Source organism: Gossypium arboreum, chromosome 12 (genome assembly GCF_025698485.1).
Source record: "Gossypium arboreum isolate Shixiya-1 chromosome 12, ASM2569848v2, whole genome shotgun sequence".
In the NCBI taxonomy this organism is placed as follows: Eukaryota; Viridiplantae; Streptophyta; class Magnoliopsida; order Malvales; family Malvaceae; genus Gossypium; species Gossypium arboreum.
This window is the reverse complement of record NC_069081.1, coordinates 3,876,206-4,020,384: the sequence shown is the minus strand read 5'-3', so window position 1 is coordinate 4,020,384 and position 144,179 is coordinate 3,876,206. Positions and strand designations below refer to the sequence as shown.

Below are 144,179 nucleotides of genomic sequence, written 5' to 3'. Positions count from 1 at the left end.
TTAAAAATATTTGAATATATTTAAAATTAATTTAAAATTAATAATTTATAAAAATTATTTTAAAATTTTAAAAATATTTAAAATATACATTTAAAATATTATAAAACAAATAATAAATTTGAAAGGTCATATCTTTAAAAATAATACATTTTAAAAAATTAAAAAATTATAAAACAAATTAAAAATATTTAAAATTTAAAATATACACTTAAAATATTATAAAAATAATAATAAATTTGAAAGGTTATATCTTTAAAATATTTAAATATTTTATATTATTAAAAATATATTTAAATTTTTAAAAATAATTTCAAAAATATATATTTAAAATTTTTAAAAATATTATAAAATATTTCAAATATATATTTCAATTTTTTTAAAATAAATAATAAACAAATAAATAAAATAAATAAGGAGAAATAAAAACTTTAAAAAAGTAAATAAATATAAACTTAAAAGAAAGAAAAAGTAATAAGACAATTCAAAGAATCTGACGTGAAAGAGAAAAAAAATAAAAAAAATTGGCCTTAAACTGTTTGAATAGGGAAATAGGGTGTCAGGAGCTAATTTTTTGAAGTCTGGTGGCGCCAATTTATTTGGCTACACCAGAAAAAGGTAAAATTACTAAAGACCCCCTTATACTTTTAAAAACCACAATATTTCCCTAGTATTTATGCAAGTGTTGCCATTCTACATAGCTCCATAAAAAAATAATTTTTTAATATGGATTGCTGACGTGACATGTTGAAGGCGCCAAGCACTTTGGCTCCACCAACTTTTACTGTAGATTTTGGATTAGTTTCGTATTTTATCTGAAAATAGGTTATTTAAGTAATTAATTAATTTTTTAAGGTTAATTTTATAAAAAAACCGACTTAACCTAATTATTTTTAAGCACCTTTGATGGAGCCATGATCCAACTCTTTAAAACTCGGCATATGGATCCTTTATTCCGACCTTTTTTGGGTCGCCTATTTCCTCCTATCCCAACCTTTTTAAAAGGTCAGCCTTAATTAGGTCTTTGTCATCCCTTCAAAAAAAAATCGTTAAGAATAAACGTGAAAAAGTGGTAGAAATTAAATAATACATTAAAAAATTGTCAAATTGTACTTCTTTATCTCATTATCGAAAATTCTATTTTTTTTCAATCTTAAAATTTTAAATTTCAAAACATCAAAATTAACTTGTTGAAAATTTTTTATCCTTTCATAGTGTCAAAGCGATTTGTTACTATAATATTGAAATTAATTAATTTAATCTCCTAAAATTTAAACTTTTATTTTATGTTTCAGATTGTCTTTAATAAAATCAACTTGAATAACTTATATTTAATAATGGCCTACAAAGCTTAAATTTCTTTTGGTTATATAGTCTTGAATCTTTCATGCTAAGTTAAAAGTAAAGAAAAAAATGTTGGAACCATTTTGGTTCGTGAGTCATTCCCACTTTTGCCGCCCTCAACCCCTACATTTTGCTGCTCAATACTTTGTTGTGTAGTAGTGGATGTATGTGGATAGTGGGATGGTGGTTTTTGATGGGGAACCACCACAATAAATACTCCAAGCTTAAGGTCCCTAAGCATCGAAATATATTTTCTAAAAACAATTCTATTAGTGAGGTTTTCGAGTGCTTAGAAGATTTTGGCATTTTTGTGTTTTCCAATTTTCGTGTTTTCATATAGCTAAATACTACGTCCTCATCGGTTCTTTGACGTGCTCGACAAGTGTTGTTACAACATCTGAATTTTGACATTTAGTTCGGACTATGGCTAAAGGTATTTCTGTTTGATTTTTCCACTCTTTAAATTTTGTTTAAACTGTGATTTGTGCTTACATTTGGTATCTGAGCCAATTTAATCTCTGTCTTGTCCAGTTTTAAAAGTTTGTTAATTTCTCAAAATAACGATTCCATGTTTCTTGAATTATTTTCAAACATTTTTTTGAGAATTTTTATTATAAACTTTTGTGCAAAATCGTTGTATTTTATTAAAGTGAAATTTCTAAAATTAATTTTGTTATAAATATTTTAGTGAAAAATTTTAGAGATTTGTTATTTGAATATTTTTATGTGCCTTAAGTAAATAATTGTATGTGAATTATCGATTATTAGTTACATACATTTTAGGTGCATAAAATTTTATACTTATTGCATAAGGTATTTAGCAATAAAACTACAAAATATATGTTTAGGGATCCAAATAATTTTATTTAATTAGAGAATCGGGCACAACAACTTTAATTAAATGAAATTATTTATTGTAGTAAGGATCTTATAAGGTTTATAGACATTAGATGTTGCATAATGACTTAGCAAAAATTTTAAATAAAATTGAAGGATTAATATCTAGCTTAGTGATTTTCATAATTTTATTTAGTTAAAGACTATTCACAACATCTTTAGTTAAGTAAAATTATTAAAGTTAAAAATCACATACGGAAAACATAGTATTAAATCTCATTACATAATTTATTAAGATAAAATTATTAAATTATTTTCATAGTTACCCACAAGAATTATGAAAATGAATTTAATAATTTTTACCAAAAGGATGGTAAATAATTCTATCATAAAATGAATCTAATTAAATTAAAATTTTAGCCCATAGGCAATTTTTATGTTTAAATAAATCAAATAATTCTATCATTATTTACATAATTTGCATTGGTAGATTATGATTTATGTTTGCCTCAAGTTTCATTAATGATGAATGTTCATTTATTTTGCAATTTTACAACTTGTGATTATGTTTGATAATAAAGTAGATATCCCTGAATTAACTAGTGAGAACTTTAAGTTTTGGAAGAAGAGTATTCTTCTCCAATTAGGGTTCTTGGATTTTGACTATGCCATAAGGAAATTTGAGCCACATATTATTGAAACCAACACGCAGGATGATCCTGCTCTGTATGAAAAATGGGAGCGATCTAATCGTTTAAGTACTATGTTCATAAAGAGTAAGGTTCTTGTTGATGTTTGTGACTCAATTGAGCATTATGAGAATGTCCAATAATTATTAACGGCTATTGAGAAACAGTTCAAAACTTCTCAAAAGTCATTAGCCAACATCTTAATTATGAAGTTCACATCAATGAATCTCACTATCATGAAAGGTGTACCTGATCACATTAACAAGATAAGAAATTTAGCAGTTCGATTAAGAGCACTTGAGGTTGAAATGTCTGAAGCTTTCTTGGTGCACTTTATATTGAACACTCTTTCACTTCAATATGGGCCATTTAAGATCTCCTATAACACACATAAGGATAAGTGGTTTATCGATGAGCTTTTGACCATGTGTGATCAAGAGGAGGCTAGATTCATATTGGAGATGGGAGAGAGTGCACTGACGATTACTCAAGGAAAGAAGGCGGTCCAAGCCAAGCAAAATGAGAAGGTTAAAATATAACCCCAAGTTGACATAAAGAAAGAGTCCAAATGTTTCTTTTGTAAAAAGAAGGGACAATTAAAGAAGGAATGTGTCAAGTTTAAAAGTTGGCTTGAAAAGAAAGGTAAATCAATCTCACTTGTTTGCTTTGAGTCCAATATGGTTGATGTTAGTTATAACACATGGTGGATTGATTTTGGTTCTACAATCCATATCTCAAATCCCTTATAGGGATTAAGAAACCTGAGGGAACCGGTGGGAGCTAAGGGACACATCTATTCAGGAAATAAGATGAAGTCGCATGTGGAAGCAATTGGAACATATGAATAAGTGCTTAGGAGTGACTTTGTTTTAATTTTAGAAAAGACTTTTTATATTCCTAGTTTTTCTAGAAATTTAGTTTCGATTTCAAGACTTGCACCTCTTGGGTATTGTTTTAGTTTTTCAAACACTGGTTTCAGTTTATTTTATAAATCAGAACTTGTTGGAAATGGTGTTTTACCTGATGGTCTTTATTCTCTTAATTTGCAAAATAATGTCACTCAGAATGTTATGCACGTTCAAAATGGTATCAAATGTTGTGTTATAAATGAAGATTCCTCTCTTTTATGGCACTGGAGATTAGGATACATCTTCATTGAAAGGACCAAGAGATTAGTAATTGATAGCGTACTTAGTACTTTAGATTTTACTGATTTCAATACTTGTATAGACTGCATTAAATGCAAGCAGACTAACAAGTCAAAGAAAGGTGCCAAGAGGAGTTCGACCATATTGGAAATTATCCATTCTGATATATGTTGCCCAGATATGGATATGCAAGGTCAGAAATATTTCATCACTTTCATAGATGATTACTCACGATACATGTATCTCAACATGTTTCATCATAATAGCGAAGAATTAGAAGACTTTAAAGTTTTCAAAGCTGAAGTAGAGAAACAATGCGATAAGCAGATTAAGATTGTGAGAACAGAAAGAGGTGGTGAATATTATAGTAGATACATTGAGGATGGACAAGCATCTGGTCCATTTGCGAAGTTTCTTTGAGATAATGGTATAGTTGGCCAATACACCATGCCAGTCTCACTTGATTAGAGTGGTGTTGCGGAAATGTAACACCCCCAACCTGTATCTCTTGCCGGAATCAGGTTACAGAGCATTACCGGAGTTTACAGATCAAACAGACAAAAATTTCATCATTTCATATAACATAACATTCATGTCAGAAACCAATCAAACTCATACATACTATCCCTTATTTGAGCCCTCGAGGCCCAAAATACGCATTAGAAATAAGTCGAGTCTAATTCAGAAACTCAGGAAATTATTCGGAATACATTAAAAAATTTCAAAGCTGCAGGGGTCACATGGCCGAACCACACGCCCGTGTGCTAGGTCATGTAAACATACTAGCTTGCAAACCTTTACAAGCCACAGAGGACACACGGTCGTGTCACCTGACCGTGTGTCACACACGACTAAGACACACGGTCGTGTCACCTGACCATGCGTCACACACGACTAAGACACACGCCCGTGTCTCTGACCATGTGGACGAAAATAGACTATTTTATAAGTCATTTTTCTCACCCAATTTGGTGTCAACCTACAATTAACATTGTGTATATAAACAAGTCATACTATAGCTTCTAAAAATCAACCTCTAAACATGTAGTATATTCACATAAAATCAATATGCCCTTAGGCATCTTAAATGACCAATACAATTATGTTTAACCATATATACTATGTAACCAAGTAATCAACTAACTTTTATGTCTAATCGCATTAATACACAACATGTAAATCATTTATAAAACTTACCATTTAGTACCAGTTGTACCACTTATTCAATAGCATAAAATACATATACACTTACTATAACATAATACCAAATCACACCAAGTTATAAAACATACCTCATATGCATTTTCAACTACTATTTTGTGTTTCATTATTCCACACATTAACATTATAAGGCAAATTAAGCACATATTAAAATACCAACCACAAGCCAAATATATGACTAATCTCAACAAAACACATATAGACCAACATTTAACCAAAATAACCTACACATGCCATTATAACCAACATCAAAACATTCAAAAGTATCAATAGAACCAATGGATAGTGTGATAGAACTCTGACAAGCTTCCAACCCTATAGTGTGATATAACTCTGACAAGCTTCCAACCCTATCGAGCTTCCGATAATCTGTGAAATAAAGGATAAACAACTACGTAAGTAATGAATGCTTAGTAAGCTCGTACAAACTTTAAACATAATATTCCAATTCAATAATAAACTTTATATATTAAATATAAAGCTATACCAATGCCTCAAGATTTATCAACTACATAACCACCAGCTCATAAATGAGTAAGTCTATCAACATCACATATATATATATATATTCATTTCTAACTTAATAGGATTTTATAAATATTATACACCATCATTAACCTTTTCATAAAACTACGAATAACTTCCTTTACTTATTTTCCATTCTATTTATTAAACATAAACTTAAATAACAACATCAATTAACTAATTAATATATTTATTCATAACATAGGTAAGTCCAACCATAACATACGTAATTTCTCATATATAAGTACATTAATCAACTCATCAATCCCTTTTTCATCGTATCACATTTCAGTTATGAACTTACTGTTTCATTTGTATAATACTAGACATAAGTATATATATAAATCATAATCTCAAGCTTGACATAAGCCTAATCACCATCATAAATACACAAGTTAGTACATTTATGTAGATAACTCATTTTCATGTTTCAATTCACTATCCCATTTTCAATTCTCATACAATATCATCCAATATCAATCATAGTACCATTTTATTTAATTACCCCTATTAACACAACTCAGACTCGGACGAATACACGGATCCAACCAAACACACCAGTTTGGCACCCAGTGCCTCATCGAATAATTTGAAGTAATAATTTGACACTCAATGTCTCATCGGCTAAACCAAAGTAAATTGGCACCCAGTGCCTCATCGAATTAATCCAAAATAGTAAATTGATACCCAGTGTCTTATCGACTCGAAATCGAAGAAATCCCTGAACTCTTCCAATCCTATGGCATGCCATCTATATCTGACTCAACCTGATACAGTTAATAGGGTTCCAATTCACTTTTCAAATACAGCCAATATTTTCTTCAATTCAAATAATCAATATTTTCAATATATATATCAATTTCAATCCATTCAATCAACTTAAAATCAATTCAATGACAAAGTGTCAAATACTCAAATCGCATATTCTAACATCTTTTATTTGATTAACAATTTCCCAATTCACACAATTGCTATATAAATAGCTATTCACATATCAAACCACAATTTTTTATACGTTGGCATTAGCCATTCAAGACTCAATTCATGAGTACATAACTCATGTATCTCATTTAGTCACAACATATCTCATTTTCATTTATGTTCGGGTCAATATTCAATAATTAACAAATCTTTCAAATTCATTAAACAATTTACCTTATCGAGATTTTCCATATGAAGAACGACTTACGGATAAGAGTACATCATCAACAGAAGCTCATAAAAGCTAAACAGAAGCTCATGAGAGCTGATCCACCCAAATCACTCCAAACAGAAAATAAAACACGAGAGTTCGCAACAGATGCTGAACCCCCGTTTACTTGGGTAATGTTCTGATGTCTCCCTCCAATACCACCATACACCAATTTATGAATGTACTCAAATTCCGTGTTTAATCCAAACTGAGTACTAAATTCGATAATATATTTCCAATAATAATTCAATTCCAACAATAGAACAGACACACATATATATAATACCCGTCTCCAAATAACATTCACTTTAATCAAAATTATACAGAATATAGTTCATATGAACTTAATTGGCTAAATTGCAGAAATACCAAGATTCAGGGGCATTTTGGTAAATTTCTATTTTCCTTGATTTTCCACCCGATCTTAATATAAATTAATAATTTCATTCAATATATTAATTTAGACAATTAATCAATTAATTTTATGCAATTTTCTCATTTTTACATTTTTATAAAATTTCCCTAAAGTTTTACTTTTATTCAATTTAGTCCTTAAGCCCAAAACATGCAAATTAACCATTTTTAATACAAATTCAAGCTATAAAAATATTCATGGCATTCAATACAGCCCAATTTTTCAATAAATTCACAACAAAATCTTGTATTTTTACCATTTCAACAATTTAGTCCCTAATCAAGAAATTCATCAAAAATCACTTAATAAAATACTTTTAATTAACAAATTATATCTCAAATTAATAATTTAACATCAAGAATCATATATATTCATCAATGGAAACATCCAAAATCTTTAATCAAATAAAGAACAAAGGTAAGGTTTAGTTGGACTTAATTGTAACAATCTCAAGAATATAAAAATTAATGAAAATAGGGCTAAATTGAACTCACCTACAGCCAAAAATATGAAAACCGACTTGAGCTCTCCCCCTTCTCTGTTTTTCAACCGAAATTTGGAGAAGAAAAGCCTAGAATGCTTTTTAAATTTCAATTTGTCTTATTTGATTTCATTATAATTACAATTTTGCCATTGTTTCTTTTTATTTTATCATTTTTTTATTCATATGTTGCCTCATCCATTAATTTAGGCATATTTATCACTTAAGTCCCTCCTTATTTATTAATCAAGCCATTTAGTCACTTTATTATTATAATTAGAAAGTTTTGCACCTTTTTCAATTTAGTCCTTTATAATTAATTGACTACCAAAACGATAAAATTTTTCAAAGAAACTTTAATACTATCTTTTTGACACTCCGTAAATATTTATAAAGATATTTACAACTCGGTTTATAAAAATGAAGTCTCGATACCTCATTTTCTAAAACCACTTAATTGAATAAATCATTATAAAATACAAATTACTAATTCAAAAACCTTTCTAAAACTATATTTAACTCGTAAATATTAAATAATAATATTTAAAAACTTACTTATCGGATTTGGTGGCCTTAAACCACTATTTTCGATACCACTGAAAATTAGGCTCTTACAGGAAAGAAGAAACCGAACTTTAATAGACATGGTACGAAGTATGCTTAGTAGCTCTAAGTTGCCTAAGTCTTTATGGGTTGAAGCTCCCAAGACGGTTGTGTATATATTAAATCGAGTTCCAACCAATGTTGTCCCAAATACACTTTTGAGTTGTCTAAAGGTTAGAAACTGAGTTTGTGACATATACACGTATGGGGATGCCCGTCTGAAGTAAGAGTTTATAACCCACAAGAAAAAAAACTGAACCCAAGGACCATTAGTGGGTATTTTACTGGATATGCCGAAAGATTCAAAGGATACAGATTCTGTTGTCTATCTCATAACACTAGAATTGTGGAATCGAGAAATGCAAAGTTTTTTAAGAATGACTCAATCAGTGGGAGCTCGGGGTACAATTCCAGTAAGTGAATCTTTCACCTTAGGTAAGAGTTTGGTTATTATACAAAAAAACCCCCAAGCTCAACCGGTGTTGAACAACTAATCAATGAAACTCCATAAGCCACTGAAAACACTTTAGTAGATCAAGTTGTTCAAGAAAATTTGGAAGTTATTGAACAACCAGTTGAACAACATAATCCACAAAAAATTCTTAGTTCAACATTGAAGAGATCTACTAGAGAAAGGAAATCAACAATTTCTAGTGACTATATTGTGTATTTGCAAGAGTCTGACTATAATATTGGAGCTGAAAATGATCTTGAGTCATTTTCACAAGCCATGAGTTGCAAAGAGTCAGAATTGTAGTACAATGCTATGAAAGAATAGATGAATTCCATGAAAAGTAACGAGGTTTGGGATCTTATGTCGTTGCCTAAAGGAGTAAAAGCCATTGGATGTAAATAGGTCTACAAAACAAAAAGAGACTCAATGGGTAATATAGAAAGATATAAAGTTAGACTAGTTGCAAAAGGATTCATCCAGTGAGAAATAATCTATTATACTGAGACTTTCAGTCCTATATCTAAGAAAAATCCTTGCCCGTTGTGTTAGCATTAGTAGTTCATTTTAACCTTGAGTTGCAACAACTGGATGTGAAAATCACCTTTCTCAATGGTGACCTAGAGGAAGTGGTATACATGAAACAACCTGAAGGATTCTCCTCTAGTGATGGTGAACACTTGGTATGCAAGCTAAAGAAGTCTATATATGGATTGAAATAAGCCTCCCGACAGTGGTATTTAAAGTTCCATGAAGTTGTCTCTTCGTTTGGTATTGTCGAGAATGTCATGGATCAATGCATATACCAAAAGGTCAATGGGAGTAAAATTTGTTTCCTTATGTTACATGTGGATGGCATTTTATTTGCAACAAATGACAGAGGTATGCTATATGAAGTGAAACAATTTCTTTCTAAAAATTTTGATATGAAAGATATGGGTGATGTGTCTTATGTCATTGGCATTAAGATTCAACGTGATAGACATCGCAGTATCTTAGGTCATCTCAAGAAACCTATATCAACAAAATTTTAGAAAGATTTTGGATGAAAATTTGTTCACCGAGTGTTGCTCTTATCGTGAAGGGTGATAAGTTCAATTTAAACCAGTTCCCAAAAAACAAATTTAAGAGGGAGCAAATGAAAAACATTCCATATGCTTCTGTTGTTGGAAGCTTAATGTATGCTCAAGTCTGCACAAGACCTAACATTGCATTTGTAGTTCGAATGTTGAGAATATATCAGAGTAATGCAGGTATTGATCATTGGAGAGCTATAAAGAAAGTTTTGAGATATCTTATAGGGATAAAGGACTACATGTTTATGTACAAACGATTAGACAATTTGGAGGTGATTGGTTACTCCGATTCATATAAATCAATATCAAGTTACATATTTATGTTTGTTGGCGAAGCTATATCTTGGAAAGCGTGAAACAGACTTTAATTGTTATTTCCACTATGGAGGCTAAGTTCGTTTCATGTTTTGAAGTTACCTCATATAGAGTATGGTTGAAGAGTTTTACTTCTAGGCTTAGACTTTTGGATTCAATTTCTAAGCCGTTGATGATATATTGTGACAATTCAACTATTGTCTTTATGGCTAAAAACAACAAAAATAGAAGCCGAAACAAACATATTGATATTAAGTATTTAGCTATAAAAAATGTGTTAAAGAAAAGAAACTGATCATTGAACACATTAACACTGACCAAATGTTAGTTGATCTTTTGACTAAAGGCATCCCACCACACAAATTTAAGGATCATGTTGTCACTATGGGACTTGTTCCCACCTTGTAAATTTTCGTTATAAAAACGATTATAATGAAACTCTGTTAAGTTTGATGTTTCTCATATTTTGTGCGCACATTAATTGGATTGTTTCGAGAAATGTCACTAAAGTTTAGACCTAGAATAAACATTGGGTTTATTCATTAAGAAATTTGGGCTAAAATGTTGAGGCATGAAGTATTGTGATACTTGGAAGATACTACTCAAATTCTAAGAGAAAATATCGCCATAATTCATGCATTATGTTCCGACTTTAAGTATTCATGGGCAATACGAACCAAGTGGGAGAATGTTGGAACTGTTTTGGTTCGTGGGTTATTCCCACTTTTGCTGCCCTCAACCCCCATATTTTGTTGCCCACTACTTTGTTGTGTGGTAGTGGATGTATGTGGATAGTGGGATGGTAGTTTTTGATGGGAAACCACCACTATAAATACCCCAAGCTTAAAGCCCTAAGTATCGAAAATACATTTTCTGAAAACAATTCCATTAGTGAGGTTTTTGAGTGCTTAGAAGAATTTGGCTTTTTTTAGATTTTCCAATTTTCGTGTTTTTGTATAGCTAAATACAATGTCCTCATCGAGTCTTTGACGTGCTCGACAAGTGGTGTTACAATATCTGGATTTTGACATTTGGTTCGGACAATGGCCGAAGGTATTTTTGTTTGATTTTTCCGCTACTTAAATTTTGTTTAAACCGTGATTTGTACTTACAAAAAGTTCTTGCAATTAATTAAATTAATTGATTATTTTTCGTTTTGGTAAAGAAGTGATGTAAAAAATTATGGGTTTTGTTTGACATGAAAGGTAAAATTAATTAATTTCAAGGATTTTTTTTTATTTGCTTCTAGCTTAGCAAGAGAGATTCAAGATCATATAATCAAAAGAAATTGGAGTCCCATAAACAATTATTAAAATGAATTATTTGATTTGGTTAAGAATAACTTGAAAACATATAATGAAATTTTAAATTTTATAAGGAGATTAAATTAATTAATTTCAATATTATAGTAATTGGTTCACATTACAAAGGGATAACATTTTTAAACAATTTATTTAATTGATTTCAAATTTTGAAAGTTTAATTTTCAAAATTTAAAAGAAATTTAGAACTTTCAGCAATAGTGTAAACAAGTACAAATTGCAATCTTTTTAATGTATAATTTTAGTTTCTACCGCTTTTTCACTTTAATCCTTAATTTTTTTTACCCAGATTAGTACTTTAAAATTTGATATTTTTTGATTGACTAAAATGAAAGTAACCTAAAAGTTAGGTGACTAAAATGCATAATTTTAGTTTCTATAGTTGTTAGAGACTTAACGTTTGAGTGATTAAGGGTGTGTTTAGTTGGGTGAAAAAATATGGATAGAATGAGGGAGAGAAAAAGTAGAAAGAAAATAAATTTTGAGTATGTTTGGTAGGGAAGAAAAATGAGAAGAAAGAAAATAGAGAGGCAATCATTTTCCTTTCTCATGCATAAAATCAATTTTCCAAATTGGAATGATGAGAAGAAAGAAAATGAGACGTAAGTAAGTGTATGTTAGTTCAAAATTCTACATTTTTTAAATTTTTTATTTTCTTTTATTTCAATTTTCAATTCTTCCAAGCAATGAAGAGAAAGAAAATTACTTTTCTTTTCAATTTTTCATCATTCCTACCAAGCACACCTATGAAATAAATTATATATAAATTTTTTTATCTTTTTATTTTTTTACCTCTTTAATTTTTCATATTTTTAATTTTCTTTTCACTTTAGCAAACAAAGCCTAAAGTTGTTTTTGGATGAGCGACGAAATTGCCTCCGATTAGGCTAAACATGACGGTGGTGGTGAAATTAACTATTGAAACAGGGAGATAGAATAATGTACCAATGAGATAAATTAGTGATGAAATATATCTTTGAATTCAAATGCAGCTATAAGAATAGAAAATAACCATAAAATATATTAGACTAAAATTGTTTATGACTTAAGTTTTACATTATTTAATATTTAGGAATTATTAAATCTATGTTTAATTACAATTTTATTGATAAAATAATTATATTTATCATAATGTTATTGCCTTTGTTTTTATTATTGATAAAATAATTCTTTTTATTAATTAAAGTGTATTGATAATTATTTTAAATATTTTCAATGATATCAGCATATTATTAAAAAATATAAAAATCAAGTTAGAGAAAGGAAGGAGTTGAAAATTCAGCTTCATCTTCATCTTCATCTTGGTGAACAACCACCAAGCTACAAGTCATATCCCTCTCCACTCGAAAATGGAGTGCTTCACCTGTCCCTCTTCTGTAACTTCGGTAAATGCTTCCTATTTTCGCCCTTGGAATTGCAGGGATTCCCGATATCCTTTCCACTATACATTCAGAGATTTTTTTCAGCTCATCTTATTAGAAGAAATGACAAACAAACAAAATGAATGAACAGCTCAGCTCGTCTAGCTCACCAGGTGTAACAATTTCACTGTCCTTTGTCATTGTCCTTTGTTCTTATCCTTTATAAATCTGTTATATATTTTGTATATAAAGCAACATGTAGCACCTAGTTTTTTTATGTATGAGTGAAAGTTCTATTTCCCTTTTCATCATATGCTTATTATGGTATCAGAGCGATTTTTTTTTTGTCATGGATTCTGATTCTGCAGACTCTGTGAGTGCAATTGCAACGTTTCTTAATCCTGTTGGGTCTGTTTCTCAAAAGGTTGCCACCCTTATCGATGACAGTAACTTCCTTGCTTGGAAGCAACATGTGCTTCTTGTAATCAAGACCCATCGCCTTCATTCTTACATTGATGGCTCGATTACTATCCCTCCTCGGATGTTGACCAATGATGATGGTGCTTCAGTGGAGAAGCCAGCGTTCATTCAATATGAGCAACAACACAGCTTCTTTTTCACTTTTCTATTTCCTGCAGCAGGCAGGGTCATCTCTTCCGTTTCCTTCTCCAATTTTCAGTTTTCATTTACCTCCTTCTCCCACTTTCCACCGTCTACTGCCAAATAACGCCATCCACACCAACATTGGGTAAATGATGGTGTAATGGCCAATTTTTGGCCCAAGTCAATAGACCCAAAATAACAAAAAGAGTTCAAAATATAAACAATCTATTATTAAACAAACCCTAACCCCTACCTTGTCTGCCACCACTCTTCACCAAATGGCCACCGCGTACACCACCAATCGCAGGCCTCACGCGCATCTGACACCACCTGCAAGCATGCAAGCAACAGACAAACAAACAACAAGCAAAAAACAAAAAGAAGCAGAAAACAAAGAGCAAAAACAAGAAAAAAAAATAGATAATAGAAGTAGAGTGAGTCGATCTTCAGCTATAAAAGGCCACATTCGACTTCTTTGTTTTTTTTACACAGATTAAGCAATAAAAAAGCAGAATAGAAGCAAAGGCAAAGGTTGATTTGATTTTTTTTCTTTTCTTTTTTTCGCCTTTTGATTTCCTGTTCCTTCTTTTATTTTTATTTTTTTTGTGTGTTTGTAAAAATCTATTTTAAATAACAAATAGTAAAAGGAAAGAGCTTACCGGAGACCCCCATGCCATGACGTTGAGACCCTCCTCTCCGTCGCCGTCGCTGAAATCGGGTCCAAGAGGGGCTGAAAATCTCCTCTCTTTCGACATCTTTGAGTTTTGGTTTCATGGCTTTCAAGGATGCTCCAAACGGGGGCTAGAAAAGGGCCTCTTTCGACACCTTGCCGGCCACCAGATGTGGTGGTGGTATGGCGATCGAGATGGCGACAATGAGGGTTTCAAAAGAAACTCTAGCAGAGAATAAATGGACAATAGGGGGGCTTTTGATTTTGTTAAAAAATTTGGCTAAAGTGAAGTAAAAAAGGGGTTTTGTTTTTTTTTTTAAAATCAAATGAAAAAGAACGTGTTTGGTGGGATGTGGACCTGAGCATCCTCAATTATTGGGATATCTGCACATGAAGTCCCTCCATCTTTTAGCGTCCTTCGATCAAGCCCTATTTTAGCTTCTCTTTTTCTCTTAATTTGGCCATCAGATATTGCTTTTTTTTTTAAATCAGTCCTCTGTTCTGTGGGGCTTAAAGTGCACGTTTGGGCTTGGGATATTGTCCCATTTTGCCCTCATAAATTTAGGCGTGTTTTATTGAGGTCCCTGGCAGCTTTATGTTATGTATGATCTATACCTCAAATTTTGATTTGTTTTCAATCACATCCTAAATTTATTTAAATCATCTACTAATCACTTCTTTTTAAAAAAAATGTTTTATTATATGGTTTTAAATATCTTATAGGTTACTTATTTTACATCTACTTTAACTTATTTTAATGTGTTGTTTATCCAAATGTTTATTATCTATTTTATTTTGCTTTATGTGTATATTTTATCCCGATCTATTTTACATGTATTGTTTATTTTATACGCCTTGCCATTATATGTATATATACCATTTATTTCAAGTTTTTTTATATATTTGCTATTCTTTAAAAAACTGTTGTTGCCTTTATTTATTTCAAATTGTATTGTTTATTTCTTAGTTATTACATATTACATATTTCAAATAATTCTTTATACATTATATTTAAATCATCATCACAAAAATATATTTACATGGTCAATTTTAATGCTGTACATATTATACATTTTGAACTTATTAAATATTATTCTAAGTTGATTTATACATTACTCATTTTAAAATCATTTTATGTACTTATCTCAAACCTTGTTCATTTATTGTAAAAAATTTTCCTTTCGTTATTACTCATATTAAGTTTGTTATTTATCTTACTATTTTGTAAATTATTTAATTAAATTTTATAGGTATATTATTTCCATTTTAAATTACTTCATATTTGTTGATTTCGAAAACTTTTTTTTTGCATCATTCGTTTTCAACTAAGTTGCCATCATTTTTATAGTCATATTCACTTCAATTGGTTTCATAATATTTTTAGCTTGCTATATATGATGTTCGTTTCATTGCTTTTAATTATTAATGTTAATATTTAATTGTTAGCGTTAATATTTATACATTGTGTGACTATTGCCATTGTATGTATTTTAATTCATTTATCTCGCATTTTTGCATTATTATTTATTCGTGTAATGTTGTATCCATGTATATTCGTCTCATGCTCATTGTATTTTATTTCATATCATTGCCTCAAATTAGACCCCAATACATTTATCCAACAAATCGTTTGATTTTAACCTAAATAAATAACACTTGTTGTTTTAAATATTACATTCGCTACTATTCAAAAATGAAATTTCCCAAATAAAGGCAATGTTATGCATTTTGAGATATCGAGGAATTGTACCCTAACTTACGGGGTTTCGATTTTCTCGTTATTTCTAAATAGAAAAATATCCTTTTCGAGTTTTAAAACACATGAAATTCTCGTTTAAATTAGAAGACAACCTTGTGCTCGGGAATTCATGGTATTGTGTCCTAACTTACGGGATGTGATACTCCGATATCTCGAGATAAGGAAATCTCTAAACAAATTGTTTTGAGCTAGTTCAAAGATTTTAAAATCAATATTAACAAGAAAAGATCGTATTCCAAATCCATTCTCGATTTTCAATTTTCAACATTTAGACACTAATTAGTCAATTTGGTACCAATTTTTGGGCGTGTCGAGGGTGCTAATCCTTTCTCGCACGTAACCGACTCCCGAACCTGTTCTCTTGGATTTCGTAGACCAAAATGCCGTTTTAGTAAACTAAAATTGTTTTATTAAAATAAAGGTGACCCGATCACACCAAATCAAGATCGGTGGCGACTCCCTTTTTAAATTTCGTTTTCAAAATCAAGTCGATTCCCGTTTTCAAAAAAAATGGTTTCGACAGCTTGGCGACTCCACTGGGGACTTCGAGAGTCAAGCCTTAAATTGGTTAATTTTTGTTTTTTTTCGAAAATTGAAAATCGGTTTTAAATTATCTGCATTGCATATTGTTTGTTATTTTCGTGGCCTTCTTTATAATATGCTTGATTTAAGTAGTTTAGTTCTATGATGTTTCTTTGCATATTGCATCGCATTATTGGTCAATTTCACCCTCTTAAGTGAAAGTGAGAAACTACTCCTTCGTGAGGTCTTCACCTCCGTATAGGATAGTGGATCGCTTTCGGGATACATCCGCACTGCGTCTTCGTGAGGTTTTCATCTCCAGTATAGCCATAGGGAAATGTATTCCCTGAATCGAACTCGGTCCGTATGAGCCTATAATGGGCGAGGTCGAGAATCTGCTGGTTCAGTACCTTTACCTTAGAACCGAACTACATGTAATGAGCCCTAGGAGCCTACCTAGGTAGAACCACACCGAACCGTAGTGGTTACCCTATTAGGCGTTTATTTACTCCTTATTTGTTTTGAATTCTATTCTTTGTATATAATACTAACTTGTTGTGTTTTGATTGTTTTCGCATGGCATTTCATCATAAAAGGGTGTTGATTTACGTTCGATTACTAAATAGAAGAGTTTAGCATGGAAAAAGGATTTCTTGATAGAGTGGAGGATAATGCGGCCGTCCGAGTATGGTGCGAGAGAACGCAACAAGAGAAAGGAGATAGTTTGACCGAGGGATATGAATCGAGTGTGGGATTTCACTCGCATCAGTGTGACTCAAAATAACTGCAAGAGTTAAAGGATATATGGAATAGTTGGAATGGCGAAGTCAAGCAACTCTTTTCTTTGTAACTCACTGGCGATTTACCCTATTTGCTCGATGTAAAGGTGGATAAGTACTTGTTAGGGCTCTCGCAGCTTTTGGAACCTCACTACGGTTGCTTCACCTTCGGAGAAGTTGATTTAGTACCTACTGTGGAGGAATACATGGCGTTACTTAATTGCCCAAAGATTCAGGCTGACAGGGCCTATTCAAGACCTGTCAACATCCCTCCCTTTTTGAAGAAGTTGATGAATGTAACGGGGATGAGCGAGCAATGGGTTGCAGCCCGCATCAAGCAAAAAGGGGATAGTAAGTGTATTCCTTGGAGGAATTTGAGGGACTTGATTCTTGCGCACCCGGATTCGAAGAAAAGGGTTGATGTTTTTGCCTTAAGCCTCTACGGTTTGATCATCTTTCCCAAGGCGCTAGGACACATAGATGAAGCGGTCTCAGATCTATTCGACCGGCTTGATAAAGGTACTACACTGTCCCAAAGAATACTAGCGAAACTTTCGGATCCTTGAATGCATGCTTGGGAGGCGGAGAGGGAAGATTTATTGGTTGTACTCACTTCTTTTAGCTTGGTTCCTGACCATTTTCGGAAGGTGGAGAAGGTCTCTATCGGGTCTTCTCCAAGGATTATTCCCCATTAAGGGAATTCGTGGCCACACCGAGGCGAGACGACATCTCAGAAGAGAAATGGGTAACTATTCTCTAAAATTTGCGGGCCGAAGACGTTGAATGGAGAGCTCCGTGGTTGATTCCTGATGAGATCTTATATAGGTGTGGCAATTTTGACTGGGTCCCTCTGGCCGGAATATGGGGAGCCGTTGGATAAGCTCCACTGATGGTGTTAAGGCAATATCGATCAAGGCAATTTATACAGGTGACACAGGGTTTGGCACAATGTGAGTTCTCCTATAAAGATAATAATTATAAAAAGAGGGTTCGCGAGATATCAGATGCATGGAACCAAGCTCGAAGAATGAAAGGATTTACCACAGGCCCGATGACCACCCCCGGGTATGAATGGTGGTGGGGTAGGAGAGTCAACGACAACATCCCTAGGCCGAATCAAGGAAACACTCAATCGATAGAGGAGCATTTACGGGTTATCCCATCCGAGTTAGAGATCATTAAACAAGACTTTGAGAAAAGGAACTCAGAGTTGGGGAAGAAGATAGAACAGCTAGAAGAAGAGAAAATGAAATTGGGATTAGATGTCGATATCCACAAGCTAGAGGCTGAAAAGTTAAGGAAAGGAAAGAACAAGGCCGAGGAAGGTTTGGATAGTTTGAAAACCGATTACAAGAAGCTGCGTATGTCAATAAGAACTGCCGGTTTAGGTAAAACGTCAGAGCAATGGCGTCAAGAGATCAAAGTGGGAAAGACTAGAGCCGACCATTGGGAGAAAAGGTTTCAAGATGCCCGAATACGAGAGGACACTTTGAAAAAGAGTTTGTTAGAAAGCCAAAACGAAAAGGAGAAGTTACGTGCCCTGGTGGTTGAATTGGAAAGATCACTTCATCAACATCGTAGCTGTAATTCGGTAATTGAGCTGAAAGCTAGTCTGAGCAGGATCGAAGAGTTGAAAGGGAAAGTAGAAGAACTCGAGACTGCACTACGAGATAGTAAAATTCGAGTGGAACTGCTTGAGGCAAACAACAACCATTGCAGGGAACAGCTTCACCACTCTCAGAACCAGATTAGAGATAGAGATTATGTCATGGGCGAAGCTGTGGCTCAGGTTCGAGAGGTAACCGATCACTTGCAAACCTTGGCAGTCCAAGCTGATGTATTAAGCTTAAAGTACGAGTCAGAATCAGATCGAGGCCGAAAACTAGCTTGGCTCCTTAGAAAAATTAAGGCTTTGGGCATTAGGGCAAAGTCGTATATGTAATCATCCGTTCTATGTAAAGAAATTTTTCTTCTAGTGAAGTTCTTCTAATGAAATTGAATTAGAATCAACGCCTTTTTTGTTTTGCATTCATTCATTTGCATTACATTTCATCATGTGCATTAAATTTCGTGAAAAGACCTTGATTAAACAAAATTATTTCAGTTAATCTGGAAACCAACGAGAATCAACCAACCGAACACAGCTACTATACCCGCCGTAAAACCAAAGCAATGGATCAGAGATTAGAGAGAATAGAACAAATACAAAGGGAAATGCAAGAGCAATTACAAGCACAGATGCAAGAGCAACTGGCTAAGATACAACAAGATATGAAGGAAAAAATGGAAGAATCCCAAAATAATCTAATAGGCCAGTTGGCGCAGTTGCTAGCTAGAGAACGCGAGAAAGGGAAGAGCACCATGGGGAACGATAATGAAGACCCTATCTATCCTCTAGGCTTTGCTTCGATAAGCACTCAACCACAATCGGAGGTGCATCCACGAACGGTATCCGTCACTATTAAGCCCCAGCAATACCAGGCCAATGCCTCGACACCAATAAACATTCCTATAGGATCAGGCTCTAATCCCGAGGATAATCCAGCTAATCCATTTATCCCGGACCTTGATGATATGGCAAAAATAGAGAAAGGAAAAGTAGATCTGGCAAAACAACTCGATAGTCGGTGCAAATGGCTTGAGGAAAAATTCAAAGCAATGGAAGCTGCTGATTACTGTGGCGGGATCGATGCCAAGGACTTAAGCTTGGTCCCAAATCTGGTGCTCCCACCAAAATTTAAAACCCCGGAGTTCGAAAAGTATAACGGGACGAGCTGCCCTGAAGCTCATATTACGATATTCGTCGAAGGATGACGAGGTATGTTAACAATGATCATTGTTGATCCACTTGTTCCGGACGATCGATCGAGTGTGGCCAAGTGGTATAACCAGCTCAGCCGTGCCCAAATTGGTTCATGGAAGGACTTAGCTCAAGCTTTCATGAAACAATACGGTCACGTGACGGACATAGCACCTGACTGAATCACCCTACAAAATATGAAAAGAAGCCGAGTGAAACCTTGGACAATATGCACAACGGTGGAGGAAATAGCGATGCAAGTCCAACCACCCCTCTTGGAGAAGGAAACGACCATGCTATTTATTAACACTCTAAAAGCCCCATTCATTAACCACATGTTAGGAAGTGCTACTAAAGCTTCGGACATAGTAATGTCCGGAGAGATGATAAAAACGATAAGATGTGGGAAGATTAAGCGGGGAAAATGCCAAGAGAACGGCTCCAAGAAGGAAAGAAAATGAGGTGAACAATGTGGCGCATATCATAAGGGTTATTCAAGCGGTCACGATAACCGGTGAGGCGGTGACTACTAGCCATCGAGGGCTCATGATCAAGATTCCAACCCAAAGCCTAACACGGAAAGAGTCCAGTTCACGCCAATCCCAATGACGTATAGGGAGCTTTACCAGAACCTGTTCGATGCGCATGTAGTGTCTCCCTTTTACCTAAAACCCATGCAACCTCCATTCCCAAAGTGGTATGATGCAAATGCGCAATGCGAATACCATGCAGGAATTGCGGGGCACACAATTGAGAACTGCACGGCCTTCAAAAAATTAGTCGAAAGGTTCATAAAGATGGGCATTGTGAAGTTCGATGATCCCACAAAACCTAATGTGGCGGGAAACCCATTACCCAGTCATTCAGACAATGGGGTAAACGCGATAAGCGAAAGTGGAAGAAGGAGAACTAAGATAGACGTATCGGAGGTAAAGACCCCGTTGAAATGGGTTTGGAAGAAAATGGTGGAAGAAGGTTTACTTATACAAGGTTTAGAGGAGAAGCCTGAAGGAGGGAAGTACTATTGTGAATTCCACGACGAGGAAGGGCATGAGATCCGAAGTGCAATGAATTCGTGGCTCGCACGAGATTGATAGAAAATAAAGAGATCGAATTCTTTGAGTACACCGAGGGCTCGAAGGAAGAAGATGTCTGCACGTCAGAGCAAGGGCCGACCAACAATATCCGAGGGGTCAATCATCCGGTCGTAATTATATCCCGACCAAGAGTCAATGAAGTCGGAGTACCAATTGCGCCAAAGGTCATAATTCAAAAGCCCGTTGCTTTCCCTTATAAGGATAGCAAAAGGGTTCCTTGGAATTACGACTGCAATGTAACGATTCCGGGAGGGGAGAATCCAGTTATCGCTTTGGAGAAAGGTCAAGACGAGGGTTTCTATACACGCAGCGGAAGGCGTTATACTCCAAACACAAAGGCAGAATCAGCTAAAGGAAAATCTGTGGTCATTGAACAAGAAAAGGAAAAACGACCGGACACTGAATCACCGTCAATGAGCACAGAATCGAAAAAGAGGCTAAGGAATTCTTAAAATTCTTAAAACACAGCGAGTACAGCGTTGTGGAGCAATTGCACAAACAGCCAGCTCGTATATCCGTACTAGCCTTGCTCTTGAGTTCAGATACTTACCGAAGTGCATTGATGAAGGTTTTAAATGAAACATATGTTGCGGATGACATCTCTGTCAACAAACTCGATCGCCTAGTCAATAATATCAGCGCAGATAATTTTATTTTCTTTAATGATGATGAAATACCATCGGGAGGCATGGGATCTACAAAGGCCCTACACATTACCACTCACTGCAAAGGATACACATTGTCGGGGGTATTGATTGATAATGGATCGGCATTGAATGTCATGCCCTTGTCCACATTAAATAGGTTGCCAGTGGATAACTCTCACATGAAGACATGTCAAAACGTCGTGAGGGCATTCGACGGTACGGAAAGAAAAGTGATGGGAAGGATCGAGATACCTCTCTTGATTGGCCCAAATACATACGAGGTAGACTTCTTGGTAATGGACATCAAGCCATCATACAATTGTCTGTTGGAGAGACCGTGGATTCACTCGGCGGGGGCAGTGCCGTCGTCCTTACACCAAAAGTTGAAGTTGGTAACTGAGGGTAGGTTGGTAACGATAAACGCGGAGGAAGATATCATTGCATCTCTCACTAGTGATGTGCCGTACGTAGGTACAGACGATGAGGCGATAGAGTGTTCTTTTCGATCACTAGAATTTGTCAATGCTACATTCATCGTTGAAGGAAACAAGATCCCAGCACCTAGAATATCCAAAACCACAAGGATGGGCCTACGATTAACTGTTGGCAAAGGAGCTTTGCCAGGGAAAGGACTTGGAAGATGCCTCCGAGGAAGGATCGAGGTACCAGTGTTGAAGGAAAAATGAGACCGTTTTGGCTTAGGATTTAAGCCAGATGCCAAGCAAAAGAAGAAAGAGCTGGAGAAAAGGCAAGAGATGAGGATAACGCGTTTGTGCGGTGAGGAGGTCAAGTGGGAGCCAATGACCTTCCCTCATTTATCCAAAACATTCGTCTCAGGAGGGACTATTCACTCTAAAGGAAGATTGACAAGGAAAGAGCCCGCCGAAGAAATATTGGACAGTTTGAGCATTAACGCCATATCTGAAGGGAAAACTGGAGAAAATTTAGCTGGAATTCGCCCTTACATCCCTGGAAGCGTTTTGAACAATTGGACCGTGGAGGAGATCCCTGTAACTTTTAGGGTTGACTCAGAGTAATGTTCAAAACAAGCTTATTGCTCTAAGCCTAGGGGCAGTAAGAATCCTTTTATGAAATAGGCATATGTCCAAATATCGTTATTTCAATAAAAAATGCATTTTTGCGTATCATCTTGAGTGAATATTCTTTTATTCTTTCCAATGCATTCATAATCATACCATACAAATAAAATATTCTTAGATTCATTGTTCTTTGGATTTCTTTCTTCATCCATAACAGGTCCCCAGATATCAATGATATGAGCGATATTGCCAATGACTCAGAGATTCCTTTCAAACAAGACTTGTGTATAGAGGACACGGAGGATTTTGAAGATGACCAAAATTGTGGCCTATCTCCTGATTTGTTAAGAATGGTAGAACAAGAGGAGAAACAAATCTTACCTCACAAAGAGTCGGTGGAAATTGTGAGCTTAGGAGAAGGAAAAGAGGTGAAAATTGGAGCTAGTATCGCTGCAGAAACAAAGCGAGACCTCATCGAGTTACTTCGGGAATTTAAGGATGTCTTCGCCTGGTCATATAAAGACATGCCCGGATTGAATACCGATATCGTGGTACATCGACTCCTATAAAGGAAGAATGCAAGCAGTTCAATGAAACTCGAAGGATGAGACCCGATGTTTTGTTGAAAATAAAAGAAGAGGTCAAGAAGCGATTCGACGGTTTCTTACAAGTGGTCAAGCACTCAGAATGGGTGGCCAATATAGTCCCAGTTCCTAAGAAAGATGGAAAGGTACGGATGTGCGTAGATTATCGGGATCTAAACAAAGCCAGCCCAAAAGATAACTTTCCGTTGCCTCACATTGATACATTAGTGGATAACACGGCGGGTTACTCACTTTTCTCGTTCATGGACGGCTTCTCGGGATACAACCAGATAAAGATGCATCCGGAAGACATGGAAAAGACCACATTCGTAACCATGTGGGGAACATTTTGTTATAAAGTTATGCCATTCGGGCTAAAAAACGCGGGAGCAACATATCAGAGAGCCATGGTAACTTTATTCCATGATATGATGCACAAGGAGATCGAAGTTTATGTCGATGACATGATTGCAAAATCCATAACAGAAAATGAGCATGTGCAGGTCCTGAGGAAACTATTCTTAAGGTTAAGGAAGTTCCAACTAAAACTCAACCCCGCAAAGTGTACATTCGGAGCCCAGTCAGGAAAACTGTTGGGATTTGTGGTCAGTGAAAAAGGAATTGAGATCGACCCAGATAAAGTCAGGGCTATACAAGAATTACCTCCACCACGTACTCAAAAAGAAGTTCGAGGTTTCCTAGGAAGGCTGAATTACATCGCTCGGTTCATCTCACAACTGACAGAAAAATGCGATCCGATATTTCGTCTCCTTAGGAAGCATAATCCGGTGTTTGGGATGAGGAGTGCGAGAGAACTTTGACAAGGTCAAGCATTACCTATCCAATGCCCGATCGATGCCACCTTGTTCGGATAAACCACTGATATTGTACTTGACGGTGTTCGAGAATTCCATGGGATGCGTGCTAGGCCAACATGACGAGACTGGAAGAAAAGAAAGAGCAATATACTATCTCAGCAAGAAATTCACTGAATGTGAAACGAGATATTCGCCGATCGAGAAGTTGTGTTGTGCTTTGATTTGGACAACCCGAAGACTGAGGCAATACATGTTGTACCACACAACTTGGCTCATCTCAAAACTGGACCCTTTGAAATACATGATGGAATCAAACGCTTTGAACGGAAGAATGGCTCGTTGGCAAATTCTACTTTCTGAGTTCGACATAGTCTACGTGAATCAAAAGGCTGTAAAGGGGAGTGCAATAGCAGACTTTCTGGCCAGTAGAGCTCTAGAAGATTATGAGCCATTGAGCTTTGATTTCCCGAATGAAGATCTAATGTATGTTGCAACCACAGAAGAAGACTCTCAAGAAGGCCACCCTTGGAAGCTGAATTTTGACGGAGCTTCAAATGCTGTAGGTAATGGAATCAGGCGATCTTGGTATCCCCAAATGGAGATTATTATCCTTTCGCCAATAAATTAGATTTTATTGCACAAACAACATGGCGGAATACGAGGCATGCATCATGGGCATCCGTGCGACCATAGAACGCATAAAATAAAAGTATTAGAGGTATACGGAGATTCGCGCTAGTGATCTATCGACTTAAAGGTGAATGGGAGACAAGAGATCCCAAGCTAATCAGTTATCGAAGACTGGTTCTTGAGTTAATCGAGGAGTTTGACGATATAACTTTCTGCTATCTCCCACGAGATGAAAACCAGATGGCTGATGCCTTGGCAACTTTAGCTTCTATGATCAAAGTGAACAAGCAAGAGGATATGAAGCCTATCCAAATGAGCATTTATGAGGCTCGGCTCATTCTGCAACATCAAGAAGAAGAAGAAAGATGACCATCCTTGGTATCAGGACATCTTACGATATGTGAAGAGTCGTGAATACCCAGACCAAGCGACTGAGAATGACAAGAGGACATTAAGAAGGTTGGCCAGTGACTATGTCTTGGATGGAGAAATCCTGTATAAAAGAAGAAAAGACCAAGTACTCCTAAGATGTGTGGATTGCCGAGGCTAAGCAAATCCTAGAAGAGGTTCATGAGGGTGTCTGTGGGACGCATGCTAATGGTTTCACCATGGCCAGACAGATCATGAGATTCGGATATTATTGGTCTACTATGGAAGGAGATTGCATCAACTACGCCAAGAAGTGCCATAAATGCCAAATCTATGGAGATAAAATTCATGTACCTCCTTCACCCCTTCACGTCATGACTTCTCCATGGCCTTTCTCCATGTGGGGCATGGATGTCATTGGGTCAATCTCACCAAAGGCATCTAATGGACATCGTTTCATCTTTGTGGTTATAGATTACTTCACCAAATGGGTGGAGGCCACTTCTTACGCCAACGTCACAAAGTCGGCAGTCAGTAAGTTCTTGAAGAAAGAAATTATATGTCGATATGGGATGCCTGAGCGAATCATATCGGACAATGCACTGAACTTGAATAATAGCACGATAGCAGAGGTCTGTAGCCAGTTCAAGATTAAACATCATAACTCGTCACCGTATCGCCCAAAGATGAATGGTGCGAAAAGCGCCAATAAAAATATAAAGAAAATCATAGGAAAAATGATCGAGACCTATAAAGATTGGCACGAGAAATTACCATTTGCCCAGATGCCTCACCGGACGTCGGTCGAGAACATCTACGGGCAACACCATTCTCTTTAGTTTATGGAATGGGCGGTTCTACCTATTGAGGTCGAGATTCCCTCTTTACGTGTGCTTTCGAACTAAAGTTAGATGAAGCGAATGGATCCGATCTCGATACAACCAGTTGAACTTGATTGAGGAAAAGAGGCTAAAGGCTATCCGTCATGGTCAAATGTATCAAAAGAGAATGATGCGGGCTTACAATAAGAAGGTTCGCCCTAGAGAATTCCATGAAAGAGACCTCCTATTGAAAAAGATCCTTCCCATACAAAAGGACTTCAGAGGAAAATGGATGCCGAATTGGGAGGGACCTTATGTGGTAAAGAAGGCTTTCTCTGGAGGGGCTTTGATTTTGACCGAGATGGATGGTAAAAGCTTGCCTAATCCCGTGAATTCAGATTCGGTCAAGAGGTATTTTACCTAAAAACAAAAAAAAACAAAAAAAAAAAAAAACAAAAAAAACAAAACGGAGAGGCCAAGGCGAAAACCCGTAAAAAGGCGCTTTGAGACCAAAGGGGTTTTGAGTTGAAAACCCAGGAATGGGTGATTCAAATTTTGATCTAAGTTGGGGGCATGCAGTGGCCCTGTTTCCTCTGAATTGACAAGAAGGAGGGATGCTACATCTTGGGGCATCGACAAAATACTCTTGATCTTCTAATGCATACCGAGTTCAAAGGGTCCTCGAGAAATTTGTGCAGAGAAGTTCATACTACGATATCTGGGACACTTATTCTTATCTCATTCACTTTACATTTTTTTTTGGCAGAATGTGTTATCTCGATTAATTCGTTAGTTCTCATTTTGTATCTAAGCAAATTTACTATCTTGATTACCCTATTCATTTTGAGTTTTGTTCTCAAATAAAATTCCATTTTGTCTAATGCGACAACCTTTGTCGAGTGTTTTTCATTGAAATGATGATTAATGGACTAATAATATTCACAAAAGAGTTTTGCATATTACTCTGAAAAGCTTCTAAATGATACAAGGACCTGAAACGGGACTAATTGGTTTGAATTACCTAAGTTTAAGGGTTAGAAACGTTAGAGGAAGAATAGCCCAGATTGTGATTATTCTTGGGGTTTTTGCGGAGGTACCGGTCGAAGGAAAGGCGAGAATAATCGTTGATGAACAACGAGTAATACCAAATTAGGCAAAAAAAGATATTTTCATTCATACATCATTCATAACACATCTAATTAGGAGCATTTGATTCATTTCAATCATAGCATCCTAGTTATTTGGTTCATTCATAACACGTTTAATTAAGAGCATTTGATTCATTTCGATCATACCATCCTAATTATTTGACACATTCATCACATCTAGTTAGGAGCATTTGATTCGACCATAGCATCCTAATCATTTGACATAAGCCTAGATACATGGGCCGATTCTACAGGTCATATCCTAAAATTAGTAAGTTCACAAGCTTTAACCCCTAAGCGGTAGGGTAACAAGTGAAGATCGCAGATCTTGTCTCCCCTGAGTTACTGATGGAGCAGATCAAAGACGGCGAATCTCATCTCCCCAACCAGAGTGGAGCAGATCTAAGCCACCATCGTATCTCCCTAAGCGGTGAGTGGAGTAGGTGGAGATTGCAAATCTTATCTCCCGAAGTTGCGATGGGACAAATCGAGGATAGTGATTTTGTCTCCTAAGCGATAGTGGAGCAAATCAAAGATGATGGGCTTTAACCCCTAAGCGGTAGGGTAACAAGCGCATTTATAGATCCTAACCCCTAAGTAGTAGGGAAGCAGATCGAAGATGATGGGCCTTAACCCCTAGCGGTAGGGTAACAGGATTGAAATCAAGTATCTTCTCCCTGAAATGGCGTTGGAGCGGCTAAAAGCCACAATAGACCTCCTTGAAGTTTCAGTGGAGTTGATTGAAGTCACAAGTCTTATCTCTCTGAAGTTGCAGTGGAGTAGGCGATGACAAATAATCTTATCTCTCCGAAGTTGCGATGAAGCGATTAAAGCTATAAATCATATACCTCTGAAGTTGCAGTAGGCTGGATCAAATCTACCATGACAAATCTTACCTCTCTGAACTTGCGGTAGTACGGATTAAAGCCATTAGCCTTATCTCCCTGAAGATGCAGTGGAGCAGGTTGAAAATACCAAGTCTTATCTCTTTGGAGTTCTAGCGGGGTAGACCGAAGCTACTAATCTCTTTTCCCCGAGATCGCATTGAAACAAGTCGTAGCAACAACTCCTATACCTCTGAAGATACAGAGGATTGGAATGAGACTATTCGAAGAATAAAAGAAGTCAAGATTCGATGAGACTAGGCAAAATTGGCCATTTTAAGGTCTTTGCTCCATTCTCGCTACACGACAATGAGCAAAGAGGGGCAGCTGTAATGGCCAATTTTTGGCCCAAGTCAATAGACCCAAAATAACAAAAAGAGTTCAAAATATAAACAATCTATTATTAAACAAACCCTAACCCCTACCTTGTCTGCCACCACTCTTCACCAAATGGCCACCGCGTACACCACCAATCGCAGGCCTCACGCGCATCTGACACCACCTGCAAGCATGCAAGCAACAGACAAACAAACAACAAGCAAAAACAAAAAAGCGAGAAAACAAAGAGCAAAAACAAGAAAAAAATAGATAATAGAAATAGAGTGAGTCGATCTTGACTATAAAAGGCCACATTCGACTTCTTTGTTTTTTTACAGATTAAGCAATAAAAAGCGAGAATAGAAGCAAAGGCAAAGGTTGATTTGATTTCTTTTTTCTTTTCTTTTTTCGCCTTTTGATTTCTGTTCCTTCTTTTATTTTTATTTTTTTGTGTGTTTGTAAAATCTATTTTAAATAACAAATAGTAAAAGGAAAGAGCTTCGGAGACCCCTGGCTGGCTGCGTCGTTGACCCTCCTCTCCATCGCCGTCATTGAAATCGGGTCCAAGAGGGGCTGAAAATCTCCTCTTTCGGCATCTTTGAGTTTTGGTTTCATGGCTTTCAAGGATGCTCCAAGCGGGGCTAGAAAAGGGCCTCTTTCGACACCTTGCCGGCCACCGATGTGGTGGTGGTATGGCGATCGAGATGGCGACAATGAGGGTTTCAAAAGAAACTCTAGCAGAGAATAAATGGACAATAGGGGGCTTTTGATTTTGTTAAAAATTTGGCTAAAGTGAAGTAAAAAAGGGGTTTTGTTTTTTTTTTAAAAAAATCAAATGAAAAAGAACGTGTTTGGTGGGATGTGGACCTGAGCATCCTCAATTATTGGGATATCTGCACATGAAGTCCCTCCATCTTTTAGCGTCCTTCGATCAAGCCCTATTTTAGCTTCTCTTTTTCTCTTAATTTGGCCATCAGATATTGCTTTTTTTTTTAAATCAGTCCTCTGTTCTGTGGGGCTTAAAGTGCACGTTTGGGCTTGGGATATTGTCCCATTTTGCCCTCATAAATTTAGGCGTGTTTTATTGAGGTCCCCGATGACTTTATGTTATGTATGATCTATACCTCAAATTTTGATTTGTTTTCAATCACATCCTAAATTTATTTAAATCATCTACTAATCACTTCTTTTTAAAAAAAAATGTTTTATTATATGGTTTTTAAATATCTTATAGGTTACTTATTTTACATCTACTTTAACTTATTTTAATGTGTTGTTTATCCAAATGTTTATTATCTATTTTATTTTGCTTTATGTGTATATTTTATCCCGATCTATTTTACATGTATTGTTTATTTTATCGCCTTGCCATTATATGTATATATACCATTTATTTCAAGTTTTTTTATATATTTGCTATTCTTTAAAAAACTGTTGTTGCCTTTATTTATTTCAAATTGTATTGTTTATTTCTTAGTTATTACATATTACATATTTCAAATAATTCTTTATACATTATATTTAAATCATCATCACAAAAATATATTTACATGGTCAATTTTAATGCTGTACATATTATACATTTTGAACTTATTAAATATTATTCTAAGTTGATTTATACATTACTCATTTTAAAATCATTTTATGTACTTATCTCAAACCTTGTTCATTTATTGTAAAAAATTTTCCTTTCGTTATTACTCATATTAAGTTTGTTATTTATCTTACTATTTTGTAAATTATTTAATTAAATTTTATAGGTATATTATTTCCATTTTAAATTACTTCATATTTGTTGATTTCAAAACTTTTTTTGCATCATTCGTTTTCAACTAAGTTGCCATCATTTTTATAGTCATATTCACTTCAATTGGTTTCATAATATTTTTAGCTTGCTATATATGATGTTCGTTTCATTGCTTTTAATTATTAATGTTAATATTTAATTGTTAGCGTTAATATTTATACATTGTGTGACTATTGCCATTGTATGTATTTTAATTCATTTATCTCGCATTTTTGCATTATTATTTATTCGTGTAATGTTGTATCCATGTATATTCGTCTCATGCTCATTGTATTTTATTTCATATCATTGCCTCAAATTAGACCCCAATACATTTATCCAACAAATCGTTTGATTTTAACCTAAATAAATAACACTTGTTGTTTTAAATATTACATTCGCTACTATTCAAAAATGAAATTTCCCAAATAAAGGCAATGTTATGCATTTTGAGATATCGAGAATTGTACCCTAACTTACGGGTTTCGATTTTCTCGTTATTTCTAAATAGAAAATATCCTTTTCGAGTTTTAAAACACATGAAATTCTCGTTTAAATTAGAAGACAACCTTGTGCTCGGAATTCATGGTATTGTGTCCTAACTTACGGGATGTGATACTCGATATCTCGAGATAAGGAAATCTCTAAACAAATTGTTTTGAGCTAGTTCAAAGATTTTAAAATCAATATTAACAAGAAAAGATCGTATTCCAAATCCATTCTCGATTTTCAATTTTCAACATTTAGACACTAATTAGTCAATTTGGTACCAATTTTTGGGCGTGTCGAGGGTGCTAATCCTTTCTCGCACGTAACCGACTCCCGAACCTGTTCTCTTGGATTTCGTAGACCAAAATGCCGTTTTAGTAAACTAAAATTGTTTTATTAAAATAAAGGTGACCCGATCACACCAAATCAAGATCGGTGGCGACTCCCTTTTTAAATTTCGTTTTCAAAATCAAGTCGATTCCCGTTTTCAAAAAAAATAGTTTCGACAGATGGTTGGGGCTTTAGTTCTATGTTCTAACATGGAGATGCTTACGGTTGCATCATCTACAAACACGACATTTCATATCCACAATACAATCAAAATATAAACATTGAATTCGTATTTGCGAGGCCACCGCCCTTTGTTTAAACGTCATCATCGGACACGTTAATGCATGCAGACATTATAACCTTCAAAAAGTAGTTTCAGAGTGAATGATTTGATGTCCAAGTTCAGAACTTAAGATATACATTACATGCATCTTTGCTCCCCGTTTATGTAATTCCCTGAAAAATGAAACAAGTGACACACGTCATGTGATGGCATATTCGTCACGGTCCATAAACCCCTACTCCTACATTTCCCAAATTATGCTTTTTTTGGTCATTCAATGACTCACAAAACCGTTAAATACACTGCCTTTTTTTTCTACCTTCTTATAACAAGTTTTCTCTTCTCTTCTGCCATGGATGGTTGTCTCCCTCTCTCTGTATCTTCACTTAACTACTAATTTGGAAATTTATCACTTCCCGATATCTCTTCACTAATCGTTCCTTGGATTTATTTGAACCCCAATTTCTATAGAAATCAATTCGAAAATCTCAAATGGAGAACCGTTTTAGAGCTCGCTTTTGTGTTTTGATCCTTCTTGCTTGTTCAATATATTCCGGGCTCACATTGGTTGGAGCTCAAAATCGAAGACCAAAGAACGTTCAAGTTGCAGTACGGGTTAAGTGGTCGGGTACTCCATTGCTTTTGGAAGCCGGGTCTGTTCCTACTTCTCATTCCATTTTAATTTGGCCTTCTTGGGTTTATCATTTGTTCGATTATTTTTTGTAATTTGTTGATGTTTGTCTGTTTTCAACTTATTCATGTGGTGCTATCATCGGCATTATTAATTTCTTTCGACCTGTATATTGATTGTTTTCAGAACCTATCTAAATTCTTCCAACATTTTTCTTTTATTATTTGTTACAGTGAATTACTTTCAAAAGAGTCGAAAAATCTTTTCTGGGAGTTCATTGATGACTGGTTACTACATGTTGCAAAAACTGATGGCGATTCTCATTCAGCTAAAGACTGTGTTAAGAAAATTGTGAAACATGGTAGCTTTCTTTTAAGTGAACCATTGGCACCATTATTCGAATACTCCTTAAGTTTAAGATCAGCATCCCCGAGATTGGTGCTTTACCGTCAATTAGCAGAGGAGTCTCTTTCTTCTTTCCCACTGCCTGATGACAGTTACTCAAACAATGAGAGAGGGTTAGATGCTAATGAAACCGCAGATATTAAGAAGTTTGATCCCTTGCTTGTTGGAGTAAATCCAAAAAGCCCAGATGGGAAATGTTGTTGGGTGGATACTGGTGGAGCACTGTTCTTTGATGTTGCAGATTTCCTGTTGTGGCTTCAAAGACCTAATGAACTGTAATGTTGCTCGTTATCGTTTCTTTAATCATATTTTTAGGTTTGAAACTGGTAATTGTTGTTTATGGTTGAATTATTGTTTCTTACATTTGTTGGTTGCCAGCAGTGGAGATGCCTCTCAGCAGCCTGAAACTTATGATTTTGATCATATCCATTTTGATTCAAATATTATGAGCCCAGTTGCTATTCTATATGGTGCTCTGGGAACAGATTGTTTTAGGGGGTTCCATGTTACCCTAACTCAAGCTGCCAAAGAGGTCTGTTATTGTGCTCTTGAAGTTTGTTGCCTTTTCATTCTTTACATGGATTTTCTTTTACTTAAAAATTTTGATTTTTCATTTTTCTTACATCGATCTTTTCTTTTTTATTTTATTACTTTATGAATAGTCTAAATCACATATTACCTGACAAACATCATTTGAAATAAAGCACCTATTGCAATCACAATATACTAGAACTCTTGTTTGAAGTAGTAGCTTATTAGAAAAAAGGAACTAATATAGATCATGATCATTGTTTTTACCTATGCAAGATTCATCTGTTGCTAGTGGGAACATTCCTCACTGGTTTAAAGCTCTGACTCAATATTATTATTTGATCTGCTAATGATCTCCAGAATTTATTCACTTATATGCTTAATCGAATTATTGAATGTTATAGGTCAGACAGGATGCTATCTGAGTACGGTTTTCCCTTTATTTGGTTTCCCTTCATCTCTTGTATAAGAATTCTTATATCACACTTTTTGGTGCAATTGCTATGGCTACCTTTATTTCCAGGGAAAAGTTAATTATGTTGTCAGACCAGTATTACCTTCTGGTTGTGAAGCAGAAGTTGGCCTATGTGGAGCTGTTGGTGCAAGGGATTCCTTAAACTTGGGTGGCTATGGTGTAGAGCTTGCTTTGAAGAATATGGAATATAAAGCCATGGACGACAGTGCCATAAAGAAAGGTTAGAACTTTTGATGTAGCAGTTGCAAATTCAGAAGCCTGAACTAGTGCATGACCTAAGTATGCTAATAGGTATATTTTTCCGATGTATTATTTTTGTATGTTTCTGATACTTTTTGGGTAGTTTGTGTTTATCGTCTATTGCTTGCGGTTGGTTGCCCTTACTGATCTTTTCACTTGAATTCCGTTGTGATATTTCCTTGGTAGATATAGCAGTTTCTAGCGCTTGATGTTTTTGGCTTATTTGTGGCTCCTCTTGATTAATATTGTGATCCCTGATACGGACAATTGTGCCATGCACCTGCTCTAACTTGGTTGTTCTCTGGCTTTTGGATGCTTTTTCAATCTTTAATAGTCTTATATATATATATATATATATATTCTGAGGTATTGTGTTGTACGAATTCATCTCCTTCTTTGTAGTCCTCAGTTGTAATATGACAGCATAATAAGGCCCGTGTGCTGTTCTATTACAGATTCAAATATCTTGAAAATATTTGCTACATTTCTGGGTTTTTTGTTTATGTTAGTATGCTTTCTTGTTTATTTAATAATCACTTGCTTTATTGCTTTGATTTTTAGGTATCTAAGGGCTTGATGTATGAGTTTCAGGTGTAACTCTAGAAGATCCTCGGACCGAAGATCTTAATCAAGAAGTTAGAGGGTTTATATTTTCAAAAATTCTGGTATGTTATCCATATGATTCACCTATACTTCTGTTCCTATTTTCTTCCAATACAAGTTACAGCTGTTTCAAGGAACATAAATTACATGGACATTTATCTAAATGAATAAACTAAAATTGAAAGTCTTTCTCTTTGGAAAGGAGTCAACTATGTTCATAATGATTTGCAACCATAAAAGCTTCACCATTTTGTCCTTAATGTTAACATTTTCTGTTATTCGTTTTGCAGGAACGCAAATCTGACCTTACTTCTGGGATAATGGCTTTCAGGGATTACCTGTTGTCATCAACAATATCAGACACACTTGATGTTTGGGAACTGAAAGGTCCTTTGCTAAAGGGTCGTTTTCTTCTTGTTACAACATTTTTAATCTTCTGATTATAAAAACTTTCTCCCTTGAACAGATTTAGGGCATCAAACTGCACAGAGAATAGTACAAGCCTCTGATCCTTTGCAGTCAATGCAGGAAATCAACCAAAATTTTCCTAGTGTAGTTTCCTCTTTATCTCGGATGAAGGTAATTTCTTGGTGTCACTTTCAATGTTGGACAGCTGTAAATATTTTTAATATTGGCTCCAAATATCGGGAATCCAATTGGGGTTTTCTAATCAATGTCTAAAAAGTTGTACATTCTGCAGCTCAACGATTCAATCAAAGATGAAATAATTGCAAACCAGAAAATGATCCCACCTGGCAAGTCCTTAATGGCTCTGAATGGTGCTTTAATCAATATCGAAGATATTGACCTCTATTTGTAATGCTCTTTCCTCCTATTTCTTTTTGTGTTTACTGAAGATATTGTTTTGAGATCATGACAGGTTGGATATTTATCTTTGGTCCATCTATAGCTGAAGTTTTTGGCTGTAGTCACCGAACAATTTTGATTGAATTATTCTTAAAATTTTAAAATGAAAAATCATTTGTATACAATCTGTAGCTGCTGTGGTTTTTAGTGCTTAATTTTAAATTCTAACAAATCCTATCACGAAATTTCAGACTAAATTAAACTTTTGTAGCATTAAAAACAATTTGTTTGTTGGACTAGGCCTTTGTCCATGGAAAGTTTGATGTTTGATATGATATGTATTTTTCTCGAGAGCTTTAGTGTTGAATGTTTTGTCTTAATCTAGCGATATCACTTTTGAACCAGGGTCATTATAGTTGAATTTCTGGAAGCAAATGGTGCTCTATTTCTGTTTCTGTTTTGATGCTTTCTCTCTCTCCCAAGCTTGTCATTATGTCCTTATTTGGTTTCACTTTAACGTCTTTGATGTAACTTGATTGTTGTATAAATACTTCTTATTCATGTTTTACCATTATTTTCTTCATAGGTTGATTGACTTGGTCCATCAAGAGCTATCATTGGCTGATCAGTTTTCAAAATTAAAGGTGAATAATTCTAAGTTCAATTTTGTTTTGGCTGATAATCGAAAGCTATTATTTTGCTTCATACATACAACCTTATTAGTGGAATATAAATAGAACACTGTGTTCCCTTTTATTGCTCCCCTTCCAGCTGTAGTTGAAGAAACATGTACACTTTCTACCCTGTTCGAATAAGTTTGAAAATGCACCTTCTAAAACCAGAATGTAGTAGTATAATTATTGAAGTAGAATGCCTAAATGTGTGTGTATGTGTGCAAGCATGTACAAGTGCATGGGATATACAAAAAGGAAAAAAAAAAACTAGATTGGTGTTCATAATTGGTAGCTAAAATATCATATAGTTGATCATATTAGCATAAATGCAACTGCTACTGCGATCCTTGGTTGCCTAGAAAAGGCATAACACACCTAGTACCTGGTCCAAAAATCTCAGTGCCTGTAACTGACTTCAATGAACTGAATATTGGTTGGATTCAATAAAATAAACTATATATCGGGTATTGCTTGAGAGGAATGCACATTATATATCAGAGCCATCTGTTGTACTAATCTACCTGTTATGCCTCTTGTCTCCATGACTGTTTAATTTCTTATCAACTGTGAAAAACAAATTGATTCTCTCTCAAAAGTAATGGTTCCTGTAACTGAGACTCTTTTCTTTCAATGAACTGATTGTTGTGTGGCTTCAAAACAGTAATCTATTTATGCCTCTTGTATATTTGATTCTAATACTTTTCAGATCCCTCATAGCACTGTAAGGAAGCTTCTATTAACTGTGACTCCTCCTGAGTTGAATACGTTCCGAGTTGATTTTCGTTCTGCCCATGTCCATTATCTCAATAACTTGGAGGAGGATGCTATGTATAGGCGATGGAGGAATAATATAAATGAAGTATGTTAATTTATCATAATATTTCTGATGATTCTGCATAAGTTAGCTTCTTCTACAATTGCTTAAAAGTGTCTTTTGATGACATTTTATGCAGATTTTAGTGCCTGTCTTTCCAGGCCAGCCACATTACATCCGTAAGAATCTGTATCATGCTGTTTATGTCCTTGATCCGGCGACAGTTTGTGGTCTTCAGGCATGTTTTCTACTGTATTCTGGGTGATTTGATCTCTCTCTCTCTCTCCCTCTCATTTTCTTGCTCGCTTAAATTTTTCTCACTGTAATTTCCCACTGGAACTTTGCAGTCCATTGATATGATTACATCTTTCTACGAGAATACTTTTCCAATGAGATTCGGGGTGATACTATATTCTGCACAGTTCATCAAGAAGATTGAAATGAGTGGTGGTGAACTTCATTCATCTGCTTTGGAGCATGACAGCGAAATTGAGAATGATAAATCTAGTTTGGTAGTTGATTAATTTTAGTTTTACTTTATTCTTTTTGAACCTTTTGTTAAATTTTGTACCATCTGTGCTGAACCTTGGTTTCTCTTCAGTTATTTCATGACTTCTTTCTGCTTTCAAGTACCGTTGAAGTCTCTCTTTTGCATTTTATGGTGCTAATAAACATTTTCATTGTAATTTATTTTGCAGATTATACAACTTTTTATCTATATTAAGGAAAATCATGGGCCTCAAACAGCTTTTCAATTTTTAAGCAATGTATGTTTTGATATCTACATTACCTATTCCAACTGTAAAATTTATGATTTCTCTGTAGCTTTGCTGTTGACTTTATTCTAGTTTTTCTGTTGTTTATTTTCAATATTTTCTTTAATATTAATTGCTTGGGGAGAAAAAGAAGTTTGAGTTTCAATATATGTCCTTGACTAATTTAAACTTGTTAACCTACTTTTTTTTTTACCCTTTTCTTCTCTATAATTATCATCTTTATGTTTTTCAGTTTTTGCTAAGCCCTTCCTGAAATTTGTATATAGAACTACCAGCACGTACTTTGCCAATGAGATAAGAGGCTATATATGATAACAATTTAATATATCAATGATCTATATACATGAAAAATTCACTATAATGGTTTGTTTTTATTTCGTTCATTTATACTGCTGTTCTCGTTATCATTTTTTACTGCAAAAGGTCATGTCTTGGCATTGGAAATTACTTGTTTCCATAATTTGGAGGCATAAAGCCATCCTGTAAGTGTGGAAGTCTTTCACTAAAGGAGGAGGTTGGGAGAGCCTTAATTAGGCTGAGAATCTTTTAGTTATTAGGCTAGTGCCTAGAATTGCTATTTTCTCCTAAGAGGGGAATTTTCAAAATTACAGATGATTTTCTGAACTACAGCAGGTCTATAAAGCTCCTTGCATGATTTTTTTTTTTTTAAATTCCCATGGTTGAATCTGTCTATCACTTTTGTTGATTTGATGCATTTTGGCGGTGTTAACCATAGAGCTACATGCTTGTGATAGGTAAATCGACTACGAATAGAATCTGCTGAGTCCACAGACGAGGCTGTTGAAATGCACCATATTGAAGGGGCATTTGTGGAAACAGATTTGTAAGTTTTGATAAGCTTCAGATAACCTATGCTTTTATATTTCTTTATGTGATGCTCCACTAGTTTTAGAAGATCTAGATTTGCTTCATTAAAACCAATCTGACTGTTCTTTATGTAGATCGAAAGCAAAATCTTCACCCCAGGAAATACTGTTAAAGTTGAAAAAGGAACAGACTTTTAAGGAAATGTCTCAAGAGAGTTCTTTGTCTGTTTTTAAGCTGGGTGTGGGCACAGTGCAGTGCTGCCTCCTGATGAATGGTCTTGTCTTTGATTCTAGTGAGGTATCTAATTCATTCGTGTATGTAATGAAAACACAGCATATCTTTTCTAACTTGATGGTCTTGTGTTTTTTTTTTTTTTACTATTTGGTATCCTTGTATGTGTTTTGGCTGATTGTTTTATTAAAATATTAATAGGCTCATGAATCCATCATAATGGGTAGTACAATTTTTTTTATCCTGTTACAAAATGTCGTTTTACCTGTAGAGAATCATTATAGCATGCTGGTTTCTTTTATATTTATATTTGTAAGACTACTTCAACATGAGTTCTAGCCTTGATTCCTCATATATAGTACTTTACAAGTCTTCTTTTTTTTTTTTTTCCTTTTCAGATACCGACTTCTGTCATGATGATTTACTAGCTCTTTATTGAAAAGTTTTCAATTCAAACTTAGATGACCTTTTTTTGTTTTTTCTCTGGGCAGGAAGCTCTTATAAATGCCATGAGTGACGAGCTTCCCAGAATACAAGAACAAGTTTACTATGGGCACATAAATTCTCGCACTGATGTGCTGGACAAATTCCTATCAGAAAATGGTATCAGCCGCTATAATCCCCAGGTAAAGGCTGCTTAGAATCCTTTTGGGAATATCACTTTTATAAAGATATCATTATTGTGATGTCTGTTGTAACGTTATGTTGGTTGGGTGCAGATTCTTGCTGATGGCAAGGTCAAACGAAGGTTTGTGTCTCTGGCTTCGTCTATTCTTGGAGGGGACTCTGTGCTGAATGAAATTAATTACTTACATTCTCCTGAAAGTAAGTACTTTTTGTTAGTTTTAATTTCATACTGTTTTCTTTAGTTGCTTGCGTTCTGAATTATTTAATGGGTTTTAAAATTCCAGCTGTGGATGATGTCAAGGCTGTAACTCATCTTCTTGCTGTTGATGTGACATCAAAAAAAGGGATAAAGTTACTTCGTGAAGGAATTCATTATCTGGTTATTCCTTTGTGCTATGACTTTTGGTTCATGTTTAAATATGTTTATCCCACGGTGTTATTTCTATTGCCACCATAATTGTTGATGTTCTAGCATGCTTGTGCTGTTTACCAGATTGGAGGCACCCAAGGTGCTCGTGTTGGTGTGCTATTTAGTGCTAGTCAGACTGCTGACTTGCCAAGTCTTCTACTTACGAAGACCTTTGAGATTACTGCAGCCTCATATAGGTTTCTTAAGTCCAATACTTTTGCAGGCTTTTATTTCATTAACTGAATTTTGTAAATATGCTTTGCACAACTCTAATCTTAGTATTTACTTGCATTTCTGCTGTGTTGCAGTCATAAGAAGAAAGTATTAGATTTTTTAGACCAACTATGCTCATTTTATGAGCATAAATACATTCTTAGATCTACCACTGCAGCTGAAAGTAATCAAGAATTCGTTGATAAGGTCTATGAACTTGCTGAGGCAAATGAACTGTTTTCTAAGGCATATAAATTTCTTCTACCAGAAGCTTCAGATCTGAAGTTGAGAGAACATTTGAATAAGGTAGCATTAGCTGATTTTTGGCTTTTATAAGCTGTGGTAGCTCTCACACAATTCTAATTATTTTTCTAGTTTGACAATCTTTTTCTATTCCAATTTGAGTTTCTCTTGTAATGGTTGATAGTAGCAAGTCCCTGGATTGTTTTTCTAATTCTCATAAGGATGCTAATATGTCAAATTGCAATTCTATGCAGGTGTCACAATTTCTATATAGACAATTAGGGATACCATCTGGTGTAAATGCAATCATTACCAATGGAAGGGTTCGTTTTATTCTCTCTTAAATAATCATAAATCTTGATATTCAGGAAAAAAAAAAGAGGAAAAGAAAAATAAATCATAAACCTTTAGCATTAGTGTTGAATTGACTCCTTGTTTTCAGTTTGCACTGACAATGGCTTGCTCTTTTATTTTCTGTTGAAGTAATCTATGTTTTGATAGGTTACTCCTCTTGGAGCTAGCGTATTTCTGAGTGATGATCTGCATCTTTTGGAGTCCGTCGAGTTCAAGCATAGAATAAATCATATTGTAGAGATCATTGAGGAAGTTAATTGGCAGGATGTAGATCCTGACATGCTAACAAGGTTAGTTTCTGTTGAAATTAGATATTTGAAAGACGAATTTTATAGGGATTTGAATAATTTTTCAGTCATACTAAAAAATGATTACATAGGTATTTATACAAAGAGCAAAAAGCTATTTAAGGCTGTCAGCACTCTCCCTCAAGTTGGTGCATAGATACTACACATGCCCAACTTACAAATCAGACTTATGAAAGGTTCTATTACTTAATCCTTTAGTGGACACATCAGCTAACTGCTTGTCTGACGTCACATGAACTAAGTCTAAGAGACCGGAGTTCAATTTTTCTTTGATGAAGTGTCGATCTATCTCAATATGTTTTGTTCAATCATGTTGGACTGGGTTTTGAGCTATGCTTATTGAAGCCTTATTATCATAGTACAAGAATAATTTTCCTTTCCTTGACAGTTTCAACTCCTCCAATACCTTCTGTAGCCAAATAAGCTCACCAACACCTTCAGCCATATCCTAGTATTCTGCCTCGGCATTTTATCGAGCAACTACGCTTTACTTCTTTCTTCTCCAAGTGACTAAATTTCCTCCCATGAGTGTGCAATAACCAATTGTAGACCTTTGATCATCTAAAGATCCAGCCCAATTTGTATCTGTAAAAGCCTCTATCTAGAGGTGACCATTTTTAGAAAAGAGAAGTCTCTTTCCTGGAGTAGACTTTATGTAGCGTAGTATGCGAAAGACAGCTTACATATGACGTTCTCGAGGATCATGTATAAACTGACTCACCACACTAATCGAGTATGTTGTGTCTAGTCTAGTGTGTGAGAGATAAATTAGTTTCCCCACTAATCTTTGATACCTCTCTTTATCCACTGATTCTCCCATCCTAGCTTGCAACTTATAATTGTTCTCCTTAGGTGATTCTACAAGTTTGCAACCCAGCATACATGTTTCTGTCAAGAGATCAAAGATATAATTTCTTTGGGAAATGAAGATTCCTTTATTTGATCAGGAAACTTCAATTCCTAAGAAGTACTATGATTTCCCCAGGTCTTTGGTTTCAAATTCCTGAGCCAATCATTGCTTCAGTTGAACCATTTCTTCCTCGTCATCTTTTGTCACCACTATGTTATTGTTAGAATCTTGACTCTCAATGAAGATGAGACTCTTAACACCCTCCTCATTATACCTCCTGATCCTACCACCATTACCAAGCCTACAAATCAGGGTGTTATTGTAATTCCAGATTTAGACAGTGGTTTCCCTGTGCAGCAAGAAATAGAAATAGGGCGCCACCTGATCCAGAGAGGCAGCAAGAACAGGCTCCAGAACTACGGGTTTATTCTCGACGACAACGTCCTCCTGAAGCCGAGACAGCAGTGCCAATTACATCCTCAACCGAGGACTGTTTCGAACCAGAAGTCTCACCTCTATCGCCATCCATCTACCTTCCAATTGTTGTTCGAAAGGGCACAAGAAGCTACACTCAACACCCTATTTCCCGGTTTGTGTCCTATGGAAACTTATCTAAGTCTTATAGAGCTTTTGTATCTAATGTTGATTCTGTAGAAACACCAAAAATATAGAAGAGGCTCTAGAATCTGCTAAGTGGAGGAAAGCTGTGATGTAAGAAATGAGGGCTCTCAAGGCAAATGAAACTTGGGAAGTCTCGGATCTACCTAGTGGGTAGAAGACTGTAGGATGCAAATGGATCTTCACCACAAAGTTTAAACCTGATGGCAACATTGATCGACACAAAGCTCGGCTCATTGCTAAGGGTTTCACCCAAACCTATGGCCTAGACTACGACGAGACGTTCGCACCGGTTACCAAACTAAACACCATTCGAGTTCTTCTATCCCTAGCTGTCAACATGGACTGGTCCTTGACTCAATTGGATGTAAAAAATGCATTCCTCAATGGAGAGTTAAATGAGGAAGTGTACATGGATTTCCCACCCGAGTTTGAAGAAAGCAAGGGCCAAGTATGCAAGCTGAAGAAATCCTTATATGGGCTGAAACAGTCTCCAAGGGCGTGGTTCAGCTGATTTGCCAAGACTGTGATCAGTAGGAGCTACACCCAAGGGCAAGCAGATCATACCATGTTTTACAAGCATTCGAAAGGTGGGAAATGCTGCATCCTTATTATTTATGTGGATGATATAATATTAACTGGGGATGATTCAAGCGAAATTGAAAGTCTAAAAGAATTTCTTAGTGCTGAATTCGAACTTAAGGACTTAGGGAACCTTAAGTACTTCCTCGGAATGGAAGTAGCAAGGTCTAAAACAGGGATTTTCATCTCTCAAAGGAAATATATCCTTGATCTATTATTTGAGGTTGGGATGTTGGGGTGTAAACCAGCTAAAACTCCCATGGAATTCAGTTGGGATGTTGGGGTGTAAACCAGCTGAAACCCCCATGGAATTCAATCTTAAATTGGGAACTGATAAAGATGGAGAAGATGTCGATAGGGGGAGATATCAACGACTGGTAGGAAAACTCATCTACCTATCTCACATCCGTCCAGACATAGCCTTTGGTATGAGTGTTATCAGCCAATATATGCATGCTCCTAGAGAAGCACTTGGAAGCTACTTACAAAATTTTAAGATATCTAAAGGGGACCCCTGGTAAAGGCCTACACTTCAAGAAAACTGCCAGCCGAAGTGTGGAAATTTACACTGATGCAGAGTGGGCAGGATCTGTCAATGACAGACGTTCTACAAGTGGTTATTGTAGCTATGTGTGGGGCAATCTTGTGACATGGAGAAGCAAAAAACAGCCTGTAGTAGCACGCAGTAACGCAGAGGCAGAATATCGAGCACTATCCCATGGCATATGCGAAGGAATCTGGATACAACGACTAATGGGAGAACTAAAAGTGCTCTGCACTAGACTTATAAAGATGTATTGTGACAACCAAGCAACTGTCAGCATAGCTCATAACCCTGTTTACCACGATCGCACCAAACATGTAGAGATAGATCGCCACTTCATCAAGGAAAAAATTGACTCAGGAGAAGTGTGCATCACCTACTTACCTACCAGGCAACAAGTTGCAGACATGCTAACTAAAAGCTTGAACAGGAACATGTTCAAGGAACTCATTAGCAAGCTGGGTTTGATAAATATTTACACTCCAGCTTGAGGGGGAGTGTTAGAATCCCTAAGATTAAGGACAGAATACTTGCCTTAGTCCTATAAATTACCTTGTATAGTAGGATCTAATTTTAATCTCTAATTCTTAGGAAATTACTGATTTCTAGGGATTGATTCCTTATTTGTACTTAGTTCTACCTATAAAATTCTGTGACCTAATTAAAATAAAATAACAATCTTCTCTCTAAAGTTTGTTCAGTTATCAACATAAATAATAAGAATGGTGATCTTACACTTGTGATGTCTTATAAAAAAGGTATGGTCTACATCACTCTACCGATAGCCAAAAGAGACCATTGCTTTACTGAATTTGTCAAACCATGCTCTAGGAGACTGTTATAGCCCATATAGGGCTTTTTTTAGCTTACACACCTTCCCTTGTGTTTTCTCTTCATCAAATCTAAGAGTTGTCTTCATATACACCTCATCTTCTAGGTATTGAACTGCTATAGGTTCCAATCGAGGTTGGCTGCACAAGATAACAGTATTCTGATGGTGTTCATTTTGGCTTGCAAATGTCTTTTAATAGTCTACTACGTAAGTTTGAGTGAAACCTTGAGCAACTAATCTGGCTTTGAATCATTCAATCGAGCCATCAGACTTGTGTTTTACAGTAAACACCCATTTGCAACCAACTAGTTTCTTGCTCATTTGTTAATATACTAGCTCCCAAGTTTCATTCTTGGTCAATGCCTTCGTTTCTTCAATCATGGTAGCTTTCCACTTGGAATCTCCAAATGCTTCTCTCCAATCCTTTGGAAGAAACACAAAAGATAAAGACAAGGTAAAGGTAAAGGTTCCATAGGAAGGAGACTAAGAGTTATAGGAAATAAAGTTAGAAAAATGATATCTAAGGTATCTAGTATAGGATCTAACTCCTTTTCTTAGGGCAATTGGTTAATATAAATAATCAGGTAAATTGGGACTTAAGGGTAACTCACCAGAAGAAGATTCTTGGTGCATAGTAGGTTGCATGATGATCTTTTTTGTTCTATGCTTCCTTGAATACATCTTCAAATCCAGTCTATCCAATTGCCCAACAATCTCCCCCTCAACATTAGTCTCCCTTTCTTCTACAATAGCTTCTTCTTGACCTTGTGGAGTTTGATCCTCCATTCTTTCTCTTGGGATAAGTTCTTCTAGGGCTAATGAGTTAGGAATCACCTCTTAAAAAGGTGATTTGTGAAGATCATGGTAGGGCTTGGTTTCTCTAAAAGTGGGTGATAGGACTTGTATCCTTTTTGTATTGGAGAATCCCCAATGAACACGCATATAAGTGCTTGTGGGTCTAACTTTCCAGCTTTCTAGTTGTGAACATAATAAATACATCCAAACACTCCTGGAGAATTAGTATATTCATTTTTACCTTTAAGGATTTTGCAAGGGACTTCTAAAATCAAGGACCCTTAGAGGCATTCTATTGATAAGGTAAGCAACTACGAGTATTGCATCACCCCAATATGGTTTCGACAGATTCATAGTGAACATGAGAGATTTGGCTACCTTAAGTAAATGTCGATTCTTCCTTTCAACTACTCCATTTAGAGCACTAATTCCTGGACAACTAGTTGATAGATTATCCCAAAAGACTCCAAATAGTCAACAAAGTTGTACTTTGTATCATTATCAGTTCTAAGAAATTGTATTTTAGCATCAAATCGAGTACACACCATTTTATGAAAAAATTGAAAGCATGCAAACACATCACTTTTCGACTTCAATAAATACACCTAAGTCATCCTTGTACAACAATCAATAAAGGTAACAAACCACCAATTACCAGATAATTAAGTATGCCAAGCTGGTCCCTAAACATCAGAGTAAAATAGTCATAAAAGGAATGGTACTTTTGTTATTTCTCAAAGGATAAGAGTTCTTAGTATATTTAGCATACTCACAAGCTTCACAAAACAATGAATCAAACTAAGTCTTTGAAAAAAATTTTGGATATAATTTTTGTAGAACCGAAAAAGATGGATGACCTAACCAGTTGTGCTATTGCATTATTTCTTGGTTAATAACCTTATTTCTTCCAAAGAAAGCTTGAGATAAAACAAAACCATTACTTCCCTCTAACGGATATAGGTCATCATGCAATCTACCACTGTCAATCTTCCTCCCTGTTTGAAGATCCTGAAAAACACAATGATTGGGGGGAAAAATTCAACTTTGCAGTTTAAGGTTTTTGTGACTGCTCTAACAAATAAAAGGCTAATGAGAAACTGAGGAACATGTAAATTGAAGATAGTTCAATCTCTAGTGTACACACAATAGAACTGGATCTAGACATAGTAGTAAAGGACCCATCGGCTAGTCTAACACTTTCCTTTGTTTGACATGGAAAGTAGTTTAGGAAGTTTTTTGTGGAACCTGCCATGTATCTATTTGCACCAAAATCAATTATCCGAAGAGTTAGTGTGACTATAAGCATTATAGGCATTACCTGACTTCATAAAGTTAGTCGTATAGGAAAGGTGTTTAATTTCATCATTTGTTGTTGACATTTTTTTAAGGAAAAAAATAAAGAAAAGTTCCAACAAAAACAACCAATAGCACCAAAAAATCCAAGAATCAAAAAATGTCCCAAAAATTTCAACCTCACCAAATCAAGAACTTTTCAAAGGGGATGGTCAGAATACAGCTCTGAGGTCGTCGCGGTGGCGAAACAAGTAGACTCCATTAGAGTGAATGTCACAGTCCAATGCATGGGAGAAATAGTAGCAGCTAACAGAGGCATGTGAGGCTCATTCGCAGCTCTTCTGGACACTGGTTTTCGGGGTTTTGCCGGCAATGGTCTTCCGATCCTCCTGGTACGGGCAGTGAGAACAAAAAATAAGCCAAAAGTGGAAACCCCCAATTTTCGAGATCCTAGAGTTTATGCTATTTTCGGGAAAAAGAAAAAATAAAAAATTGGCCCCTAAATCAGGATAATAGCTCTGATACCATATTGAAATTAGATATTTGAGAGATGAATTTTATCGCAATTTGAATAATTTCACTTATACTAAAAAATGATAACATAGGTATTTATACAAAGAGAAAAAAACTAAGGCAAGAAATAATATATAATCTCAAATATCAAGTATATCTAATCCCTAATTTACAGTGACAGAAAGAATCTCTTGGCTGTCAACAGTTTCTGCTCTATCTGGCTGGTTATCTTCTTCATTTATCCATCATTGCAGCATATGCAGTGTAGGCTTATATAGGCATTTGGGGAATAATTTTCTTGAGCTTACTATATATTTATCTCTTGGATCTACGGCTCTATTTGATCAATAACTTGCACATGCTACTAGTTATGCGCTGGTTTATGATTTTCGTTCACAATTGCCAAATGCCAATGGACTTTTGAACTTTGGTCGGGAACCTGATTTTTTATATCAACTGCAGATAGACATCTGTACTTTTCATCATTTATCTTTCAGGTTGGACATGCTGTATCTGTACTGATTTTATTCCTGCTTTCAGTAAATATATTAGTGATGTTATTATGTTCGTGTCATCTTCAATGGCTACAAGGGATCGAAGTACTGAAAGTGCACGCTTTGAGATTTTGAATGCGGAATATAGGTAAGGTTTCTAAAGCACTTCAATGCTTATGAGGTTTTATTAATTTCTATTCTTTTTAAAAACCATGCTGCATTTCATGTCTTTTTATTTCCTCTTTGGATTCCTTTTGATAAATCTCCATATATTCTTTTTTTTTTTGAATCAATGATAAATCTCCATATATTCATCCTATATGACTGAGGGAAATTTATAGAATATCATGGTAGGCGCAGCCTTTCTTTAAACTTTTCAAATATAGATCCATATTCAATTCCTTGATTATTTCTATTGTTTCTATTATTTCTCTAGCTCAACAAACTCCTAGAGTTACTGGACATGTCTATTTCTATGCTTAATCATTATTTGTCAACTGAGTGGGATTGTAACGACCCAAGTGATTTTGAGGAAAGACAAAAGCAGGACCAAAACTTTGCAAAAGGAAAATGCAATGCATTACCTTCTCACCTTGAACTGCAATACTTTTGCAACAATAATATTCTTTCTTTTAATCAATTTTCATAAAGCTGCCTTCCTATCCAATTTGAACCAATTTGGGGCTTCTCGAGGACAAAATGTTCATATTTTCATTATGCTTCAACAAAATGGTCATCTTACTTAACAATAAAATAAGATTTAATTTTGAACCCTTCTTGAAATCGTCAACTTGTATATTAATTGTTATATGTTCCAAATTTCATTGATTGCCTGTGTTTTCTGTTGGTTTTGTAGTGTATGTTTCATTTGTTTGTGCTTATAATCCTCTCTTTGACTAACACTTGCCGTCTTTTTTCCTGGAAATGTTCCCTAGTGCTGTTGTTGTAAATAATGAGAATTCTAGTATTCATATTGATGCGGTTGTTGATCCTTTAAGTCCATCTGGTCAGAAACTATCATCACTTCTTCGTGTTCTGGCTAAGTATGCCCACCCAAGCATGCGCATTGTACTAAATCCCTTGGTGAGTTAAATTTTATAATTTTGGTTATCTTTGCTATGTTGTGATTATGACTAGAAAAAATTATTATGGAATGCATGAGAACATACTAAAGCATGCTTATTGTAATAGAATTGTATTAAATCTCTTGGTTGGTGGTTAATATTTCCAGTATTGGTTATCTCTAGCATGTCGTGGTTGTCAATAGAAAGTGTAATTGAGAGATAAGGAGAGACATGTCCTCATGCCAAGGGGAAAAATAGCCTAGGAGTACAGGATTTTGGATTTGATCCATGTACTGGATGGGGGAGGATCATTACATGAAGCAAACAAACATTGGAAAATAGAAAAACAGAAGCAAAGAATACTTACTTGCATGTCCGTTGTGGTGAGGATCTAGGGTTCCCACAATGTTGAAATTGTAGTAAGTATCACACAGTTTGGAATTTTTGGCCTTGAAATATTTAGTCTTTCTTATGATGTCACTGCAGTTTTCTGTGATGTTTTTTTAGAGGAAACATTCTGTATGTTCACATTCATGCTTTTATTTCGTTCCATTGTGGTGAGGATTTAGGTCTCCCACAATGTTGAAAATATAGTAAGCATCACACTGTTTGGGGTTATGGGCCTTGAAATATTCAGCCTTTCTGATGATGTTACTGCGGTTTGCTATGATGGTCGTTTTAAATGGAAACATTCTGTATGGTCACTTTATGCTTTTATTTTGTTCCTTGCTTGAAGTCTTACTTTTTAATTATGAAATTCTATGCTTTAACTTTGTGGCAGAGTTCCCTTGGTGATCTTCCACTGAAGAACTATTACAGATATGTTGTCCCAACCATGGTATGCTTCTCACTTTAGAAACCATTTTTAGCCCTCAAGAATGGTGTCTCAGCTGTTAAGATCTTGCAGGATGATTTTAGCAGTACTGATTACACTGTAAATGGACCCAAAGCATTCTTTGCTAATATGCCATTATCAAAAACACTCACCATGAACCTAGATGTTCCTGAGCCGTGGCTTGTTGAGCCTGTCATTGCTATGTATGTTCTTTATCCACCAACATTTTGATTTCTTTCTCAGTATATTGTCCTTTCCCTTTATGCTTTGATGAGTTGCAACATCATATACCTTACTGATTTAACTAATCTCAAACTCTCTTTGGATCGAAATACTTCAGTCATGACCTGGACAATATTTTTCTTGAGAACTTGGGAGACACAAGGACATTGCAAGCAGTTTTTGAACTTGAAGCCCTAGTTCTGACTGGTGAGTTTGTTTTTGTTTAGAAATCATGTGAAATTTCCAATCCTAACTGGAGTGAATGAGTACTGTACACATTTTCTGTTAAGATTTTTTTTTTTTTTTTTTTTAAAATTCGACTATGATTTAGGTCATTGTGCTGAGAAGGATCATGGCCCTCCCAGAGGTCTTCAGCTAATTCTTGGAACAAAGAATACACCTCATTTGGTTGATACTATTGTTATGGCCAACTTGGGCTATTGGCAGATGAAAGTTCATCCTGGAGTTTGGTACCTGCAACTTGCTCCAGGCAGAAGTTCCGAGTTGTATTTTTTCAGAGATGGCGTTGATGATGGAAGTCAAGAGAAATCTTTGTCAAAGCGGATCGCTATAAATGATTTGCGGGGTAATGTAGTTCATCTAGAAGTAGTGAAGAAGAAGGGAAAAGAGCATGAAAAATTGCTTATTTCATCTGATGTTGACAACCAATCAAAAGATAAGAGAGTGAGTTCTTGAGAGCTGTTTGAAATATTTTGTGCAATCTTCATTTTAGCACTCATAGATGACCAAGGAATCTCTATGGATTTATAGCTTACCAAATTCCTTTTGCCTCCTAGCAGGGACATAGTAGTTGGAATTCGAAAATTTTCGAATGGGCTTCCAGTTTTATTGGTGGTAGAGACCATTCAAAAAAGAGTGATGACTGTTTGAAGGTGAGCTTTTTACTTATCATTCATAAATCTCTTTTGCTTGTGTATTTGGTTTGTTTATGCTGTAATATATTTCACTTAGTTTAGGGTTAACTGTTCCAAGAAATCGATATAAATATGAACCTAGGAGAAGAGATCAGGATAAGAATAAAGATGTGTAAGTAAAGGGAAAGACAATTGTTGACCCTTGAATGAGGGTCAAATAAGTACACAAAAAATACTTGAGATAGGGAGCCTGTAAAGTTGCTTAATTTTGTTTCCTGTTGAAATTATTTTCCACAGCTTTAGTACGGACTTTATGATTCTTGACCTTGGCTCTAGCAACACCAAAAATACACACTAATACCACATTTGGTTGTTTATTGCAATAACATGACAAGTTTATTTAATACATAAGTACTACAATAGTCTAATGTTTGGTACACAAACAAGTAAAACTAAAGGTATTACTCCATGAAATGTCACTTTTGTCCTTAATGAAAGAATAAATCTAATAAGCATTTTTCTTTTCATGACTAAATATGGTCAAAATTTGTTTTAAATGGTATATTTACCATATTTTTATAAAATTACATGCTAAAATTTCATAATTTTCTTATGTTAATGATATAAAATTAATTCAAAAGTATTTTTAAATGAAACTATTTTATAAAATAAAACCAAAAGGTCCAATTTTATAGGAATAGTATATTTGAAAAAATATTAAAAGTTAGTTTTTTTTCAGAAAAAAATTATTTTATAAAAGTTTCTAGATTATATGATTCTTAAAAATCTAAAAGAAATAAAATATGTTAGTTGGAAATAATGCTAGATGAAGTGAAGAGAACAAAAACCATAGTTGTAATTTGATTTTTTTGAGCAATGATACTTTTGGAAACTTAAAAAATAGAGGAAGGAAAAACTCTTATATTAGAGTCTTCCATCTCAACAAGAGTAAAAATTTCCCCCAAGGAAAACAAGTTTTCATGACCTGTTAAGTGGTCTAACAAGTATTGGGTTGGTTTTTGCAACCAAACAAGTGGGTAGTGTTAACTAACATACTAAGAGGCATATTACAATGTTAATACTCCTATCAAATGAGGTGTAAGAATTTATGACATGTAACAAAACTACATACTTAGAATGACTTCGATTATAATACCTAAAAAAAATCGGATGGAATCTCATTTTGCTCTTGCTGTTGTTATTCACATTTATGTTTATGGGTGTGGCATCATGGTTTACTGGTTGAATTATGTTCTCTACATATATATTTATATACTTTTTCCTTTTTCTTGAGTCTTATGCTAAAGAGAAGTTAACTTTGTGTCATTAAGTTTACTCTTCCTCTTTAGATTAGTCACGCAACGTTCTTTTCTTTTGGATTACAAGTCTATCTTCTGATTCTTTGTTAATGCTATGCTTTCTCTTCATTCATTTCTTTTGCATACTCTTTGTTCCGCTTCTTCTGGTTAGTGTTTCTTTTTAAGTATTGGATACAAGAAATTCTAATTGTTGTTAACTTTAAATTGGTTGTTTATTTGCACTTTTTGAAGAGATTCATATGCTCACATGACACTGCTCTCTTTTTGTTGTATCTATTTATGGTTTTAGAACAGAAATTTGATGATAAAACTATGGTTTAGGAGAGAAAACTGACAGTGTTTAGAACAGAAGCTGTATTTTCTCTGCTAGCTTCATTCTGTATTTTTCTGCTAGCTTCATTCTGAAAAAATTCAACATAATTTACAGGGAAAGCATACTATTGAATATGGTATCAAATTCCCTTAATTGATAGAGATTCTTGATTCTGGGGATCTCTTATTAAATCTTCACATAACAAAAAAAATCTAATAATATTTTATTCCATATTTCTACATCCCCCAAGTTGGTGAATACATATCCACCATGCCCAACTTGCTAATGATAAACTCAACGTTTGATTTGAAATAATCACTATGTAAGAACATTTGCCACTTGCTGGATGTTGGGACAAAACAAATTGTTCCAACCTCAATTTTTTTTTTCTTTTTATGATCTGCCTTATTAGTTTCAACATGTTTTGTTCTATCATGTTGGACTAGATTGTGGGCAATATTTGAAAGTTTTCAAAAGAGTATTCAATAAAATTGTTCTAATTTTATTAAGTAAAGAACTGAATATAAATAGAAAAAAGACTCAAAACATAATTGGAAAAGTAATTCACTTATTCTAGTAAACTACTAAAAAATAATAAAAATGTTCCTAAAAATTCTCAACTGATTATTCTAGGATTTATCTACATAAATAACTTTAAAAAATATCCCAAAATATATGGGGCTTCAACACGTATTTCAACACCCTCCCTCAAGTTGGTGCATATATATCAATCATGCCCAACTTACTTATAAGAAAATCAAAGCATGTCTTAGAGAGTCCTTTGGTGAGTACATCAACAATCTATTGTTTTGAAAGAACAAACGGCATGTACACTTGGCCTTCTTCAATCTTCTCACTGATAAAGTGTCTATCAAACTCAACATGTTTAGTTCTATCATGTTGAACTAGGTTGTGAGTAATGTTAATGGCAGCTTTGCTATCACAGTACAACTTCATTAGTGAAGTTATTGGTTTTCTTAGCTCTTCCATAATTCTTTTTAACCACATCATTTCACAAATTCCTTGAGCCATTAATCTAAACTCAACTTCTACACTACTTTTTGCTATAACACTTTGTTTTTTGCTCTCCAATTCACCAAGGATTTCCCAAACAAATGTACAGTACCCTAATGAAGATCTATTTGTTACTAAGCCTGCCCAGTTTGCATCTGTATAAGCTTCAATTCCTTTTTATTCGGATTTCTTGAAAAATAAGCCCTTGCTAGGTGAACTTTTCAAGTATCTTAGAATCCGAAACACTGTTTCTTTATGTTCCTCCACTGAGGAGTGCATAAATTGACTCAATAAGCTTACTACAAAAGCTATGTCTAGCCTTGTATGTGATAAGTAGATTAACTTACCAACTAATCTTTGGCGCTACCCTTTTTCAAATGATCTTCCTTCTTTATTTATGAATTTTATATTTGAATCAATTGGTGTGTCAGTTGGGCGGCAACCACTCATCCTAGTCTCTTTTAAAAGATCAATCACTTTTTTTTTTCTGAGAGACCACAAGATCCATTTTTGATCGAGTAATTTCAATTTCAAGGAAGTATTTTAAAGGACCCAAGTCTTTAATCTCAAAATTCAATGCAGATGCTCTTTGAGACACCTTATTTCATCCAGATCATCTCTTGTAAAAATAATATTATCGACATAAACTATAATAATTGTTATTCTACCCTTTAGTGAGTGTCGATAAAACATTGTGTGATCAGCTTGCCCTTGTGAGTAACTTTTTTTTTTAACAACCTGAGTGAATCATTTGAGCCAAGCTCGAGGAGACTGCTTTAGACCATATAAAGATTTCCTGAGCTTCCATACTTGAGTTCCAAATTTTTCTTCAAAACCTAGAAGAGAATCCATGTGAACTTCTTCTTCAAATTTCCCATTTAGAAAAGTATTCTTCACATCTAGCTACTGTAAAGACTAATCAAGATTAACAGTAATGAATAAAAGAACTCTAACAGTATTTGACTTAGCTACTAGAGCAAATGTCTCAAGATAGTTTATCCTGGATATTTGAGTGTACCCTTTAGCCACCAATCGAGTTTTGTATCTGTCTAAAGATCCATGCGGTTTGATTTTGGTTGTGAACGTCCATTTACAACTCACTTTTTTCCCTACAGTAAATTTTAATGTTTCCCATGTACCTATTTTTTCGAGAGCACGCATCTCCTCTGAAACAGCCTCTTTCCATTCAAAAACCTGTAAAGCATCTTTCACATTTTTGGGTATTTCCACAACATCAAGAAACGAAACAAAGGCTAAGAATGTCAAAGACAAGGCTTGATAGGATACAAATTTAGACATAGGATATTTAACAACATTTCTAACACATTTTCTTTTAGCAATTGGAATATCTAGATCAGAAAATTCATTGGTCAAATAACGAGTTTTACCTGGATATTTAATAATATCTTGCGGGTCGAATTCTTGGTGATGAATCTGGTGGATTCCACTTTCTTGATTTCGGTTTCTTATTGAGTAACCCAGCAACTCCTTTGTTTATTCTCTGTTCTCATAGTTAGACTCTACACGTTCATACTCTTTTTTATTAATAACATTAGATCATTCAAGTCATTTTTATTAACAACATTAACATCATTAATTTTTGTGTTGATAATAATTCGCCTTCCCCATTATTAGAATCTTTATGTTGTATATTCCTAATATTTTCTTGATCAATTATTAAATCTTCCTTACTATAATTCTCTCTCTGAAGATTAGAATCAAAGTAAGAACAAATGTAGCATTCATAGTAATAATATTCTTCCTATCAATCAGATTATAACATTTGTAACCTTTTTTATTAGAAGCATACCCAACAAGGACATTTTTTTTTTGCTTTAGGATTTAAGTTATCCTAGTTGTTAAGATGAACAAAAACACTACATCCAAAAACTCAAAGGGGTAAATCTGTGACCAATTTAGAGTTAAGAAAGCTATCTTTAAAAAGACTAAAACGAGTTCTATAATTTAGAGTTTTACTGGGCATTCTATTAATAAAATATGTAGTCATTAACAAGACCTCTCCCCAAAGATAACATGGTACCTGATTAGTGAACATCAAGGTTTGAGTTACTTCCAAAAGATGACGGTTTTTTCTTTTCGCAATCCCATTCTATTGTGGTGTATTCGTACAAGAGCTTTGGCGAACTATTCCATATTTTGTTAAAAAAAATGCCTAATTGGTCACTAAAAAATTTCGCACCATTGTCACTCCGAAATATTTTATTTTCACACCAAATTGTTTTCACCATAGCATAAAAAGACTGAAACACATTTTTAACTTTAAACTAGCCAAACATCTATTAATTAACGAAAAAGGTTTGGAAACTTTACATTTTTTAGGTGGAAAAAATTACCGATTATGTTTGACCAATTCACAAAATTCACAATGATATAAAGGACTTTTATTCTTAAACAGATTAAGTAATAAATGTCTTAAATAGTAAAAATTAGGATGTCCAAGTCTATAATTCAAATCATAATCGTATCTAAACTAAAAACAGAGTTCAAACATAAAGTAGTTGTTTGTCGACTTATATGGTCGACATCAAAAAAGTAAACTTCATATTCTTTAACACTGTCAATCATCCTCCCCAAGACCATATCCTGAAATTTACATATAAAGGAATCAAATATAACACGATAATCCGAGAACTAGGATAATTTACTGATAGATATGAGACTACAAGCTAGATTTGACACATGTAAAACCAAGGAAGGTAAAATTTTAATAGTGCATTTCCTGACTATTGCCGAGAACAATCCATTGCTACTTTAATCTTTTTTTTCTTGCACAAAGTGTGTAAGTTGAGAAAAAGAAATGACTACTAGTCATGTGATCACTAGCGCCAGAATCAACGATCCACATGTTTATTTTATAAGGTTTGACACTGAAAAAAACAAAAGAATCAGTACTTTGGGCAAAGGAGCAAGAAGGACTATTAGATGAGTTAGGAATAGAAGAATTCATCTGAAACTGTGGTGATTGAAAAAGCTTGTGTATATGCTCTAGTTGTTCTTTAGTGAACGAAGACCCTTCCAAAGAACTTTGCTGCTCATGATTTTCATTAGTCGTTTAGAAAGCTCTGCTATCCCCAGATTCTAAACCACGACCATTGCCATTCTTTTTTCTCCCATTCGTTGATTTTCCATAGATTTCTCAAGTGTGCTAATATTTTTTACAGTGTTCATACCAAGGTTTCGTCCTTTTTTCACTATCATCATCATTTTTAACAGTCAAAAGAGCAGAATTATCATCATTAGCTTCAAATCCTGACCTTAACATTACTTTTCTTCTAGTCTTCTCTCTTCTAACCTTAGAAAAAATCTCATGGAGTGTTGGAAGCGTTTTTTCCCCCAGGATTTGAGATCTCACTTCATCAAATTCTCTATTTAAACTAGCCATAAATAAATAAGCTCGCTCATTCTCTTCTTTTCTCATAGCTTTTACACTATCTCCAGGACACTTTCATTCATCATTATAACATTGATCTAGTTCTTGCCAAAGAGACATCATTTCGTTATAATAAAAAGTAACCTCCTTTTCCCCTTGCTTAGCCTTCTAGAGTTTTATTTTTAACTCAAAGATCTATGAAGCGTTTTCTAAATCTGAATAAGTGTCTTTCATAGCATCTCAAACATTTTTAACAGTTGAGTGAAAATAAAAGGTTTACCTATGGATGCTTCCATGAAATTAATAAGTCTCAATTATCATAGAATTTTTTTTACCTCCACGTGCTCATCCTTGGATTGCTCGTCTGTGGTTACTTGACTTCTCCAGTTAAATGACCTAGCTTGTCGGCCCCCATCAATTGTTAACTTCACGGATTGCGATCATTCGAGGTAATTCTTGTCATTCAGCTTTTGAGATGTCAGCTGAAAAGAGAGGTGAGACGCCTTTGTCCCTTGAGCGGTAGTTGTTCCGACTACAGAACTTTCTATCTCCGTTTGGTTCATGTATCTCTTATCTCCAGTGAAGGTTGGTTCAACTATAGTGTTAATGGAAATTTAACCTAGCTCAGATGCCATGTAAGTTTTCAAGAGAGTATTCAATAAAACTGTTTTTATTTTATTAAGCAAAGAATTGAATATAAATAGAAAAAAGACTCACAACATAACTGAGAAAGTAATTCTTATTCTAGGATTTATCTACCTAAATAACTTTAAAAAATATTGCAAAATATATGAGGCTTCAACACATATTTCAACAATATTGATGGCTGCTTTGTTGTCACATTACAACTTCACATCCGTAATCATAGGTATTCTTAGTTCTTCCATAATATGTTTAAGTCACGCCATCTTGCAAATCCTATGAACCATTGATCTATATTCTGCTTCAGCACTTCTAAAATCCTTACTAGGTTCCCTCACACAAACATACAGTAACCTAATGATGATTTTCTATCTGTAATGGATCTTGCCCGATCCTCATATGTGTAGGCTTCAAAGCTTCATTTATGTTCTTTCAAAAAAATAATCATTTCCCTATGGAGTTTCAAGATGCAGCTGATTGCTTCAAGATGCTCTTCACTAGAGGAATCCATGAATTGGCTTACCAAGCTCACGGAAAATACAACGTATGGTCATGTATGTGATAAATAAATCAAATTCCCAACTAATTTCTGATATCGAGATGTATTCACTAGGGCTCCCTTGTTGTCTCCAAGTTTCTGATTTGTGTCAAATGAGGTCTCAACAGTACAACCACTCCTACCAATTTCTTTAAGGAGTAGATCCATCAAATATTTTCTTTTTAACTCTATGATCCCTTTCCTTGATCTAGCTACCTCCATACCAAGAAGATATCTTAGTGATCCCGAGTCTTTGATTTCGAACTCAGGAGTTAGGCACTTTTCAGTCTCTCCATTTCAGCTGTATCATCTCTGTGGAATGATATCATCAGCATACACTATCAAAGCAACTATCTTCCCATTGATTGAATGCTTTGTGAACATGGTGTGTAAGTATACCAAACTAAGCCTTGTATGATTATCAATAAAAGTAACAAACATTTTTTTACCAGACATTGTTAAAACCCTAGACAATCCTCAAACATCACTATTGAAGGTTTGAGCAGAAGAGATTTTTTTTTTTTAAATTTATATTTAGCTGTATATTACATTACAGTGTTATAGGAGAAGATTGTTCATAAAAACAAAAACTAATTCCTAAACCTAAGCGGTCAGTCTCCTAAATTAACTAGATCCTAATATCAATTACCTAAGGTCAAAGATTACAACATATTTCTTCTAATCTCGACACTCCCCCCAAGTTGGTGCACAAGTATCTATCATGCCCAACTTGCTAATTGGAGATTAAAAAATTGGCTTTATGAATTTTCTGACATCCATAAATGTAGTTTAGGATCTACTGCTTCAGTTCCTTTAACATCTCCAGTCAAGTGCCCGATCTTGCCTCAGCCATCAATTGCTGAGGTAGTTTTTCTCATCATGTTTGTAAGAGGTAAGATTGAAGGAATGATGAGAGAGATCACCTCTATGAGACATGGTGGTTCTGAATGTTCCACCAAGATTGTTCTTTCTGACTCAAAAGTTCTTTTCTCAACAGTCGCTGTTTCAGTCATAAAGAAAAGATTAAGCTAGCTGTAGTTCCATGTGATTTAGAACAGAAAATTGAGGATAAAACTATGGTTTCTCTGCTTGCTTCAGTCTGAAAAAAGAATCAACATAATTTATGGGGAAAGTATACCATCGAATATGGTATGAAATTCCCTTAATTGATAGAGATCCTTGAAACTAGGGATCTCTTTATTCAAACCTTGCATAATAAAGAGTTTCCTAAACTATCTAAATCCCTTATCTACATGTATTATGGCTGTCCGAAAGGGTTATGAAATGACTCCATACTGAGCTTTTCTGATTGGACTAAATATCTCTAACTACAAAACGCTATTCTATATTTTTCCCTACCTTCTACCAGTGACAACTAATTTCAATTAATTTCTTCCTTTGTTTTAAAATGAAAAAAGAAAATACCAATAGAGGGACTGTAAGCTCTTTACTAGAGCATTAGAGCTTGCTTCCTTGCCATTCTGATTTAACTTCGGTTTATACATGTTAATTAGTATACTTAATGTGACACGGGAGAATGAAAGAAGAGAAAGAAATCATGAAAAGGAAGAAGGCATAAGTAATGGGGAGGGGGGGAAACAAAATCAAACCATCAATCAGGTCTAAGAAAACGTAACAAAATAAATGCAAAAATAGCAGTAGCATGTAACATGTTTAGCCCCTCCTTTATAGCTTGAGCATGAGCAGCTTTTAGGCTTTGCTTGGCAGAGTGGAAAGAAAATTGGAAGATGGAAAATTGAAGGGGTAGAAAACTAGAAGGATGAAAAACATATTTTTTCTTCCCATAGGTGTGCTTGGTAGGAGAGAGAGAGAAAAGTGGAAAGAAAATCACTTTTCTTTCCATCTATTGCTTGGTAGAGTTGAAAATTGGAAGGAAAGAAAATAAAACATTTGAAAAAATACATAATTTTAAACTAGCATAGGCATCTATCGTTTTTTTTCCTCTTATCATTCCAATTTGGAAGGATTCATTTTTATGCTATCTCTTCTATTTTCTTCTCTCACTTTTCTTCCCAACGAAGCTTTATTTTTTTTCCACTTTTCCAGTGCCTCCTCCCATCCCTCCACTTTTCCACCTAACTAAGCACACCCTTAATTTTAATTTCTCAGGTTTACCATCCTTCATTCTTCTTATGGTATCATTCACTTTATGGCATGGCTTTGTCTTATTGTTTGATATTTATATTTGATTTAATTCTCAAAGTAGTTGTATCATTGATGCCTTTTTCTCCCTCAGGGGCATAGCAAGGGTGGACGACATGGTAAAACCATTAACATATTTTCAATTGCATCAGGACATTTGTAAGTGTTAAAAGTCCTTTTTATTTAATCAGCATTAACATTTTTATATTTAGATGGATATGTCCATATGCTGGCATACATGCATTCTTGGATGCTGGTCTCAACTCTCCATTGCCCTTGATAACCTTCATATCCTTGTGTAAAAATCCTTTTCTTTTTGGCAGATATGAACGCTTTCTTAAAATTATGATTTTAAGTGTGTTAAAGAATACCCATCGTCCAGTAAAATTCTGGTTTATAAAGAATTACTTGTCTCCTCCATTCAAGGTTTGTATATATCTTTTTGGCTGACTTTCCATTTTCTTCTAGGACCATTTTTTTTCTCTCGACCCTTGTTAATCTATAATTTAAAAAGTATATGTCAATGCACTTAACATTCTGATTATTTACACAAATTTCAGGATGTGATTCCACATATGGCACGGGAATATGGCTTTGACTATGAACTAATTACCTACAGATGGCCTACGTGGTTGCACAAGCAGACAGAAAAGCAGCGAATTATCTGGGCATATAAGATTTTGTTCCTTGATGTTATATTTCCCCTTTCATTGGAAAAGGTATCATGTTTCTTGATACTTGCTAGGTAAGTGTACTCTTCTGTTGCTTTTCTTTCCAACTTCAACAGAAAAAATGCATGCGCAGGTTATATTTGTTGATGCTGATCAAGTTGTTAGGGCAGACATGGGAGAACTTTATGACATGGATATAAAAGGAAGACCTCTTGCATATACTCCTTTCTGTGACAACAATAAGGAGATGGACGGATATCGATTTTGGAGACAAGTAAAGTGATACCACACGTCCTTCTGTAAACGGGTAAAAATGTAATAGAAGTATGAGTTTAATGCTGCCCTCTTTGTTCTGTACAGGGATTCTGGAGAGATCATTTACAGGGTAAACCATACCATATAAGGTTTGTGATTACTTTTCAAATTGTCAGGTATTATTCCTTGAAGCAAAACAGGCTTAATGCATCATATAATTCTACAGTGCATTGTATGTGGTCGATTTGGTGAAGTTTCGTGAGACTGCGGCAGGAGATCATTTAAGAGTCTTTTATGAAACTCTTAGCAAGGATCCAAACAGTCTAGCCAATCTGGATCAGGCAAGTTAAATTCATTATATTACATTGTCTTTTTGTACTTTTAGTTTTTCACTTATCCCCTCTCCCCCCCCCCCCAAAGTTTTATTAAATAATTGAAGTAGTTGTTGTCAGGGACGTTGAAAGATAGAAAAGAATGACGAATGGGCCAAAAGAACTGTTTAACTGTTTTTCTCCAATTATGGGTTAACATAGAGTGATGGTATATAACATGGAAGGAAGCATGATTTCTATTTCAGGATCTTCCAAACTATGCACAGCACAGAGTACCCATCTTCTCATTACCACAAGAATGGCTATGGTGTGAATCATGGTGTGGTAATGCCACAAAATCAAGGGCTAAAACCATCGATCTTTGCAACAATCCCATGACAAAAGAACCCAAACTTCAGGTAATTGTATATATGTTTTCCATTATAAGGATATATTATATTTATGCAGCGGATGGTCATTATTATCTCCATACAACTTTTCATCCTTGGATTCTCAGGGTGCTAGAAGAATAGTTCATGAGTGGACCGATCTCGACTTTGAAGCAAGAAAATTCACGGCAAAAATATTGGGTGATGAAATGGACAACCCCGAGGCACTAGCATCATCCGAGAAGTCGGTGAATGACAGTTCATCGGAAGATATGGAATCCAAGGCTGAGTTATGAAAATCTGGATTTCAAGTCCCTTGCAATTCAAAACCATGTTCTTGGCATCCAGTTCGTACTGAGTCTTTTACAGGTAACCATAACCCATGCTGCATGAATTTTTTTTTTTTTTTTTTGAACTGACATTTTTTGCCTTAAAATTTTGGTAAAATGCCATCATGAGGATGCAATGTTTTGGTAAAATAGTTCCTAAAAGTCGAAGCTTCCAGTTTTGGTAAGGTTTTTATATAAATCCCCATTTAACTACGAATTTTCTCAACCTTATTTTATTAGAAAGGTTACACGCATGGCATGAGATCTAATTTTTGTAATATTCTTTTTCTGTAAGTGTAATTCTGTCGGCCACATGCCATGATTGTGAAAGGAAGGTTCTTTTGATAGTACCTTAAATAAAGGTGTGGCCTTTTTATTATGGCTAGATTTAGTGTGATTTATTCATTACTATTTGAATAGTAAATTATTTATATTTTAAATTATTTTAATAAATTTTATAATTAATCTCTAGTGTCATATGTGATACATATAATTTTATGTATTTGTTTTATTAATTTATTATTTTTACATTAATATTGTGGAAAGTTTTATATTATTATTACTATGCGTGAACGATAAAATTTATTTCTTAAAATACATTTAGGGATACCACGACATCTTCAACTATCGAGTTTTATATAAAATTTTACGCTGCTAATTCTCCATCGGTTCAATGAATTTTGAGTAATAAGTGTGTAATAATTAAGATTTTTCGACACTCGAGTTCAGGGTTGATTTAGGGGCGTTTTTTCATGAAACTATAAGCACCAACCTTTATTCGGGGAATTACACTAAAATCGACATCTTTTGGTGTCGAGATTGCAAGTTAAACGTAACGGTGTTCAGTCGGTTAACTGACCGGTTAACCGATTCGAAATAATATTAACCGAATTAACTGACCCTTTAAAATTTTTAACCGTTAATCGAACTGAATTTTTTTCAAAAAAATTAACCGAATTAACCTAATTAATCGAATTAACCGAATTACCTGAATTAACTAAATTAACCGAATTATTTGTATAAAATTATATGTTTTTATTTTTATTTTTAGTTTAAGATTTTTATTTTTATTTACTAAATTATTTGTAATTTTTATGATTGGGTTGGGTTGGGTACTTGAGTTAATATATATTAGATTGGGTATTTGAGTTTATGTTGGATTGAGTTTGAGTGAATAGTAGACTATTTATATATTATAATTTTATTTATTAATTTTTTCGGTTAAACCGAAAAAATTCAGTTAATCGATTGGTTTCGAACCAAATTAACCGTTAACCAAAAACTCAAAAAATTATTAATCGACCCCTGACCGAATTAATTCGGTTAACCGATCGATTAACCGAATTCAGTCAGTTAACTAATTTTTTTTTGATTTTACTCGAATTTTGCACACCCTAGTTGAACGGTTATAAATAAATAAATAGTTTTACTCATTTATATATAAATAAATAGACGGTTATATGAATAAATTTATTGAAAACTGGTATGAAGAAAGTGGTGGTTGTGGTAACTAGATATATGTTATTGTTGGATAGTTACAAATAGGAGTGTAGAAACGGTTAATTAAATTGAATTAGTATTAATCAAATTTTTAATCTTTTAATTATTAATCGAATTGAAATTCTTTTAAAAAATTAATCGAACTAAAATATTTTGGTTAATTCAGTTAGTTAATCGAATTAATTGAATTTTATATTTTTTTTTTGTTAAAATAAGTATAGAACATATCAAAAAATAAATAATAATATTCATTTGACCAAATTAGTTGAATTAGTAATAGCTTAATACATATAATATTATTTATTAAGTTCGGTTAATTATCTGATTTTGAACCGAATTAACCATTAACCGAAATTTCAAAAAATCTTTAATCGGCCTCCGGTCGAACTAGATCGGTTAACCGGCTAATTAATTGAATTAGATCGGTTCGATCAGTTAATTCGGTTTTAACCAAAGCTTGAACATTCCTAGTTATAAAGGTCTTCGAAATTCTCGAATACTGGAATAAATGCGACAGAAGAAAATTGTTACTATAATTAAGAATTTGTGTTAGAATGCATAATCCTTTTTTTCATGTATTAAATTGAATAATCATCAAATCTAATTAACTCTTTCATCAAATCTAATTAACTCTTTCATTCATTTGTACAAGCTTGATATCAAATGATATGTATATATATAAATACACATGTTAATTTTACGTTAGTATTTTGTTCACTGTTAGTGGAATTTTTAACCCCACAAACAGGATTTAGTACATGATATGAGATTATTAATTTATTTTTAATTTTTTTTAATATTTCCTCATAGCACATATAGCATTTCATCCTACTCTGGAATCTTTTAGCTCTACTTGTAGTGCATCAAATAATTTTTTATATATATAATGTCTAACATTGTAATTATGTGCAACAAATAAAAATATGCATTATGGAATGTTTTGAATGGTCCACTTCTGTTCGTTACCGAAATTTTCTAACTTAAACCGTTTAATAGCTGAATGACAATTGATTCCAAGCAAACAATAATCTCCACTGAATTCAATGACCTTGTGACTTTTCGATCCCATATAGATATGGCAAAATCTATGTAAAAGCACAAATACATGTGGCATGTGACCCATTTGGCTAAGCCATTGAGTGTCATAATTCATTGAGAGAGGAATTTTTGTTAAAATACTCCTGCATTATATTCATAAAACCCTCAGGAATGGTTTTAGTAGATGAAAAGCATTTTCCCTTTTTCTTATCTCTTAATGAGAATCATTTGTGTCATTTCAAACTAATGAAAACCATAAATCTTTGTATATCAATCTTATATGATAACTTATTTTATGATTTCTGACCTATTGACCCCTGGTATATATTTATAGTGATGAAATTGTATAAGTCAACAACCATAAAAGGCAAAAGCAAATGTTGAGATAAATTATGACAAGGTGAGTGTTAAGAGTTATTTGGGAATATATGAGAGGTCAGATTACAAAGAATCTAAAGAAAAAATACTCAACTCAATAGTTGTTATAGAGTTCAGTGGTAATTTTAGATTTAGGGTTTAAAGAGGTCAAGTTGACAAAAATATCTAAAAAAAGTAATGAATTCAAATCGAATTCATATTTCATTCACACACTTTGACACTTCTACACTAATTTCTTTTGTTTGTGTTAACATAGCACTAATAGTTAATTAGATACAATTAGCCTCTAAGTACAATACTTGGAAAAAATAAATAAATAAACAAAAAATATGTATAATTTTTCACATCCTGAAATGAATCTCGACAAATTGTTGTCCAAATTCATCATAATTTTATATTTTTTATTTTTATAAAATATCAAGTTCTTATATTATTATTTGAAATTAAAAATATTAAAAATCTAAAATAATATTTAAAACATAATTTTTAGAAATTATATATCTTATTTCAGATCGAAATGAACATGGAAAAATGGTTGTCCAGGTTAATTTGGCTCCATTTGTTTCATTGAAAATGACTTTCGGAAAATGTTTTATGTTTTTCCCTATGCTTATTTCATGGAAAACAATTTGGTCATCGGAAAATGATTTACAGGTCAATAGAAAATAAGCCATTTTTTCTATAAAATAACTTGCCCTTTGGAAAAAAGTAAGTCATTTAAAAAAAAAAAACACTCTTTTATAGGTGATTTTATTTTTATATAAAAATTAACTTAAGTAAAGCTTAATATTATTATATTAATAATAAATTTTTATTTTTAAAATATTTAAAATTAATAAAATATTAATATAAAATATTATTATTTTCAATATTATTTTTAAAATAATTTTCAATATTATTAAACATACATATTTAATTATCTATATCTAATTATATATTAAATTATTAATATAATTTATTATTTTAATAAATTATTTAATATTTCAATTTTATTTTAATAATAAATTTTAAAATTAATAATTTTAAATAATATTCTTTATATATTATTGAAAAATATTCAATATTAATAATTTAATAATAAATATTTATTACAATTATAAAAATATTAATAATAAATTTTTGTAGTATAAATGTCAAAATATGTCATAAATCTATGTAGTCTTCACAAATTTAAAATTTAGACCCTATACTTTTATTTTCAAGAATTTAGCCCTCTACTTTTCATATTTGAAAATCGAGTCCAATTGTTAACATTGTTAATTTTTTTGTCAATTTTGTTGATATCATATTTTTAAATAAAAATACTCGGTATTCATGTAAGTAAAAATGACGTTATAATAAACATGAATTTAACAAATATTTTAATAATGCTAACAACTGAACTGAATTTTAATAACTAAAAGTAAGATTAATTTAATTCAAAAACTAAAGTCCATGGACTAATTTTTAAATTTCTGAAGAGTACAAAGACTTATGACATATTTTAGCCTAATATAAAAATATGAATTTTTAATTTTATAAATATGACTATTAGTTTAAATAATGTTTAGCTTCATTTATCTCTTATAACTCAAATATGTTAATATGTACTCTCATATATATAATATATGTAATTTAAATTAAGTTTTAATTAAGGATTATTTGTTTTAAGTTTATATCGGCAATTGATTAGTACAAAATATTTTCTTATTAGAAAATAATTTTTTATTATTAAAAGGAAATTGCACTATAATATTTTATAACAAATATATTTATGTCGTGTTTGTTTTACAAGCAACAATCTAAAATATAAATTTATAAATATAACATAAACTCAATTAAACAATGAAAAGGTAAAAAAAATCTCAAATGTATGTTTGTTTCATTGAAAATGGCTTTTATGAAATATTTCAAGAAATCTATCGAACAATAGAAAATATTTTACACAAGTTCATCCAAACACCAAAAAAGTAAATTATTTTTCATAAATGATTTTCCAGAAGTCAATTTCAATTGAAACAAACAGAGCTAAATTGTTTAGATTCATTCCAAATATGTTTTTAAATAGTTATATATTATTGTATTTTCATAAAATGTCATATTTTATAAATTTATATATTTTAATTTCAAAATGATAATATAAAATTATGGTATTTTATAAAAAAATAATATATAAAACTGTTAAAAGCATGTTTGAAATATAATCTGGGTAAATGATTCTTCCAGATAATTTGAAGATAACAATTTGTCCAGCTACATTGCAGCATGAAATTATATTTATAAATTTATGTGTTTTTAAATATTTTTAGATTTTATATATTTTTATTTTGAGATAATATAAAAAACTTGATATATTATAAGAAATATATAAAATTACTAAATAAAGGCATATTTTTGAAAATTCATAATTTATAAATTCATAAATTCATAATTTTTTATTTTAAAATTTTGAACCTTTTTTATTTTACCATCACTTGATTAGTTTGTCAATACTTCAACGTTAACTAACAATGTTAGTAAAGTATCAACGAAATACAAAGTTCTAAATCAAAAAAATAAAATAGATACCAATTAGTGGGTATAAATAGACCTATTAGAGAGGAAACACATATACTAACCTTTTCTTTTATGGTGATCATCATATTATAGATTTTTGGCTTATAATTGTGTTGTGTTCCAAGTTCTCAAATCTTATATTTCTTTTCAAGGAAAGATCAGGTCCATGTTTTCAACATCAAAGAATCAAACATAACCAAAACCTAGTTGAAGACACCATGAGAGATGCAGAAACAAGACCAAAGTAGTGGTAGTAGTAGTAGTAGTAGTAGCAGTAATAATGAAAATGTTACTTAAAAATTATATTGGTAATTTCTTAAATTTTATGGAGTCGCAACTCTAGACATAACATACCACTTTATGATGGAAGAAATCAAACTTATAGGACTCATAGATGACAGATCTTCCATTTTACTCTAAAAAGTGTAGACCACTACATTTACCCAACTTACCAACTAGGCAGGCTTCAAATCCCTGTAGTTTCCACCTACCTAATCAGTACCAATACACCCTACAAAATCATATTAGAGACTGCACAAACTTCTGGTCCAAAACACACTAATTTACAGGTTGTTTATTCAACACCCAGGTCCTATAGCAAAAAACTGACATCATATTTATAAGAACATATGTAAGCACTAAAAGACACCAAAACTCCATCGTTTGGAAACCATATATTACTCTCTTTTTTCCTTAAGAGACGTGAATTTCTCCACTGGCATGTACCTCTTTTACCGTTTTCTCGTACTCATCTTCTTCGTCGTCTTCTTCTACTTCTTCTTCTGCATCTTCTTCCTTTGCATCCCCATCTTCTTCTCCACCCCAGCCAAAGCCTCCGATCGACCGTGATACTCGAGGGGCGACTTTGGCCTCTTCAACTATTTTCATGATTTCATCAACACTTTGGAGGGAGAACGTCGGGTTTTCTTTCCTGTAGTAAGCAGCTTGAGCTGCCTCTGTCAGTTCCCTGGGCAAGTTCTTCAAAAACCACGGATGGCTCTTGATATCTTTGATGCTGATCCTCTGTGAAAACACAAGTTGAAATTGAGTAATGGAGAGAGAGGAAATGGAAAAGCAGGCTCATTGATGCTGATGAAAAGATGAAATGTATAAAAACAGCCACCCCTAGAAAGGCAATTCCACTTCATATGCAGAGAAATAAAAATACCCTGCTTCATACTTTTTCCTCATTTAGCAAGAAAGTTTCTTTACGGATTATGACCAAACATAACTCCAAAGGAATAGACAGTTTACAAGATCGTGCTTCAGCACAAGATAAGAAAAAAGGAAAAAAGAAAAAAAAAAGCACAAAATAAAAACAAGAAAACAGACGTACAGAAATGCACATACCCTGGAAGGGCAAAATACCAATCAATAATAGTAGGACATACCCTGGAGGGGCTAGCAACAAATATGCGAGAAAGGAGGTGTTTGCAATCTTGGGATATGTGAACATAGTCTGGGATTTTGTATTGAACTGACATTATCCTCTGCAGCAGATTAAAATGAAAAAAAGGAACTTAAGAAATCATAATGATCAAGTGAAGTCAAAAAAAGGGATGGGCAGGATGATGTAACTTACACTAATAGTTTTCCTAAAGTTCTTAGGATCCTCTTGGTCCTCAAATGGGTATGCACCAACCAACATAACGTAAAGAGTCACCCCACAAGACCATACATCTGCCATCTGAAAAGAAATCCAATCCTAAATACAGTCAGAAACTGCAAGTGTGAAAACCTCTCTGCTTTGGAAAGACTTGATAAAACTCTGGCTGCAGTTTATCTTTACTGTGATAAAATATTCCACATGGTACTGCTTTCATGGTCACTATAATGAAAACATCACCATAAAGCAAAACTAGCTGTAACAATGCACTGTTGCGGATTTCCAACTAATTGTTAAAGATGATTGATCATTTACAAAGCATATAATCACTCATAACATGTGCCAAGAAACACCAGCTGATCTTTAGAACAGCATGTAAAGGCATCAATTACTCTAGCACACAAGATCATTTATCATAAGCACATAATCATAACTCAAATAACCCAAAGTAAATAAAGAAGCAGCCATCAACAACATTTGAACAAAGTAGATAAAGACTAAATTACCTTGCCATCATATTCTCTCCGAGAAAGAACTTCTGGTGCAATATATGCGGGAGTTCCAACAGTTGACTTGGGTCTTGAATGCAGTAGAGATGACTACAAAATGGGGGATAAGGGACAATCTTAAACAGAATAATTTTAAATGCATTTGCCCATGCTTACTGTAATAATGACCCCATTCATTTATACCTTTGAATAACCAAAATCACAGATTTTCAGACGAGGAGCAGGGCTCCCATCCAACAGGGTATTCTCTAACTTCAGATCTCGATGGCATATTTGCTGAAAGTCAAAAGATGTAAAATATAAGAAGATTACAAGAACATGCAGTTTTAACTTCATGCAATAGATAGGAATGTCAATCTTTGTTACCATGGCATGACAGTAGCTAACTCCTGAGATCAACTGCTGAAAAAAATACCTAGCCTGAAAACACAAAATAAGAAAGAACGTCATTAGGATAAAGTTCAATATCGGCTAGCAGCCAATCTCTCACTTAGAAATATAATGCAGGATTGTTCAATTGATAAGACTGAGGTATTTGATCTCATACTAGTTTCTGAATCAATTCAATTGAGAGGGGAAAAGGGTACATAATGCAGCCAACCATACGGTACGAAATTTAAAGTAAAATAAACATTACTAGCTTCCTGTAGCTAACCCCTGCGATAGACATCACTAGCAAAAGAGTATTCTATTTTGTAACCAAAAGTTTCATAATCAAAAGCGAACCTCATCCTCGCTGAATCGTCCAGCGTTGCAAATTCGCTCAAAGAGTTCACCACCAGCTGCATACTCCATCACAATTGCAAGATGTGTAGGAGTCAAAACCACCTGCAAAATTGAAAAAGAAAACAGTTAAGTAGAATAATATAAAGATAAAAGAAAATTAAGAGGATAAAAATTTGATACCTCTTTGAACCGAATTATATTCGGATGACGTAGTGATCTATGATTTATAATCTCCCTTGCCACATTCTCATCAATCTGTTCAAAGTTAAAATGCAACAAGTTTCCAAATTGCTTTCAATTATAATAGAACAACAAGAAATCTTTCACTCAGCTGCAGATTTCAATCTCTAAAAAACTAAGGACGATAATTTCGTTAAAAATGAAAACAAACAAACAATCCTTTATATAAGCATACATGCATACAATAATTCATAGAAAGAAATATACACAGATATATATATATATACATATAAAGAGAAAGGAACCTTTTGTCCACGGTCGATATACTTCATGGCGACGAGTTCTTTGGTTTCTTTGTTACGCATCAACCTCGCTACGCCGAAGTTCCCAGATCCTATGTCTTTCACCAGCTCGTACTTGTCCATCTTTTATTTTCTTTTACTTTTTCCCTTTTCCTTTACAAATAAATCAAGATAAATCGAAAACCCTAACTCAATTATTCACAAATCGTAACAGGTAACAATTAATACAAACACATTATAAATCGGAAATTCGCGGCGGTGGCCGAAGTGGCGGAAGTAGCGGTGGAGATTGGAGAGATTTGAAGGAAAGTAAAAGGAATATTGAAAAAAAATTCAAATCATGACAGAGCAAAATCAGTGCTTTTTGAAGAGAAAGAATCTTTTTTTACTGTTTATAAGCCTTTTTTTTAAATTATTTTTATTTTGGTTTTATTAGAGAAGAGAGGGGCAATTTTGGAATCTAGCTTTTGGTTTTTGCTTTGCAAGACAAAAGAGAAGCGAGTGAACATAATGATAATTCCAAGGAATATCCCCACTGCTACTTTCTTCTTCTAAAAGCGGTCTGATTCCCTGCGGAGACCCTTCCTGTGTTTATCGTGAGCTCTCGTCCATGATTCAATTTGATTAACATAAAGTTGATGACCGTCCGTGAGAAGATCATGATGAAATTTAGGGTTATTGATTATTGTAATTTGTAATTGCTCAATAAATTGGAAATTGTAGATTTCGTACCATAATTTACCCACGATAATATAATATTTTTCTTCCATGTCTTTTATATCCATTTTATTGTCTGGTTATTTATTTTAATAATATTATTTTTAAAATTTGAATTATAATATAATTTATTATTACTCTTGACTCTTTTATTTAAAAATAATTCCGTAATATATTAAAGAAAATATATTGATGCGTTGGATAATTTTTTTTGATAAAAGAAAGAGATTAAAGATGGAATTATTGACTTAAATTGAATGATTTTTTAAATAACTAAATTTATGAAAGTTTGTTTAAAAATGGAATTCAAGCACTAAACTTATTAGTTGAAATGAGTTTATTTATATTTGATATCAAATTTTATCTACAAATTCATCTATGTGATAATGTAATACGTGCATGTATTGATGTGTGAATTTGAATTTATATCATATAAAAAATTATTTAAAAGATTTTATTAAATAAAAAAAACTAACTTTGACGGTCGTAAGGAGATTCTTTTGAAATTGCATACATTATTATAGCATATTTTTATTTATTAAATTAATTAAATAGATTGATGAAAAAATAAATTATTTCATTATATTTTTTAAATAATTAAATTTTAAAATTGACATCATTATTAATGCAATAATTAAAAGGGTTTTTATCAATGGTAGAACCAAGTAGGGGCCATAGTCTCCCAAAGTTTAGTTTTCTTCAATTTAATCCTTTGTAAATATACTATGGCCCTCTCAATAATATAAGTAGGCCCCCTTAAGGTTTAAGATTTTAGCAATTTCCCCTTTGTATATATATATTATAGCCCTCCTAAAATATAAGTAAACCCTCTAATATTTTTATAATATTAAAATAATATTAAAAAGTTATTCTTAATAAAAACAAAGGGAAATTTTATTGAAGAAGCTAAATTATTTATGATGATTTTTTTAATATTTTTGTTAAATAATAATTTAATATTTTACTTAAAATAATAATTTTTACAAGTAATATAATAATATATATAAAAGAAAAGACGAACAAACTTTTATCATCTTTCTCCTTCATATTGTTGCCTAGCAAGAAAAGAAGAAAAAATTTCTTGGTCATTTTCCTCCAAATTTTAAGTATAAGGTATGCTTTTTCTTCAATTTTTTCATAGATTTTGAATCTTTGAAAGTTGTTTTACATATAAGTACCAATAGTTTTTTATTTTATTTTATCAAGTATATTAAAATTTGTCATTAAATAATATTGATGGAAGCTTATAAAATTAAGTGAAATGTGTATATTTTTTTGTGGAAAATTATTAGAAGACGGTTTATAAATTATTAGAAGTGTAAAAACGAAACAAAAATAGTTAGATATAGTAAGTTTCGGCCAAAGTGAAGGGGAGGAAGAAAGCATTCGTCACTTTGTTTAAAATTATGTCAAATAATAGCTTGTGAAGCAATAAGTATTCTGATGAAAACGGAATAAAAAATTGTTAACCAAGTTGAAAGTTATATGAATTTTGAATCAGGAAACTTAAGTTGTTAACTTGATAAACCATGTATATTCAAGCTTGTCATTAGTAGTTGATTTACTATATCTAGCTATATTAATTTTATTTTTATGAAATTTGAATGATTTAATTAGTATTTAAAAGATTATGTTTCAATTGAAAATTACCATTCTAATTATAAAATTAGTAAATTATGGATTTCAAGTTAAATTTGAATATTATGATTTTCGAATTGTTGAACAAGCACAAGCATGAATATGTTTGATTAAAAGTAAAAATTTTATATTATGTGATTTATGATTTGAATATGAAATGAAATTAAAATGAGAGTGATATGAAAATGGAAATGAATATAAAATCGATTGTTATATTAGAATATTACTTTTTTAACCGATTGTTTATATATTTAAATCGATTATTACGTAGCACGCCTAATTTTAACTTAGCCTCCTCAAAATTAACATCTTGACTCCGTCACTAATTTTTATCTAAATTTTTAAAGAATTATAAATAACCTTAATAAAACAGGAATTAATTTCAATCATGATAAAATTAATTTAAAAATCGTGATCATGATCTCAATAATAATAATAATAATAATCCACGTCTATGAAAATTGATTTATTTTATTGCATTTCTTTAATGATACATTTACTCAATAAATCGTCATAGCAAGAACGATTGAAACGTGAGGTTGAAAGTCTTTATAGCATAGTCGACAATCTGATTCATTTTCAACTAAACCTTTCACCATATTATTAAAATTAAAAAAAAAAAGTGACCCAATAAACCCATCAAAAGATGCTGAGCATGTACACCACATCATTATTAGTTTAATTGTGGCCTTAGTCTCCGAAATTTTAAATTTTATCCTTAATTTTAACTTAGTATAATTCATCATTTTATATATTTTTGAAAAAAAGATTTTTATTAATAAATTAATTTTGTTAAAATAATAATATGAATTTTTAAAAAATTATTTTATTATTATATCACTTCGGGTAGTCATGTATAAATGTAATAAATTTGTATGATGACAAATTGCTTAAGATTAATTTTTTAAAGAAATGATTTATTACTTTAATGATATCAACTATGAGGTAATTAATTCAAATCTGATTAAGGAAAAATAAAATTTAATCATAATTAGGATCACCTTTATTTATGACCTGTGGGTCTATTCTAATCAATTTGAGGATTAGGTTCGGTGGTGGAGCATTGCAAGCTGAGTGGTCCACAATCTACTTGATTTATCTCTCCCCTGAGAGCCTGACGGTAATGTAGACAGCTGCGCGTGGGAAAAAGGGTCAGTTCTGTTAAATCGGTCGGTTATCTAAGAAAAGAATAGAGAATACAAGTGGGAGATAAACCGGATGAAAACGGCAGCCCACGCGTGGGACTCATGCACTTGCATCCTTTGCCACTGTTTACTTTTCCCATTTTAGCCAATGGAACACAATGCGCTTAAGCTTTACTAGGGAATAAAATATTCAATCGAAATAAAGAAAAGAACAAAATTCAATCGAGAGTTACATTTACGAAAAATGTCAAATGAACTGAATCAGATACACCTTGTTCGTTTTCCTTTAAGAAATAAATATTATTTTCTTAAAGTATTTTTAATATATATATGTATAAATATATTCATCTCTTTTGTTTTTTATTAAAAATTTTGATAATGAAAAATTCAAGAATCTATTATAAAATTCATCCAAATTCAATTTACGACAACAAAACCTAAATTATGATGAGTTTTTTTTTCTTTTTTTAATATATGCAACAAGACACATGTAACACATTCAACTCGCTTGTAGAATCTAAAAAATTCCACAATATAAGATCATTTTTCTTTAATTAAATTAAAACTTTACAATACCTTACCGGATGCATGTAATATGTTCAACTCGCTTATGAAATCTAAAATATTCTATAAATAGTGTATGAGATACTTTTTCTTCAATTAAATGAACACTTTTTAATTTTATTTTTAAGAAAAATAATACATAAATTTTGATTTGGGTGAGAAACGAATCCAAATCAAAATTTTAAAATGGAACGAAGCTCATCATAATCTAAGTTTTGTCATCAAAATTTGGATTTGAATGAATTTTTTTTATGGGTTCTTGATTTTTTTATTATTATCAGAGTTGTTAGTTAAAAAACAAAATAGATGAATATGTTTATAAGTTTTGTTTTAAAAAAAAGTTTAAAGAAATAACAATTCACATTTTTTTTGGATTTTGTAGTTAAAAGTTGCCACATGTCGTAAAATATTTCTTTAACGATAGAGGTAATTTGGGTAACATAGTATAGCTTAGGTATCATTCTGAGTAACTGAGTAAAGTTTATGTACCACTTGTGACCAAAAAAACATTTAGGTGCCAACTTAGGAAATAGGTATAATTTAGGTACCATTTTGTGATTTAAGCCTAATATTATCTCTAAAAAAATTAAGGTTAAAATATGCCATAAGCTATTGTATTCTTCATAAATTTGAAGTTTAGTCTTTCTACTTTTCGTATTTTAAAATTTAGGTCTAATTGTTAACATTGTTATTTTTAAAAAAATTGTTAGTATATCATTTTGAAATTAAAAAAAATACTATTTAATGGCGATGTAACTAAGAAAATATTGTTATAGTGAATCTAAATTTATCAAATAATTTTAATAATGTTAACAATTTATTTTAAATTTTAAAATTTTAAAATAAATTTCTAAAATAAAATCTTAAATTTATGAAAAATACAAAATTTTATAACACATTTCAAACAAAATTTAATTTTTCAAAATTTATGATAGTTTCTCTCAATAATTCCCTTATCATTACGATAAACAAATATATTAAGCATACATTTTCAGTTTTTGAGAATAAAATATTAGGCATACTTAAATGTAAAGATTCGTTTGGTAGAGTTTCTAAAACAAATGATATGCTATGAGTAGATTAGTAGGCCAAATTAAGTTTTATTGGTAATAATATTGGAGGTACGCGGTGTAACGTTAAATCTAGTACTGTTTAGAAATTATGCGACAGAGCTGGCATTATTTATTAATTTAGGTATTTTTTATATTTATTTTATTATTTAATCTTAGGTTTGTTGATTTTCAATCTAATATTGTCGTATTTAAAATTTGAATTTAAACTATCCTTTTTAGGAGTACAATGTATATTACTATTATACTCAATCACATGTTGATAAAACTAACATTATTAGGAGTGAGAAAAACTTGGTTCGATTTGAAAAAAAATGAAAAAATCAAATTTTGAGTTAAACAAATCGAGTTATTTGAGTCAACTTGAATTTTTTTTAAATTTCGAGTTCGAATCAAATTTAATTTTCGAATTCAAATAAATTGAATACCAAATTATAATATTTTACATTTTTACCTCACACCCTCAAACCTTTTTACTTTCCCTTAATACTTTTACTCTCTCTTACTATTTAAAAACTGCAATTTATTATTTCGCCTAGGTTCTAAAATATCATCAACACGTTTGGTTGATATATTTAATTCATTAATTAATTTTGAAAATATTTATATTTATTGTTGAATGCATTTAGACTTTTTTATTTTCTATATATTATTATACCTCATTTTTTTAATAAAATCAATAAATTTTATGTGATTACAAAAGTATGCATATAAAATGTATTTTATTTTTATATCAATATTTTGTGTGATATTTAACTTAAATAATATATGCTCTAAATGGGCATATATTGAAATGTGCATGAATATATTAAATATACACTAAAAATATAAAATTAAATTAATTACGATTCTATTCATAATTAAGTTAAATAAATTATAGTAAATACAAACTATCAAGAAAATTCACAGAAATATATAGTAAATTTTAAACTAAAATATATTTTTAAAATTAACGTTTACAATATTAAAATCAATTTACAACTAATTTTTAAATTTAAATTTAATTTTAAATAAAAATATTTTAATAAAATTTAAATATCATTTTTCAATTTACTAATTAATTAAAACAAAAACAAAATTATAAAATTATTGTAATATTGATACACAATCAATTCATATATCGCGCAAAATCTAAACTAATATACCATAGTAATAATATGAGGTTAAAAAAAAAAACTCTGTGGCACAGTTTATACAACATCATTTAACACACTAATATGATAGCAAGTGAAGCTAATAGGTTTGATTAGAAAAAAAAATTATAAGCACATATTTCCATATTAAAATAAAAAATTTATTGATTGAATTTTAGCTCAATTAGCATCGACATTGTTGTTAATGCAAAAGGATGTGGATTCAAGTGTCTTGAAGCGCATTATTCTCCTCTTATTTAAAAGTTGGGAATGAGTTATGGATAGTTTTAAGTATTGTGTTAAAAGAAAGCATATGATAAAAACTTATAATGAAATTAATATTCAAAAAAATAACAAGATTCAACCAAAAGTAATCAAATATTATCATATTTATTAAAATAAATGGTAAAAATAAATAAATAGATTCAACTACACGATCTCCATATATGTTACAATCTTATTTTATAATGTTTGCTCAACTTAAATTGTTTAAAGTAGAGCAAAGATAAATATAATATTATAAAAGATTGAATATTAACAATTTTTATATTAAAATAAAATAATCTAATAATATATAAAAATTATTATTAATTTAAATTACAATATTCAAACCATGATGATTTTTGTATTGTCTTAATATTAAATATTTTACAAATTAAATAACATTAACATAACCTATTCTAAATTAGTTGTGTATTTTTAAATATTTTGAATTAAATTACTTTTTCGATTTCTTTGAGAAAATTTATTAATGATGTTTAATAAAACTAATGTTATAAAAAGTATGATAAAGTTAATATATACAATTGGTTCGTGCATGGTACCGAATACAAATTAATTATATTATTATGATAAGTAGACATTTTTAATTTGACATGTCATTTATCATAAAATTAAAAAATATAATTATTGGGCTCTACATATTAATCAATATATAATTAGTTTTTTTCTTGTAACAAAATAACCCACTTTTACCGGCATTTACAAGCGCCAGTAAAAGATAAAAAGGTCCCGGTATTGACGATGTTGGCAATTTGTTGACCGTTAGCTAGGCAACTGCCAGTAAAAAAATTCCAGCAAGCAAACCACTAGTGCAAGTAAAGTGCGAGCATTTGCCGACATAAATTTTCCCAATGCTTTTAATCTTCATTATAAATAAGATACTAAACATTTTAAAGTGCCAACAAAAGTCATATTTACCTGTAAATTTACATATATTTTACACTTTCATAAGTGCAGGCAAAAATAATATTTACATTATATTAAAATATACATATTTATTGAATCAGCTACCATAAAAAGTAGGATAATATATAATGTAAATATCACATACCTAAGTTCAATAAAAGATGTCATACTAAAGAAGAAAACAATAAAGTTAAGATTACAGTAATGCAATATTCTTGTGAACAAACTATACTGATGAACTAAACAAAAAAATCATACATTGCTTAGAGCCTAGTCTCATGCCCTTTGTTAAGCCAGCTTTTCTATCATACTTGTATGTGTTCATAAATGCTTCTGAGTATGATTTCATTGCCCTTTCTTCCCTATCACCTAAAGTCACAAATTAATTACTAAAGCAGGGCTGCCAAACTATAATTAATGGGAATTATATTGTGAAGACCAATCAAGGAGCATTAATTTAGCCTAGGCAAAACGTGGATTCTATCTAGTAAGTAATATATATATATATATAGTTTTATTGATAGACATTTAAGAAGAAGTGTTATAAATCCTATTAACGTGGATGTCATCACTATCCCGTCCATCCATTTATAAAAATTAAATCCTAAGCCTAAAGATATTTTAAATTGCTTTTAAATAAATCTTCATTTATTATAATTAACGAGGAACTCTCATATTTCTTTCACTTTATTTTTTGTCTGTATAAGTTTCATTTGATTATTTTATAACAAAATATAACTAAAAGTATTTTAATCTCTTAGTTTTATATACATTCATCTTTTTTTAAATGATTATATATGTATATATTTAAAACTACTTATTTTATTACTTACATAAATAAATAAAAGTGGCAAAAAGTGTTTGTGCCATCTTGGAGGGTCGGAATTAAATTGTATATTTTTAAAATAATAAAATGTAATTTTATCATTTCAATAGTTTATATCATTATAATCTTTAAATAATTAAATTAAATTTTTATCATTTTTAAGGACCAAAGTACAATTTTACTATAATTAATTTAAAAATTTTATAAACTAAAAAAACCTAAATAGAATTTTTTATTTTTATTTTACGTGTTGCTTGTGTGCTATATTCTTATTGTATTATTGAACTTTCAATTCATCATATAAATTTAATGTTAAAAATTAAGGAGAAAACGGAATAAATTATTTTTGGCCACAGTAAAAAGAAAAGAATTATACCCATTAAATTTGAGTATGTTTCATTATTATTTATTTCTAATTTAATTAATTAATTAATTAAAATTGTTTTATAATTATAAAAGAAATTATATTTCTTTAAGAATTTTTATAGCATCTAATTAAATTAAATTAATTAAGAGAAAAATAACAATGATTTAAATTGCGATTGTATCACATGTATAATAATTTCGATCCTAACGGATGCTATTTTTATTGTTGTGGTGATGATTGTTTTTCATTTTACACATCTTATTGTAAAAATTCATAATTATAATCATGAAGTTCTTTGTTTCCAAGATTTTTAAGTATTTTATGATGTTATATGACCTTTTAATTAATTCAACATTGTTATCACAAATTTATATTATTTAAATCATGTAAAAGTAATATCTATGATGTTGAATCAAGATAGATGTTGAATCAAGATGAACATAACAATGACCTGTGCTTATGCTAATATATTTGGGAAGCAAGAAATTCATCTTTTTCCTTTTTTGATGGAATTGAAATTCATCCAAGCCTTTTGTATGCATGATGATTTCATGAACCAAACCACTGTGATTAATACCTTTTCAATAGATAATCAACACCTCTCAACATGGACTGCCCAAAGGCAAACATGCAAGTATTGTCATGGTTGCTAGGGACTCCACAAGTAAAATTGTTTGTGGAAGTAACACATTGATGTATTGCCTTAATGCATTAGTGGTTGAAGCCCAAAGCCTTTAGGCTTGATTCTGTAATGATCAAGAGTCACAGATGGTAATCTATCTTACTGAAATTTGACAGTCTTAGCTTTGTCAATGCTTTGAAAGGAAAATGTAAAGTTCTTTGAGAGATTGATGTTATTATCTATGATGTATAATGTCAGATTTGATGTTTTTTCATGTGTTTAGAGAATGTAGTTTACTGATAATTGGATAGCCAAGAGAATCAAGATTGTTGGATTCACAGGATACTTTCTCTTTCATTATCGTAATGATTGTCTTTTAATCACAGTTCATTTGAAAAAAAGATAAGCAATTATTTAATATATATATATATATACGTGGAAACTACATATTTAAAATATATAGATTGGTTTTAAAAATAACATATAATAAATAATAAAATGTATAATTTGAAACTAATTAATAATAACACATGAAATATGTACAATATATTATGCACTATAATTGTTTAGGTGTTGTCATCAATCTTGAGTTAGTGTCGAGTTAACTTGTAATACCAACTTAATCAACAACATTATCAATACAATAAATCCTATCACACACATATGCGTGTGTAAATCACAAGTTTTGAATACACATGTCTGTTTAAAAATAACATATAACAAATAATGAAAAAATGATTTGAAACTAATTAATAATAACACATGAAATATGTACGATATTAAAATTAAAAAAATTGTTTATCATTGTGTTGTCATCAATCTTGAGCCAATGTTAAGTTAAGTTATGACACAAATTCAATCAAATACATTATTAATATATACAACTAATGGAAATAATAAATTATGCATTTTAAAATAAAATGTATAAAATACATTAAAATTAGGCTTTGGTTGAATGATAAATTTAAGGTCTTACTAATTTAATTGGTGTTGGTTCAAATCTCACAATATGCTTGTTTTTAGTTGTTACTAAAATACCCTCAAATAATATAACTTATTTTAATTACGAAAAGATATTTTGTAATTTTTCTAACCGAGTTGGTGCCCAATTGACTTGTGACACCAACTCATTCAAAGGCTTTATTAAGAGTAAGTAGTAGATATATAATTAATGAATGTAATAAAATATGCATAATACAGTTAAAATGTAAATATCACATTAAAATAAATTTTGGTTTGGTGGTAAATTTAACATTTTTTTACATAAATAGCACAAGTTCAGATCTTACCACATGAAAATTTTTATTGGTTCTTTTATAAAAATAAAAAAGATTAAATTGCCATCGAATAATATAACTTATTTTAATTTTAGAATGGAATTTCGTAATTTCTCTAATCGAGTTGGTACCTAGTTGATTCGTCATCTATTTAGCCATGATGGGCTTAAATAATAGTAAATATAGAAATCCAATTGATGGAAGTAATAAAGTGGACATAATAAAATGAAAATGTACAAAATAATTTAAGACAAAGTTTTGGTTTAGTGGTAAAATTAATATTTTACTTATGTGAATAAATCGGGCTCAAATTTATCACGTGTAAATTTTTATTGACCTTTTTAAAAAAATAAAAAAAATTATTTTAATTGTTGCCTAGAGGTGTTCATGGGCTAGGTCGGGTCCAAGCAAAATTTTAGGTCTGAACCCAACCCGACCCAAAAAATGGGCCTATAATTTTGTCCAAGCTCAACCAGATAAAAAACACTAAAACTCAGGCCCAGCACGACCTGTCCATATTAATTTTTGATAGAAATACCACAAAAACGAAGGATGGCTAGAATCTACACATTGATTTTTTTTGCAATTTTTGTTGAACTGTATGCATCAAAAGGTGCTTATACGGCTACTAAGGGATACAATTTTATCCTAGTCAACCGACTTTATTGAGAAAGATTACTTTTTCTAGGCCAAGAGGTTGATAGCGAGATTTCGAATCAACTTACTGGTCTTATGGTATATCTCAATATAGAGAATGATACCAAAGATCTGTATTTGTTTATAAACTCTCCTAGTGGATGGGTAATACCTAGAGTAGCTATTTATGATACTATGCAATTTGTGTAACCAGATGTGCATACAATATGCATGGGATTGGTTGCTTCGATGGGATTTTTTTCTCCTGGCTGGATGAGAAATTACCAAACGTCTAGTATTCTCTCACGCTTGGCGCCAATGAGTTATTTATTTATTTATTTGATGGAAAGAAAAAAGAAGACTATGCCTTCATTGTATGAAATATGAATTAGTAAGTAATAATAGTATAGCACTTAGATTTCAATATTTTTTTATTTCTTTTTTTTTTTCAAAATATTAGATTATGTATGGAAAGAGTAGTATGAAAGAAAAAACATTTCCGATTTTATCTTAGCTGTCGTGGGTTCATCTCAGCGTCACAAACTTTTTTCTTTTCACACCAGAGCCTATTAACAATATTTACGTTATAAAATAAAATAGTACGGAAAATAAAGACCATTTTCGCTTTTACAAGCAAATACCTCTAAAATAGTAATAAAATTAATAATAAAATAAGAGTTATATAATATCCAAAAATAATAACAAAATAGTAGTAACATAATAGTGAAATGTAGCAAAATAGTGAAAAAACAACAAGAAAATAACAACAAAACAATAAAAAAAATAGCAAAAAAACATAGTTTTTTTTATATTCAGGTCGCTAGAATCAAACAAAAAAAATTTTACCCGAGGCCTGACCCGTTTTCTAGATAGGCTTTTTTTTTTTCAAGCCTATTTTTCGAGCATATAATTTTTACATGGTGCCCGGTTGATTGGTGGCACCGGGAGCTAGTATAAAAGTATAAATTTAAGATGATGGGTGATGGGCTACTTTAAAGTAAGTGTTATTGTTTATGCTAATAATATGAATATGGGCTTTTAAAATCCATAATCAGACGGGCGCAGGTATCATAGTCCATTACAGGCCAGAGGAGAATAGCTGCTGCGGTTCTTGCTTGCAACTTGCAAGTTTTAAAAATAAAAACTCCAAGCCTTGGGAGAACTCAGGTCAGGTCAGGGACATTGTGTTTTTCCAATCGACCTCCGGACCTTCAGATCCGACCAACGTTGCACCACCGCCATGTTATCCTCCGTCCGCTCTTTCTCTCTTTCCGCCTTCATTTTCTTCGTCTTCTTCTCCTCTCTCACCTTCGCTTCCGAGTCAGATCATAAGGTAATCTCTCTTCTTCATTTTCTTCTCTTTTCACGTTTTGTGCCAGCCATAACCTTTATAATGGCACTTTAGATCTTTGTCATTTTTCGTGTAATTCTTCCTCCATTTTGACTCAGATCTGCTGACCTTTTTTTCTTCTTCTTCTTCTTCATTTATTTATTTATCTTGGTTAGATTTAAGTGTTGCCTTTGTCATGAGCAAATTCTTGATGTACGTGTCATTTCGGGCCTTTTTTATATAAAAATTTTGTTACTGTGTTGCCATTATCAGGTATAAGATATGGATCTGCAGTATTTAGGAGACTAGTTTCAAAACTGGTTATACAATTTCGGTTGAATGAACAAACACTATGGAGCTTGACTAAGGAATTTGATCTGAAGTATTGAACTGACTTAATCAGCGTAAGCTTTGTGGGCTGGGTTAGCGTATTTTGCTGCCGATACTGATCAGTTCTTCCTGCGTTGAATTGACTTATAAGCTAAAATTCACTTTCTACACACATTGTCTTATCGCCTTTTCTTCATTTTCGCACTGTTGGTGACTGTTAAACCGAGTATTTGAAATATAATGACTTTTGGGGTCTAAGCTTCATAGGCTTTCTTAGACTATCATTTTGAAGGTCAATCCTTGCTGAGATCAATGTTATATCATCCCATCTTGCTCCTTCATTGTATTCAAATCACATTTCTTCATTATGAGAACTGAAGATTATAATATTTCTTATACTTTTGTGTTCTATATTTAGATTTTGTTGTCGTATTTTTAGATTTATGTATTTTCTAAAATCTTGCTTCTCTTCTTCTATAGCTATGGGTAACTCTTATTAACCCTCCCTTTTTTCTTTTGGCAGTATCAGCCGGATGATCCAATTACCCTATGGGTAAATAAAGTTGGACCATATAACAATCCACAAGAAACTTATAACTATTACATCCTTCCGTTTTGTCATCCGGGTGTCAATCCTGCGCACAAATGGGGTGGCCTTGGTGAGGTCCTTGGTGGAAATGAACTGATTGATAGCCAGATTGATATAAAGTTTCAAAGTATGCTTCTCTCTTCCTTGTTAGACTTTTAATTTGGTTGCTGTAATTTCTTTAATAATCATTACATGTTTTTGACTTTTATATTTCTTCTTTTGCTCCTTTTTTATTCTTTGACAGAGAATGTGGACAAAGGTACCATTTGCCAACTGGAACTTGATGAAGCTAAGGTCAAGCAGTTCAAGGATGCTATCGAGAACAATTATTGGTTTGAATTCTTTGTGGGTATGTTTAGCTTTTCATTCTTTTATATGAAATAGTAAATGTGCACGATTAGAAGTCACAGATACTTGACAGCTCTCTTGTCCTGAAAATCCTCAGATCCTGAAATTTCTATCCATGGTGGTATTTCAAGTAAACTTAAGAGACATAGTAGATGCTGGGTGTCCATAGGTTTCAGCTACATTACATCCATTGATTCATATGGTGGATGAAAATGTCTGTTATGCTTGTGTTTGGTAAAATTGGTCTGTCCTCCCTGTAATATCTATACTTAATAAATACTGTTATCAATCACCAAATTCTCTTATAATGATCACCTAGGTTTCTTTTTGGCATAACTAAAGAAAACAAAAGTTTCTTCTGTGCGCTTTAAGAATCTTATAGGCATACCATGTTTACATTCTTTATTTGATGTATGCTTCTGGTTGTTGCATAATGCAAGCTAGATCTATATTTTAACTCATTTAAGGAGATCCAGAGAGTAAGGATGTAGCACCTGTGGTATTATATGTTTGTTTGCAGGGTTTAAAGGATTATTTTATCTATTTTTATTACTTTGTTGGGCACTTACTTTTTGTCTTCCTTGCCTTTCTCTTGATGCCATGTTTGTGCTCTTCATGATGCTGGAAGTTCAGATGATCTGCCTTTGTGGGGTATGAAACTTATTTTATCTGGAGAGTCTACTAATCCTTTTATGGCTTATTTCTGAAAATTTTATCTTTAACTTTTCAGGCTTTGTTGGTGAACTGCATCCTGATAAGAACAGTGATAATGGCAAGCATGTCCTCTACACACATAAGAACATTGTTATTAAATACAACAAGGATCAGGTTTGTGGTTTCTGAAATACATACAACTTCCATTCTTGTATTTTGGAATCTGCTGCTGGTATTGAGCACACTTTTATCTTGCAGATTATTCATGTCAACCTCACCCAGGGGAGTCCTAAACCCTTGGAAGCAGGGAGAGTATTGGACATGACATACGCAATCAAATGGCTTCCAACTAATGTCACTTTTGCTCGTCGCTTTGATGTTTATTTGGACTACCCTTTCTTTGAGCACCAAGTATGTAACATAATTGGTGATAGTTCTCCCCTTCATGAGTTGCTTTTGTTTACTTATGCAACAAAAGCTTCTTCTTCTTCTTCTTCTTCTTTTTTAATATGTTCACAAGTTTGCATCAGTCTGTTTTCTTTTCACTTTGTAAGAGCTATTATTCGTTTGAAATATGCAGATTCATTGGTTCTCTGTTTTCAATTCATTCATGATGGTTATCTTTCTCACTGGTTTGGTCTCAATGATCTTGATGCGAACTCTGAGAAATGACTATGCAAAGTATGCTCGGGAAGATGATGATTTGGAAACTTTGGTGATATTATCTGGACCTTTACTTATTCCTGTTCTTTAAGGAAAATTATCTTTTCTGGAGATTCATGTTCTCCTTGCTATTTCACATATGTTCCCAGGAAAGGGATGTAAGTGAAGAGTCTGGTTGGAAACTTGTCCATGGTGATGTTTTCCGGCCTCCCCGTGGTTTGGTTCTGCTTTCTGCTGTTGTTGGCACTGGTGCACAGCTAGCATTGCTTGTTCTCCTTGTCATCTTATTGGCAATTGTGGGAACTTTGTATGTCGGGTATGTTGAAAAGCCTGTTGAAATTAAAAATTCATGAGAATTGTGAGCGTATAAATTTATTTATTGCTACCTATCTTAGATACTGAGTTTATGCATATAAATTCAAGCATAAATGCATGGAACTCCTTGTGGACCCCTCCCCCTTCCTTACAAACTATTTTATGAGGTTCTATTTTGTAAAAATTTCGAATCCTAGTCATAATGTTTTATTTTCCCCTTCATTTGTAATTCGTATAGGTGAAGAGATTGGTATTTGGTAGCTGATTGTGGCATTTTAGCTTTCAGCTTTTTGACTAATAATCTCATGCATTATTTATTTGGTTCAGGAGAGGAGCAATTGTCACTACTTTTATACTCTGTTATGCTTTTACATCGTTCATTTCTGGTTATGTGAGTGGTGGAATGTACTCGCGTAATGGGGGTATGTGCTTTGTCTCTTTAGCCATTCTTGCTTTCATTTGTCCCTGCTCCAGGTGGATCTTTCATTCTGATATGTTGGTTCTGTTGCTTTTATTTTTCAGGTAAAAGTTGGATAAAGTCAATGATCCTTTCAGCGTCTCTGTTCCCATTTTTGTGTTTTGGGATTGGTTTCATCTTGAACACAATTGCTATATTTTATGGATCCCTAGCTGCTATTCCTTTTGGTACAATGGTGGTGGTTTTTGTAATTTGGGCTTTCATTTCATTCCCCCTGGCTCTTCTTGGTACAGTTGTTGGGAGAAACTGGAGTGGTGCTCCAAATAATCCATGCCGCGTGAAGACCATTCCTCGCCCAATTCCGGAGAAGAAATGGTATCTTACACCCTCTGTGGTCTCCTTGATGGGAGGACTTCTGCCGTTTGGCAGCATATTTATTGAAATGTATTTCGTCTTCACATCCTTCTGGAATTACAAGGTGAAAATCTTTTTCCTAGGTTTTATTTGCTAGATGACAAACTAAGCTAGAGCTTCCTTGGAGATTGAATCAAGTTTGCAATTCTTTATACCAAATATTTTGGTTGATAATTTGCCTGGTGGGAGTCGTAAATTATTTGCATTTATGTAGTTTAATAACATATAGGAGTTCTGCTTCTTCCTTAAAGCTACATTCATGTATACTTGGAAGTTGTGTTTGTATTCTAGTAATTTCTGATTCAACAAGCCTTTTTCTTTTGCAGGTTTATTATGTCTATGGATTTATGCTGCTGGTGTTCCTGATTCTCGTCATTGTAACGGTCTGTGTGACAATTGTGGGGACATATTTCTTGCTAAACGCTGAGAACTATCACTGGCAGTGGACATCATTTTTCTCTGCTGCCTCGACAGCAGTGTATGTGTATTTGTACTCTGTATACTACTACTATGTGAAAACCAAGATGTCAGGCTTCTTCCAGACCAGTTTCTACTTCGGATACACTTTGATGTTTTGTCTTGGTTTGGGAATCCTTTGCGGTGAGTTTTGAAATATATTAACCATCATATTTTTAGAAAAAGGTTATTCAGCCTTTTTTATGTTTTCTTTCCAAATCAAATTTTCTCTTATGAAATTTTCAATGGAATATGGAGTATACCCTTAATCTCTGCAGCAATTTAGCATTGTTTGTTTGAGACAGATAGGAGTAGAGTTTTATGGCATCATTTGCTTCACCTTCATATGGGTTTTTGACGATCTCCTTTTCAATGTATAGGAGCTGTTGGTTATCTTGGTTCTAATTTGTTTGTAAGGAGGATCTACAGAAACATTAAGTGTGACTAGAACTTTGCTAATGGATATTAGAACCAGCAGCGCTTCCACAAGCATTTTCAGTTGTCAAGGCAATAAACATGGAGAGGTAGCTTCTTGTCAGGTATGAGGAACCAAGCAAAGCCTCAAGATGAAACTGGAAGCCCTGAGATTTTTGTTTTGCCCTTGATTTTACTCGCCTGTAATTGGAAGCCCTGATTTAGAATATAGAAAGGTAGCTAAAATATTAAACAACTGTCATTTGTTATACTTCTGTTATACTTTTCTCCTTGATCCCTTTGCATATAGATGTGTCCAATGTAAGAATTTATGGTTAAATTTCCTTTGGATTTGTTTTGTTCTTTCTTTCGGGGATAAGGAACTTAAATCAAGGAAATCGATAAATGGGTGTGTTTCTTTCTTTTTTTTTTTTAAATAATTATCTGCATTCTGCAATTTGGCAGTTGGCACATGCTTGATGTTTCTAATTTCCCCCTATTTTTGTGAATTTGGGTTTGTGTTGGAATAATTATATTTTGTGGTATCAATGAATTTAAAACCTGTAGAAAGGTGAAGGATTGGAGCAAAAAGGAGTTCGATTGTGTTGCAACCTGCAAGTCCTTGTACAAATTTTGAGGGGTGGCATATTTCACGTCCGAATCTATATACCTATATATAAAGGACTACCCTTTTGCTAGCACGTGACATATAAACCAATTTTCCTTCCTTTTTTTTTGTGCATTTTACGGAAAATGTTAAATATCAGTTTTGTTCCGTTTAATATGAGGTTTAATTTATACACTTTAATTTCTATTTCTATTATAATTTGATCTTATATTTTTATAATTTTATTAATTACTGTTAAGTTTTCAATTAAAACATTATCTGGTTATATATAATTTAAATAGAATATTCTAATAGTCTTAAAGAGTGATACTTGGCTTTGCATTTCTTTGAAGTTTGTGTTATTTTTTTTAACATTATAAGATAATGGTCAAGTTTTAATTTTGGCCTCTAAATTATGTTGAAACTTGATATTTAATTTATATATTTTAACTTTTGATATAATTTTATAGTGTCATTAATTAGTGTAAATAGTTAATATTGTTAACTATTTTAATTAAAATGATGACGTCAAGTTTTTACAAACAAATGAAAAAAAATTATGACGATTTGAATGAGTGTTTTTAGGGAAATCTTAATAATTATTTTCAACATTATTTTATTGTTATATGATTATCAATTATTTTTCTTTTAATTTCAAATGTTAGACCAAAGAATTTTATAAAAGAATTTTAATGGTGATAACAACTTAACCTAAATTTTAAATTTAAAAGTATAAGATTATATTTTAAAAATAAAAATAAATGATTAAATTCTAAATGCACAAAGTATATAGGGATTTGAAACATATTTTAACATTTAAACTTTTTACTTTATAATTTAACACAAACAAATAATAAATTCAATACAAAATGTTAGTCGATAACCACACTAGTTTTGTATAATTTGGCCAACAATTTGAGTTCCCGCAAGCTCAGTTACTTTTTGAATATTCAAGGAGCATGGTTTGAGCTTGTAGTGGTGAAAAAATGGAATGGATTGGTCTGTTGGGTTTTATATAATTAACATGAGGATTTGTACTTGTGGGTTAGGGATGAGTAAAATTTGATTCGATTCGAGAAATTTGATAAAATTTTTAAATTTTGAATTAAATAGTTCGAGTTATTTGAGTTAATCAAATTATTTGGATCAATTCGAATAAAAAATTAAGTTTTTCGGTTTAATTCGAATATGAATTACACAATTCGAGTTATCTGAAAATCCAAATAAGAAAAGGAAAAACTACGCCATTTTGATAAGCGTTTACCTTTTCTAAAGTTAAAAGTCAAAATCATTAAGTTAAAAGGTAAAACTACGTTGTTTTGATAAATGTTTACTCATTAGGTTAAAAGGTAAAACTATTATATTGTTTATATAGTTAAATAACTTTATACTTCGATTACTAGTTAAATAATCGGTTCATGTAAACGTAATATTGAGTATAAATAATAGGATTCATTAATTCGACTTGACTTCACTCGAAATTTTTTGACTCGATTTGATCCGATTCAGAAAAATTTAAATTGAGTTTGGTTGCTAAAATAGGATTCGTTAACTTAATTAACTCGAAATTTTTTTATTCGATTCGATTCGACTCGACTCGATTGAATACTCACCCTAATGTAGATTGCATTTTGATTTAAAATTTTGATTTAAAATTTTGATTTAAAATGAGCAAAACGTGGTTGTAATTTAAAGAAAGAAGAAAAACGATCTCTCTCTTAAATAGATAAAAAATTGTTGATTTCATTAGTTGGATTTAATTAGATCATATATCATCTTAATTTAAAATGTAATTTGACATTATGGCATCTTCATTTGATTTATTATAACTTAAAAATGAAACTTCAACAGTTCAATGTATTTAATTCAATTTGGTTTTGTATTATATTTATTCCTCAAATCTAATTATTCGAGTTTTTAAAATTATAGTAAATAAGATAAACATGTTATATTATATTTCAAAGGGATAAATTTCAAAATTATGCATTAACTTTGATTTAATATGTAATTTAATATATGAACTTTAATTTGATACAATTATACATATGAAATTTTACTTTTGATTCAATCGTATACATTTAAAGAAATAATACTTCAGTTATTCTTATATTGGATAAATATAATTATTTATGTATGCAATATATAAATATAAAATGATTGTATATAAATAATTATGTTAATAATTTGTGAGAATTGATCAAATCAAAATTTTATATTTAAAATTATATAAAATTCGTGTATATGCATATTAAACCAAAATTCATGTATAGTTTTGAAATTTATCTCTATTTTAAACTAATGCTACATCATTTAATTAAGTTTACCTTGTAAAAAACTGCTATAAATATTATCGAATCAAAATACAATTTGTATTATAACAGAGGGACCTATATTGCAATTTTACTGCACTCAAACCTATTTAATTGGTAAGAAAAAAAGAAGAGAAAAAAAATTGATTTTGTAAAAGTTGTTGAAGTTTTATTTTAAAAGATCTAAATACCTATTTTTAATGTTTATATTGCATTAAAACTTTTTTAAAAATGGATTTGACGTAATTGATGGATACACCGACGGAGTTCTAGAAAATGGTAGTCTAAATATCCTGGGTGGATTATGGCAATCGCATCCACCAATTAATCGAAGTACCTTTCAGTTATAGGAAACATAATCTCAATGCCACATGGAAGATAACCCATCCATCCCACTTCTATTACTTCAATAAACAGCTTCTTACGCTCTACTCCCTTTACCCAACCCTATAGCCTCCTCATTAAGTAATGGCCTCCATCACAAGCCTCTCCAGTGCCATGGTGAGCCCCTCCTTCATCCGCCGCCAGCCTCTCACAAGCCCACGCTCTCTTTTCGGCCTCAAACCCCTGAAAGGTGGCCGCTTTACTATGGGTGCATACAATGTAAAGCTGTTGACTCCTGATGGACCTCAAGAATTTGAGTGCCCAGATGACGTTTACATTCTAGACCAAGCTGAAAAACTGGGCATCGATATTCCCTACTCCTGCAGGGCTGGGTCTTGCTCTACCTGTGCTGGTGTTATCAAACAAGGCAGTGTGGATCAGTCGGATGGCAACTTCCTTGACGATGACCAAATTGCCGCTGGTTTTGTTCTCACTTGCGTCGCTTACCCTACCAGTGATGTCGTCATTGAAACTCACAAGGAAGAAGACATCAACGGTTAAATTATATACTAATAAAACCGGGTCTTATGTAGCTCACAGTATCATATTTTTCCTTCTTGTCATCGCCGTCGTCTTGTTTGTGTGTTGTGAAGGGATGTTATGTTAGATATGTATGAGCTATGAAATTACATAAAAATTAGATGCATGCACTGAGGAATACTTGTAAGCAAAACATGAGTGGTGCAACCAACGTAAATTAAAAACAAAAACTGTGTTTTACAATTACATTCCTCCTGTTTTAGCATTCAAATTATTGCATTATTTATGAATTTTAATTATTTTATGATAATTATTGTTAACTTGGTTTGTTACTAGACGATATTATGATCGATAAAGAGATTCGATTAAGAAAAACAATATTTTTAAAATAATTCTAGTATAGTTTATTTATAATATTTAAAGAGATATTGAATTAAAAATGTTTACTAAAAAAAATCTCTTTTGGCAATCATACTACCTCAAATTTACAAGTCTAATAGGGCTTGATTATGGTTTTAGCTATGAGTGAAGGGAGCAACAAATTGTTTTAAATGCATATATATTTGTAAATAAATTCTTCTTTTATCAATTTGTGTATAAGCTTTAAAGGGAAAGACGAGAGAGAATGTAGATAAATGTAAAAAATTGGATTGTATTATGATAAATGAGTTGAGTTTAAATTATATTTTGTATAAGATTTGTGTATTCATTATTTTATTTTCTAGTTTTAATTGTATATGTACTTGCAACTGATAATAAAATTGTACAATAACTCAATAATAACAATTGTGTATATATATATAATTTGAATAACTAAAATATGATTTTTATATTCAAATTATAATTTATTTTTCATTTAAATTAACTTACTTATGCTTTATTAAATCATGTATAAAATAGTTATTTTAACTTTTTATTGTACTATTTAACAGTTATGTTAAATACTTGAAATTTTAAATAAAATTCTTCAAAACACTTTTTAAAAGCAACACTAAACTAATCCTTAAAGGTGTAACGATCCGATAGTCAGGAGTGTTGGAAAGTGTATCCCCGGGACTCCGTTCCCTAAACTAGACTCTTAAATTATTACAAATCAAAGTTAAATTAATTTAATCAAAGTCAAAAATATTTTTACAAAGTTAGTTGTGTAATTAATTAATTTTTAAATTAATAAATTTTGTGAAATTAGGAGTTATTAAAGTATAGGGACTAAATCGCGTAAAGATTAAAAGTTGAATTATAAATTGAAATAAACTAAAAGGGCTAAAGTAGCAATTAAATGATTTAATAAATGGTTGTGTATAGGTGACCAAATACGGTTAAGTGTAAATGCATGTATATATATTATATATGGTTAAGTCTAAAGGGATTTTGGAGTTGAAATCTAAATTGGTTAGTGCAATTTAGTCTCTATACTTGTAATTTTTATATTTTTGGAATCTAGGTATCTAGGGCTACTCGACCCATGTCGTAATTTTTAGTATTGTTCAAGATTTTAGATGTTGACATTGTTGAATAGTTTAAGTATTAGGAATTAAATAGATAGATTTTTAAGTTATAAATGGAAAAGGACTAAATTGTGGAATTAATTGTTGATTTTGAACAATAGGGACTAAATTGTGAAAAATTCAAAATTAAGGAGTTAAATTGGAAAAGAGGAAGCTAAATGTGGTCTAGAGTGAAATTAGTATAAAAATATGAAGTTAAATGTGAAGGGTAAAATTAGTCTCGGTTTAGGAACTAAATTGAAGAATAATCAAAATATAGTGTGAAAATTGAAATTTAATGTGAAATTGAAATGTGTAAATTAATGTGATTTAATTGTTTTATTCTGTAGCTAATGTCGTACCTGAATCCTCGAGTAAAAAGGGGAAGGATAAAATTGACGTTGAATAGCTCAGAATTCACGGTTTGTGTTTCTATAAATTATTGCATTTTGAATTATTGCATATGGTAAGCATTTGAGGTGAGTGATTTTGTACTTTGAAATTGAATTGAATTCATAGTTGATGGAAATTATGAATTTTTTTAAATATATATGGAGATTGAATTGAATATATGTTTATATGTGATAATGTGTATATATGTGAAATTGAGACATTGGTTGTATTGAAAAGTGAAATGAAACCTTATTAACTGTATCGGGCTGAGTCAGATATAGATGACATGCCATAGGATAGGAAGAATCCAGGGATTTCTTCGACCTCGAGTCGATCAGACATTGGGTGCCAATTTGCTTCGGTTTAATCGATGAGACTCTAGGTGTCAATTTATATAACGCTGGGTGTAGTTATTACTTCGGATTTATCCAATGAGGCACTGGGTGCCAAACTAGTGTGTTGGTTGGATCCGTGTATCTATTCGAGTCCGAGTCGTGTTAATAGGGGAAAATAAAATAATAAATTTATGTGATTAATTTTGAAATGGCAAAGATGAGAAATGAATATAAGATGAGAAAATATTGAAATGACAAATATGAGAAATGATTATGAGATGAGAAATGAAATATGAAATGATGAATTGAGATGTGAAACTTGAATGAATTCAAGTAGTGATCAAAGATATGAATCATGTCATTGCATGAGATGATGTATTCAAATGTTAAATGAAATGCCATTGATATATACTTATATATTTGAAGATATGACTAAGGAATGAACAAAAAATATACTATTGAATTGAAACAAATGAACATAGCTTACTTGTTGCATTTTGCATTTTAAATGCTTATATCAAGTTTATATTATTCAGATTATAGAAATACCACTGAGTTTTACTTAACGTGTGGTTTTGTTTTCCGTGCGTAGACTTGGTATTGTTCGATTTATCGCCGACTCAGCATCAAATCACAAATTTCAAGCTCAAGTGTGGTGATATCTTATTTTTTAATGGCATGTACCTAGGGAGTCTTTTGTTAATATTGTTTATAAGATGTTGTTATCTTAGTTGCTAGTGAAATGATGGTTAAATGCGTGTATGGTTATGGTTGAGGTTATGTTGGTATGTTAGCCTAGTTTATATTTTGGTATGTGATAGTTTAAAGTTCGGTAGCTTAGCATAATGCTTGGTATGTGCTTAGCTTCAAATTTGGTAACTTTAGAGGTTGAAAGTTAGTTCAAATATAGTAAATGTGATATGAATTAAAGTCTTAAATGTTTGATGTGTTGTTGATGTATTTGAACATATAAAATGTAGTACCAATGAGGGTACATTGGTTAGGCATATTAGGTGATGAATTTGATGTGTTTTGGACATGTTTAATCATGTTTTGAGTAGGCGATTGGTGATTGAGTTACTTAGTGCCCAAATAAGTAGAGAATGATAAACTTGAGTTTTAAGGTACTTTTAGGTGGACACGGACCTGGCTACACGGGCGCATGTCATACACGGGCAACACACATGGGCGTGTGACCCAAGTTAGTGAGTTATACGGGTAAAGACATGGGTTAGGACACGGCCATATGTCCCAACTTCGAGAGTCACATGACTTGGGGCATTCCACAAGGCCTGGCCACACGAGCGTGTGTCCCTATTTCAATTGTTACACGGCCTGGCCACACGGTGTGTGACCCTTATAATCAAAATTTTTGTAATTATTTCCTAAACTTCCAGAATTATTTTAAATTAATCCTTGCCTGTTTTTGAAATACTTTTAAGTTCCCATAGGCTTGAAATAGGGGCTGTAAGAGTAACTTTTACTTTGAATTGGAATGAATTAGTAAACCTATACTTAGTGCATTCTACTAACATTATCGAAGATAAAGAAAATAAATAGTCGGAGTAATGACTTGTATGTATCCGACTTCTAGCATTCAAGAAGGGATAAATAGTGATAAGAGTGTAGACAGTGGAAAACCAAGTTTTAATGCATAGCATAATTTATTATTCGAATGTATAAGATTGTAGCATGAAAGTATTAGATTGTCGTGACCTGCCCCTGCATATTATAATGTTATTAGTTGGCTAATATGTTGATTATGATTGAATAATTGTTTGATTTGTTAGTAATGCTCGTGACCCTAATCTGATGATGGAGAGGGGTTACGGGTGTTACAAAAGGCATATATATCCACGTGATGTGAGTCTCAAGACCCAATTTCAGACCCATGAATGTGATGGGCTCACACTATCTCAAGGCCCAACAGTAATGTCAAAGGCCAAGCAAATCAAACCAATATTTGATCAAAGACAAGGTTCGAGGACAAATCTTTTAGAGGAAAAGAGGAATGATATATGCACGGATGGGGTGAAATTTATTAAATTCTATTCACCAAAACTACCAATTTTTAAGTTTGGGAAATAAGTAGACTTGCAATGAATTTTTGGATGGGATCCAAGCATTTCTAAGTTGATATGTCTCATGTCGTTTGAAGATCTATCTCTTAGCTTCAAAACTCATTTTAAATCACTCAATTTTGAGTCCGAGAGCTCAAGTTATGACTGTTTTGTGAAGACTGTGCGGGCAGAATTTCTAGAGAGGATTATGACAAGAATTACGAGTTTCAGGCTTTTAACTCGAGTTTAAATCATATTGGGCTCAAGTTTTGGGCTTAATTTTTATTATATATGAGCCCAATATTATATTTATTAGCTCTTATTATTTTATTATTATTTATTACGAATTTTTATAATTATTAAATATTTTAAGTTATTTGGTGGTTTTATGTTAATAAGAAAGTTTTGTTTAAAACTACTTCTTGTTTAGATTAATTAGAGTTGTAGTATATTTTAGAGTTTTTTTTGGATGTACATAGCTAGCTTATATAAAGGCTTCTTCATTTTTCATTTTTTATTAAGGCGACAATTGTTTTCATTAATAAAGTTTTGAACTCTGAGAGTTTGTTTCTTATGCAAGGTTTCTTTTTTGTGGTTTTTAGTAGTTTTCTTCTCGATTTTCTTCAAGAAGTTGTGGAAATTCATTATTCACCCTTCAATTTGCCAAAGATTATTTTTTGAAGGATTGATTAGAGCCATTAATTGAGTTTGTTGGGATTTATATCTCAAATGGTTCAATTGGACACTTAGCCTTTTATCCATTAAATCCACCGGTTTATTGAATCCATTTTATACTTTTAAATTTCGTCTATTTTTTTATTTTTATATTACTATTAGTTGTTATTTGTTTTCAAATGTCTTCTTTACTATTTTCGACTTCTTTATTACTAAATTTGTTTAATTCTTTTTTTTTTCAAATCAAATCCAAATATTCTCTTTTCGAGTCGAACAACTTGAATTCGATCCGCTTCCACCTCATTCCGTATCACCATGACTTTTTTTGGGTCTATTTTTAGTTGGGTTTAGAGGTGTTCATTTGTTAAACTGCGATCTAACTTTTACGATATTTTTCAAAAGCAGTGCTAAACTAGCCCTCAAAGGCATACATATCTACAACTTTTTTTCAAGTCCATTTTTAGCTCAATTTAGAGGTGCTCGTAAAGTTGGACAGTGGTTTGAATTTGAAATTTCCAAGCCTAAGTTCAAGCCCACTTCACCTAACAAACTCATTTCATTGTCTAAAAATTAAAATATTTTAAAAATACTTTTATATTAATATTTATATAATTAAGTTTAAATAAATCAGTCAATTAAAATCAACATGTGGAAACTTTTCATTTTTCAAATCATTAATTTCACATAGCTAATATATCATGTGAAAAACAACACAAAACAAAAAAATTAGACTAAATTTATTTAAAAAACAACTAATACATAGTTAACAAAAAGAAATAAAAATTAAACTTACATAAGCAAAGTACACCATATTCTTCAATGAAGTAAATAAGTAAATACTAAAGTCATCTTCTTTGATAAATTTTGCATTTGAAATTAAGTTTCCTCCACGTGAAACCATACTTGTAGAAATTTGATCTTGATTTTCTTCAAAATTTCTTTCAAAAACTTCACCTTCTTAGTTTAAGATGAACTCGATGTTAAAACCGAATGAATCATAAATAAACTTAAAACTGTAAACTAGGATCTGTGATGTTAAATAATTAAGAATAAGCCAAGAATAAAGCTAGATGCGAAAGTGTACTTGAATTCATCGATTTCTTGAAATCTTTGGTTCTTATAATTCTGATATTCTAAATTAGCACACAAGTAATTTAGAGAAAGTGACTCTTTCTTTTCTAAAGATGATATATTAGAAAAGTTAATGTTTGTGTAATTTGGGATCATAACCCTAATATATAATTTTTGCACATTAATTGTAATTTTTAATTAGCCCATCATCAATTAGAAATTAGTTATTAGAGTATCTACACATATTTGACTCATATTTTATTTAATAACTAAAGCCCAATAAACCTTAACAAAATTTGATCACTTTTAATTTAGGTTAATGTTTTATGATAGTAAATAATAACATTTAATTACTCTTATTATATATGTGATATCCATATTTTCAAACACTCAAATATTTTAAAAGTAAAATTTGAAGAATCTCACGTAATCGGAATCTAAGTTATTCAACTTCCCAGTTAAGCAAGAGACATAAATTTTGCAAAATTTTAGCTTATATAAATTTCAAAAAATTTGAAGAAATTTGAGTTAAAAATTGCAAACCCAAACCTATTACTACTTTGCTCTTCAAATTTCCCCAATGAAAAATCTCAAGCAATAAAATTGATATTTTTAAAATTAAAACTTATGTTATTTAGGTTTAGTTATTTATTTTTTAAATTTAATCTAAGTTTATTCCTTTTTCTGATGTTGTATTATTTATGTAAAATTGATGATTTAGAAAAAAATTCATGTGTTGAATTTTAATTTAATATTTACAAAGGGTATTAACTTTAGGTACCATAAAATAAATAGAGTGATAGTTCATGTACCAAATTAAACATTTTCAAAGTATAAATTCAACATTAAACATTTTATAAAAATATATGTACTAAATAACACATAAATTAATAATTCAAATATCATATTGGATATTTTTAAAGTATAAATATCACATTGAATATTACTAAAAATAGGGTTTAAGAATGTAAAACCTTTTAAATTAAAAAAAAAACAATTAAGTTCCTTTTTTTACTCAATTAGATACTTAAACTTTCAAAATATATTAAAAGGTTCTCGAACTTTTCAATAAAAGCAATTAAGTCTTTTTTAACTGGTATTTGAATTGTCAAAATGCATATAAAAAAGATCATTTGACTGAAGTTAATGGTTAACCGTTAAAGTTAATTGCCCTTAAATTTTTTCAGTTAAGGCCACCCTGTATCACAACCACGGCGTGACATGTAGCAAAAAATATAAAAAAATAAAAACAATAAAAGTTATAAAAGTTATTAAATTTTAATAAAAAATACAAAAAGTATTTAAAATTTATTAAAAAATAGAAAAAAAATTATAAAATAGTAAAAAATTGTAAAAATTGTAAAAATTTATAAAAATTATAACATGCATCAAAAATTTCATTTAGCCATTAATTTTAACTGTTGACTTAAAGTTAACGATCTCAATTTTTTCAGTTAAAGCCATCACGTAACAACACAACGTGATATGTGACAAAAATAATAAAAATAAAAATCAATAAAAGTTATAGAAAAATTATAAAATGCTTCTTTTGTTACAATAATTTTCATAATTTTTATGAATTTTAAATTTCTTTATTTTTATAATTTTCTTACAATTCTATAAAATTTTATAATTTCCCTATATTTCTATATTTTTATGATTTTTATAAAATTTTACAATTTTATTATAAATTTTACAATTTTTATTAAAATTTAATAATTTTTATATTTTTATTGAATTTTATTTTATCATTTTTTTGTCATATATCACGTCATGATTACGACATGTGGTGACTTTAACTAAAAATGTTAGAGAGACGATTAAATTTAACAATCAAAAGGCCTTTTAAAAAAATAAAATGCAGAAGTTTAATTATTTTTAAAAAGTTTAAAGACCATTTTGATACATTTTAAAATTCAACTACCCAATAGAATAAAAAATATATTTTTTAAAAAAAATTGATACCTTTTTAAACATTAAAGCTGAAAATAAATATGAACCCTAGAGTGGTATATGTCAAAATAAACTAGCATTATATTTACCACCGCGACGCAGCCTCAGACTCTCTCGAGAAAGTTCCCTAAACCCTCCTGCTAAACCCTAGCATCTTCCCTCTTCCACCCTAAATCCGGACCATGGCTCTACATCCGCTTCGCCTCCGTCGGACCCTAACCACTCTGACCACTCTCCACCGCAGTCTCTCCCTTCCCACCCCCAGGGTTCCTTCACTTACAGCCCCCGTTTCCAATTCCGACCTTGCGCCACCTCCGTCATCCTTACCATCGTCTTTCTCCATCTTCCAATCTCGATGGTTCAGATCATCGGGGGGTCCCCTTTCATCACCGAGACAGTACAAGCTGTACAAGGAAGGGGATGAGATCACCGAAGATACGGTTCTATTCGAAGGTTGTGATTACAATCATTGGCTCATCGTCGTTGATTTCCCCAAAGATAATAAGCCTCCTCCTGAAGAGATGATTCGTACTTACGAGAATATTTGTGCTCAAGGCCTCGGCATCAGGTGCCCTCTTATCTCTCTGTCTCTCTCTCTGAACTTCTTCCCCCCCCAAAAAAAAAAATTATTGGGAATAAATTTGTAGTAGCATGCTATTATTGAACATTAGGTTTGATTGGCATCTTAAGTTTTTAACGGATTGTGCTGGACTTGCTGATTGTGGGTTAATTTGTTTCAGCGTGGAAGAGGCCAAAAAAAGAATATATGCATGTAGCACAACTACTTATCAAGGTTTTCAGGTTTTAATGTCTGAAGAAGAGTCTGAAAAGTTTAATGGTAATTGTTTTATAGCTTACTTTTATCATATTTTCCCCAAATTTTTAGTCGCTCTGATGAATCTGGTCTCTCGGTGGCTTAGAGAAAATGAATAAGGATTCTGACTTATTAAAGTTTTTCGTCAAACAGATGTACCTGGTGTTGTTTTTGTATTGCCAGATTCTTACATTGACCCAGTTAACAAGGAATATGGAGGTTAGGAGTTTTCACCGTGTTTTAACTACTCATTTAGATGTTACTACAATAAGATAATATTATATCTTGGTTTTTATATGTTGCTGTGATTGCCAGGAGACAAGTATGAGAATGGTATTATAACACCAAGGCCACCTCCTATCCATTATGGTAGAAACCAAGGCGGTAGGTTCCGTCAACAAAATAGAAACCCTGACCAACCAAGATATGATAGACAAGGAAATACCACTCCGAACCAGCAAGGGAATGTGCCTTACAATCAGCAGGGTTTTGCGCAAGGGGATGGAAGGAACTATAGGCCTCCACAAAATTATCCACCCCAACAAAATTACAGGCAGCAGCCGCCAATGAATAACAGAGATTATGCTCCTAGAGGCTCTGATCCTTTGCATCAGAGCAGTTACAACCAAGGAAGGCAGGGAAGTTATAATTCCCAAGAACGAAGGGACTTCGTTCAAGGAGAGCATTGGAATTATATGCCTCCTGAGCAAAGGGATTTCAGAGGAGATCATAGGAACTATGCATCCTCACAAGGTGGGAATTATGGGCAGGGACCAAGTTCTGGTTATGGACAAAATTTCGGACAGGGGGCAAATCCTGGCTATGGGCAGAATTTTGGGCAAGGGGCAAATCCTGACTATACCCAGAATCCTGGGCAAGGCTACGACCGAGGTGTGAATCCTGGCTATGGGCAGAGTTTTCAGCAAGGATCAAATTTCGGACCTGGTCAGAACTATGGCCCTGGAGCAGCTGCTGACTCTGGGCAGAGTTATGGACAGAGTGCAAATCCTGGGTATGGACAAACTTACCCAGGGCATGGAGGTGGTCAAGGATTCCCACAGGCAGAGCAGAGAAATGTGCAAGGAGAGGCAACTGGATCAATGGGGCAACAAGTAAGGCATTCATTCCTTTTCAATCAATTTGAAACTGTAGATAGAATGTCATCATAAATTGATGTTGAATCTCTTTCTCAAGCTGCAGTTTCTATTGAATAGTTGCAGGTGCTTGGGCAGCATTTCTAATGGCGGTTGTTTGGTTGTGCAGGGAAGATAAGATTACTAGTGGATGTTTGAGATGAGTGAGAGAATGGACAAGCAAAGGAGTCATGTAGCATTCGTGGCATAGTAAATAGTAGACTGTTTTGTCTTCGATCGTTTTCGCAAAGCTTGTAGCATCCTTTATTCGGTTTTAGAGCTTGCACTAGTGATTTCACTGCTACGAATTAGTACATATATTTTACCAGAGAAATATTTAAATTTAATTTTGGCTTTTGTTTCTGCCTTTCGTAGGAATAAATGCATAATTGGCCTTCAAATTATTCTGTTTTTCTTTTCGGTAAAAACTGATACCTAAATTATCATAGAAGTGATTGAATGAAATTGTGATTTTTATGTTAGTGATCGAATGAAATTGTGATTTTTATGTTATCTCTTTTTAGTAAGAGAGATAAATTAATTTTTTAATTTTAATATTTTTAATTAGATTTAAATTTTTAAGAAAAAACTAAAATTAGGAAAAATTAATTTATTATTTTCTTATTGAAAATTTAAAATGGAAAGAATCATAATTTCATTTAATCATTTTTTTCCTAAAATTATCATCAGAAAACAAAGTGACCCAAAATATCGTTCAAACATTTACATCATGCATGCTCTGCTCAAGATCTAAAACTGCTTTCATTCTCAGGGATATGCAGGTATACTTTACTTAATCTATATATTAAGTATCACAGAGTAATTATGAATAAGTTTATATTTTAGTTAATAGTTAATTATTTGAAAGTTTTCATTTAAGGTATTGGATTGTTAAAATGTTGTTGTATAGTTTAATTTTTTGCATCACTTACATTATTTTTTATTCCGATAGTGACTATTAAATCAACTTGAATATAAGATTTTTTTACTTGTTGATGGTATTAATTTATTGTATCGATCATCGAAATGTCATTTAAAATTAGTTAATCGTCCTTTTAAAAACTTAATAATCTAGTGACTTCAATAATAATTTTGATTAGTTCAATGATTTAAATGAAAATTTTCGAATAGTTTAACGATTATTTTTAAGTTGAGTGACTAGAACATAAATCTATTAATAATTTAGTAATATATAATAGAATTAGTATTCTAACATTTAATATAAATTATATATTATAAGCTCAATAATAAGAAATAAGAAATTCACCCTTGACACTATTATATTTCGTCTATATATATTCTAGATGTGTAAATAGGCATAACTCGCCTTGAAATGAAAAAGAGAGAATATAGATGGAAAAATAGGGGAGAGGTTGTATTTTAAAAAAATCAATATACTAAAAATAAAATACGAAATGAAATTGGAACAATGCTAATGAAACAGAAATAAGGAATCATAAATAGAGTTCGGGTTTAAATTCTATAGATAATGGTGTTGCCTATAATGATGGACAAATGAAAGTTTCTCTCAAAATTTTTGTTAACCCACTTCCTATTTTGGAAATAGGTTGATTTAACTTAAAAAAGTCTTTTATTGAATAAGGAACTAGTACAATTGAATACGGAACCAATACAATTGAATGCACGAATTGGATGGAACCAACAAAATCGAGCACTAACTCTCATTTTTTATTGAATTAACCGATCAACTTCCTGTCAAAGATTTATTTTTTATTAGATAATTTTTTTTTGAAAATTTTGACATATTTCACTTTATTATATTATGGGAATAAATCCTACTACTTTTGTTCCCAGAGTTTCCATGTTTGAAAAAGAAAATCTGAAACATATTTTTCAAATCATTAGTCCAGTACTGAATGTAGACATTCCCCGAGCAAGATGCCTAATATTTACAACACCTTACTAGTTAAGGGTCAAGATACCGTCAGCCAACAAAAAAATGTAACTTGTGAGGTACAACAATTATTAGGAAATAATTAAGTTAGAGTTGTAGTTATGAGCGCTAATCTAATGAGAAGAATGGAAGTGATTGACATGGGAGCTCCTCTAAGTGCTCTAGTTGGCGGAGTGATGCTAAGACAAATTTTTAACGTGCTTGATGAGCTCGTTGATAATTTAAGTCTTATAAATACTCGCACAACATCCCCTATTCATAAATCCAAAAAAATCTAGGTCCTTAACTTAAGTAAAAAAAGACTAAGAATGTTGACTCAAGTACAAATTTTATTAAATATTAAATTAATGTTCCATTGGAGAATTAGACTTAAACATTAATTGAGAAGCGATGAGGACGACGTAACCCGTGAATGCATAGGATACTATTGAAAACGAACCCTAATGATTTATTGGGGAGGATGGCAGAACAAACCAGATATCACTACATTTCTTTTTATTCTAATTCTGAGAGGTCATGGGTTAACCTGACAACTAAACTAAAGAAAGAGTAGATATTCGCTCGCAAAAAATTGAGTTTTATTTTATTTGATTGTTCAATTTTTGTTAATTAGAATCTGTTATGAATATTATAAAAACAAAATAAACAATCCTTATAACATTATAACAAGGCATAATGTCAAAAATAGCCCTTAAAGTTTGACTGTTTGACTGTTTGGCCACTTTGGCTATTTATGTTTTTTTTGGTCAAATTAGTATATTTTTAATGGTCATAATGACGTGGTAGTTAGTTGACTAATGGTCAACATTAACCGCTGACTAGGTAGTCCAAATATAATTAAATGGCTGTTAGTCTTCCCATTATGGTTTTTCATTTTCAAAATAATTTGTGGGAATTTTTTAAATCTTTGATTGAAGAAGAAAGATGGTGTGCATTTTTTTTTTTTGAAATGTGGTAGGAAACTAGAAATGTAGGAAATAAATAGAGAGTTGGGGAGAATAAATTAGGTTTTTTTTATTTTTTAAAAAAATTAAAATAATTTATTGATATGACATATAAAACGTGACATATTAGCATTTAATTACATTTAGACCGCTACATCAGTGGTTAGTGTTGACTATTAGTCAACTACCGACCACGTTAGCATGTCCGTTAAAAATAGACCAATTTGACTAAAAAAAAAGGTTAGGGGCTAAAGTAACCAAACAATCAAACTTAGGGGCTATTTTTGGCATTATACCTCATAACAAAACCAAGATAAGACATTATCCATAAATAGAATATGTGTTCAATTCCTTAAATATATACATCCAAACAAGATATACAAATTTTTTATAGATCAGATAAAATATCAAAACAAAGAATCTCAAGATTCAATCTATTATTCATTAACTATTAAGATTAAGAATAAAATATTTTTGGCTTAAGGGTGTAAAAAGCCCTTGAACTTTTTCAAGAAAAGCAATTAAACCTCTGTTTTTTCTCCACTCAATTGGGTACTTGAACTGTCAAAATATATCAAAAAGGCCCTTTGATCGTTAACTTTAACTATTAGCCGTTAAAGTTAACGGCCTCAATTTTTTTCAATTAAAGCCATCATGTGTCGCAACATGTGTTAAAAATGATAAAAAATAAAATCAATAAAGTTATAGAAAATTATTAAAATTTATAAAAAATATAGAAACATATTAAAAATATAAAAATTTATAGAAAAATATTTAAAATTTATCATAAAATAAAAAATTATAAAAATCAAAAAATTATAAAAAATCGTAAAGAATTTATAAAAAATGATTTTTTATAAAAATCACAAAAAATTATAAAATATATAGTATTATAGAATTTTTTATAAAATAGTAAAAACATAAAATTGTAAAAATATTATAAAATCAAGTAGTTGAAAGAGCTATGCCAGTGAATGAATTGATAGAAATTGATGAAGTTTTTTGCACCAGAATTGCTGTGAGATTTGCTTCTATAGGGAGTGTTACATACATACATATTCAATATAAATCATTACAAATATACGAAATCAGATAATTTTTGGATAAACACGTACATTAGATATCATTACAAACATTGACGATGAAGCAACATAAGGAATCAAATTGTGTATGCTATGGCGTGACAAAATGCAACAATAACTACAAGGATGCCCACTTTTTCTAATATTTCTAAAGTTTGGGTGGAAATTGGTTTGATAAACAAAACTAGCAAGAAAAGATTGAATGTAAGTAGGAGAGAAAGGCAAGCAAATCAAGGAAACATTGGGTTGATTATGATCAACTTGGGCGTACTAAAGAGACGTGATAATGGGATACAATAAATTTTATATTTTTTTTATGAATTTTATATTTCTTTACATTTTTTATAATTTTCTTACGACTTTATAAAATTTATAAATTTTTTATATATTTCTATATATTTTATAAATTTTTTATGATTTTTATAAAATTTTACATATTTTTATAATTTTTTTCTAATTTTTAATAACTTCTAAATATTATTTATTAAAATTTTATAATTTTTTATAAATTTTATTGATTTTATTTTTAATCATTTTTCACCACATGCCATGCCGAGGTTTGAGCACTCAATTTAGCAAAAGGACTAAATGTAAAAAGTGCAAAAGTTGAGTTTTACATGCTAGAGGTGTCAAATTGCTATGAAATTTTAAATTCAAGGTCCTTAGATGGTAATTAGACCATTTTACTTTGAGTTGGACAAAAATAGAAATGAGGTAAGAGAATTTTAATGTTTTAAGAAAAGGGCATTTTGGTCATTTAGTAATTAAATGAATTAAAAAGCAAAAATCAAGCCAAAATCTTGTCCATCTTTCTAACCATAGCCGAATTTTTCAAGGGAAAGCCATAGCTAGGGTTTGTCCATTTCCAAGCTCGATTGTAAGTCCGTTCTAGCCCCGTTTTTAATGATTTTCATGTTTTTGAGATCTTTGTAACTTGATCTATCTATTTCTACTACTAATTTAAGAAATAATCAAGGTATAAAAATTTACCCATGTTGGATATGTGTGTATTTTGATGTCTAATGGTAGAAAATGTATGTTTGGAATATGATAAACAACTTTTGCTAGGTGATTTTTATGAAAATGTCAAAAGGACCTATTTGTAAAACGGTTATAAAATGGGTGTAAAAGTGTGATTAAATGAATGTACGCTGTTATAAGCATGAAAAAGGTTTGCCTAGGCTTGGGAATCGAAGAAATTGAATCCATTTCAATTTACGAGCCTAGGGACCAAAGTGTAAAAATATTAAAGTTTAGGGGCAAAAATATAATTTTGCCATAATATAAATTTTGAACTGAATTGAATAATGTGGATAATAAATGAGTTAAATTTTCTATTATAGATCAAGAAAAACAAGGTTCGGACCTAGATCGGGGAAAAACAAAGTGTTTGACGATTAGGTATCATTTCTACTATTTTTGTATCGAAGTAAGTTCATATGTAAATAATGCATTGTTTTAATTATGTTTTAAATGTTTTATTATTGTATGAATTGTGATTTACCCTTGGACGTATTCGACAAAGTTACGACAAGCGTGAAATCCTGGTTGAACCTTAGGAATAGATAGGATACAAATGTCATGACATTAGTGTTAATGAGACTACGTGTAAGACCATATGTGGGATATGGCATCGATATGAGACTTTGTGTAAGACCACAGCTAGGCTATTGGCATCGACATGAGATTACATGTAAGACCATATCTGGGATATGGCATTAGTATGGTACTGTGTGTACAAAACTCCCTAGTATCCTTTAGTATTCCAAGTGGTTCAACGAGTAATTTAACGAGCATGTCAAAGATGAATTGCGTGAAAATCCAAGTTTGAGATGACTCAGGTATGTACGTAAAACTCATATGTAGTAAGCTTGTTATGTGATGAACCCTCGGTAAGGTTATGATTGAGTAAGTTTGACTATGAGATTTATAATAACATTTATGTTAATTTACCTCATGTTAATTGTATGTTAAATTTGTGTTTATGATGTTTATTATTTGCATAGGAACTTACTAAGCTTTATAGTTTAATCCCTTTTCTTTTCCCTTATCTTATAGTGTCACCAAGCTAGCTCGGATTTGGGGATCGTCGGAGACTCCATCACACTATCAACTGATTATTTTGGGTACCAATGAATTCGACATTTTGAGTTATGCCATGTATAAGGATTTGGACATTTTGTTATGTGTCATAATTGATTTGGCCAAATGTGTTGGCTTATGTTGGTTGATAATTCATTTTGTAAATGGCCATTGAAATAGGCTAATATTGGTTTAAGTATATATGCATATAATGATGTTTTCATGGATATGGAAATTTGCATGGTTTAAGTTGATAAGTATGTGATGTTCGTATGAGATAAATGGTAGCATATGAATGATGTGTGGATGTCTTGATTGTGGCTGAATTGGTTGAATGTAATTGCTTGGATTAGTGCTATGTTTTGTTGTGTAGGTGTGTGAATCAAAGGGTGCAAAATGGCCTGGTAAATAGCCTTGTTTTGTCCACACGAGTGGATACACGAGCGTGTGTCTAGGCCGTGTGTAACACATGGCTTGCCCCATGGTCATGTGTTCCGGCCGTGTGTCCCCTGCACCTTAATTGTTGCAAAACAGAATGCTCAGAATTGAGCACACGGGGAGAGACACAGGCGTGTGTCTCAGCCGTGTAGATGACACGGCCTCAGGCATGGGCCTATTTTATGAAAAATCAAAATTATTAAATCGACCACACAACCTAGCACACGAGCATGTGACTTGGCCGTGTGTCTTCAATTTGTTCTTAGGCGACAAATACAGAGTTACACGGGTTAAGGACACGGACGCGTATGACCACACGGCCTGCCCACACGGGCGTGTGACCACTGTTTAGTGAAAAGTATTCTAAGTGTTGTAAAATTTTCTAAAGTTACTAGTTTAGTCCTGAACCGCTTCCAATGCATGTTTTGGGCCTCGAAGGTTCATTTGGATGACATGAATGAATGTGAAAAGTTTTAAATTTTTGATGGAAATTTACGTCTCGGTTTTGTATGATTGCTTGTGTATAAGTCCGATAATGCCTCGTGCCCTGTTCTGGCGTCGAATACGGGTAAAGGTGTTATATTTAAACATTTCATTTGTATCATAAAATACCATTACAAGCCTTAAACCAAGCCTACGGGGCCCTAAAAATAGTTTGGGAGCATTCGGGGACCATTTTGAAGCAAAACAGAAAAATTTGAAAAATATGAAAAATTTTGAAAATAGGGGTCACATGGCCTTGTGGCCAGGTTGTGGGACATAGCCCAGGCCGTGTGGCTTGAAAACATAGTCGTGTGCTCAATCGTGTTCAATTCGAAGTATGAGACACATGACTGTGTGTCCGCCTGTGTGGGTATTTGACATAGGGTCACACGGTCATGTTGCATGTTGTGTGCCAGACCGTGTGTGCATTCGAAGTTTAGTCGTGTACATTCAAAGTTTGGTCACACGACCGTGTCACTAAGCCGTGTGGTTCATCCTACACTTAAAGTTTAAATGACACACGACCATATGATGTGGCCGTGTGTGGCACATGACCGTGTGACAGCTCGTGTCCCAGGTCCTATGCTTCACAAATTACCCTTAATGCAAGCTAATTCAAATCCAATTGCTTGAGCACCAAACCAAACCAATTCAAGATACTTTCATATGGTTAAAACACATTCAAAAAAATCAAAACATACCAAAAATAAATCAACCTAGGTGCCTAACCAATGTGCCTCATTGACACCACAATTTATAAGCCAAAATGAACCAAAACCAAACAGTTATCCAACACCAAACCAAATGGTATTTAACATCATCATGAGAAAAACAATCAAATAACCAATTTGCCAGTCAACCATAATTACAATTCCATCTATCACCCTAAATCCATATATTTAGAACTAATCAAACATTCCATTCACATCTAAACAACTTATATATATATATATACATCACCTTGTGCATTAAGCCAAAGACCTAAAATACTTGCAACTAATTTACTTGTTCAAGGTACTAAACATATATATACTTGACCACAAAATGTCACCAAACTAAGTATCAAACATAAAAAACATAGACAAGCCAACAAAAGTTCTAATACATGTTATTCATAACAAAGTTGCAAAACAACTTAAAACATTTACCAAGAAAGAGATGGATAGTGTGTATGCTCCGACTTGAACTTCCGATCTACTAGGCTTCACGAAATCTACAAGAAAACACAACACATAAGTACAATATGCTTAGTAAGTTCAAATTCATGTAAACACAACTTAATTACTAAATTTACTTTGCGTAAAATATACATAATTTTCAAAACACACATAATTTTCAAAACACTCTTATATATTCAAAAATGTTTATTCACAAAACAAACCTTAAAACATTTACATGATAGTTCATTCCAATGCTATCCTTTCAATTGATATCCTTTTCATTTGATATCCTTTTTAACCTTTTTATTGTTTCAGGGATGCCATGGTATCTTTCAACCATGGTCTTTTCCTTTTCGAGTATAATGCTATGATATATTTCAATCATGGTCTTTCTCTTTTCTCAATCAAGAAAATCCAAACACCATTTCATAGATATGTAATTAAAGGTATCAATTTACATCATGAAATCAAATGAATTACTTTAATTGAAATACAAACTTACCTCGACTAACACAGATGCAAAAGTAGAGTCGATGACTAATCTAAAACCTTAGCTTTACCGCGTTTCAAGTCCGATTGATTTGTGTATTGATCTAAATAATAATTTCATTCAATTAAATAATTCAAATAGCTTAAACTAATTAATTCAAACTTATAGTCCATTTTAATGTGAATTTACAAAATTAACCCTAACATTTTAACTTTTAAGTAGTTTAGTCCCTAAACTCGAAACTTGCAAATTAACCATAAATAATTTAACATCATGCTAGCCGATTTTCCCTAGGGTTCAATAAAGCCCATTTCTTTCACTATTTCACCATATTTTCCTTAAATTTTACCATTTCCATCAATAAGTCCCTAAACCTTAAAATCATAAAAAATCACTTAACAAAGTTCATCTATTTAACAACCAACCTTAATAATCTATGAACTAAATTCACAAAAAACTTCCAATTCATTCATGCAAGTCCCTAAACTTTTAACAATCTTATGAATATACCCCCGAGTTAGCTAGATTGAGCTAAAACGAATTCAAAAACATAAAAATCATTAAAATGGGCCAAAATATCATACCATGCAATTGAATATGTGTTGACTGAAGCTTATTCCTCCCTTGGCTATGGTGTTTCAGTTTTTAGGGTGAAAGAAAGAAGGAAAATGATTATTTCATCTTTTTCATATGTTTTAGTTTATTAATTACCTATTTACCACAATGACCTTCTGATTTAAACTAAATTTCACTATATAGCAAGTCACCACCGTCCAGTACCACAATTAAGGGCATAATTATTCAGTAAGGCCTTTCACTCTTGTTCTTATCTAAAATAACACTTTTAGCTTAAAGAATATAACATTTACAACATTTACGATTTAATCATTTTCACTTAATTAACTATCCAAATATTAAAATTTCTTAACCAAATTCTTATACGACTCTAATAATTACCCATAGATATTAAATAAAAAAAATACTAATTCACTAGTCGAAATCGTGGTCCTGAAGCCACTGGTTCCAACACCACTGAAAACGACTATTACAAAGGATCTCCCGAGGATTAGGTAGCAGTCTTTAAACCTGACAGAATACTTTATGAAATAACTAGAGTAGATGAAAATATAGCTAAAAAGACTATTTCAATAGCGGTATAAAAAGTTCCTATAAAAACTCAATTCATTATTTTAGGATAGGCATACAGAACTAATGGAAAGAAGTCTTGTCTTAGGATTAAAAAAAAAATTACGAGTCAAGCAATATTTTTTTTGCCTTTTGTTACATTGAAAAAGAGATTTAAAAAATTATTCAACCTTAGAACCATTTGAATGTATCAGATAATAGTGAGGCTCGAGAATTGATGTGTATTTGAGTCATAGGAGCTAGTAATCGTCGATATGCTCATACTAATGATGTTATTTGCTGTGATCTAGGAAGTAGCACAAAATACCCTCTAGAAAGACTAGAAGTGATCAGAGTTGACTGTACGTACTTGTAAAGAACTCAAACGTGACAATGAGATGATAATATAATATGATGACAATGTTGTTGTTGTCATTGATCAAGAAGGAAATCCGAAGGGCACTTGAATTTTTGGTGCGATCGCTTGGGAACTAAGACAATTAATTTCATTAAAGTAGTTTCATTAGCTCTTAAGTTATTATAAGACGAGACCCAAATATAGTTATAGTATTTAGAGTATTTAATTGGCATAGGTTAATTACTAGATTGAGTCTCAAGTATATACATTTACTAAGTAAAAAAAAAAAAAACCACGGTTATATCAAAATTTGGGAACAACAAAAATTTTAGTTTACCAAGGGTAAGGACACTATTGCTGACATAATAACCTTTATACGAAATACTGATATGAATAGAAAAGGAACAATTCAAATAGGATCTACTAACATCATTGAAAACATTGTTAAAATACTTTTACGAGGTCTTATAGATAACGTAAGGAAACATCAAGAACACAACTAATATTTTATTGGTTTTAACCTCACGACATAGAAGGAATAAAAAAGGACCACATAAAGCTATTTTAAATTTATGATGGATTAGTCGACCAGGTCTACAAATCTATTCCAACTATCAATAAATTCCTATAATTTTTGGTGGGATGAGGATTGTAATTCTTTCTACTTCTTGGGGTATAATGACAAATTGGGAGGCTCAACTAGAAGGAATTGGTGGAGAAATGGTGTTATATATGGTAATCTATCCAGTACATGAATTGTATTCGAAACTTTCCACTTGTGAAAAAAAGAAAAAAACATAGGTTGTTTGATAAAACTCCTCCTGCCCTACAATAGTTGATATGTCAAGGAAGTTTTACCTGGAATAAAAGAACAAAAAGAAAAAAAGGATTCATGGAGGTTTAATTAGTAAATCACTCTCACTCTCAATTCCTTTAGATGATGAAGATCTGATTCTAGGGTAAGTTTCAGGAGAGTTTTACCAACGTGGGATAAAGTCAACAAAAGTGGAGTAAGTGCTAATGATTCAACCAGGTGTGTATAATTTATAGCCTTCGCAACAAGGATTTGAGCAATTTTCAACTTCAAAATTCCTTTTAGGAGGATCCAATTCAAATGTCAAGAAACTTATTTTCTTCCAATGAACGAATTAAAAAAAGGAATAACAACTATGAAAATAAGGGCTTCCGTTTGTAAAATTTGTGAAAAATGTTAATGAGTATATCTCGTGATAAGTTTTAAATTTATGAATGATCGTACTTGAAAACTAACTATTATCACGATAAAGGCAAGCACACTTATCGAACAGTAGTATAGTTTATAGTAAGACCGGAATGTTGAACCCACAGGAACTAAAAGTACTAGTATTAACCTTCTTTCTATTATCTAGCCTAAAAATAATGGGATTTGTTTTACCTAAACTAATTAACTAAACTAAGAATGCATAGAAAGTAATTGGGGAAATACTTTTGGGAAAACTGATTGATTTGGACAATACCCAAGGGAAAATCCAGCTAGACTTCACTTGTTATTTGACTCTGAATTAGACGATTTATTCACTTGACTTGATCCGTAGAAATCCCTAATTTATATTATTATCTCTCTCGAGACTAACAACGTCTAACCCTAAGTTGATTAATTGAAATCTCTTTCTAATTAAAACCCCTAGTGTTGCATTAACTCGACCTATGGATTTCCTTATTAGGTTTGACCTTAATCCGGCAGATTTATGTCGCCCTATGTCTAGGGATGAAATCAACTCCGCTTAATTATGCTAATACTACTCTTAGACAGGGACTTTTGCTCCTCTGAATAAGCACATCAATACTTAAATCAATATCCTGAAATATTAAAGCAAGAATTAAGAACACATAATTAAGAACAAATCAAGTATTTATCATATAATTCAGAAAATAATAACAAGATCCGTCTTAGGTTTCATTCCCCTTAGGTATTTAGGGGATTTAGTTCATAAGTGTGAAAGAAAACATCTCAAAAAAATAATGATAACAAAATATAAAGAAACCCCAAAATCCCGAAGGAAAGTGAAGGAAAATCTTCAGTCTTGAAGGAGAATCCGGCTTCTGAGATGGATCAATCGGCTTTCTTCGAGTAATTCCTTGCCTCTTACTCCGTGTGTCTCCTAAGTGCCTCCTCTAGGGTGTTTAAATAGGCTTTAGAATGCTTCCAAACCCTCAAGAGTGGCCTTTTCCAAATAGAACTAAACTTGGGCTCGATAGGGACACGCCCGTGTGCAAGTGCTTCAAACCGTGTTTGAGTCTGTTGAATAGACACGGGCGTGTGGTCTACCCATGTAAGGAAGTCCAGGCCGTTCTAGAGTTTGCTAAAACTACATAACTGTGTGGTCTACTCATGTAAGGAAGTCCAGGCCGTGTTGATTTCCCACGTTGACCTATTTTCTCCGTTTTTGGCCCGTTTCTCGCTCTTTTTACTCTCCTATGCTCACCTAAGTATAAAACATGAAATTAAAGGATTAGGAGCATCAAATTCCATAAATCTAATGATAATTTATCCAAATATGTGCTAAGCATGGGATAAAAATATGTATAAATTATGACTTATCAAATATCACCTAATTCGTATGAGGGGACAAATTATCATAATTTGTCTTAACCTGAGACATAAACAAAGACGAGAATGATATTTCTATTCTAAAAAGAACTCCTAGAAGAAAAGAAACTAATCTTAAAAAAAGCGATAAACAAATAAAAATAAAAGATCTGTTTTGACATGAATGGATATATCTATGTATCTCTGACTTATCTTTATGAAATGATAAAATATGACAAAACTTATACTAAAAGTGAATTCATGTAGGAATGGCGTAGTAGTGCACAAAAAAGTGCACATAGAATACCAAAAGGAGCTATTCGTGTTCAAACAAGGTTCAACAATACCATTGTTATTGTTACAGATGTATGGGGTCGAATAATCTCTTTGCCCTCCGCCAAAACTTGTGGGTTCAAGGGTACAAGAAGGGGGACCCCTTTTTGCTGCTTAAATCGTAGTGGGAAATGCTATTCGAGCAGTGGTAGACAAAGGTATGCAATGAGCAGAAGTTATGATAAAGGGTCTTGGTCTTAGAATAGATGCAACATTTTGAGCTATTCATAGAAGTGGTATACTATTAAGTTTCGTATGTGATGTAACCCCTATGCCACATAATGGTCGTAGATCGCCTAAAAATACGTGCAGAAATAAACACTAAAAAAATTTCAAGAGAAATAAATGATTCAATAATCTAATTAAATAAAATAATATCATTATGGTTCGAGAGAAAGTAAAAGCCTCTACTTCGACTTGGACACTACAGTAAAAGTGTGTTGAATCAAAAGCAAATAGTAAGTGCCTTTATTATGGATGCTTTATTTTGTCTTCACTTATGAAAGGCCAAGCCAACGTAAAAAAGGCATTGTGATGCAAAAAGCTTTGCTTAGAGAACTAGAAGGAACATGCATTACACATGCAGAATCTAAGAAAATATCACACAAATATTCTACCATAGTAGGTATTTAATAATCAGTCTATGAAATTTTAATGAATTTGAAAGAAGTTGTATTGAGAGGGAATTGTATGGAACTTATAACGCCTTTATTTATGTCAAGGGTCTCGAATATGTAACTGCTCAAGACATCATCTTATCACATTCTGTGAAAATCGTTGGTAATACACAACATATAACTAGCCCAATCGAACCAATTAATTTGTGTATTAGAGTATAAATCGAGAGAAATATAAGATACGGTATAAAAACGTCAGAAAACTTTCACGACAAAAGTTATCCTATAGATATTGTTCAAAATGCGAATCATAGATACATACGAAACCAAAGTATTTAAATGATGTACATTAATTGGCATATACCTAAGTAAAAAGAAAACATATTGATTATATCGAAATTAGAGAGCAACGAAAATTTTAATTTAGATAGATAAGGACATTATTATTGACATAATAGAAATAAAAAACCATGCAGTGAACTTTACTCAAAAATTATAATTTAAATGCCACTTTTAGAAAACAAAATTAATTCTCTTGTCAATTTTGCGTTTAATCAATCCTTCTCTTGTCTTCCCTTTGGAGAAACTTAAGTTTTGAGTGTGGAGTATTCTTTGATGAGAAGGTAGAACAAGTGTAAATAATTTTTTATAGAAACCTCTGATATGGCTTTTACTACACCTCCAACTGATTCTGATTATTTATTTCCGGTAGCAATTTTGCGATTGCCAGTGGTAGAGAATGACCGTAGTATTCCTCTCATATGCAGCCTAGCTGAAGAGAGAAGAGTCTGCTTCCATTGGGGCGGCGACCTGCATTTTGTTCCTTTTGGAGACACCAAACTTCCATGCTATCAATGGAACCTCCATTTCAAAAGTCGAAAACTCAACTTGCATGTTGCACACTGGGTTTTCTTTTCTCTGTCGAAAGCAGTCAAAAGGTACTTGGGAGTGATATCAAGTTGCATAGCCTTGTATTCATTTCGCAGATCACGTTACTTATGATCCTTTTGCAGCAACCTTGAAACTTGGCCCTTACCTTCGACTAAATTGTCATACATATTAATATTTAGAAGAAAAATCGACATATAAGCGTATAATTCGGGTAACAATGGGTGTGAATTAAGGATAATGGGTTCCTTACAAGTTCCAAGTTTCAATCAAAACCAACCGTTGCCTCATATTTCTCCCCCCTATTCGCTTCAATTTTCCCTCACTCAACCAAAACTCAAACAAGGAAAATGCGGGCAAAATGTTGTTCTTATCTCCTTTACACTTCTTCAGCTGTTTCTCTTTCTCTTCCTTTCTTTAACCCCATTCATAAATTTGATATTCTTCCTCATCTTTTCAGCACCCCTCTTCATACTCCACTTAATGCAAAACAACTATTGCATTTGCATTCCATAACCATAATGTGGGTTAGGCTCCTTTTCTTCATTTTCAATTTTGAATTCTCTTGCTGGTTTTGATATCTACATAATATTGTTTTCTTTTTGGTAATAAATAATAGTTTTTTTTTTCATACGTTGATATGGCGGAATTTTGTAACTAAATGATGAACTCTTTTTCCTTTTCATTTATGTTGATGATCAGTTAGGATCATTGAAATACGTTTATATGGAATATGAACTGTTTTTGGACAAGATAGGTATTCATCAATGGAATTTCTGCAGGCACTGAGTGATGGTGCATTCAATTCTGATTTCCTTTTCTTTTTTTATTAGGCAGGATGATTGTTGGATCAGCTTGGCGGAGTAATGGAAACATTTTCTTGAGTATTTCATTTTGTCTGAGTGCTTCATTTTTATGATAAAAGATGATGCATCCTTCAAGCACCGAGGCTTGTTGTTCAGTTGGAGTTGCTCACTAAGATGTAGGCACAAGTCACGTACTGAATCGTATACAAGTAGAGATTCCGGGGACAGAAATCTACCTCTCTTATTTTAGCAGATTGTTGTGATTTGAGGTGCGGGGTTGAGGTTTGGTAAACATGAGATGCTTCAACGAGTTGTTCTTTGCTTAATTCCTAGTGAGAATGGGTCGTGACAAATTCCCAAGCAAAAGGGAGATTGAGGGAGCAACTTTCCTTCATGGCGAACTTGATTTCTGGATTATAGAAGCTAAATCTCTTCCAAATATGGATTTAAATTCAGACAGAATGAGGAGATTGTTTTCAATGTGTAGCTCTGGAAACAAAAAGAAGGCTTCTAGCAAGCCTTTTGGCAAAACCTCTAGCAAGCATACTTTGAATACTAGTGACCCTTATGTATCTGTTTGCCTTTCGGGGGCTACAGTTGCGCAATCTAGAATAATTTCCAATTGTGAGAACCCTGTTTGGGATGAACATTTTGTTGTGCCAGTTGCACACCCTGTAGGAAAAATTGAGTTTCATGTCAAGGACAATGATGTTCTTGGTGCTGAACTTATAGGAGTAGTTGAGATAGCTGTTGAAAAGGTCGTTACTGGAGATGAAATTAGCGGTTGGTTTGCTATTGTTGGTAATTCTAAGAGTGATCGAAATCCTGAACTGCATGTTTCTCTTCAGTATAAACCAGTGAGTGTAAACCCTATATATCAACAAGGTGTAGGGAAGGGACCAGATTACACGGGGGTTCCATATACATATTTCCCTCTCCGTAAAGTGGGGAATATAACCCTTTATCAGGATGCCCATGTACCTGAGTTCATGCTACCTGAAATTCCACTTGATAATGGAAAAAGTTTTAAGCAAGGCAGTTGTTGGGAAGATATATGCCATGCCATTCTGGATGCTCGTCATCTCATATATGTAGTTGGTTGGTCTGTCTTCCATCCTATAAAACTTGTGAGGGAATCAACAAAGCCTTTACCGGAGGAAGGCCAGCTTTCTTTGGGAGAGTTGTTGAAACACAAGTCGCAAGAAGGGGTCCGTGTGATTTTGCTGATCTGGGATGATAAAACTTCACATGACAAGCTTCTGTTGAAAACGGTACTCTTCATGACTCTGATGTCATTCCTAAGAAGAAGCTTTCACATGCCTTTAAAGTCCCTTTTTAATGTTATTGTTGCATTCCCAAACCACCCTTAACCAGTATACCCCACTTCTGCACATGGAATAGCATATTCATTTACAGATATTATTTAGCCATAGATGCATCCTGAATGATGCTAGGCTTGAATGCAGGAAGGTGTTATGCAGACTCATGATGAAGAGACTAGAAAGTTTTTCAAACGCTCAAATGTTCATTGTGTTCTCTCTCCGCGCTATGCAAGCAGCAAACTTAGTTTTTTCAAGCAACAGGTAAGGCATTTATTTCTTTGAATTTTCGGAACTATGTATTAGTACCAAAACAACTGTGCTTCTGTTTGCCACTTGGATACTCATGAAAGATTTTTATTATTTATTGGTCATAGCTGGATGGCTATGCATTTGATTTGTTTTATCAATGCCTTCACTGTATCCTTCAAATCCAGGTCGTGGGAACCCTTTTCACACATCATCAGAAGTGCGTGATTCTTGACTCCCAAGGCTCAGGAGAAACTCGGAAAATAACTGCTTTTATTGGTGGTCTAGATTTATGCGATGGTAGATATGACACACCTGAACACCGGCTCTTTCAAGATCTTGACACTATCTTTGAGGGTGATTTTCATAATCCTACATTTCCTGTAAGTGGTTTTCTCCACATCAGACTTTCTGCATTGGTACGTATACATTGATATTTCTGGTATGATGCCCTGCTAACCTGGAGAGTTTAAGGTTTTTTCTTTGGGCATATTATAGAAATACATAGCATTAGCAGAGGATGAAGTTACTTTACTTTGGGTTTCATTTATTTAATGGATCTTTTATATATCCATGTAAATGTTTTTAAAAGTAGGCTTCTTAAAAGCAAACATTACATTCTGGCAAATTATTCATGTCTAAAGAACATTTAAGGTAATCTAATACGAGCAAACTTGCTAGAAACTATGTTTCGTTCTCATAGATTTTTGCTGCTACTGCTATAAACTGATGAAGAAAGATGTTCCTCCATGATTCCTAAATGTTTCAATAGATTTACCTTGAGGAGGGCTAGGTAAGGATAGAGATATAGCAATAGTTATTTCCTGTGTTAAAATTTGAAAGATAGACAATTAGTAGTGGTTAACGTCTGTTTGGTTCCAATCACTTATTGAATATGCATATCTTTGCGGATCCTTGTGGCATTCATGCCATTCTTCAAGCATAAGGCTTTATACTCATATAAGCTTGATGTCAGATGTGACAAGGTTGTTTTCTTCTGTTTTTGTTGGAAAGTGCTGGATAACTGTGATGTCAATGTTGAATGGCATGATATGGTGTCCTGCACGTAGCTCTCTCTCTGGTACTTGATTTAGTTTCTAGTTGCTTGAACAAGATGCTGTTATATTATGTGGAATTGGTTTTTACAGTCAAACTCTTGACATGTAGACTAATGCATATGGCCCAAGGCAACCATGGCATGATCAACACTGCAAAGTGGAGGGCCCTGCTGCATATGACATATTGACTAATTTTGAGCAACGATGGAGAAAGGTTTCAAAATGGCGTGACTTCAAGGTAAGAAAGGTCAGTCCTTGGCAGGATGACGCCTTGATAAAGCTAGACCGTGTTCCATCAATAGCATGTCCCTCTCTTGGTTCTGATGGAGACTCAGTTGTGCATGTTAGAGAAGAAAAAGACCCAGAGAATTGGCATGTGCAGGTTGGGAAGATTATGTTCCATAAAATGACATCTATTCTTTCTGCTTATCATGGTGAGATAATGTCATTTCTCTTTTTGGTAGGTTTTCCGGTCCATTGATTCTGGATCTGTAAAAGGATTTCCTAAGGATGTTAAGCAAGCTGCAGCTCAGGTCGAAACTAGCCCGTTGTAATGCCTTTTTGGTTATTACGGTTTTCTTAGTCCGTGTTTTAAGTTGTACATCCATAAGGGACCCTGTTATTTTGATTTGTATCTTTCTGCAGAACCTTATCTGTAGAAAGAACTTGAAGGTAGATATGAGCATCCACACAGCTTATATAAAAGCAATAAGATCGGCACAGCACTTTATATATATAGAGAATCAGTATTTCATTGGATCTTCATATTATTGGCCATCCTACAAAAATGCAGGTAAAAAATCATGGACTGGTAATACTATACTTTTTTGTTTTGTTTTGTTTTGTTTTAGCTGGTTGAATGGGAATTTTTGCGGGAACCACCATTTAACTATGGCTTGGTTGTCCTTCTCCGGTTATGTTTGAACAAATCAACTATTCACACTGATTGATATTTGCCCTTCCTTTTAGCTAATATTATTTTGATGGTAATTGGTGCACTCTATATCCTCCAACCACTTCATAATGTCAATAAAACGAATGGACCTATCTCCAATTAGCTAAAAGATGCATAATTACTGTATACCTTCCGAGATAAACATCAATGATTCTCCTTTACTCATAACTATGTTTAGCATGTGTATATACGCATAAAAGATTATAGTAATTGCATTATTTCTTTTCTTTCGAATTACGGTTCCTTGGTATATTTTCTAAAAGTCCCAGTGGTAGCTTGATTATAAGTTCATTTTTATTTGGATTTCCCTATTAACATCTTGACATAATCTCGACATGCTTGTAGTTTACTCTGATTTCAGGGCAAGATAAATTAAGTCTTCAGTTCTTTGTTTATGGAGTGTTTTATCTGCTTTTCTTGTATTGTGGGCATCATATATGAAATAGCAATGGGATTTTTTGTTTATAACTAGGTGCTGATAACTTAGTCCCTATGGAGCTGGCCCTGAAAATTGCGGGAAAAATCCGTGCAAATGAGCGTTTCGCGGTGTATATAGTAATACCTATGTGGCCAGAGGGTGCGCCAACTAGCAATGCTGTGCAGGAAATATTATATTTTCAGGTTTTCTCATTCCTTATTAAGAATTATGCTCTAATAGTGTGAACCTTTTTCACTGCAACTAAAGAAAAAAAAAAAGAAGGAAATTTCCAATGCATCTATGTGATTCATCCCATTTTTGTGTTAAATACATAGGGACAAACCGTGACCATGATGTACTCGATCATTGCAAAAGAACTACTAAAAGCAGGCCTTTCTGATCAATATCATCCACAAGATTATTTGAACTTCTATTGCCTCGGTAAACGTGAGCCTCCAACTTCAGAAAGTTCAACTAAACTAAACCATAAGGATAACCGTGAACTGGTATTAGCTTTTCTTGTTTTTATTTTTATTTTTATGTGTCCTATGGCATTATATTGGATTAACTCTAGCAATCTGCTCTTATTTTGGCAGGCATTGGTGCAAAAGTTCCGCAGATTCATGGTATATGTTCATGCAAAAGGGATGATAGTGGATGATGAATATATTATAATGGGATCTGCTAACATTAACCAGAGATCCTTAGAAGGTTCAAGGGACACCGAGATAGCTATGGGTGCTTACCAGCCACATTATACATGGGCAGGAAAGAAATCCCACCCACATGGCCAGGTTCAGGACTCCTGACTCTTTTTCAGATTTTTATAAACTCGATGCCATTGAATATAGGCAGTAACAACTTGTATACTATTTAGATTTGTAAGCTGCAACAGTATTGTTTGCTGTAGGTTTATGGTTACCGGATGTCTCTGTGGGCTGAGCAAATGGGAAAACTCGACGATAATTTCCAGGAACCAAAAAGCCTGGAATGTGTAAAACTTGTTAATGAGATTGCCAAAAGTAACTGGAAAGCCTATGTGGATGATGAATACTGCGAATTGACGGGACACTTGATGCAGTATCCATATGAAATTGGAAGAGACGGGACGGTTAATCCAATCCCAGGCCATGAAACGTTTCCTGATGTTGGTGGTAAAGTTCTTGGAGCATCAACCAACCTTCCTGATGTTCTAACAACTTAAAGAACAGACATGGCGACGCCATTGTAAGCCACAAATTGCAGGATGTATCATTAAACAAGAGTTAAGATATGACAGAAAGTTAGAAATTATTTCATGAGAAAAATAATATTTTAATGATTTTTAAGACCTCAGAAGCTGTGCTGAGTGTATTTAAAAAAAAACTTATTTTTGATGTATATCCCCTTCTTGCAAACAAGTTGTACAGATAGAAATCCTGCTCTCCTCGCTTCACATTAAATCAGTATGAGAATGTTGACATTAGTCTTTTACTTTATTACTTAAACCTTGTTTTAAGACATCTGTTTCGTTAGATTAAAGGGTTAAAGGAAAAAAAAAGTATTGGAGTTATTACATCCACCTACTAAACATCCATTGTTTTTCATTTTCTTTCTCTAATGGATCAGATTCCGATATCTATATTTATAATTACATATTTTACTGCAGCTAGGGACTTGTTAAGTACCTATCCTAGCGTTAACATCTAGCATTTATTTTCAGCTTTCCACGTATATTTAACACTATTTTAGAACAGAATCGGATTGAATAGATTAAAAATTTGCAGAACACTAGATTGAAATAAGATAAAATATCAATTAATTCTTGAATTAATTAGAATCAATTGAATTGACGGTTGAAAAGATTGAATCGAGTTTTATGAATTTTTTTTATTTGATCCATATGAACTGATTTGATTGAGAATTGATGATCTAATAGATTATATTACTAGTTTAATTTTTAATTGAACGGGGCATTAGGAGAGAGAAGAAGCGACTTGGCAGAGAGAAAGAAAGGGAAGTGCCATGGAGAGAATGAAAGTTCAAATTATAGTTTTAGTCTTTCTATTATATTCGGATTTGAGATTAATCTAACATAATTTATTTTTCTATTTTTATAATATAATCAATTAAGGTGAATGATAATAATAAATTCTATGTTAACATAACTAAAGAAAAGATCCATTCCACTATTTAATTGAATATTAGACGTATTAGATATTCAAAATAATTAATAACATTATAAAAGTAAATAAACTAAATAGGTTAAAATTAACATTCATGTATGTAATCCTTAATCTAAGGATAATAAAACATAATTATGTATATACATAATTGACCCAATTTATTTTTTATTAAAACATTATAATGCGTGATTAAATTATTTTAACTTCAATTTTAATTATGTAAAAAATTTTATTAAAAATAAAATTTATTTTATAGCTAGTGATTTTATAAACATGATCTTACTTGGGCAAAATGTACGAGTAGTAATCTGATTAAATTTTAAAAGTTAAATAAAGTAGTTTAACAAATTAAGCATCCACGACCGCATAGCGCAGTGGATTAGCGCGTCTGACTTCGGATCAGAAGGTCGTGGGTTCGACTCCCACTGTGGTCGCTTTTGTGGTTTCTTTTTCCCCTTTCTTTTTGCTTTGATCTTTGTCTCTTTTGTTTTTTCATTTGTCTCTGCCATTTTATGAAGAAGCTTTCACTTGGATCATGCTGCGTCCTTACCATATTTTCTAGACAAGGTTTGGTTAGTTCAGGGGAAATGGAAATGATGATGTAATTTTACTATTTTGGAATTGTTTAGGAACCTAATCACACTACCTTCAGAGGTGGAGTTTTCATGACTCATCAGGCGACAGAAAGCTAACTATAAGCTCCTTTCTGAGTGATTATGTGGAAGGGAGCAAAGTTTGAGTTGAAGGCATTAATCCTTCCATCCATGGATAAAACTGAGGTATATTTCCGCCCTTTTTTTCTAACGTTTAATGTCCATGTGTTCTACGGCTGCATGTGGGGTTGACTTCAAGGCATCTCTCATTTAAAAATGAACCGCTGGGAAACTATTGGTTGTTCACAATGTGCTTGACTTGAGGAGGTGAACCCTACAAGTGAATGGCCTTACTATGTTCTTGGTGATGCCATGCTGGTGTTGGAGTTGTCTACATTGGAGACTATTCTGGAGAAGATCATCATCTCCGATATATTATGCTTCTCCAAGTGTATGGTGGTTTATCAAACATGGATTCTTTCAATGAAAGAGAGATTTAGCAAACTCAAACACATACATCGCCCCTTAAGCATTAATGATGATTTTAGTGATGTAGGTCCAATATCGATGGACTTGCAGCTCTTTCACATGTGATGTCTGATGATAAAAAAGAAAAAGAAAAAGAAAAAGAAAAAAGCATTGGTTAATAAAGCTAGTTGAAGGAAAGACAAGCAAAAGGTATGCAACATATCCAAAAATCCGTAACATTCATGACCCAGGTATATTGGTTGATTTCTAGGAGAATCCAGAGGCAGCACATGAAGTATCCTATGCCTATGGTGATGAGCGAGATTCAAAAGCTAAGCCACTTGCAAAAATTCTCCAATTATGAATCTATGAAACTATGAAATGAACAAGAATCCATATATATATATATATATATAATATTTCCTTTGTTTCCTTTCTCTTAGCTTAAAAAAAATATGGGGTGTGACTCGCATTTATCAAACAGTTTGTAGGTACTTAACAAAAAAAGAGGCGAAATAGGCATGACATCACGACATGAAAAACATTGACATCGTGAAGAGGAGCAATATCACGACGAGGAACATCGAGATGATGCGACAAGTTCTCCAATTGGCAAAGAGGACAACATCGTGATGAGCATGCATGAAATGTCACGACGACGCGACGTATTCTTCAAGTAATACAATCGCGTTTTGATAGGCAAGTATGACTTCTCTCAGTTGAACTCTGATTACTTCAGGGATATTTTAATTGTTTTAGCCTTTTTAACTTAGCCTATTTAAAGGGGCTTTGTATCTCTGTTTCGATAAGACATTTAAAGATGTAATACTACAAGGCTTTTTTTGGGGGGGCGACAAGTTGTAGTCTTAGATAAGTATTGGTGAGAGTTTCAGTGGTAACTATAAAGAGAATTTTATATCTCTTTTGAAAGAACTCTACGAGAATTAGTGTTTTATTTTCGGGTTTGCTCTATGAAAGTTAGGCTTTATTTTCGAGATTTGGGTTTGTACGTTTAGTACATTTAAGTTTATTTTCTCCCTATTGTACCCTCGTTTGTTTATTTAGTGAAAAACTAAAGCCTCATTTATCCGTGATTTTTAATATTTTTTGAACGAATTTTTCATATAATATTTCGTTATTTATACGAGCCAATCCCATCAAAGATTGAATAAAAGTAAATATTCATATTTTGTAACAACCAACTAATAAGCAACTAAAGATACCTATGTGGTGAAAGAACAAAGGAAAAAAACAAAAAAATCAGATTCTCAAATATCTGATAATATTTGACCTATGTTGCAAAAATATATTTGATTTTCACATATAAAAGATAAAGAGTAATATATAATAATATTCGAACATCAAGTCAATTGAATCTCAATAATTAAGTAATATTAATTTATATTCAAAATAAAGTATCACTTTACTTTTCTTAAAAATAAAATATTTAAATTATAATATTTGACGTTCACATATGTTCATTTTAATTAATTTATATTCTTTTACTATTATAAAATGTGATATGACAACTTTTAATTTTCAAGTTAAAATATTTCAAGAATAATAATAATAAATAATATATATTAATTTCATGATAATTTTATTTGAATATATTGTTTAATATATTATATTTACTAAATTAAATAGATTATTATTAAAACATTAATAATTTAATTTAAAAATTAGCGTTAAAATGCAAAATTGTTATCATATACGGTGATCATTAAAACTTGTCATTATATTTTGTTTTCATTGATATTTGTCATTATAATTAAGCTTTGAATTTTATAAAATTTTGCCAACAACTTTAATTTTTAATTAAAATTTGCCCTCTATATTAATTTTAGGATTTGTAAACATAATTTAATAAGAAAAATTCTTTCAAATATTATGTTTTAATAGTTAACAATAATTTAACTTATGAATATTAAAAACAATAAATTAAATTAGAATTTTTATTTAATAAAATAAAATTTTGAAAAAAATACATATATAAAAAAAAAGTTTATTTTTATAAAATAACAATTTTATTTAACTTTTATATTTGTTGAGTAATTTTCTGTCTCATTAAAGGGAACATTCAGATATTTATACATATGATCACTGTTTACGGACTTGACCCCACTATTAATAGGATTGACATTCTGAGCAGGCCTCAGACATGTTGGACACGTGTACCGTTTTGGGTCGCCTGCTAGATCTCACAACCCTCTTATATGCGAACTCATTGGGTATATATGAACTGGGACTTGAACTCCAATTAGCTTGTGCAAGCTGATATCGCGAGCTCTTCTAGTTGTCCTTTCACTGTATGTCTCGGGCACATCCATCTGGTGGGGCTTAATCGGGTCGCGAGTAGATGACCTGAACTTACCTAGATTTCAGGTTGGTGGTCATTAATATCGAACAATATTATATTAATTATCTTATTATTTTTAAATCAAATTATTTTAAATTAAAATGAATAAAAAATTCAATAAAAATATAACTTTAGTAAAAAAATTAATATAGAATTAATAAGTTGGAAGAATGATGAGTAATGACTGGTAAATTTCAATTTTGAGGCTAATTTAAAAATTAAATGGAAGCAGTGATATGACATTTTTAGTATTTATTTATTTATTTTTGCAGTATAGATAGCTTCTTATATCCTTGTCTAAAAATCATTCAAATCAAATAACGTTATTACGTCATTATTATATTTATTACAGGTTTGTGTTAATAATAAATTAATTTCGCATGCAATTCAAAATTATATCAAGACAACGTAGAGGCAGAAATAAAGAAAGAAAATAAAGACAGAAGAGAGGGCTTCATTCCATAAAACAGAAAGCACCCAAAAAAGCCGGAAAACAAGAAAAAGAAAATGAAAGAGAAAAACCGTAAGAAATAGTTTGCCTCCGATTTAGAAACATTGCATTTCGAGATCTCAATTCTTCAATCCCCGAAAGGTAAGCTTTTCACCTATAATTTCTTACTTATAATCTACAATTTTAACAAATAATAATAATCATCTTCGGTTTGTTTTTATTTTCATTTTTCTTTCCTTAGATTCCAAAACGAATATTTCTTCTTCTTTTTTTTTTGTTGTTTTTATCAATTTTAATTTATTTTCATCTCTCACATTGTAACATTTCCTTTCAATGGATACCTAATCTTCAATTCTTTAGCTTTGTTATTATTATTATTCTTATTTTCTTTTTGTTTAATGGGCTGCGTTTCTGTTTTTGTGTTTTTGGATTTTTTCACTCTTCTATACCTTTGCTTAGCTCAGCTTAGGTTATGTTTTATTTGTTTATTGATTGAATTATTTAGAACACAAGTAGTGCCATAATCAGTTGCCTCAAAGTAAAAATAATGTCATAATCGTTGTTGTAAGTTAGTCTGCGTCTGCCAGTTTTGAGAGATTTAGCTTTGAATTTTTCCATTTTTGTCGAATAAATTGAAGTGTGTGATTTAAGGTAATGAGTTTTAGATTTTTTTGAAGGTTGTTTTGAGGATTGTCTTGATCTATTTCCTGTAAACGTGTTACCTGCGCCAATTTTATTGGAGAGGTTTGCATTTGGGGATTATATTCTTTTATGTTGTTTTCTGTTTGGTTCTGTAATTTTTCCACAGGCTGAGCCATGGGAATGTGGGGGTTTTATTCCTTGCTTACTGGTTTCCATTATTTGGTCTTTGCTACAGTGCCATGAGAATTTTACTACATATGCAACAGTAAACATTTTTCTAGAAGATATGAATATGATTACATCGAAAATGTGTTTCTGACAAGGGTGTTTGATGCAGATATGGCGATGTTCCTTTATGATTCAGTGTTTTCTAATAATATTTATGATGTTCTTTATGAGCCTTGTTTCAACAAAAACTAGCAAAATACTGATCATTAACAAAGATTTTGGACGATGATACAATTTTCTTCTTCTTCTTTTCTTTTTGGCTTTCTTTAACCTTTATTGTAAGATTTGGCAATGGCAAACACGGACAAAATTGATGTTATGTAATGCATGATTCACAAGCTTTTCTTTTTATTGTTTTCTTTGATTTTCCTTTTGGATTGTGAATATTTGCTATGATGGCTCCTTTTTTTTTTTTTGTTTTTTTTATGTGTATGCTGTGTACCAGACATGGATGTTTTATGTTTAGGTCATTATCTGGTATATAACTATTATGAGCTGGATGCAGGATACAATCTATTGTTCCTTTGATTTTCTTTGTTGAATGGAGGGCTTGTTGTCTCTTGGTTTGTTAACTGAAAACATAACTGCTGCACTTTTCTTGGAATTTTGTGTTTGTCTTTAAGAATCATAATTGATGTATTGCTTTACCTTTCTCTTGTATGCTCTTTGCAGGAACTGTTTGTTCTTTGTCATGGCTAATAACATAAGAGATTCGATATGTGCTGGAAAGCATGCTTTACTTCCTCCAAAATGTCCCTTCCCTACAATCTCCCAACCGTTTACTGATTATGTCTCCAACAATGTAATTGGATTGGTTCAAAATTCTAGAGAGGGAAATACACACCACATGCACACTTCTTCTGAAAGCTTTCTGATAGAGGATCAACCCTCTTGGCTTGATGATCTCCTTAATGAGCCAGATATTACTCCTATGCGCAGAGGAGGTCATCGACGTTCATCGAGTGACTCTTTTGCATACATTGATGTATCAAATGCTCGTAACCTTGATTATGCAGCGCAAGAGGAGTACAGATATAAAAACATGATTTCTGCACCTTCTTGGGCATCTCTGGAATTTGATTATCACAGTAAAAAAGATGCTCGGCTTGCTGCTTTCTACAATGATGTGAACTTAGTAAAACAAAATAACAGGCCTTGGGATTCATCTTTGAATGCTGTGACTCATTCAAGTGGGCTTCCTTCTCGTAGAGAAAACTCCATTCTTCAGGGTTCAGGATCATCATGTGCTTTAAAAGAAGTAGAGAGTGCTCCATCAACAACAAGTGAAAAACAAGATTCTGCTGAATCTTCCCCTCTTGAGGCAAAAGCATATTTTGAGAAAAAAGATAATTCTTATGCTAAGTCTTCGTCATCTGACAGTGATACAAAACGTGCAAAGCAGTGAGTAGCCTATTTTATTGTTCCAGTTGTTGGGCTTATGTTACTATCATGGTGGAGTAACGCATAACAATTTCCTTGTTGCATGATTGTGTCTGCTTTTTCTTTTTCTTTTCTTTCCTTTTTCCCTCCTTATATTTTGTTTTCTGCATTTGTTTTGGACTGTTGTTAATATCTTTTAAGAGTTACATTTTATGAACTCAAGGAACATGGTTGCTCTTAATTTTGTTAATGTTGTTTGTAACTAATTACCTTTCCTTAAAATGGCCAAATTGACAAGGGGCTTGTCAACTGATTTCCAATGGGATTTTGATGCTAGAATTAGGATCTGCAGGTTCATAGGGTGCATCCATTAGATGTTTCTTGTGGTTACGAATGGTCATACAGAGCATGAGGAGGTTACTGGTGCTTGACTTCACTCTGGATCACATATTTTTCCTGCATAGGCACACATCAATGCATGTTCATATGGTTTCTATTTTATTAAAAGGAATTACATGCATGCATTGTCTCTTCAAAAGTTATTATTCTGGTGTGGCTGTTTAAGTGATATATCCTTTATTAATAACTAGTGACTCCATTTTTCTCCTGTGATTCTTGAAACTTTTATCAGTATAGATATTTGGTCATTATACCAACACCTGATATTGGTTGCAAATGTCACTGTGCTTTGCCACCATCTATTGCAGGCAGTTTGCTCAACGCTCAAGGGTGCGTAAACTTCAGTACATAGCTGAGCTGGAAAGAAATGTTCAGGCTTTGCAGGCAAGAATTAGTTGAAACTTCAGTTTTTGATTTTTCACTTATTTTCAAATTGACTTGAAGTAATGAAACAGTTTGTCTTACAATGAAGTGTTAACTTTCTCAACAGGCAGAAGGATCTGAAGTTTCAGCTGAGCTTGAATTCCTCAACCAGCAGAATCTTATTCTTAACATGGAGAACAAAGCTCTTAAACAGCGTTTAGAGAGTTTAGCCCAGGAGCAGCTTATCAAACATCGTAAGTATCTAACCCCTGACCTCTAAGGCTATAATTATATGTTGTTTTTTCTGCATTACATATTGCATGACGACCTTGCCCTCTCCCCCCCCCCCCCCTTCTCCCCTTGATTGTAATTATTTGTATGTAGTCCATATGAACCTCTATAAATTGGCACTATGAGAGGTCTTAGTATCCATTTTAGTTTCCTTTTTTATCCCATAAATGGCTATAAGAGGAAAAGCAGTAGAAACTTTTACGAAAAGGGTTACTGGATAGTTGATTTGAGATAGCTTGAGAAATGGAAATTTATTCCTTCCTCTTCCCATTTAAATTGTGACCATATTACTCATACTCGGCTATGAATGTTGGATACAGGTATGCATCTGAGACTGTTATGTCAATTTTACTTAGTTTCTATGTATTTGAAAGGTGCTTAGAGGGTCAAATTCCCGTACTTATGTTTGAAAGTGTGTTAGGCATGGTGCTAACAAGGGGTACTTAAAGACCAGAGTAACATAGAAATGTGTCATTTAATTTTTTTATGGTAACTTCTTTTTTTAAACTTTTGACCTTTATTATTTTGAATACTTTAATTAACTATTTTTATAAAATATATATTTCAAAAACTACTTCATTAAAAGTTTTTAAATTGGATTTTTCTCCATATTTTTTCTCAATAATAAATAGGAAGAATAAGAGGCTTGGGGGCACAAGATCTTTTAACAATGATTTGGGGTTTTTTCCAGAAGCATGAATAGTTATGGAGAAAGGCCGATGCGTCCCAGAGGCAGTCATTGATCTGTCTTGTGATAAACAGTAATTATTTTAATTAACTAAAACAGAATGTCATTGAATGAAAACTAAATTATGCAAATCATTGTGTTCCAGTTGAGCATGAAGTATTGGAGAGGGAGATTGGTAGGCTTCGAGTCTTGTACCAGCAGCAGCAACAACAACATCAAAAGCAGAAGCCATCATCATCATCATCATCTAGCCATCGGCCATCCAGCAGTAGAGATCTTGATTCCCAATTTGCGAACCTCTCTCTGAAACACAAGGATTCCAATTCAGGTCATGACCCTCTACCCGCACCATTCTGCAATTAAATCTTTTAATTTATCCTTGCCGATGCCATTGCTGACCGAAATTTTGTTGTTTTGGTTGTTGCAGGCTAAAGCAAAGTTCATCCACTCTCTGACTGATCCTCTCTTTATTTCTCAGTCAGCTCTTAACCCTTTTTTACCCTCTTTTATTATCTTCATGTGCAGCACCTGGTCATAATTGCCAGAGAATTGTCTTTTCTTTTTCAGACATACGATGCACCTGAGGTGGTAAACGTAAGAGCAGGTTCCATGTTTCACTTTTACTCCCTCAAGTATCTTGTCTGTTCATCAATGGTTATGATTGATTTAGATTTTTTTTTTATGTGGTCCATCCATTTTCCCTTCATTTCTGAGTATCTACGTTAGTTTCAGAGATCTTTAGGATGTTTGGATGTGCATTATTCTATAATTTGCATAAATGGTAGAGAAATATTTCCTGTAAAATGTTTCTAAATGAAAATCGAAATCCAGGTTTTCTTTCTGGGTTCCTTTGGTTTTGATTTGCTTGAATTTCTCCTTCAGCAATCTCAGAAGCTATAAACAATTCAAACTCTACCCATTAAAAAGAGCTTTTTTTTTTAAAAAAGAAAAAGAAAAAGAAAAGAAAGAAAGAATGGACAGCAACGCAGTTTACAAAAATAAGGGAATAAAAATTTGATTGGAAAAGGATTAAATCATTTTTTGTGGTTTAAACTTGACAATTATTCTCAAATTATTGAGGTATGAATTTTTTTTGTCCAAGTTAGTCCCTATGCTTAGTACTTGTTCTAACAATGGGGCTTAAATTTTTTTTGATTAGGTTAGTTTCTGAACTTGGTAATTATTTTCACATTGGGATTTAATTTTTTTTGGTTCAAATGAATTCTTGATGTATTCTTAAAAATCCTAAAGTTTAAAGTTTAATGTGGGAACAATTGTCATGTTTAGGTCCCAATATAAGAATAATTACTAAATTTAGGGATTAACTTGGACAAAAAAATTTCAAGTCTCAATGTGAGATAATTGCCTAAGTTAAACCTCAATAGGAGAATAATTACCAAGTGCAAGGATTAATTTGAACAAAAAAAAAAGTTCAAATTCCAATATGAGGTTGTTGTCAAATTCAAGTTTCCAATTAATTAGGAAGAGAATGGATGGTGGCAAAGTTGCAATCGCAGAACGCCTAAAACGAGCAGACTGGCGACTGGGGGCTCCAGGATTTCATTCTGTTAAGATTTTTTGCAAGTAAATACGGGACAATAGATGAAGAATTGAACGGCAACAGATGAGGATAAAGGAGAGGGGCGGCCAATTAAAAGGAAGAGGCGAGTAGGGATGGCAATAGGATGGGTGGAGCGTACTTTTGCTCCTCTCAAGCACAATTAGATTTTCATAATTCCCGTCCTGATCTCGCTAGGACTTTGATTTTATTTAAAATTTGTGTTCTTTTCCAACCCCATCTCAAAATAACTCTTCATCCATTTTGATTTGTTTCGAATTTCTAAACAAATATATTAGTTTTACAAAATTAAATATATATTATAAAATCTTATAAAATTTAGGAATTACAACTAATTATGTAAAATAAAGTAAAAATCTTAGCAAGCCCACAATGTGAATGTATAAAAGTATATAAAAATATTTAAATCTTATATAAAAAATCTAATAAGATTTTAGTTGAAAGGGTAAAATTAAAATTTTGAAGGTAAAGTTGAGTTTGACATTTTATTCTTACCGTGGTACTTGTGTTATTTTTTAGTTCAATGTGATACTTGTTTTTGACAAAGGTTATACATTTGGAAGTTGATGATAAAAGTGCTAACTTTTTAGTGTTTAATTCAAGTTTTAAAGTTAACTAACTAATATATTAACAATCAACTTTTATCAAGTCAAACTTAAAATTGGAATTAAATCACATCTATTAGATTGTATTTGACAAATTAAATGTAAAATAAAACAAATTCATAATTGGCACTAAATTTATTCTATTAACAAAATCATAAAAAAAATCAAACCTCATAATATTAATAATTAATTTTAATTAAATCAAACCCTAAAACTTTAACAAGTAGCTAATTGGACCAAATATAATATGGATATCACGTTAGAAAAAGTGTCAAATTCGGACAGCAAATGATATATTAAACCATTTCAATTTATATATACTAGATTATGACATACTAGGGAAAGAAATAACCTATGTAAAAATATATTTATAAAAATATTATCTTAAAACTGATGGTTTGGGTGAAATAGTTGAGTTAAAAATTTAAATTTATTAATACCAACTTTCAAATCTCATCATAGTATTAATTTATTAAAAATATGAAAATATTAATATTTGTTACTTTGTAAAAGTAAGGGCTTTTGATAATTTTTAAATTGAGTTAAGATAATATTAATATTCGTTATTTTGTAAAAACAAAAACTTTGATAACTTGAAACTGAATTAGGATCGAATTAAGAATGATATTATCTCAATCAAAAGCTTAATAAATAATATATATATAGTAGTGTACAAGCCAATTTTGGGCCACCCCAAAACCCAATAACTAACCTACCCTAACCTAAACAGCCCAATACCCATTAAGCCTAACTAATACATCAGCCAACCCAAAAATTCAAACCCCATTTACAACCAGAACCCAATATCCCTGAACCCATATACCCGAAGCCCAATAACCTAAACCACCAGTCCACTAAACTAACAGCCCATTACACAAAATAATACAAAAAACCCTAACAGCCCCATACCCCAACCACAACAGCCCCATACCCCCACTACAACAGTCCCATACCGCCACAGTCCTCGTACGCCACACCCTGTGCAAGATGCTTGGTCCGCTCAGACTGCAAGAAGAAAATAAAACAACAAAGAAGAACAGAGCGAAGAGCGAAGAAAAGAAACAATATTTTGTACTATCCTTTGGAACATTCGGCTATAAAAAGGCCATTCAAACTGATGTAAAAGGGTTGGAAATTTGTTCTATCGAATATAAAAAGATCCATTCAAATTCTGAGAAAATCTTGCTTTTATTAGTACTTAATACAATAACATCACCAGATCAGACAAGAATACACTAGAAATTGAGGAATCAAAAGGGCAAAGAAAAATCTAAGGTAAAAATTTTTTTTTCTCTCGTTTTAGCTACTGTTTCGTTTCTACATACATAAATATTTAAAAAATATTAAAGTATATATATAAAAATAACAAAATAAAAAAAAAGAATAAAAGAACAGATTTTTTTACCTTTCCGCCATCACATGGCCTTGGCCGGCGGACCTCCGATGGTCGTCCGGTGATCAGCCCCCACGGCGGAGTCCTCCTCTCCCTCTCCTCTCTCCTTTCTCCCTCTCCTTTTCTCTCTTCTTTTTTTTCTTTCTTCCCTTCAAATGATTTTTTTCAAGTTTTTAGGCTATTTATAGCCCAAGAAAACTGTACCGCTTTTGGTACCAGATTTAAAGCGTAAAACCGCTTTTGATGCGGATCGGTCGACCGACCGGTCCGGCCTGTGGTCCGCGATGTTTTTGAAGCGGAAGGGCTAATTGTGCGATCGGCCCTTCCGCATTTTTGCTATTCCCAATCGGTTCTTCCTATTTTAATTTGGCCCAAAAATATGTTACGTTATATAATTTAGTCCCTGGCCAAGCGCAACGTTTTAAAGGCTTGGAAAAATTGCTTTTTTAACCCCCACTGTTTGCAAGCACATTCAAATAGGTCCTCAGGCTTGTCTCTTATTTTAAAATTTGCCCACAACTTCGTTTTTATTTTAATTCTAGTCCCCTTTTCGTTTATTTTTATATATTTATTTAATATCCTTGTTATTTTTATATTGTTGGTATTATTAGTATTATTATTATTGCTATCATGCATTAGTATATATTTTTATTATGTACGTAAGTATATATACATAATTTCATATTTAATGTCTTTTATTCATTTTGTTATAGTATTTTATTAATGTTATGTTTGTTTCTTTTACATTCCAATAATAATAATATTATTATAATTATTATTATTATTATTAATATTAGTTCATGCTTTGTTATATATTTATATATTTATAAATACGTGTACATACTTAATACATTTGTGTATACCCTAGTAGTATTATTGCTAGTTTTTCATGTGTATATATTATCCAAAGGCTTTAGTATTATATATATTCTTCGTACATTATATATGTGTTCTTTTAATACTATACTTTACATGTATCATGTTTTAATGCTATACTATTATATTTTTATATTATATTACATATATTATATTATATTCATATTTTTTTTATATATATTACAATGTATATTTTTCGATAGTATTAGTTATATGTATGGCTTATATATTTCCATGTACGTATCTTAAATATTATGTTTTCGTCACCATACTTACTATTATTATATATTTATACATATATTCACTGTTTTTATTTCATGATTAATTCTTATTACGTTTAATATTGCGCATTGTCATTGTCTGTAATATTAGTGTTGTATGAATTATATGCCTTAATGTATTTCCGACTATCATCTTTCGCTTCCGCCCATTTTATATATTTCCCCGTCATTTATTATTTTAAAGTATTTATTCATACTTTATTAATTTCAATACATAAGGCAATATATCGATTTAACACTATGTCGTTGATTTCATCGCTATGTTGGGTGAACGTCAACCGGCTCGTGTTAAGACGGTATATCCTTCTAAAAAATCAAAAATTTCAAACTTCTCGTCTTTTTTATCGGACCGCGATTGAATTTTAAATTGAATTCGTATTTTTGAACGTCAAGACAACACGTGTTTATGAGATACCAATTTTTGGGCGTCGCGAGGGTGCTAATACCTTCCTTGCGCGTAACCGACTCCCGAACCCTAATTTTTCTCTGGCTTTTTAACGTAGACCTTAACTCGGCCTTTTCCTCTTTTTTTTAAAAGAAAAAATTTAATAGGTGTCCGATCACACCTAGTAAAAAGATCGGTGGCGACTCCCGGTTTAATCTAAAATCAAATTTCAAATTTCAAGTTTTTAATCGCCACAATTAGCGACTCGAAACCCAAATTTTTAAGTCGCTACAAGTAGCTTATAAGATTATAATTTAATACATATTTTGGAAGTGCTATATATAGAATCAATGACCATCTTTTCTTTAATTATTTTTTTTGGGTGATGGGAAGAATATGAACATGAAAAAAATTACTTTCAACATCTTTAGACATTCTTCAAATATTCGAACTTCAAAAATGTGGTTATGAAAAAAAAGTGAAAAAGCAAAGAATTAGATATCCAAGTAACACTTTGTGTAAATATATATATATATTCACATTTCAACACGCAAATATAATTAGCAGCATAAACAAAGAAGAAAAGATTATAGATAGGGTGAAACTGGCAGCACGAGCAGTATTTTTAGGCAGCCTTGGGTAATCACCAGGAGGTGGCATCACACATTCATCACCATTAAACAAAATCCTCTTAGGGAAAACCCATCCTTCCCTGAAACTGAATATCCCTTCATCTTTGTGCAGCAACATCTCACTTTGCACATTTCCAACCTCACCTTCTTGTAACAGCATGTCATTGTAGTACTCAACCCCCCAAAACATGCCACTATCATCTGCACACATCCATAATTTAACTTATATGTCAGTGTTGCATATAAGAGTATGACTGATGATGAATAAGCTTATTATTAGTATCTTACTGATATGTCCATATTGGTTAAGTGGGTGATAGTTGAAGCTGAAAACTTGTGTCAAGCTTTTGAGGTTAGGGTGCAATGCGACCAAGTTCCAGCCACTATAGTTCTTTAGGATATTCAGATTATTCACAGTGATCTTCACTCGCCAATATTCCCTGTAACTTTGTTTCACATGCCAATGGTCTTATTGGGCACATATACCGTGTGCATCTCACTATCGATGGCGGCTCTTGATTTGAGTCTTTTACTTGTTGCAATAGCGATGGTGTTTCGCCAAATCTGTTCAATAAACAAGCATCAATGATGGTGTTTCTTTAATAATCTTAATGCTGTGTAATAGATTATGAAAACAAATATTAAGAGAAATTAGGTAAAAGTATCAGAGTCTGATGTAGGTGTGAGATTGCTTTTTGTGTCTCTACTCAAAAATAGGTAAATTAATCTTGTACATTAAATCAAAAAGTAAACCAGTCTTTTCTGTTAAAATTTTAATCTATTTCTACTGTTAAAAACCGGTATGGCTAATAGAATAACCAAACGATGACTCATGATGTGCCACATGTACCTCAAACCGATGTGCAGGGAATTAGTTTTTAACAGTAGAATTGGATGAAATTTTTAATAAAATGGTCAATTTGCTCTTTCATCTAATTTATAAAGATTACTTTGCCCATTTTTTATTAGAAGGGGCAAAATGCAATCTTGCACCTAGTAGATATGCCTCCATTATACTTTTAGAAATTACTTTACACATTTTGACCCGGATAGTCCTTGGCAACTGCAGCTGCACTTGGGACAATGAACAATCGAGTCATTGTAGAATGCAGATAAGGAGACACAGCATTTTGGAGAAGTTGATGCCTGATATTGGGAGTAAATACACGTCACATTCCATGTCCCTGTAATAAATCCATGCATATAATTACTATACTATGAATCATGATGAATTATGATGAACAATGTTGAAAGGCTTAGTGCAAAAAAATGTATAATTTCGGTACAAGTACTTACCAAGAGCTTGTGTCCAGCGGCGGCCACCATCTGAGCTATACTTACTTGGTGCAACCTGAACCGGTTTCGCACACGTGTAGCCTGGAACTCCGAGACTGAAATTTTGTGGCATATCGAAATCCGAATCAGCGACACCTCCAGCTCCAATGTTCATTTGAAAAACTGCAGCATACTTAGTAGGATCTTGAATCATGGATGATAACACACCTCCTTTGCAACAATTAGAAGTTTGAATGTTATAGGGAGCTCCAGGTAGAAGATCAACAATCAATGGCTTCTTCTCGCAACAATGAGGAAGTTGTCCTCCTTTGAACCTGGAGCAGTTTCCTTGCTCGGTCGCCTCGGCTCCCTGTATGCTCCATATCACCTCCTTGCCAAGCCATTCCCACCCCAGTTTCCAGCCGGGCAGCTCTATGTGGCGGTATAGTTGAAAGTTCAACAATGATACCTTCACCTGCAATTATGGTAGGCTTAAGAATCCTGAAATACTAAAACTAATTCCTTCACGTTTACATTTGCAATTCAGAGTGTTTCCAGCAATTGCCGGTAATGCAAATTGCAGACATAACTAGAATAAGGTGGTTTGAATAGGTGGTGGGGTGTGATGCCTTTAGATTATTTTTTGTCTTACATTACAGTATCATTACATAAATCTCACCCCACCACTATTTTTATACTAATTGCAATTAAACACACCCAACATTCAAACCCACCCTAAGCTTACTTCCTTCAAGTTTGCTCCAAATTCATTGCATATAATAATCAAAATATTTAAATCCATAAAAACAAGTTGAATATTTTCAAATCTGTGCAATTAATGGTAGAGTGAGCAGTGAACATGTACTGATTCCTGAACCAAAAAGCTGTATTCTTTTTTTAATTTCTTATAATTTTTTTGTTCATCACTTATGGCATCCAATAAAAACCCCTACTTATTGAGTGACGATAAAAGTGAATAAGGCAAAGGAATGGCTATCAAGAATTAGAAACTTACATCATTTGTATCAGAATTGGATTGCAAAAGATCCCATTTAATGGTTATGTTGCCTTTAGGATCCAAAGGATCATATCCATCTGCATGCATTTTAATCAAAATCAGTCTTCCCCAATCAAAATAGAACTTCAACAAAACTCAAAGAATAAAAAAACCAGGTTTATTTACATGAAGGTGAAACTGAGCAGAAGAAGAAGATGAGAATCAAGACCATATTTGCTGATCTTCCAAAAACAAAGTAAAAAGGGTCCATTTTCAAAATAAATTCGAACTGTGACTTGAGCAAAGGGTGCTTCTTTTGTGTGGTTGAATATAAAATGTATGAGCGGCAAAAACAAATAGAAAAGGAAAAACAAAGATTAGGGAAGTTTTGTTTGATTGCTTACCTTTAATCCTTAAGACAAATTAAGAAATAAAAATTGTAGAATAAATGAAATGAGAAGGGTCTTATTGGATTTGCGAGATTTGGAATTAATGAAAATTTTAATTTTCAAATTATGCGATCTAGATGAGATGATAAGATTTCCTCTAACTTAACTAATGAGGGTTCGATACTCGTTTATCTAATATTTAAAATCGAAGTGTTTTAAAAATAAAAATAATCTTAGATAGAGGGGCCAATTTTCTTGACAAACAGCAAAATAGTATTCTATTTGGGTCATATAAATTTATTATATGAAAATTATTTATATAAATATGTATTACAAAAATTATATCAATTATGATATTAAATAATTTATCAAATTAGTAGTATGAATCAAAATTATATCAATGGATAGCATTTATATTTATATGAAAAAATTAATGTTGTTATAAAATACCCATAAACCCATAAGCTTAATAACGAAAGAACCAAAATAGCTTAAGAAGACCATAAAAAAATAGCTTCATGGAACAACTATAAAGGCTAATAGCAAGCACACAAAGAATTGAGCTACCACGGCTAATGGTAAGCATACAAAGGATTGACACCGGACAAAGGCGTTACACAAAAGATTGACATGGTCAGTCCACTATCCAGAGCAAACATACAAGGCGGAAGGAAGTAGTTAATCTAAAGGCACCTTTCATATGCTCATTCCATCAACTCTTTGAAAATTCTTTTGGTCCATAAACTGATTTAAGCATCAAAAGAGATAGAAGTGCCAACTCCAACACCTTTTACTTCACCCTTTGATTTTGCAGATCATATCAAGTCCCTTTTGCTAACCCAAATTCATACAAACTCAAAGAAAACCTTAACATTTGGCGTCGTCTATGGGAATCTTTAAAAGGAAAGTCACAAATATTACCACAAAAACCACCCCTACACCAATTTCTGCACCCCCATATTCCCCATACATTCAACAGTCCGTTGTTAATATTTTGATGCGTCAAGTAAAACAATAAAATGGAATTTTAAGTTTCTTGGTAAAAAATTAAGCCTTTAAAAGTTAAAAAAAAATTTTGGATCCTTAAGAGTTGGTAAATTTTTTCTTTGACTTAAATTAAAAAAATTTGTTAAACCCCTAAAAAATTAAAAAATAATATTTTGAATTACTTTCAGCTTTGGGGCTCCAGATGACCCTAGATGTTCTTCCTCACGTTAACCCAAATATCATAACTTCAGAAGTCATGGGTTCTACCTCTATCAGAGCTTTCACAACACCATCTCTTCAGGTCCCACTTCGAGGTATTATCCGTACCCTACTCATATTCCTATTCCTTTCACTATTCTAGGGTTTTCTCAACCTCAACGATAGTCGTCACCCCAGCCTGTGGTAACCCTTTTCCCTTCAATATCTAGTATCACAAGAAACCCAAATATTGTCAACCAACCTTATTTCGTCCCAAACCTTTCGGCCTTCACAATCGATCCATTAGTTCCCAACCCAACGCCTATATTCGTTAGCTCCACCGCTAGCTTCTCTTACACACCACCAAACTATATCTTTGTCAATTTTGGTGGCTCAGACACCTCTGTTAATGAATAAATGGTGGAATAATAAGGAAATATCTTGAAAATGGAAGAGATTAGATTTTATTCTCTGGGTGCATGAAAAAAAGAGAGAGAGAGAAGTTTTTATAATATTTACTAGCATAAATTTTTTATGATAACAAATCATGATTTCATATCCAAAAATAATTCAAAACTAAGTTTGAACACATATTTAAGTTAAAATTTACTTGAAAATTTGGAGTTAGATTAGATTTTTTCTCTTGATTTTTAGGATTTGAAAAAATCTGATTTATCATTCTTTTATTGGAAAGAAATAGAGATGAGGTGAAATCACAATTTTATAGAATCTTACTGAAAGAAAGTTATAATTTCTAGAAATTTCTTGAATATAAACAAAACTCTTTTGATTTTTCACTTCAATTTGAGCTTTAATCCAAGGGTCGTCGAACTTGATCTTAGATGGACGTGGGTTGCTTCAATTGTCGTGTTGACTTGTTCTTGAAACAAATTTGGACCTCATTTATTCAACTGAATTGGATTGAAAGGTGACTTTATTCAAAAACGACTTTTATCTCCCTCTCCATGGTTGAACTGGATTGGAAGACAACTTTTCTTTAGAATGAGTACGATATTCATCAAAATTTCTTAAAGTTCTTCGACTTATTCAAAGAATTTTGTAGAAATCTTCTGAGCTTCTTGAACTTGTATGTGTGGAATAATTTGGGGTGACCCCATTTTACAGTGTCAATTGTTTGAATAAAAGAGTTTTAATAGAATTTAACTAGTTCCTTTTAATAGAATTTAACTAGTTCGTTTAATTGTTCTACAAGAATTTAGAGCCCTTTATTTATTATTTATCTATAATTAATTTAATTAATTAAAGATAAAATGATCATCTAATATTATCACTTAATTATTTTAATTTTAATTCTTGATCATATATTTTTATTATTTATCTCTTAATTAATTTAAATTAATTTGAGAAAAATAATTATGGCATAGATTCAATGTCATCATTTCAACCATAGTAATTTCAGTTTTACCCTGATAACTTTGACTTGCCATGGCTCTTTGTAATTGGTCAGAAATTCTTTTCCTCTACACTGGTTTATAATTGGAAATCAACTATGGAAGCTTAAAGATGGATGTTGGATGTTGGAAGTGGAAGAGAGCATGGATATGTGGAGAAATTAATGAATAAATTAAGATAAATTGCTTAAAATATTATAATGTAACAATGTAAGTGTATAATTTGATGTATATTTGTAAAGATTAAATATGTGGATTTAGTTTTTATGATATTATTGATGGAAATATTGTGTTAAAAGTATGAAAATAATATCGATGGATGATATATGATTGAATTTATGTGGATAATTCAAAATAAGTATGGTTGGTAAATTTGTGTATGAAAAATTAAAGTTGTGAATTTATATTTGAATTATTATTAATTCATGTGCTAGAATGATGGAGAAATTATTATTGTATGAAAAGAATATACTATGGTTATTTGGAATAAAGAAAATTGGAATTTAAAGAATGTGAGAAATAATTAGTGATGAATTTAAATTGAAAATTTAAAAATCAAGTAAAGAATGATTTGAAGTCTATTAATTATATTATGTGGATTCGAAATGATTGATATATGTATAGAATTGAAAATTTAGTGAATAAAGTGTTCAATTCTGAAAAAATAAAAATAAAAATAAGGACTACATTGTAAAATCTGGAATTTTGGGAAAAGGGATTGTTTTGCATAATTGTGCAAAATGGGAATTAGGACTGATCGGGAAAACGTTGAAATACGATTTTAGGGATTGAATTGTAAATAATTGAAAATATGGAATTTTAGGGATTAAAACCTAAAAGAATCAAAAATTGAATTTCAGGGATTTTTTTGTAAAATATAGGGACTTTTATTATTATTTTGAAACATTTAGGTATAAATATGGGCATAATAATTGTATACTTAATTCTATGAAATATTTGATAAATTTGTAATTTGTTATGATTTGTATGTGAGTTGGAATATTTGTTAAAGTTGTGTATATGAATTTGTGATGAATTAGTGAGAATAAATAAAATCAATTTTTAAAGCTCAGATGAGAGAAATATGTATCAATTTTTATATAAAAACACGAAATTGAATTTCAGATATTGAAATCGAGTTCAATAACAATAAATTAAATGTCTGAATTTTATGCAAAGTTTTGAAAATTTTTAATGTGACAACACTTATTCGGATTGTTACAGAATCGGGTAAGGAATGTTATAATGGGAGTGTAATTAAGTTGTTAGATTTGTATGGCACAAGACCAAGCAACAACTAAGTCAAGAGCTTTATATGTATTATAGATAAATAGGCTTCGTTTGTCTCATTAAAAACAATTTCTAGAAAATAATTTTTGAAAAATAAATTGATTTCCTAAAACAGTTGATATTTTCGGTATTTGGATGCTTTTGCATAAAATATTTTCTGTGTTTGGCAATTTTTTGAAATAATTTTCTAAATTTTTTAGTGAAATAAACACAACACAAATATATTTGTTACAAAAGAATTATAATAGCATTTCCTTTTGCCAACCAAAAATTTATTTTATAATTATTAATATTATACTTAATAATAAAATACCTAATTAAAACTTAATTTAAATTACAATATTTGTTTAAGCATGATTTAAACAAATACTCATATATATATACTTAAATTATTCATATTTTACTATAAAATATTTATTAAATATTTATAAATTTTAATATATATTTATACTTGAAATATTGACATAAATATTTAATAATATTTTTAGAATATAAAATTATTATTGTTAGAATTTATTATTAAAATAAAATTGTAATATTAAAAAATTATTAATAATAAATTATATTAAGAATTTGTTATATTATTAAATATAAATAATTAAATATGCATGTTTAATAATATTGCACATTATAATATTTTATTATTAATATTTTAAATATTAAAATTAAAATTTATTATAAATATAAAAATATTACGTTGATTCAAGTTAATTTTATATAAAAATAAAATTACTCATAAAACAATTCTTTTTAGGAAAATAACTTATACTTTTTAAAAGGATAAGTTAATTTATAGGAAAGAGGTCTATTTTTATTGACCTAGGTTATTTTTCATTGACTAAACTGTTTTTCATGAAACAAACACAAAAAAATATAAAAAAAATAATTATAAGTTATTTTCTGTGAAACAAACATGTACACAAACAATACCTATAAATAAAAAACTAGATTTACAATATTCGAGCCGAATACCACTCCGGAAAAACAAAGGAGATACTTGCTTAGAATACATAAATTTAAATATTTTCTTTGAGCATTGACTGAAATGATAAATTTTAGGTTTTGGGGCCTTAATTTATATAAACCATATATGAGCTCTTTCTAATTTTATTTTGTTTCTAGATTCATATATATATATATATAACCTTTGTAATTGTTAATTCTCAAAAAATATATATATTTAATTTTTAAAAAATGGAAATCTTGTAAAGGGCATAAAAAGTATAGACCAGGTTCTTTATTTTATGGTCAAATTTCATAAGAAGTACTTGTATTATGCATTTTAACAAATTTAAATTTTCTATTGTAATTTGAATATTTTAATTTCTATATTTTTGAAATATGTATTTTCAATCTTGAAGAAAACTTTTCTTCTGAGTACATATTACAAAAAGTAAAGTAGAAAGACTAGAAAACATCAAATAATAATAAAGGGTTGAATTCACCAAAAACACATAATACATGCACTTCAATAGAATTAACCGATCGAGTCGATTTAATTCAGTTAATCAGTCAGTTAATCGATCTAATTCAGTCGAAGGTCGATTAATTAATTGAATTAACTAAACTTAATAATTAATAATACAAATTATATGTAATT

General features: G+C 32.3%; 8 protein-coding genes and 1 non-coding gene across 11 annotated transcripts; 7 read left to right on the top strand and 2 right to left on the bottom strand.

The window, feature by feature from the left end:
- The first annotated feature begins 31,471 nt into the window (after window positions 1-31,471).
- On the top strand, window positions 31,472-61,736 carry LOC108479387 (UDP-glucose:glycoprotein glucosyltransferase-like). The gene is made up of 37 exons (XM_017781948.2): window positions 31,472-32,007; window positions 32,219-32,665; window positions 32,772-32,922; window positions 33,445-33,616; window positions 34,228-34,301; window positions 34,530-34,626; window positions 34,706-34,818; window positions 34,940-35,055; window positions 35,633-35,690; window positions 36,427-36,579; window positions 36,674-36,772; window positions 36,882-37,046; window positions 37,233-37,301; window positions 38,066-38,154; window positions 38,273-38,435; window positions 38,861-38,995; window positions 39,089-39,194; window positions 39,281-39,375; window positions 39,490-39,602; window positions 39,714-39,924; window positions 40,116-40,184; window positions 40,363-40,505; window positions 47,091-47,192; window positions 47,980-48,127; window positions 48,890-48,946; window positions 49,016-49,146; window positions 49,284-49,372; window positions 49,497-49,849; window positions 49,966-50,058; window positions 59,515-59,579; window positions 59,744-59,846; window positions 59,981-60,139; window positions 60,225-60,365; window positions 60,452-60,495; window positions 60,573-60,687; window positions 60,924-61,076; window positions 61,175-61,736. Exons 1-37 carry the CDS (start codon window positions 31,847-31,849, stop codon window positions 61,340-61,342), a joined length of 4,920 nt encoding a protein of 1,639 aa, XP_017637437.1. The 5' UTR covers window positions 31,472-31,846; the 3' UTR covers window positions 61,343-61,736.
- Window positions 61,737-67,115: 5,379 nt separating this feature from the next.
- LOC108479607 (serine/threonine-protein kinase SRK2B) lies at window positions 67,116-70,665 on the bottom strand. The gene is made up of 9 exons (XM_017782316.2): window positions 70,153-70,665; window positions 69,848-69,922; window positions 69,668-69,769; window positions 69,308-69,361; window positions 69,125-69,217; window positions 68,939-69,031; window positions 68,409-68,513; window positions 68,218-68,316; window positions 67,116-67,849 (listed from the first exon to the last, which is right to left on the bottom strand). The coding sequence occupies exons 1-9, from the start codon at window positions 70,270-70,272 to the stop codon at window positions 67,520-67,522; spliced, it is 1,071 nt and encodes a 356-aa protein (XP_017637805.1). The 5' UTR covers window positions 70,273-70,665; the 3' UTR covers window positions 67,116-67,519.
- Window positions 70,666-82,377: 11,712 nt separating this feature from the next.
- LOC108479593 (transmembrane 9 superfamily member 1-like) lies at window positions 82,378-87,703 on the top strand. The gene is made up of 12 exons (XM_017782296.2): window positions 82,378-82,665; window positions 83,516-83,708; window positions 83,826-83,930; window positions 84,563-84,580; window positions 84,660-84,757; window positions 84,842-84,994; window positions 85,164-85,298; window positions 85,396-85,562; window positions 85,889-85,983; window positions 86,084-86,457; window positions 86,720-86,993; window positions 87,230-87,703. The coding sequence occupies exons 1-12, from the start codon at window positions 82,573-82,575 to the stop codon at window positions 87,295-87,297; spliced, it is 1,773 nt and encodes a 590-aa protein (XP_017637785.1). The 5' UTR covers window positions 82,378-82,572; the 3' UTR covers window positions 87,298-87,703.
- A 2,831-nt stretch (window positions 87,704-90,534) lies between these two features.
- On the top strand, window positions 90,535-91,289 carry LOC108478658 (ferredoxin-2-like). Its single transcript, XM_017781131.2, has one exon. The coding sequence runs from the start codon at window positions 90,648-90,650 to the stop codon at window positions 91,062-91,064; it is 417 nt and encodes a 138-aa protein (XP_017636620.1). The 5' UTR covers window positions 90,535-90,647; the 3' UTR covers window positions 91,065-91,289.
- A 7,763-nt stretch (window positions 91,290-99,052) lies between these two features.
- On the top strand, window positions 99,053-101,365 carry LOC108479890 (multiple organellar RNA editing factor 1, mitochondrial). The gene is made up of 5 exons (XM_017782734.2): window positions 99,053-99,585; window positions 99,758-99,855; window positions 99,985-100,050; window positions 100,147-100,943; window positions 101,095-101,365. Exons 1-5 carry the CDS (start codon window positions 99,200-99,202, stop codon window positions 101,101-101,103), a joined length of 1,356 nt encoding a protein of 451 aa, XP_017638223.1. The 5' UTR covers window positions 99,053-99,199; the 3' UTR covers window positions 101,104-101,365.
- A 13,733-nt stretch (window positions 101,366-115,098) lies between these two features.
- Window positions 115,099-121,751, top strand: LOC108478270 (phospholipase D delta-like). Of its 3 annotated transcripts, none has more exons than XM_053023257.1 (11): window positions 115,099-115,498; window positions 116,282-117,525; window positions 117,721-117,837; window positions 118,011-118,205; window positions 118,990-119,262; window positions 119,345-119,413; window positions 119,526-119,673; window positions 120,308-120,456; window positions 120,589-120,759; window positions 120,850-121,047; window positions 121,164-121,751. In XM_053023257.1, exons 2-11 carry the CDS (start codon window positions 116,593-116,595, stop codon window positions 121,455-121,457), a joined length of 2,547 nt encoding a protein of 848 aa, XP_052879217.1. In that variant the 5' UTR covers window positions 115,099-115,498; window positions 116,282-116,592; the 3' UTR covers window positions 121,458-121,751. The 3 variants fall into 3 exon arrangements, with proteins under 3 accessions (XP_052879217.1, XP_017636197.1, XP_052879218.1); XM_017780708.2 differs by lacking the exon at window positions 115,099-115,498 and adding an exon at window positions 115,794-115,971 and having other exon boundaries at window positions 116,286-117,525; XM_053023258.1 differs by lacking the exon at window positions 115,099-115,498 and adding an exon at window positions 115,794-115,971.
- A 1,027-nt stretch (window positions 121,752-122,778) lies between these two features.
- On the top strand, window positions 122,779-122,852 carry TRNAR-UCG (transfer RNA arginine (anticodon UCG)). The gene has a single exon. It is a non-coding gene; the product is annotated as a tRNA-Arg (tRNA).
- Window positions 122,853-126,199: 3,347 nt separating this feature from the next.
- On the top strand, window positions 126,200-131,127 carry LOC108477441 (uncharacterized protein At4g06598-like). Its single transcript, XM_017779987.2, has 7 exons — window positions 126,200-126,430; window positions 127,832-128,560; window positions 129,247-129,322; window positions 129,429-129,555; window positions 130,426-130,608; window positions 130,708-130,757; window positions 130,848-131,127. The coding sequence occupies exons 2-6, from the start codon at window positions 127,851-127,853 to the stop codon at window positions 130,710-130,712; spliced, it is 1,101 nt and encodes a 366-aa protein (XP_017635476.1). The 5' UTR covers window positions 126,200-126,430; window positions 127,832-127,850; the 3' UTR covers window positions 130,713-130,757; window positions 130,848-131,127.
- Window positions 131,128-135,883: 4,756 nt separating this feature from the next.
- On the bottom strand, window positions 135,884-138,702 carry LOC108477811 (COBRA-like protein 6). Its single transcript, XM_017780299.2, is given in 7 exon segments — window positions 135,884-136,232; window positions 136,320-136,498; window positions 136,500-136,595; window positions 137,062-137,215; window positions 137,328-137,781; window positions 138,322-138,401; window positions 138,490-138,702. Coding segments are annotated over 7 exon segments (1,338 nt in total). The 5' UTR covers window positions 138,575-138,702; the 3' UTR covers window positions 135,884-135,942.
- Between the last annotated feature and the right edge of the window lie 5,477 nt (window positions 138,703-144,179).

Coding starts and splice junctions, on each gene's coding strand:
- LOC108479387 (XM_017781948.2), top strand. CDS start 31,847: ATGGAGAACCGTTTTAGAGCTCGCTTTTGTGTTTTGATCCTTCTTGCT. Junction 34,302..34,529: donor TTATATTTTCAAAAATTCTG/GTATGTTATCCA, acceptor TTCGTTTTGCAG/GAACGCAAATCTGACCTTAC. Junction 40,185..40,362: donor CAATCATTACCAATGGAAGG/GTTCGTTTTATT, acceptor ATGTTTTGATAG/GTTACTCCTCTTGGAGCTAG.
- LOC108478658 (XM_017781131.2), top strand. CDS start 90,648: ATGGCCTCCATCACAAGCCTCTCCAGTGCCATGGTGAGCCCCTCCTTC.
- LOC108479607 (XM_017782316.2), bottom strand. CDS start 70,272: ATGGACAAGTACGAGCTGGTGAAAGACATAGGATCTGGGAACTTCGGC. Junction 69,362..69,667: donor GACGATTCAGCGAGGATGAG/GTTCGCTTTTGA, acceptor TTGTGTTTTCAG/GCTAGGTATTTTTTTCAGCA. Junction 68,317..68,408: donor ACTTTAGGAAAACTATTAGT/GTAAGTTACATC, acceptor AATCTGCTGCAG/AGGATAATGTCAGTTCAATA.
- LOC108479890 (XM_017782734.2), top strand. CDS start 99,200: ATGGCTCTACATCCGCTTCGCCTCCGTCGGACCCTAACCACTCTGACC. Junction 99,586..99,757: donor GCTCAAGGCCTCGGCATCAG/GTGCCCTCTTAT, acceptor AATTTGTTTCAG/CGTGGAAGAGGCCAAAAAAA. Junction 99,856..99,984: donor AGAGTCTGAAAAGTTTAATG/GTAATTGTTTTA, acceptor TTCGTCAAACAG/ATGTACCTGGTGTTGTTTTT.
- LOC108477441 (XM_017779987.2), top strand. CDS start 127,851: ATGGCTAATAACATAAGAGATTCGATATGTGCTGGAAAGCATGCTTTA. Junction 128,561..129,246: donor GATACAAAACGTGCAAAGCA/GTGAGTAGCCTA, acceptor CATCTATTGCAG/GCAGTTTGCTCAACGCTCAA. Junction 129,323..129,428: donor GAAATGTTCAGGCTTTGCAG/GCAAGAATTAGT, acceptor CTTTCTCAACAG/GCAGAAGGATCTGAAGTTTC.
- LOC108478270 (XM_053023257.1), top strand. CDS start 116,593: ATGGGTCGTGACAAATTCCCAAGCAAAAGGGAGATTGAGGGAGCAACT. Junction 119,263..119,344: donor CAGAGAATTGGCATGTGCAG/GTTGGGAAGATT, acceptor TCTTTTTGGTAG/GTTTTCCGGTCCATTGATTC. Junction 120,760..120,849: donor ATAAGGATAACCGTGAACTG/GTATTAGCTTTT, acceptor TTATTTTGGCAG/GCATTGGTGCAAAAGTTCCG.
- LOC108479593 (XM_017782296.2), top strand. CDS start 82,573: ATGTTATCCTCCGTCCGCTCTTTCTCTCTTTCCGCCTTCATTTTCTTC. Junction 83,709..83,825: donor GATTGATATAAAGTTTCAAA/GTATGCTTCTCT, acceptor ATTCTTTGACAG/AGAATGTGGACAAAGGTACC. Junction 85,299..85,395: donor ATGATGATTTGGAAACTTTG/GTGATATTATCT, acceptor ATATGTTCCCAG/GAAAGGGATGTAAGTGAAGA.